General features: G+C 32.1%; 1 protein-coding gene across 2 annotated transcripts; it reads right to left on the reverse strand.

The window, feature by feature from the left end:
- Positions 1-441: 441 nt before the first annotated feature.
- Positions 442-111,560, reverse strand: LOC114338379 (tyrosine-protein phosphatase non-receptor type 61F). 2 transcript variants are annotated; one of them, XM_028288968.2, is made up of 8 exons: positions 111,267-111,560; positions 72,409-72,666; positions 49,612-50,001; positions 44,788-44,952; positions 37,254-37,469; positions 29,102-29,250; positions 26,004-26,120; positions 442-3,498 (listed from the first exon to the last, which is right to left on the reverse strand). In XM_028288968.2, the coding sequence occupies exons 1-8, from the start codon at positions 111,339-111,341 to the stop codon at positions 3,474-3,476; spliced, it is 1,395 nt and encodes a 464-aa protein (XP_028144769.1). In that variant the 5' UTR covers positions 111,342-111,560; the 3' UTR covers positions 442-3,473. The 2 variants fall into 2 exon arrangements, with proteins under 2 accessions (XP_028144769.1, XP_028144768.1); XM_028288967.2 differs by lacking the exon at positions 442-3,498 and having other exon boundaries at positions 13,344-26,120.
- Between the last annotated feature and the right edge of the window lie 1,958 nt (positions 111,561-113,518).

The following is a 113,518-nucleotide window of genomic DNA, read 5'->3' on the forward strand; positions in this document are numbered from 1 at the left end:
GTGTCTAGTCGGACAAATTTTGATGTATGGGAACACGGGAACAGGGAAGTTTTAATTGTGGAACAGGTTTAAAATTTGGAACGTCAGACTACGAAAACGTTCCATGTATTTTGTCGGACAGAACTTCCAATTGATTTGCTACCCTTTCATTAAACTCTGATGCAAAAATCAGGTTGCTATTACTAACCAACATAATTCCTGTCATTTGACATGTTCTTCGTGTTCCACTAATTAAACTGCCCAGTTGGTGATAAACACCAGTCTGATTTTTGCATGAGAGTTTAATGAAATGGTAACAAATCAATTGGAAGTTCTGTCCGACAAAATACATGGAACGTTTTCGTAGTCTGACGTTCCAAATTTTAAACCGGTTCCACAATTAAAACTTCCCCTGTTCCAGTGTTCCCATACATCAAAATTTGTCCGACTAGACACCGTTAAGCTATTAATAAATTTTCAGCTTTCTATTTATCAACTTTTTTTGATACGCGGGATCCAGATCTATAACTTGTTATAGTGCCGTATAATGACATTTGCGAGCCCCTTTTGTTGAAACAATATTTTTTTCCATTGATACTTTATGACAAAATATACAAATTTATTTAAATAAATAGCAAATCACTGTAAAATCGCTAAACATGATATTTAAAACACTCAAGGAAACAAAAACTGTTCGGACTTAAATGTCGTATTTTTATGTTACGCAGAAGCCATATAGTTCATCACAAACCCTTCTTTCAGTGCGTATACGATAAAATGTCGAAATATATTAACCTAGAATGACAATTGTAATTTTACCTCTTGACATTGTAAAAGTATGCTACTATCCGTCAAGAATACATAATTTTCTGAGTTCTATGGATAATACTCACGATAGAGAAAATTCGAGAAACTATGATGCACTGAAAGAAGGGTTTGTTATGAACTTTACAGCAAGTTTCAGACAAATCGGAGATCAAAAAATTTTTTGGATCCAAAATTGAGTGGGTTGAAACGGAATCGCCCATAATGGTAGGGGAGCCCAAGGGAGATTCTTGTAGTTAATCGAACGCGTCAGATTTAGTGATGTTGATTATAGTTACGTCCGAGTATTCGTTACAAATCGTTACTTTTGTATAAAGTAATCATTTACAGTATTCGTTACTTTGATTACTTTTGTATTTGAGTACCAGTAATCATATCGAGAATCGCAGTTCTCAGTACATATTTTGTATTAGTATTAGTAGGATACTTTGATTCCTATGATTATTTTTGTATTTGAGTAACGGTTTTCATATCGAGAATCGCGTTTCTCAGTATTTCGTATAAGTATAAGATCCGATAATATAACAACGACCTTCACCGATCTATTTAATGCATAGAAATTCTGGATAATAATGGATCTATGTATTATATTAAAAATTATTAAAAACAAGGGATGCCCGACATAATTTTGTCCAGACTAATTAATAATTAAAAATGATTTTTTTTTATAAATTCTACTAATTTTTTTGGCCCGGGCAGATGGATTATTGGTAGATGGATTGGCAGATGGATAATTTAGATTTATTGGATCATAACAATAAAATACACATAGACCAAGACATTTAGGAAAAAATACATTATTTTCAGGGAAATAGTGAAAGAGGAAAAAGTTTTCAATAGAAAAATGGGTGGAGATGCAAATAAGAATAGTGAGTATTTATTATTAAAATCTAATGTGTTGCATTTTTATTTTCAAAGGAACTAAGATCTGTGAAATTGCGTGAATTATCTACCTGGACAAATCGTATGTATAGACATCTGTTTCTGGGTGCATGCTTTGTTAAATGATATACCTCCCTCTGTTTCAGCTACTTCGCAGCGCCCTGTAATCCTGTAAAACTCTTTATAGCCTCCGCCCTTCATAGATAAAATTTTATTTAACTGTACTGATATCGAACACTCGTGGAATACCGGTCCGATTCCGATATCAACCGATTGTTGTAGATACAATACTCAAAATAGGTACTCGCTCTGATACGATTGGTACAAAGTAATCAGAGTAATCAAAGTAACGACTTGCCTCTCTGTATAGTAATCGTTACTTTCGGTATTCGTAGGTAACGAGTACTTTGTAACGAATAGTTACTTTTTCAACATCACTAGTCAGATTATCACATGGGGAGAAACCTTGTACCTTGTAAATGTATCACTTCCATATATTTGCTCTTAATACAGGGGAGTTCGTTAAGGGGGGTCCGAATAAACAATCTATCCGTAGAAAAACTCAAAATGGTCAGATTAAGATAAGGTAAGTTAAATACATGCAAAAGAGTGTATATTTCAAAAATGTGACGATCTGAGCGGGGCGTGAGGAAATGGGCGAGTCACAAAGTTTCATACAAAAAGCGAATATTTTGCGAAGTGAACGTCAGATCGAAAAACTAAAAAATACGTGCAACGTTTTTCAAAAATCTATCGAATGATACCAAACACGACCCCCACGGAGAGGGGTGGTGGGTAAATTTAAAATTTTAAATACGAACCCCGCGATCTTTCGCGAAATGAACATCAGATCGAAAAACTGCAAAATACACGTATTCAATATTTTGAATATAGAAAAATCTATCGAATGGTACCAAACACGACCCCCACGGAGCTGGGGGAGTTACTTTAAAACCTTAAATAGGAGCCCCCCAATCTTTTTTGCAGATTTGGATTCTTTACGTAAAAATAAGCAACTTTTATTCGAGACATTTTTTCGAATTATGGATAGATGGCGCTATAAACGGAAAAAACGATTGTTGGAAATGGAAAATTAAATTAAAAAATAAAAAGTCCCTCACTGGCCTCACTTTATGGAAAACTTTAACTTTTTTTTTGGTTTTAGTACCAACTCTTCATAACCCAATAGGTCCCCATAACGCTCGAGTAACTGCAAAAGCATATTTTCCTCCCCTACTATAATTTATTTACATTGTAAATTATAAATCATTACATTTTTTTCTTTCGTTTCGTTTTATTTCTGGTATATTAACGAATTTTATACATAAATAAAAAAATATTTAAATATTTAATTTTTCAAATTTAAACTGAACTTTGACTATCGTTTTCCAGTACTTTTATTATTTTATTGTAATTATTTACATAATATAATCAAAAACTACTTTTTAATGACGCCAAAGAAGTATAACTTGTTACGTGTGTACAGCTCCCGGAGCGAACCATGACCAGCGAGAGAAATCCTCTCTGCTAAAGTTTAGGTGGGTGTACGACCGACGACAGCGTTTGTCATCGGCCATGATTCTTTCTGGGAGCTGTACAATTGTACATAAGTACCCACACTCTTTTACCTCATGACCACGTTTTCAGCATTTGGAACCACTGTGTACCGCCCTAGAACACTCCTTACCGACAATTTGACTAGTTCATTAGAAGGTAAGTCCGCAAAATTTGTCCTCAACTAACCTGAATTTCTCAAAGTCCAGTCTTCTCCAAAAAAATTTCAAATGTCAGTCTTGGTGTGATGTTTTAGGCCTGGAAGAGAAAGCTAGGTATATTAAACGATTGGTTATATGGCTTTTTAAATATTTTATTGAATAATTCATAAAAGTTCTAGAGAAAATAGTAAATAATCACAATAAAGTTATTAATCGGCCGAGTAAAAATATTTATAAACCGATTGTCACAATGGTTTTCGAATAAATAACAAAATTTCAATGGATATTGTCAAAATGCAATGTTAATAGCAAATTGTGTAGGCACTTAAAATTTGAATCAGTTAACAAAGGATACAAATGATTTCAATTATCTTTTCATTCATTTTTTTGTCATTTGCGTTTTCTAACCACCCTGTACTCTTACCAATTCCAAGTTTAATAGTGTTGATTTTTTTTTGTCATACTTTTTAGCAGCTGAACATAAGTTAATACTTTTAAATACACTATAACAGAAAAGCATATGGCTCTATATGCATAGTGATATATTTATTCATAAATATTTATTTGCTTTTACTAGCAGCGTGTATATAAAGCAATAAACTAAGATTACAAGAAATAGACAAATATTCAAGATACTGAGAAACAAATAAGATTATTTGATATCGTTTGTCTACTTGAAGTGCCTATTCCTTACCCATTGTTGACTGTTATAATTATAACAATTTGCACTTTTAAAAGTTAATAGAGAGCTTTTTATAATATATTTTCTTATATGATTGGTTGCTGTGTATCAAATTTAATAAGGTTCTACATTAGCCTCAAAATATCGACAATAATCAAGTGGTCCAGATTAACACCAGCAGATTTCAAACTAATCTTTTTTATTATTTTTGTATCACTGATGTCCGATTTCACCAACGATACCTAAACTGTTGCCTTATTAAGTAATTCTTATCGATAGGAACTTCCTAAGTCAATACTTAAAAACAATAGCGTTTCATAACTAAAAGAACTGCTTATCTAGGAAATTCGTTCCTAGGTATTAATTCGGGTACATTTGAACTATTTTCGATAAATAAAAAGAAGAATAAGATGACATTTCCTTACTTTTTCGATTATTTGTCATTATTGTTTGTTTGCCAATTTGGTTTTATTCAGTTTTGTACTGTTACAGTTATTTTATTTAGTAGTTAGTTATTTGTGAATTAAGTTTGTATATAATAAATATAGTCTTGTATGTTAGTTGTATATGTACAGTGAAATGGAGGAAAAGAAAAGAGTTGTAAATTTCACATGACGAAAAATTAGAGTTAGTTGAATTGTCATTAATGAAATAATTTTAAAATAAATAATATGTTGAAAATTGCTTTTTATTATTAATTTTTAATGACACACTTTTAGTGATATCATGAATGGGTTTTTGAAACACAACACTAGTTTGTTAGGTAGTAGGTAGACTACATAATTTTGTCAATAGACCTGTAAAAAACTCCAAATGATTTTCTATATTTTCCAACACATATTATATTATTAATATAAAAGATAATACAAAATTACAACTAATATACCTAATATTACAGAATAATAGAAAAATTAAGGTAAGAAGCAATTTATTGACAAACGTCACAAGTACATTAATCAAAATTGTAAAAATATGACTGTCAACGATAAGTAATACCTAAAGTTTAGGGAGATCGAAAACCGTATCCTAACGTAAGCTAATGCTTAAGCTGTTTAGGCAATTATTATCGTATGGTGGAATCCGTTTTAGAGTTTACCTTTAAGGAAGTACCTAAACCCACTTAGGTAATTCTTATATATTTAGGTATCGTTGGTGAAATCGGGCATAAGAAGCATTACTCAGACGTCAGTCTGAGGTCACAAATATTCCTCGAATATCCATTAACAAAATCATGAAGCATTTTAGTTCATAAATATTAATTTAAACCTTAGGTTTTTACCGCATCTCTCTTACACTCATGATGAGTATACATGTCTTGCTGGAGCTTATTTAAATATGTGCCATTTGTAAATGATGATGCCATTATTAAAATATTATTATTTATAAAACCATATTGTAATTCGAGTTTGTTCATTGTAATTGTAATTCGAAAGATGTGAGAAATAAAAACTTAATTTTTATCTTGTATTTTATTTAACTTCTTTATAAATATTCTTCCAAATATTGGTCAAGAGTAATAAAAAAATATTTATAAACAAAAATTTCATTTTTATTAATATATCCTTATATTCATAATTTTGGTACTTATAAAAATATACTTTCGTGATATATAAAAATCGTATGTTCGACTGCAATAAAATAATATTTTCAATTTCATCATCATCATTCTCTTTGCCTTATCCCTATGCGGGGTCGGCTTCCCTAATTGCATTTCTCCACACAATTCTATCATGGGTCATATCAATGTTAATCCCCTTTACCAACATGTCCTGCCTTATCGTCTCCTCCCAGGTCTTCTTTGGTCTTCCTCTCCTACTCCTTCCAGGAATCTGCACTTCAGCTATTCTTCGTATTGGGTGATTAACGTCTCGACGTTGAACATGACCAAACCATCTTAACCTATGCTCTCTCATTTTGGCATCAATTGGTGCCACACCTAGACTTCCCCTAATATACTCATTTCTAATTTTATCCTTCTTTGTCACTCCACTCATCCATCTAAGCATTCTCATTTCCGCCACATGCATTCGTTGTTCCTCTTTCTTTTTCACTGCCCAACATTCAGTTCCGTGCATCATAGCCGGTCTTATGGCTGTTTTATAGAATTTTCCCTTCAGCTTCATTGGAATTTTTCTGTCACACAACACACCACTCGCTTCTTTCCACTTCATCCATCCAGCCCTAATTCTACTGCATGCATCCATTACTATGTAATACCGACCCTAGGTAAAGTCTGTTCGCTAAACTCAGACGCAACTTTCTAGATATTTTAGTCGGTAATTTTGTCAATTTTAGTAAAATTGGCAAAAAATAATTACTAAATAGTTAATAATCACTAAATAGTTAGTAATTTTGCCAATTTTTGCAAAATTGGCAAAAAACAAAAAAATTATCGACTAAAATATCTAGCCAGTTGCGCCTGAGTTTAGCGAACCGACTATACTTGAAACTATTGCTTTTCACAATCATTTCACCATCCAAAGATACCATTTTATTTGTAGTAACTCTATCTTTAAATGAACATTCCAAATACTCTGTTTTTGTCCTACTAAGTTTTAAACCTTTTTCCTCCAGAGCTTGTCTCCACTGTTCCAGTTTTTGTTCTAAGTCTCTTTCACTATTTCCTATTAACACTACATCATCAGCATACATTAGGCACCATGGAATGCTACCCTGTAGTTTCGCTGTTATCTGGTCCACAACTAATGAGAATAAATAAGGACCAAGCCCGTGTTTCTATATACCCCATCTCTCTCACAGTCATGCTAAGTATACATACCTTGTTGGCGCTAAAAAGTATTTATTTCTTATCTTTTTTGCTACGTTAAATTGAAAAAATATAAATAATATTACCGCATCTCTCACACTCATGCTAAGTATACATACCTTGCTGGCGCTAAAAAGTATTTATTTCTTATCTTTTTGCTACGTTCAATTGAAAATATATAAATAATATACATAAGAAATAAACACTTTTTAGCGCCAGCAAGGTATGTATACTTAGCATGAGTGTGAGAGAGATGCGGTATATAGAAACACGCGCTTGATTAAAAATTAAACAACTAAGGTTTAAATTAATATTATGAACTAAAATGCTTCAGGATTTTGTTAATGGATATTCGAAAAATATTTGTGACCATTGGTAACATCAAAATTTTCCTTTTTCCATATTGTTTTTCGATGTTAAAAATGGCCATTTTTTGCATTTTTTCATAACCTAAATCGTTTATAATTCGAAAACGGTGCCTCTTAGAGAAAAGTTAGTAGAAACCTTTTTTGTTCAGAATGATCCAAAATCCCCAAAAAAACTTTGTCCGGGGCGAGAAAAGACGCCCTGGACTTTTTGCAATTTGTTTAAAAAAATTGTACAATTTTTGACGCACTTTTGGACCTGGCAACATGCAAATTTCTTAAAAGGGGTCCTTTTTGAGTAAGATTGTGCAAAAAAAAAACGAATCAGAATATTTTTCCTAGCGGATGCGAAGTGGATTACTGGACTATAGGGTCATAGAACACAAAATACAAAATGATATCAATTACCGCCAACTTTTTTTCAAGAATATTGTGTAACTCAAAACTATTAGATAGGTATTCAACTATTTTTTAATGAGTAATGAAAAATGTCAGGTGAAATAATACCTCCATCTCTTTCTAGTTCTTTCCATATAATCCGATACTTCGGAAAACAAAATGAGATATTTTCTAAGAAAACTTAACCTCACTATGCCACTAATTATTAATTAAAAAAGCATGTATTATAAAGCAAATCCCTTACTAGTACGTGATTACTTACACATCAAAACTATTTCTACTACTACTGTATATTTATATCACTACCAACATTACTAAAATTGGACTTGGCAAATAATATTTTTCCTTTTTTTCTTTTTTTTTTAAACCACGTATAAAAAAGCGCCATCACATTAGCTATTTCGTTCACAGAAGTTTATGTTTTCATTCCACAAGTAAGTACTTGTGGATTATAAATGCGGTAATGTAACTTGTAGTAGATACTACATACAATGTACTTTGGAAATAGCGCCACATAATTGAAAAAAAATCTTAAATTTAACTTTTCAGCGTTCAGATCTAAAATTGCTGTCAAAAACTTTGTACTTTAAATATATTGGTAATTCTGTATATTGTAATGCACATTTATACTACATTTGTTCCCAAGATAAGCTAGAGGTCACACTGATCATCACTTGTCATTGGTTAATAATTAATTTTAAAGCTGAGTATGCAAAAGCTGAGCTATGAAACTTTGCAGAAGGTTTACGGGAAGGATTGTGTATCCCGTGCCAGAGTTTTTGAGTGGTACAAAGGTTTCAAATGGGAGGGAAGATGTTGAAATCGATGGATATCCAGAGCGGCCTTGACTTCAAAAAGCAACAGAAATGGTCCAAAAAGACGAAAAGTTGAACAAGCAGACCTTATAAACTGAGACAAATTTTGCATGAAATACGAGGAAAGTATATGCTAAGCTAGTACCGTGTGATTTCTACCTATTTAGAAAAATAACCCGCCACAATCATTAAAAGATGTAAAACAACATATACTTTTGTAATGTGAAAGCTTAAATTTAGCGTTTTTATGCATATTTCAAATGCCTCATATTTGTTGCCAAAACGCACGATGTTTATTTATTGAATAGCTTTATAGAAACTGACTTCAATTGCGGCAAAATTCAAAATCGTCGGTCACTTCAAGCGTCGTTCCTGAGAGAACAGTTTATTCTACATAAAAAGTGCTATTAACAAACGTTTTTGTTTAAAATTATCTCAGCTACAGTTCTTGTTTGAAACATTTTTTTCTATAGATTCTTGGTAAATCGATGATTTCCGTTTTACCCCCTACAATTTTATAGGGAAAGCCTTTTGATAGGAATGGCAAATTTGTTTGCTTCTTTCTTGGTTTCAAAATTGACATTCTCAGCAAAATTTAGCTTGCTCGTCTCGTTTTTAGAGATCAAATCTTTGGCGCTGAATTAAAGAGGATAGCCATTTACAATGAACAAAATATTGCTTTGAGAATTGTTTTTCGATTCTATGTTTTGTCATTCGACAGCCAAAACGTTAAACAAAGATTTAGTTTTTTCAATTAATTCATACTACTGCCAAAAACATTACAAAACTCAAAAAGTCACAAATCTTTTGAATAATTTTAAACTAATGTGAACTGAATCTGCAAATTAAACCACATATATCTTCACATATAAAACAAACATTGACGATGGGAGTTACGATGAATCGGTATAGTTTTATTTTATCGGTGTGGACACATTCAAATGACATTGCATAATAATTGTTTTCATATACTTGAATAACTACATTCAATCGAAACAAAAATTTAATTTTAAAAATCTTTAAAAAATTCTGCCCTTTTCAACGTTATACATGTACAATATAACAGATTTAAATGAGACCCTCATGTCACTTGCACCGCATAAACGAACGTCTGTCGTCACTTCTCCTCGCGGTTGCAGATAAATCGGTTTTGCTGTACACAATAGACAAAACTGTTTCACTTTTTTAGTTTTTAAATTGTTATGAAATCAAAGACTACAAAATTTTGAGGTTCAAAATATTTCAAAAATATGTTTTATCTAGCAGGCAACAAAACGTAATGGAGAATATCAAAGGCTAATAAATGACAAGAACTTATCCAGAAATACAAAACTGAATATACAGAGTTGCAATCAGACCAGTAGTTACGTACGCAGTCGAGACAATGTGCCTAACAGAAAAAGATGAAAAAGATGAGAATATTCGAAAGGAAAATCCTCAGACGGATTATGGGCCCGATAAGAATGAACAACGGAGAAATGAGAAGAAGAATGAACCATGAACTAAGAGACATAATTAAGGGAGAATATATAGTTAGATAGACACACAGATAGAAGGAAAAACGACCTACTGATTAAGAAGATCACCAGATGGAAGCTAGAAACTGAATTACCAAGGGAAAGATTGTAACAAACAAGAAAAACTTATGTTGGAGTGAAAGTAAAGAGGATGATAAACTCCAACAGAAGTAGAAAAGAGAAAATAACTTAATGTAAGCTAATGGAACAAAAATGACAAAAAGTAAGGGGGCTTCTATGTTGAGAAGCCGATGTAAGAAAATTACTACTTTGCAGAAGTATTATGTCAATATTTGGTAGCAGAGAGTAACATTTTAGTATGAGTTTGAGTCATATATGTATTTCATTTTCTTGATCCTTAGTTTGGGTTTAGTGGTAATCTTGCGAATCAACGTGGATTGTTAGACTGTTGCAAATTTAGTTGTTAATATTTTGAAGTTTAAGAAAGAAATTTTTTTTGATAAGCATTTTTTTCTCCGAGTAGAAGGGGATTGTAACGGTTCGATACGTTACGAGAGTATTTTTGAAATCTTAAATTAGTTTTATTATTTATTTTTGTTAATCTCTTTTAAATTCTCTAAGTTTCTCGTAAATAACCATTTACGTGACGTCACACTTCGGTGTCTACGGAACATGCTTGTTGAATCGTTCCTTGACGTATCGTTCGCAGCGTAAGGCATGAGGTTTCGCCCATGAGCGATCCGGCTGAAACTGGTTTTCAATCAGTCAACAACCTGTTTTGTTCGACCCTGCTCTCGTGATCACAATAACGTTACAATTTGTTGTAGCTTGTTATAACTCTGCGTTTTTATGTTTTACGAAAAGTAAAGTTCACTTGAAAAGCGTATTTTTTTTGTCGAATGATTTTGTTAATTTTATCTTCTTGAATTGTTGTTCAATTACTTACTATTTGATAAATAGGAAGCATAGTTTGGTGGAAGGTAAAATATTAGTTCGTTATTGAAGACAAAAAGTAATATTCTTCTGTTAATACGTTCTGGGGGAACACCAATATCAGCAGATTCGCGAATATTTGATCTGAACGTTTAACAAGATATTCAGTTCAGTTATCTGAAAGTGTTGTACTAAAGAAAAAATTCAACACTTTTGATGCTCACTGGTGCTATACACGTCGTTGAAATTGTTATTTCTCATATTAAGAAGAGATAACTATACGGAGAGACTCATGACTGAGATTCCACTGAAAAGAAGTTGATGAGGTGTTGCCAGCTGCGATATTCTCCATTTATACAGTAAACGGCAATTATAGTCAAATTCCATGGCTAAAAATGAGTTAAGTTGTCAATGGAAAATAATTTAATTAAATGTCTAGTCGTTATTGATGCTGATATGTCTCATCGATAGTGTAACATACGATATGTCCATAGTTGATCCAGTTTCCTACTATTAAAAAACAGAATACAAGTAAAAAATAAAACAAAACAAAAATGCAGCAATATGTGATATACTCATCAATCTTCAAGAATAAAACTAGAAGGCCCCTTGTCAGAGGAAATAAGTACTCAGAAAGGTGTACGACAGGGATGTATTCTCTCGCCAATGCTCTCTAATTTATACTCTGAATATATATTTTTTAAAAAACTGAAAAAAATTGTATGTCAGGATTGATATCATTAACACATTGTCATTTGAATGTCCACATTTTCGGTGTCATTAAATAATTTAATAGAGGACAAATACTGTATTTAATTGGGAGTAAATTTATCAGTCTTTGACCTGTCTTCAATCCTACTACGAGTAATTTCATATATTTTGTCAAATTTAAATAAAAATTTACATATTGTTAGAATGTAAAATCTTGTTACTCATCCATGTCATAAGTATCATTTGTAACTATGCCCCAATTTATATTGGTGCAGACTTGGCAGGTTGATTCAAAGATTTGAGTTATGCTAAGAAGGACCAATGCACCAAAATGCACCAAAACAACCCGCTGCAATATTAAACTCCTCAATAATCCGCAACACTAGAAAGGTTTCAAAACTATATCCAAACTGCAAATATAATTATTACAAATCTAACAACTAGTGAACAGTGAGAAATGTGGAAGAACAATATTAAAGACACTGCAAATAATATTCTAGGAGAAGAGAAAAGTCCCAGATACAAAATTCCTTATTAAAATAATAATAAATAATTATTTAAATCTGAAACTTTTCTTATTGGAACCCCTTTCTGGTAACATCCGTAATCTCTGACAATTTATAAGACAAGAGACGACGAATAAAGAAAGCGAAAAGGACTACAATATACAGTCACGTTCCACTTTCATTCATCTAGGAAAAACGGTCCGAAAGAAAGTTCCTAATTCTCAAAATCTGAATAAAGATAAATGTGAAAATGAAAGACTTGTTTCCTTGTGAGAATGTTTCCTTTTCAATATTCTAGGATTGAAAGACCACCACTACGCAGTGACTAGTTCGATGCTGAGTGTGAGGACATTGTCCGACGAAAAGATGTTGCATATAAACTTATGCAATAAAGAAAAACTCGGGAAAAGCAACATAGTTTAAATATTTTAGAAGAGTACTATAAGAGAACAAAATAGCGAGCTTTTGAAAATGGAATATTAGAACTTGAGATGTTAAAAAGACAAAACCAGACCAGAAAATTCTATAAATATCTGAATCAAGACTGAGAATATGAAAATATATAAAAACTGGAAAGGACATACTCAATACAAAAGAAGATGTATGAGATAGGCGAGTGGAACATTATAAAGAGCTACTTTCCACCGAAGTTGAAGATGAAAATCCACCACCTGCAGGAGCAAGAAACACTAAATAATTAGAACCACCTTCAATTTAAGATGTACGGGACCCAAAAAAAGATAAAATAAAAAACACCAGGAAGTGACGGTATACCTGCAGAACTTATTAAATGTAGACGCGATAGTCTTAGTAAACACATATAAAATAATAGTAACAGCTTGGAATGAGGAAAAAATCGCGGAAGAAAGGTTTACTGGAATTGTTTGTCCGTTACACAAAAAGGATGATTAATTGGAATGCAGAAACTATAGAGGTATAACCCTTCTTAACACAGTATACAAAGTACTGTCAAGCCTATATGATCACCCAAGTGAGTATAAGGCTTTACAAAAAAGAATCACGGCTCAAATCAAACAGCAATAATCTAGCAATGATCGGATGCTGCACTACAGCACTTACATTATAAACTGATTTATATGTTACCCCGAATTGTAAGCAATGATATTTTTGTCTGTATTGGAGGAACCAGTTCACATTTAACCATACTCAATTATTGCAGTTGACACTGGTCTAGGCAGTTGGTAGAAGACTCCATTCCATTTAGCATGAAGCATATTGCATTCTATTTGTAAACAATCCTCTATAATTAAAAATGATACTGAAAACATGCTTTACTTATGTATTTAACCAAAAATAAATATTAAAAACATTTAATCCACATAAATAACATGAAATTACTGATATGTTTCTTTTTCTTTAATAATAGTCTGATAGGTAACATTGCATTTGTGCTAATGATTTCATCTCACTTCATTTTTCTCTGCAATGGATAAAATATGACTGATATACGATATCTGAATTGTGGTGCAGTTAATAATGGAGAAACCCACAACAAGACCGAAAAATAATTCAAAAGTCATTTCAATACAATCCAAAATTTGAACAAAAATGGAAAAAGGGTATCAAGATAAACAAAATCATATAAACTATGAGAAGTGAAGATCAAAACCTAGTGTTTATATAGATTTGACCTAACAGCTCTTTTTATAACCATAAAACACTTGAAACATTAGAAATCGTCACGATTTTATTTGTAAAAAGATTTAAAAGGCAAAACCATAAATAGAATATACAGGGTGTTTGGTAGGTCGATGGAAATTTTTTAAGGGATAATAGGGGACGCCATGTGCAACATTTTTTGCTAAAATGTATCGCTCAAACTGTTAAGGTTTCCGAGCCTAGCATAGCAGGTAGATTGTTTTTTGTTTGTTATGCGTTCGGAGAATGACGATAGCTGATGGAAATTGTATGCGAAGAGTCAGTGTTGTAGGTTTACACTTTTATTCCATTCGTAAAACAGGGAGGTAGTACGCCTAGATAATTTTTAAACGTGAAATAGACGGTTGTCGAATATTGACAAATTTAACTTTATTTCGGAAACCTTAACAGTTTGAGCGATACATTATTAGCAAAAAATGTTGCAAATGGCGTCCCCTATTATCCCTTAAAAAATTTCCATCGACCTACCAAACACCCTGTATATCTTGAAATGCACTATAGCAGGGGTTCTCAATCTGTGGTACATGTACTACTGGTGGTACATTTCATTATTTGAGGTGGTACACAAAACGCAAAACAGCCAAAATAAACACCACTATTATAGTTAATTAGATCACCTATAGTATTTTTACTACAAAAGCGATATTACGTAGGTCAAAATTTTTGACGTAAGAGAACTGTCAAAACATTAGAATGTGACTTTTCATTATTGCCATGTTTATAATAAACATGGCAATAATGAAAAGTCACATTCTAATGTTTTGACAGTTTTCTTACGTCAAAAATTTTGACCTACGTAATATCGCTTTTGTAGTAAAAATACTATAGCTAGATAGGTATTTCAATTAGGTGGTACCAAAAATAATAAAAAGTATTTGGTGGTACATGATTCAAAAAGATTGAGAACCGCTGCACTATAGCTATGTAGTTACCAACTAGTCACACAAACATTATAGTCTGGTAGGTAGTCTCAAATTTTTACGGTGATTTTGGCACGGATTCTATGAAATTATTTAATGGTTAGTACTTGTTTGATAACGAAAATGTCAGCTGACGTGACTCCGGGTCTTTTAGGCAAGAAAACATAATATGAAAGTAGATGGAAAAAACCCTAGAACTTTTATGTCAAATATTTATCTTCATGCCTCACATCCATATGGTTTAATAGCTAGGATACCTGGTTTAGACTCAGGAGGCTCGGGTTTTATTCTCGACGTCGGAAATACTTTTTATTTTTAAAATTGTCTTTTGATTTGAAAAATAATAGTCATCATCATTCTCTTTGCATTATCCCTATGCGGGGTCGGCTTCCCTAATTGCATTTCTCCACACAATTCTATCTTGGGTCATATCAATGTCAATCCCCTTTTCCAACATGTCCTGCCTTATCGTCTCCCCCCAGGTCTTCTTTGGTCTTCCTCTCCTACTCCTTCCAGGAATCTGCACTTCAGCTATTCTTCGTATTGGGTGATTAACGTCTCGACGTTGAACATGACCAAACCATCTTAACCTATGCTCTCTCATTTTGGCATCAATTGGTGCAACACCTAGACTTCCCCTAATATACTCATTTCTAATTTTATCCTTCTTTGTCACTCCACTCATCCATCTAAGCATTCTCATTTCCGCCACATGCATCCGTTGTTCCTCTTTCTTTTTCACTGCTTAACATTCAGTTCCGTACATCATAGCCGGTCTTATGGCTGTTTTATAGAATTTTCCCTTCAGCTTCAATGGAATTTTTCTGTCACACAACACACCACTCGCTTCTTTCCACCTCATCCATCCTAGGTACTTAAAACTATTGCTTTTCACAATCTTTTCACCATCCAAAGATACCATAAATGATAGATGATTTGAAAAATAATAGTTTTTATAAAAGTGTAATTATTTTTATGATTAATTTTCCTGGTGTTTTTTCATTTTATGTCCCAGTTTTGGGCCAGCTGACACATCATTTGTTAATAAGCTTTGGAACTACTGCCGATATAAAAAACAGCCATGCCAAAATGCTCCGGTCAAATTAGACGCTATATCCCAGACTATTAATGTTGTGTAGCATAGGGAGCATTTATTTAAGTCCTGACAAAACATTTATAATCAGGACAATAATGGCAGCTGGTTAAATAGAGAAAAATATTAATTAACCCATAATAGAGAAGTGTAGATGTCTAGAGAGCAGTAGGTTAGACAGTAGATGAGAGCAATAGATTAATATGAATATAAAGACAGATAAAGGATAATAGAGTCAAGTAACTAATATAAGTTTTCCCTATTTTACCATATCTTAATGGTGTCTCGCTATTATAAAAGTATCATTCAAATTTTGGATAGGATTACAAATAAATTTCGGACCATATTTTTGTTCCGTATTTGTTCACTATTACCTGAACCACTGGTGAAGCACCTGGTGTTAACTAGTAAACTAGTTGATCGGAATAAAGTATTTTCGCTTGTAATGAAGTGAGATGATACGGCATTATCATTGTTAACGCTATCTCCCGGACTATAACAAAAACAATTAATAGATAAAGTTGCCAGTGCTACCAAAAACATTTTGTGATCACCTGTTACATTATAGAATATACAAAATAAATCTTGCACAATACTGCCAAGATATAAAAGGAGTCATAGCACTCGTTCAGTCTATTTTTTTGTTTATTTTATTTAAAAGTATTTGTTTTTGCCCTCTTTAAGGGATTCGACAGTTGAAAGAAAGGTTTATTGTGTAAATAAACACCTCATGGGACGTTTCTTTATTTTTTTGTATACACGATAAAGGACACCAGCACACATCTTATAGAAAATTGAATGTCACTCAAATACAACAAAATTTATATGAATAGATTCGTCTCGAAATTGCAATCATTTCATATTACTGCGCCAACTCTGAATTTTGGTTAATAAGGGCGTAAATTGTAATTAAAGTTTATGGAAATCACATTGCATGTGAGGTTGACCCTTATTTAGCGGTGCGTCACTGGAAGAGCATTGTCATTTATCATCTATAAGATAAGAGATCTTAATACCTGCAGAAAGATTTATGAAATGTCTTTCCACAAAATCTCTTTGCTCTCTTTATCTTAGGTACATACCCATTTGATTTTAGATTTATTTATATCAATTCACGCCGTTATGAATCAAAATTCAGAGTTGGCGCAATGATATGAAATTATTGTAATTTAGAGACCAATCTATTCACGTAATTTATGGTATGTATTTGAGTTACATTACATTTTTCACAAGATGTGTGTGGTGTCATTTTTGATAATTCAGATAGAAAAAAGTGGCATGCTAAAAATGGCAATTTTTTATACTTAAACATGATTTTAAGATCATTGAAGCGGCTACCGTGTTTAATCATGTATATTTTTAAAAGTACAGTCCGTTAGTAAGAAGACATAAGCCACAACGACAATAAGAAGAAAACACGGTGTCATCAATAACATTAAAAATATACAATGCCGAACATAAAAATTAGGGTCAACCCGTAATTTGAATTTTTTGAGAAATTATTATTCTTTTTTTTTCTGGCTGAAAGACTTCGGTCGATGGCCTTTTGGTACACAGTATCAATAAAGTATAATTCTCCCTCACATTATTAGCCCAATAAATGACCGTTTTGGAGTGTAATTTCCAGGGGCAACTCCGAATTGCATGAAAATTTGGATTTAGGTTCTACTTACCCTGCACTTCAAAGTTGAATTTGTGCCGTTGGTTGCTTTTACTTGGGGGGTGACATTTACCCCTTCCCAGGGGGTGAAAAACGCGCGTTTAAAATAAGGCCGGGAATGGATAAATTGACTTATTTTAAGCACCTTTTGTTCTATAAAGTTTTTTACGTAAGTCAATACTTTTCGAGTTATTCGCGATTTAAAATGTTGATTTTTCGACAAAAAAACTACGTTTTCAGACCGTTTTTCCCAAATAACTCAAAAAGTAAATATTTTACCGAAAAAAAAATAATTTTAGCAAAAGTGTAGCATATAAAAAAAACGAAAAAAATGGTGTACCAGTAAAGTCTACAAATTGAGTAGAAGCAAAGTTGTAGCTCATGAAAAATACGTTCTTATTCGTATAATTCCAAATCGAATAATTCAACGCGAAATCACCGAAGAAAGAAGCGTTTTTCGGGAAAACCTTATTAATATTTTTAAAGTATCGAAAAAAAGCTTATTATTTGTTTTTTACAAAAGTTTTTGGTAAAAAAAAATCGTGAAAACCTCCCTCTATTTAGCACCCTAAATGAAATTAATCGTTTGGCTTTACCATCTATTTTAACTGTATGTGTATTGTTTATATGATCTGTAAGTTTGATTGGTTTGAAATGCTTATTTTTAAAAACATTTGGTTTTATAGTAAAAAAACATTTTCTAAAAATTTCATTTTTTCAAAATAACTTAAAAAGTATTAGTGATAATGAAAATCTTAAAGAGTAAAAATATGTAGGTTTTGCTATTATAAATATGCTAGTTTCATTTTGTTTCTCCGTAAGACAAAAATTGGTTAAGAGATGGCTGTTCAAAATTTGCATACACTCGTGATTAGTGACCCATTCAAGCTTTCTCAATTATAACCCTTTCAAAAATAAACACTTTAAACCGGTGAGACTGACAGATCATATAAAAAATAGATAGGTAAGTAAATTGTTTGTAAAGCGGTAGCGATTAATTTCATTTGGGGAGCTAAACACGGCTAAATTTTCATGATTTTTTACAAAAAAAAAAGAGGGCCAACTTTATTTTGAGCGTAACTCGTTTATTTTTAATGCTAAAACTTTTGTTAACAATTAAAACAAAGCTTTTTATAAACACTTTAAAAAAGTTTCAATGGGGTTTTCCTGAAAAGTGCGTAATTTTTCGGTGATTTCACTTTGAAATATTCGATTTGGAATTAGATGAATAAGAACGTATTTTTCATGAGCTACAACTTTGTTTTTATTTGATTGATAGACTTTACTGATACACCATTTTTTTGGGTTTTTTATAAGCTACACTTTTGTTAAGGATATTTTTTTCGATACAATATTTACTATTTGAGTTATTTGCGATAAATGAAGATGAGAAAAGAGAAAGGAATACTAATATAATAGTAAGGGAAAAAGTAATAGAACATGTATCTACTTTTGAATATCTGGGAAATATAATAACAGATGATGGGAAAACGGACTTGGCAATAAGTAATAAACTGAAGAAGGCAACTAGCGTGTATTACTCTTTAAATAATACAATTTTTGGAAAGTCAGAAATAAGCAACAAAACTAAACTCAGAGTATATAACAGCATAGTAAATCCGATAATGACATATGGGGCGGAAACATGGATTGTCCAAAAGAAACATGAATCAATGATAAACGCGACGGAGATGAAATACATGAGAAAAATAGCCGGAGTTACGAAGTTTGACAGATTCAGAAATGAAGATATAAGAAGAGAGTTGGAACAAGAACCGATAATTAGGAAGATCGAAAACAAACAATTAAGCTGGTTTGGACACATACAACGAATGGAGCAAAATAGACTTACAAAGAAGGTACATGAAGCCAAAATGGGAAACAAAAGAAAAAAGGGAAGGCCGAGGAAGACATGGATGGACCAGATCCAAGATATAGGTGAAAGGAGACACATCAGTATGAGGGATATGAAGAAACTGGCCACCAATAGAAGCAATTGGAAGAAGTGGATAAAAGGCGGAACCCGACATCCGACGCCCTGAAGGGCACTAAGGATTATGAGAAAGAAAGAAAGAAGAGTTATTTGCGAAAAACCGTCTGAAAACGTAGTTTTTTTTGACCAAAAATCAACATTTTCAATGGCAAATAACTCGAAAAGTATTGACTTACGTAAAAAACTCTATAGAACAAAAGTTGCTTAAAATCAGTCAATTATCCATTTCCGGTCTTATTTTGAACGTATGTTTTTTCACCCCCGAGAAAAAGCAACCAACGGCACAATTTCAACTTTGAAGTGGAGGGTAAGTAGAACCTAAATCTAAATTTTCATGCAATTCGGAGTTGCCCCTGAAAATTACACGGTATCGCCGAATTTCCCGTTCATTTACTGGGCTATATTCTTTTTTAAAGTATTTTCGGTTGTAATATAGTTTACTAATGGATTACTTGAAAACAATTGTTGCTGTTTCGATAAGCGTTACTATACTAGTCGCGAAGTTGATCGAAGTTCAGCGAGCACGAGAGTGTTGACAGGTACTTCATGCGACTTCGCTTCGCCTCGGGCTACTTCCATTCTGTATCGGTTTTGCGACCGGGTAAAAAGACTAGAAGTTACTTTCTCCCGGCGCGAACGTGTTTCTGGAATTTGAACAAGTGTGTAGAGATGCACTCGGACAACTATCCCTGGTACTGCGTCGAAGAGCTTCGCGAGAGTGTAGAGCTCGCTTTAGTGTAGTGTTCTCACTGTCAGGTTATCGTAATGAGCATAAGTTCTGCTGTGGGAGCACGCCAAATAGAATTCTATTTTAGTGACGTCACGTTGCCTAGCAACCGTCGGTTCTCCCATTATGAAATTCTATTTTGTGACGTCAGCAAAATAGAATTCTATTTGGCGTGCTCTGGGCCCTGTTGTGGCGGCGTTAGAAGATGGCCACGGCCAACGCGAAACTGCGAGAAACGTTGTTGTAAGTCTCTCGAGAGTGCAACGAGACCTAATTCAGGTGGAGTCAGTATTACAACAGCTAGAGATGACAGCTTTGTCACAGGGAAACTGCCCTTCGTTTTTCGAAATCATCTGCAAGAAGTGAGAAATGTAAACGTCAGTGAATGGACAGTTACGACACGACATGCTGCTGGTTTATCTTCTCGAACTAGGGTAACTGGACAGTCGCTTTCTCGTGAACACTGAACTGTTAGATTGCATTTTGCACGAGAACACTTGGCTTGGACAATACAGGATTGGACTCGTGTATTGCTTTCTAATAAATCTAGATTCTGTCTTACGGAAAATAGTTACAAAAGAATAATAATTTCTAAAATATATTCAATTTACAGGATGATACTAATTTCATGCCTCGGCAGTATAACACAATTTAATAATATTGACAACTGACCACGAGCTAGCAGTAGCAATATGGGGAGAAGCATAACCTGCAAAATGGTGGAAGCTAACCTCCTGCGAGAAACGTCAGGTTCTCTAAGGAAATACAAAACAGACTCTACTTTCGCTAGTACACAGAGCTTGTGAAATATTCTAACACCTCTATCCACTGGAGACGGTTATTAAACCAAGGATGTCTCGTACGTATCAGGACAATTGTACTAAAATTAGTTGATATCTTTAGTGTAAAATTAGCTTCTGATGTACCTACTTCTCATTACTAACGGATTTTTGTGTTCATAACGGTTTGCATAAAATTTGTAAATATACTACTGAAATTACCTGTACCTACTAACGATATCTCCATTTAAACTAAATCTACCCGTTTTAATAAAGATAAATGTAATGCTAATAATATTTTCTAAAAATGTCGAACTTAAAACCTAAAAGCCTAGACTTGTCATAGATCTTGTCATTTCAAAATACCCATCACCACACGTGGTATTCGCTCCGTGCGTGACCATGGTGGGGATACACGAAACTGTCAGCGTCCGTAGCGGCGAAATATGACAATTTTGGCGAATTTTTGTAATGTCAGTGTCATTATATTCGTTGAAATTGAAAAAAGCAATTACATGATTTAAAATATATGTCTATATTAAACATTTACGGTGATTCTGATTAGTAGTTACGACAATACATTATTAGTATGAACTACTTAACCCATTCGCTGCAGATCGAAGAGGATGGACTCGGATAGGCGCTATTTTGTTGAACAACACCTAACTGAAATAACTTTATCACTCGCTGGCGCATGAACGGCACCTGACTGAAGTAACCACATCACGCGCTGGCGCGTGATCGGCAGCGAATGGATTTATTCGCAACATTAAATTCCGACAGAGGGCGCTCAAAATTTCAAAGATGGACGATAACTCTAGGAAAACGAATTAATTTTGTCATTTGACCTCACAGTTCTAAAACGTTAAATTAAAATCATTTACACGAGTGTCTTGCCAAAGTAACCACTAAGTTTTGCCACTAAGACATCTTATAGGTTAAAGACGACTCAAAATTATGTTTCATCTGTATGCATTCATTAAAATTTGATGTTAACTACTGATTTGTTTTTACCTACTTTTCATAAAAATATCTGGCCCCCCGATAATCACACAGCGTTTTAAAAATTATTAATATATCTTAGAATTTCTAATTTTGTTTTTAATTTAGTTAATAGGTACACTACAATTTATTTTACACCAACATATAACAATTTTTAATTAAATAAAAACTGGAAACTATGTAGGTGAATTTATTTTATAATAATTGTGTTCTGTAAATTATGAGGTGGTCGGAATATTTTGCATAACAATGTACATTCTATGTACAGAATAAATACTACATTTTATTTATTTATTTACTTTTGCAGTCGCTTAAACATTAAAAATACTACGTTTAATACAAACGTTAAATTAACAAAATGTGTGATTTGGCATTGGTTAGTTTCCGTCATTACGTAGAGTATAATAGGAATGAATACTGAGGAACACTGCAATAGTTTTTTTAAGTCGAAATCATTGTTAATTACAACATAAACTGACCGCAAATATGTACACAAATTAATGACAAAGTTAATGTTTTCCTAGAGTTAATGCTTTTCAAATTCGCCACCAGGCGTCGTCCACTTTGCGGTTCCTCGCCAATAGGTAAAATATTAATGCCGGTACCCGGAAACATCACAAGTAAAACCATTTTTTTAAAAGTATATTACTGTCGGTTTTTTGTTAGAAAAATAGTAAACACTTGCTTTAAGCCCGGGCGAAATCGTACAAATTAAGAAACCTCAAAGAAAAAGATAGCAAATACCAACACCAAAACAGGAAAAGCCAACAGAAGCCAACAACATCGATGCATTAGACAAAACTACAAATCACTCCAAATTATGGATCACACATTGTCACGTTTATTTTAGTTCAAAATTCAACTTCAAACAAAGTTTCATAAAGCGTTTCCGTTAAAAGGTTGAATAAGAAACACATTGCGTTACAATTGCATTGTAATTAAATTAGTTTTACTCACTGTGGCACTTAAAGCGATTTCATTTAATCAACTGAAAAAAATATAACCAAATTTAAGAATACACAAAAGAAAATTAAACAGAATGAAACAATACAATTGCTCATTAAATGGAAAAGTTGAATGAATGAATATTCAAAATAAAAATGACAACGCATGCAATGATATTCCAAAATGAGCAACCCCGACGATTTGTTCAATCTATCCAATCACCAATGACAATCATTCACCTAATGAGTATCAAAATTAATAAAAAATAAATGTAGAAAACGCATACAAGACAGCAAATAAATGAAGAAAACATGAAAATTAGGATGAACATATTTGGAACCAACAATAATTGTTGGACTATATGCAATGAATGAATAAGGGAAAAAGAAAATTTTTGAACTCACGAAAGGACGTATCAGATAAGGCAAAGGAACCAGATTTTTAATTTAAAGTTAATTTCAAGAAATCAAATTAACAGTTTTTAGCTAAAGCACCTCAAAAATACTGAAAATACCATTTTAATATTTTCTACTTAAAAATTTTGGGCAGATAAAATTAAATTAGGAAAATTTTGTTTCCAAGGACGACAAAAAAGTTTGTCTAATTACTTCTTCTTTACGTGCCATCTCCGCGACAGATGTTGGCAATCATCACGGCTATTCTGATCTTAGATGCTGCTGATCTTGATTGCTCTGAATAGTTCGGTTGATGTGCATCCGTACTATTCCCTCAAGTTACACAACCATGAGATTCTTCTTCCTACACTTCTCTTGCCCTGGATTTTCCCGTGTATAATTAATTGAAGTATGTTGTATCTCTTATTACGCATAACATGCACCAGGTATTGCAGCTTTCGTGTCTTGATGGTTTCCAATGGTTGATGGTCTTTTGTTGACTCTTCTCATGACTTCGTTGTTTGCTACATGCTCGGTCCATGATATCTTCAGGATACTTCTATACACCCACAGTTCAAATGTTTCCAACTTTTTGTGTCTAATTACACAAAACAATTATTTTGAAAATGTCTTCTAACATGCAGCACCAACGTAGACAATGTGCTTAATTCCAATTATTATTATTCATGAAAGTAAACTGTCACAAGTTTGTTAATTTTTTGAAAGCGCCTTTTCAATTTAAGTTGATATTTAGAACTGATCTTCAACCTTGATTGTTAGAAACGAAGCTAAAGCATTGAAACTATTCTTCACAATCGTGATATCTGGTAAGTGACAGTTAGTAAAATCCACAAATAGTAACGGACAACTCATAACGCCCTCAATTCGTAACGGCGACAGTTCGTAACACCGACATTCGTAACTACCACAATTCGTAACGTCAAAATTGAATTACTCTGTTTATTTTTGTTAACATGGAAACTAATTTTTATTACAGTTGCAATTGAAATTACGTTTATCAATTTAACGAACCAGCATCAGGATAAACATTTTTAACACATTTCATATTTCGTGGAGAACTATATTTCCAAAATTTATACCTTAAAACAAATAAAATCTACCCGTGACAGTAGTTTTACTAATTTAATGTGATAATTCAGGATGAAAAACTAAAAAAAATATTCTTTAGTTGTTATAAACATATTTAAAAAAAGTACTACGACTTTTAGTAAAGGAAAGTATCCAAAATATGTTCATTCTATACATTGAGTAATGCTAAATTTACTAAAAGAAATTAAATGTTGGCGTTACGAGTTATACCGTTACGAGGAGTTATAGATACTAACTGTCGATGTTACGAAATTGTGGGGTTACGAATTGTCGCGTTACGAGATGTCATGGAACCCTTCACAATATACACACATTTCCTCCGTACGAGACGATATCATAATTTTCTTAAAAAATGTACAAGACATACTCCACACACTACTATATGAAAACAAAATAAGTTAACACTAAAATATATTACTTTCAAATATAGCTATCCTAAATGTTTTAAAAAATAAATATTTATATAGTCGTCTAAATATATAGAAGATTTATGTCTTTTTTTAGAGGAACTTAATGAAAAATTAATTTAAGGCACAACAGGCTACTAGCATGTAACTGCTAAGTAGTAAAAGTCTCAAATGTCTACTGTTTATAGCGGCTAAAACAGTGTTTGCATTGTCGAAATGTATTAAAAAACTATTTTTTGTGAAACACTACTTGATTACCTTAACCTAAAGGAATGATATCTCAAAAGTTATTTTAATTTTTCGAAAAACCCCCATTTTGAAGAATTACTAGCTACTATTTTTTAACTGAAATATCTGCGGGAAGTCTCGTGGGTATCGGAATTTTTACTGCGTCATGGTTGTTTATTAACATTTAAGCAAAAAAGCGACCTTAAAACCCGAAATGGTTGCACGGTCAGACCTGGTAACAGGTAGAAATGATCGATATTCGAAGGCGCTGTTGCCAAATCTACGGAATGAAACTAAATTTGGTTCTTTCTAGTATTAATTGAAAATTTATTATCGTAAATTTATTTCAAATATCGTATAATAACTACAAGACATGTGAATAGAAGATTAGAAGTTATACTCAAATCAAATTACAGTACAAATATAAATTCGGAGCGGAGGAATATTCCCGAATATTTATAAACATTTTTTAATTTAGAAAATCTTACTTTAAAGAAGAAGTTTTTTAAGAAAGTCATCTGTTGAAAATTTTCGTCTAAAATCATACACAATATTGAAAACAATAAAAAAGTCGCTTTTTTTGCTTAAGTGTTAATAAAAAAACCATGACGCAATAAATGAGATGGCACGCCTTTTCTATTGACCTGCCTAAGATATTCCAGTTCAAAAAAAGCGCCCAGTAATTTTTTCATTTTCAAGTGTTTTTCGGCTTCGTTTCCTGGGGGTAAAAATTAAACCGAAATGCTGCCCCGAAAATAATCGTCAAGCCGAACTCTGGGATTTTGCCTAAAAGAGGGCAAAAAACAAAAAGAAAAAATAAAAAATACTTTGAACAAAAAAACAAATGCGATAACCCCAATTTTTCTAAACTTAACAAAGTAAATCAGCTGGTAAATAATAAATACAAAAAGTGCGGATACTTTGTTCAATCTTTGAAATAAAAGTAAGCAATGAGGCCCCCGCCTAACAGCAGGGAGCCTCCTATAACTAAAGGTAAGTATAAAGACCTCTTCAATTGTGTCCACTGTTCGTTGACTTGTTGGCGACGTTTCATATCTCTCACTTGGGCTTCCAGCTTTTCTTTCCTTTCTTGTCGATTTCGTTGTCTCAATTCCGATTGTGAACTGAAAAGAAGAGCAATTATTAATATTAACGAAAAAAAAAACATCCTACAGTGTAGCATATTAACTTTTCTTAACTTTATAATTTTGACGATACCTCTGTACACATCTGCGCTAGTCCTTGAGTTTAATGGGTCAAAAATGGTATACTTACACCCGATAACTATTTCTTTCAACTATATAGACAGCTTTTATTACCTAGTCACAGACTACTTTCAAATCTCCCTTTTAGAATTAAAAAAACATAAATAAAATTCTCATCTTTTCGTCGAGATGACTGGTGACGTTAATTTAAGTTTTTTGTAGTGATATACCCACGCATTGGTATCAGTGATAAAGAACGATCTTCTTGTTAAAGGGTTTTTTAGCACACCTAATCGTCGGACCTGCATTATATTCTTCAATTTCCGCAGTACTGTCACTACTGTTCCTACAATTTAGTATTTCGTGTTTTCTTTGTATCAAACTATTAGCTAATTGTTATCTACCTTTTATCCATCTGTTATTTCTCTATTAGTCATATCAATATCCCCCCTAATAACGTTCCCAACTCTGAGCAACGAGGCTTTCATATCTTCTTGATATACGATCAGATTTTTACCACCTTTAGCCACCCCTTGGTCCACATAAGGATAGTTAAGGTCCTATTCTCCTTTTCTTGCCTTAATAACTTTTCTGCCTTCTGATTTTTATAGCACTTTACTTTTTGGTGTCTGGATCCGACTACAGTTTTTCTGCCAAGTATGGGACTACGACTACACCCTTTGTATTTGCAAGTCATGCCATAAATCATCGATGGTGCACTGTGATGGGCAATGTCTGCATACTCTCAGGTGTTCTACGTTCTGTATTTCCCCACATTCACAAAGTGCGTCGTTATCTGTCTTGATGCCCCATTTAATGAGATTCTGTTTTACAGGGGCAACACCTGTGCGTTTGCGGTTGAGTGTTCGCCAGGTTCTCCAGCCCAGGGTCATTCCATTAGGTCGTTCTGGATGTAGGGGGAACAGTTCGGGTGGTTCGACGCTGACATTTCTCATAAACCTTTTCCTTGATTTAAGCCGGCTGGTTCCTGGCGGTTCGTCAAACCCGTATAATTGGTGCCTTTCATCGAAAGTTTGCCTGAACTTCTCCACATATTGTGAGGCGCATCTACGGTCGCCTGGTGATGCGAATCCAGCTACCCGGTACAATAGGTGTAGAGGGGCAGGCTTCATACAACCGGTAGTTATTCTACATGTTTCATTTAACGCCGTGGTGATTTTAAGACCTAGGGGTTTGCACCCCACTTGCTTCCTACAAGTTTCCGGAGAAGGTTGTTTCTAGTAGAAACCTTCTGTCTTGTGCTCTGACACTAAAATTTATATGTTAGTGTCCGGTCTACAATCACTCCAAGATATTTGGGCCTATCGGTATGTTCCAAGTGTTGTTCCTCCCAAGAAACATTCAGTTTTACATGCGCCAGATGGTTGTTGAGATGAAATGCACATACTTGGGTTTTAGTAGTCTTTATAACAGAAATAACCGAAACCAACTCCTCTGTAAACGAAGTTCTGTCAATCTTAGTTTTGTTGGTGGTGGCATAGTGCCATGGAGTGGTATTTCTTGGAAAGACTTATATTCGCAAACATCCCAGGCAACCAAGTGACGTCAATAACGTCGAGGAAACGTCAGCTTTTGGTTGAATATATACACGTGTTTGAACATTACATCGTATAAACTTCTTTTGTAATGACGTCACAAAAATGGGAGGAGCTTAACGGGTTAATGCTTATAATGTTCAGGGTTACCAGGTCTACTGATTTTTCAGTGGACCTACTAATTTTAACTCCAATTAGTGACCTACTGAAATCTATCAACATGGCCGTTATTATAACAGGTAAATTTCTATGAAACGGGTTTTAAAAATACCAGGCCGTAAATACCAGGTCATAATTATTATGACCTGGTATTATTGGATTATTTAAATAAGGAAATCTTCATATAATTGGTTTTGAGAATTTTGAAACTGGCCGTTAGTACAGGTGGCCGATTTTGGCAGGTGACCGATAACGCAAATTTTACTGTATTTACATGGGCTAAAAAGAATCTACTGATTTCTACCTGATTTTTGAAAGCAAAACTACTGAAAAAGTAAAAACTGACCTGGCAACGTGGCAACCCTGATAATGTTGTATATTGACGTTTATAAGTTTAAATTGTCATAAGAAATTTTTAATTTATTGTTTACGTGCTTTGTGTGGTAAAAAAGGACTTTTAATTTAGATATTTAGTTGAAGAAACGTGTTAATTAAGAGATTTTTATTCGTTTTTCTCAAGTGAGTTGTGAGTTAGTTTAATGAAATAGTTCATGTGATAGTTCTTCTTGAAAACGGTTTGAGATTATGTGTTTTGTTTTGGTGAATATTTTCTGTTAATGAACTAATAATGTGTTATTGAGTTTAATTAAATTAAATTGTTAATAAATTATTTACTAGTTTATACGTTGTTTCAGTTTTGACATAGTAAGTAAGCCTATAAGCTAAATTTAAAACAGTTAAATGAAAAATTGCAATACCAACAATACCCATACAAACAATTATTATTGTGTATTTTTAAAACCATAAAATGAAAAATAATCTAAAAAAACGACATAAAAACTACGTTTTTTATATCACCTATTTAAAACGTGATAAAATGACGTCAGTTATGGTGGGACATATTCACGTGACTTTCGACGTTGAAAAAACGTGACAAACTGACGTGGTTTGGTGATAATTATGACGTGTTTTCAACGTTTTTTAAACGTTATTTGGTTGCCTGGGATATAGCCTATATCAGATTTAAATCCGATTGAAATCCGCATTTATATGACATTTTAAAACACCGCATTCGGAAAAGAAATAATATTCCTATGACACTGGAGAGCACAAAAATTTCCCTACGCATGATAATTTCAAAATATGCAATATTTTTATCAATGAGTTTATAAAAAAAATACTAACTTGTCTTTAGAGTTCGTTAGATCAGATTGATCTGATACAGGACTTTCTGATCTCACATCTTCATCATCATCTTCTTCCTCGAGCTCATCTTCCTCGCTAAGTTCTTCATCAGCTGGTACTACTGGCAATGGACCACTGGGAATATAAGCCTGTAATATTGATACAAAAATAAATATTTTTACATTCATTTTTCATTACATTTTTACATTCATTACATTTTTACATTTACATTCATGTAAAATATATCAAATCAACAAGTAAGAGTATTTTGCAAAACTTATGGCCAAATAATAATAATGGTACTACTAGAATACTATGGTCTGTTTTTAAACCAAGGGGAATTATTCAACTTTACCGCGCCGTAATAATCGTTTGTCATTGATCCAACGTCAGGCAAGTTTACTCCACTGTTCTGAAATTTTGACACTAATGACATTTATGAAATTTTGACACTTTGTGAAACAAATTATTCAAAGACTCTAAAATTGGGTTTACAATCTGGAATTTGGGTGTGAACCATTGCAAATTTTGAAAATGTGTAAGTTCATATAATTTGTAAAAATAAGACGACTACACTTCATTAGTCACTATAGTCATCATTTGGTTAAGGTATGTGTCAAATGTCAATTAGAGACGGCCAACTTGTCGTATCCTCCAATTTTGCTGATGAGCGTTCTCCTAGATAATAAAAAAGCACACGTTGATGTTAGATATAAAAGTATCTTCATAGTGATCGAGCTGTTGAATGGGTTGCATATGCATAACAATTAGTAAATAATCAAGCTACATAATTAAGTTAAAAAATGGTGAAACTTTTTGATTGAATTATCGAAACTAGACAGATGGCAACAAAATGTGCTAAAAGTGTGCCTAACAGGAATATAAGGAACAATTTGGAAGAAGCAGGAAACCACTGTACGCCAAAATTTGTACAGCATGGGTTTCAAATGTCGCATGCCTGTTAAGAAACCAAAACTAACACCACAAATGCTCAAAAGACGCTTAAGTTAAGCCAATTTGCATAAAAAACGGACTATTGATGATTGCAAAAAAGTAAGTTAATATCAATCATTTTGTTTTCGTACATTATAATTTTTATTTACATTTGCAGGTTTGCTCTAGTGATTTATTTTTTTTTATTTAGCGTATGGCTTAAGTATATCACAGAATATATTTAGATTTATGCATTATACAATGCATCACAAACAGATGTCCAATTTTTTTATATATTCGATTGACCCTTCGGTTGCCATTACAAAGTCTATAGGGTCGCCTGTGTATACTCTGCGTGGGCAGTCCTGAACAATGTGACTGATCGTCTGTCTTGCAGCGCCGCAGTCACAAGAAGGCGAGGGGAGTTTACCCCATCTGTGGAGGGAGTCGGCGCATCTTCCACAGTTTGTTCGAATTCGATTAAGGGCTGCCCAAATCTTACGGGGACGTTCAAATTCGCCAGGTTTCCCTATGATGTCCGGTAGACTATGGTAATGCGGATCTGTCCTACTTTCCCAATCTTCTCTCCATCGGGTATTTAAGTCAAAGTTGGATTGCTGCAGCGCTTGAGCAGATTGTAGAGGGGGTAACCTGGATCGGAGACGGTTTCCAAGAATATCGGGGATGTCGTTGTGGACTAGAAGCTGGCGACTGTCCATTATTTTGTTATATTCTTTAACCAATGCATGTTCGCGGCGTAGGTTGGGTGGTGCTATATTACTAAGGGTAGGTAGCCACATTGTAGGGGTGGGCTTAATTGTGCCTGTTATCATACGCATAGTACGGTTTAGTTGGGTGTCGACCAGGTGGGTATGCCTGCTATTTAGCCACACTGGAGCACAGTATTCTGCCACCGGATATATCAGGCCAAGAGCAGAGGATCTTAATGTTGATGCTGTGGACCCCCATGTAGTGCCGCAGAGTTTCTGTATTATATTGTTGCGTGTTTTCAATTTTGCTGCTGTTTTCGTCAGGTGTTCTCTGAATCTGAGCGTTCTGTCTAGAGTAACCCCAAGGTATTTCGGGTATTTATTGTGTTTTAACAGCTTGTTATTAAAATACACTCGCAATTCTCTGTTTGCCAACTTGTTGTTTAGATGAAAAGCTGATACTTCAGTTTTTGTAGTACTTGGCTGTAGTCTCCATTTCTTAAGGTATTCGCTGAGGATGGATAAGTCATTCGTGAGAGTGATTTCTGTAGTTTCTAAAGATTGGTGGCTTGTTGCAAGGGTCCAGTCGTCAGCATATCCAAACTTCCGAGATTCGGTTTCAGGCATGTCAGCAATATAGAGGCTGAAAAGTAAAGGGGCAAGGACAGAACCCTGTGGAAGACCATTGTTAAGTTTCATCTGTCTACTCGTCTCCTTTCCCATTATAACCTGGAAGGCTCTGTTGGTCAGCATGTTGTCAATGAGGTTAATTATCTTTCTGCAGGGGATAATGCGGGCCAGTTTATATATTAATCCCTGTCTCCAAACAGTATCATATGCTGCTGTTAGATCTATAAATACTGTTGCTGTCTTTTGTTTCTTTTGAAAACTAGCTTCTATAAAAGTTGTTAATGACAGCACTTGGTCCGTACAGCTTCGATGAGGGCGGAAGCCAGCTTGTTCAATGGGGACATTTTCTAGTATCCTGTGACTAATTCTGTTGAGGAGAAGCTTTTCTAATAGTTTATATACCATGCTGAGTAGAGCTATGGGGCGGTAGTTTTCTGGCTTATCGTTTGATTTGCCCGGTTTCGGAATTGCAATTATCTTTGTTCGCTTAAGTGAGAAAGGAATGTTACCTGACTGAAGTATATCATTAAAGAACATTGCAAGCCACTGTTTCGTGTATGCACCACTGTGTATCAAGAACTCTGGATGGATACCATCAAAGCCAGGTGCTTTACCTGATTTCATTTCTTTCAGCGCATGTGTGATTTCAGAAATAAGTATTCTTGCTGAATATTCGGAGTTCGTTCTGTTCATTTGTTTTAATGCCCTTAAGTCTCTTTTCACGTTGGTAGTATGTGTTCGATCTCGTGGAGCTCTGGATAGAGATACTATATGGGAGGCAACCTTGTTAGGAGACATTTTAGACTCTCTGGATTCCAGCTGGTTAGCTCCTCCAATTTTCCGCAACAAGGACCATGCCTGCCGGCTTGATTTTTTGAAGTCAAGGTTTTCGACAGTCTTTATCCATTTTTGGCGTCTAGCTGTATCGATGTTGTGTAAAAGCTCATCGGCTATTTCTCGGTCACCACTTTCGAGAAACTTCGTGTATAAGTCTTCACATGTTTCAGTCCATCCAGGCACATATTCTTTGCGATACCCCCTAGGGATGGTTTTCTTGGCAGTGCTTATTACTGCGCCCACAAACCTCTCATAATGTTTGCTGGTTGGAGGGACCCAGCTCAAGGTCCAGTCTAGTTGTTCAGAGAACTTCTTCCAGTTTGCTTTTCTAAGATTCCACCTGGGTCGAGGATATGATCTAATTATTGGAATTGATATTCCGATGGTGATAAGCACCGGACGATGTTGAGTATGTGGGAAGTCTGCAAGGACACTTCTCGCAGTTGTTAGTGGTCTGTCATTGGTATCTTTTGAGACAAAACATAGGTCTGGGTTATATTCTTTTCTCCATGCAGCTGATTTAAATGTTCCTCTGTCTTTGGCATCAAAAACTAGGTATGTGTTTTGCTCTTCGGACCATTCTACTAGTGCCTCCCCATTTTCATCATTCGTGGTGTACTTCCACATTTCGTGGTGGCTGTTGAAGTCGCCGATGTATATAGTAGGATGTGGATGAGTCTTTAGCACTTCTGGGTTCCATGTAGTGGCTGGAGGTTTGTATATGTTAACTACGGTAATATCTCCAATCTTGGTGACTACTTCATGTATATTATTTTCATTGGAAGCAGAAAGTAGGAAACCATTTTCTATATTGCAGCGAATGTAGGTTGCGACGCCGTAATGTTTATCATAGGTGGCTCCCAGTAAATCGTAGCCAGGTATCTTTCCCCTTAAATCAAGCTGGACTTTGTCTTCAGTATGGGTCTCTTGTATGGCAACCAGGTCAATGTCGTTATCGTGTAGGATTTTTTGCAACACTTGGCATTTTGCCTGGCTTATGCCCTCGATGCTCTAGTGATAAAGCAACATTTTTAATTATGAGGTTATTTCATTCCAGTTTTTTGATAGGGCAAGAAAATCCTCTATTACTATGGCACGACAACTCACCTGGCATGCCTGACAAGATTGTCGATTTATCAGTAATAAATTGAGGGAAATACAGAAAGATATTTTAAAGATATAGATACAAACGTCTGGTCGACTCTTCGTCTCTGGTCGTTGAACTGTAAATAAACTGGAGGTCTTTTAAATACGGATCTGCCGGAGAATCCTCAAAATAGGCAAAGAACGAGAAATTTTCAACACAGTGACAGTTAGAAAAACATCATACCTAGACCACATACTGAGAAACAATAAGTACCAATATGCTCAACTAATAGTAAAAGGGGAGATCGAGGGAAAGAGGGGACTAGGACGGAAAAGACTATCGTGGCTAAGAAACATCCGACAATGGACAGGGCTAAATTTTGAACAGCTAATAAGAACAGCTGTCCTTCTTATACAGTGACGAGCGCGCTAATAACCGACAAAATAGCTCAAAAGATGGAAAATGTATTAAGTTGTGAGATAAAAAGAAATGAAACTACTGGAGGTGGGATTTTATCGGTATTAACTTATAATTTACTTTACCATTATGGATAGTTTCCACCTTTATACCTTTAAACGTCAGCTAGTTAACTTCGGTCATAATTCTAATTCTACGTATGATGTTCCTTCAAACTAAGTTTTATCAGGTTATGTATGCCTTCTTCTTCTTCGATTTATTAGCCTCTACCTGCATGGGTTTTTTGGCCAGCTCACCCCAGCCAAATTAAACTGTTATTGTAAAAGCCGGAGATACAGGATGCAGCCAGAAAGCAGTTTATTAACGAAAAGTCTTAGATTTAAAATATTGTTTATTATATTTTTAATTCAATTATTCTAATTGTTTAAAAAGTAGTAAACTTTGTATCTAGGGCTTTTCGTTGTTTTCCTCGCATTGCGAGAGATGTCGCTGGATTGCGTCTCAAAAGGTGTAATCATTGCATCGCGATGGTTTCCCTTAAATAGGCAGGATTGTTGATATTTCTTTCAGACTTGTGACTACACAGCTTCACTGAGGATGCATGGGATGCTGAAATAGGCTATATGGAGATGGTGGTCCAACTCTGAACCAAATAAAAACAAAAACTGCCTTTATCTTTATCTTAAACTGTTTTTATTTACATTTGCTTTATTGTCTTCAATTGATTTTTACTTTATGCGAAATAAAAAAAAATGTTATTGTCATGTTAACGTCATACGTAGTTATGAGGAAATCAAAATACCTATTGGAAATGAATGGACAAAATAATAAATAATTTGAACAATATGTCAAAAATTACATACGACTAGATAATTCAAATCTAGGTAAAATAACAATACAATCTTTTGTAAACATTCTGTAATCATCTGGGTTCTTCACTTCAACTAACCGAGGCCACATTACGCAATCTTGTAATGATCGGCAGTTGTCCCTGAGCTAGAAAGGTTTGTGCCTTTGTTGCATTTGTCCCATGACAATTCAAAATTGCCAATTAACTAAAGAACGAGAAGAAAAAGTAGAAGCAGATTGTGTAATGGTCGGCAGTTGTCCCTGTACTAGAATAGTTTTTACCTTTGTTGTATTTGTCCGATATCAACTCTAAATTGTAGGTGAATAAGGGATTTTTCCTTTATTCCAAGACGATGGACTAGCCAAATACCCATGCAGGTAGAGACCAATAAACAAAAAAAAGAGAAGAAGACATACATAACTTATTAAAACTAGGTTTGAAAGAACGTCATACGTAGAACTATGAACGAAGTTAACTAGCTGACGTTTAAAGGTATAAAAGTGGAAACTATCCATAATGGTAATGTAAATTATAAGTTAATACCCATAAAATCCCACCTCCAGTAGTTGCAATTCTTTTTATCTCACAATTTAATACATTTTCCATCTTTTGAGCTATTTTGGCGGTTATTAGCGCGCTCATCACTGTATAAGAAGGACAAATAAGGAAGTTTATAATATTTACAAAGAACCACAAATAGATAGCGTAATATAAAATCAAGAAGGTTGCCGTGGCTGGGCCATATAGAAAGAATGAACGATGACAGAGTGGTCAAGAAAATAGCATGGAGAGTACCAGATTATAAAAGAAAGAGAGGAAGACAACGAAACGACGGAGAGAGGCGGTAGTAGAAGACCTAAAAGAAAAGGGAATAACAGACTGGAAGAAGTTGACAAATAACAGAAAGCTATGGAAAAGAACAACAAAGCTCTAAACCTAAAAGGCCTGTAAAAAAGCTACATATACAGGGTGTTAGTAAATAAGTATGACAAACTTCAAGGGGTACTTGTACATGAAAAACTAATGAAAGTTTACTCTATAAACACATGTCCGAAAATGCTTCTTTTCCTAGATACGGTGTGTTAAAATTTTGCTTACAAACTGACGATTTATTTATTGCTCTAAAACCAATTGAGATATGCAAATAAAATTTGGTGAGTTTTAAGACGTAGTTATTGCGCATTTTTTGACATACAATTAAGAATGTTGTATTCACTATTGGCGCGCGAACGGGCAATGGACTGAAATTTTTTAAAGAAAAAAATAGTACACCACTGAGATATTTCAAATTAGAAATGCTTAAAGTTTGTCATACTTATTTACTAATACTCTGTACATACTCAGCCCTATTCTGTAACTTTTAACAAATCGAATAGAAATGACCAAGTCGAATCGTAATTACCCGAAATCGGAATGTTCGATATCTATCGCGTCATTTTTGTGTTTGGATTGGTATTCTTTAACTTATATCGTAATCAGTTTAAATTGAAATCTCTGACTTCTATTTCATGCGTTTCTGAGGTGGTGGCAACCCCGCATTAACCAGCGAAATTAGTGTTCTGTGACCTGTTAGTTCTGGATCTAAATTTGAAATATGACACCGTTGCCATTTCCTCAATGTTTTCATACTTTCTTCATACTATCCTCAAGTTTTGAAAAGTAAACAAAATATTTGTGTAAATACTGGATGCAAAAAGCTCAAAAGAGGATAAATGGTTTTAAATTAAAGTTAATTAAAATTGATATAAAAAAAAGATATAACTGATAAATAAAAAAGATAAGTGAAGATAAGAAGTATAAATGCTTTTAAATCAAAGATATTTAAATTGATGTTATTAATTCATTATTATTAATAAATTATTTAAAATCGATATTACTAATAATATGCAATCTTTAAGATTCGATTTCAGCTGAAATAACTGCTAAACAACTTTTCCAAAATGGCATCTTTTCTATAATTTGTTCAGACTATGAGCGTTGACTGATAAATATACAAGTATACTGGTATAATATTTATCAATTAACGCATAAGAAGTCTATCGTATGCTATTCTTGTGCATTATACCATTGATTGAAATTGTACAAGAAATAAGCGAACAAAATATGGCAACACTGTGAATGGGAAACATTCAGATGCCAAATAGCAAATAAATAAGGTTAGGTCCAATTCATACTCGTAGATGTCTAAATGAAATATATAATTCTCTAAACCAATAACACCACAGACTAAAAATTAAGCAGCTAAAAAAAGGTACAAATACTATAAATAATTATAAATAAGTAGTAATCAATTATTTTTATATATAAAATATAAACGCCAAAACAAAACAAAATGCGCATGCGTCAACTACAATTCCGATAATCGAAATCTCGTCTCGACAGGGTAAATGCTGTCGAAGCGATTTCTATTCACATTACGATTGTAGAGATTCCGAAGTAGTTATGGAATACGGATTTGGACTATTTCTATTCGACTTGACCACTTCTATTCGATTTTCCTGACTTCTATCATCGAAATGAGTTACAGAATAGGCATGAATAACAGCAGAAGACAGACAAGAATTTGCAATTGTAGTAGCCGACCTCAATTGTGGAGAGGACACTTTAAGAAGAAGAAAGAGATAGAGCAAAGAATGGAAAAAAATGTTACAGTCAAAAACATAGAATTTTAATAGTTAATAAAATTACCTCGTCTTCGCCATTTTGTTTGCTATCGTAATTCCATCCGTTTTCTTCTGATATACTTTTCGGGATAAGTGGAAGAGGTCTGTCGAGAGGTGTTCCATTGGGTTTGTTAAGGCTGTCCAATCGAGGAGGAGGTAGTGGTGGTGGTTCGTCTTCTGACTCTGAATTTTCTTCAGACACATTAGGGGATATGTTGTTCGTTATTACTATATGGTTTTCCTAAAATATAATAAAACATTAATTTAGCTGCAAATATATCAATATTCATTACCTGGTATGGAAGTGGATTAGGATGGTATTTTGGAATGGGAATGGGACAAAAGTTACTTCTTTTCACTTGTCTATAAACAGACAAATAAAAATTAAAAATTAGAAATTAAATCTGTGGTTGGAGGTAAGACAGGTAAACAAACATGTTCTTCGATCTCATTTTTCCTCGTTATAACCAAATAAGCCTCGTTATATATAGGTGTTACAGTTCAATAGGAATATCATGGGACGCCTCATGTACCTCTTTATAAGCGAAACCTCGTAATAACCGGGTTCGTTATACAGATATATTTTTTTTTTTTTTAATAAAAAACCGTTTATAACTTTGTTATAAATAATATTTCGATTATAATTGAGGTTTAGTTTTAAGCTGATAGTTTATTCTTTAATTTGAATAAGTATAAAGTTATTTTAATCAAAATGCAGCCGCGTTATCAACGGTTTTAATTACAGTCCAAGTAATGAAGCTTAAAATAGGACAAAACCTCGCAATTTTTACAGAATGGATCGATTTGCTTGAAAATTGAATTAGTAGGTCTGGATCCCGCGTACCAAAAAAAGTTGATTAATAGCAAGCTGAAAATTTGTTAATAGCTTAACGGTGTCTAGTCGGACAAACTTTGATGTACGGGAACACTGGAAGTTTTAATTGTGGAACAGGTTAAAAATTTGGAACGTCAGACTTTCCATGTATTTTGTCGGACAGAAATTCCAATTGATTTGTTACCATTTCATTAAACACTCATGCAAAAATCAGACTGGTATTTATGACCAACTGGGCATTTTAATAAGTCCAACACGAAGAACATATCAAAGGACAGGAATTATATTGGTGATCAATAGCAGTCTGATTTTTGCATGAAAGTTTAATGAAATGGTAACAAATCAATTGGAAGTTCTGTCCGACAAAATACATAAAGCGTTTTCGCAATCTGACGTTCCAAATTTTTAAACTGTTTCACAATTAAAACTTCCCCTGTTCCAATGTTCCCGTACATCAAAGTTTATCCGTCTAGACACCGTTAAGCTATTAACAAATTTTCTGCTTGCTATTAATCAACTTTTTTTTGGTACGCGGGATCCAGGCCTATAGTGGATAGTCCAAGGATCAAAATCTATATCATGCCGATAGTCGTTTTACCATGGGGGTGGTTGCCACCCCATCTCAGGGGTGAAATTTTTTATTATATTTTAATCACAAAAGTTGGTAAAAACGTTGATTCTAAGCAAAAAACTTTCTATACATTTTTTTTGATAAAACTGATAGTTTTCGATTTATTCTCTATCGAAAGTGTTAGTTTTATATCGAAAAAATCAATGTATTTAATAAGTTTTCTGCTAATAACTCCAAAAGTTTTCGTTTTATCAAAACAACTTTACTTAACAAAAATGTACCTTTTGAAAAATAAACAAAAGCGTTTTTTTTTTTAATTTTCTTTAAGACCAACAATAATTGAGCTATACTTTATTATATTTGGCTCTTCTTCGTCAAATGCTAAATATTGTAGTTTCAAAGTCAAAAGACGGGAAAACTATGCATTTTTCAAGGACAAATTGTTCAACCTAATTTAAAGTACTTAAAAATATCTATCTCCAGAAATAAAAAAAAGTCTCCACCTCAAAAATTAAGTGACTTATAATGAAAAGAATGTCAGTCCCTATTTTTTTCAGCGAAATAGTGATCGTAAGGAATTTCCTAATCACCACCCTAATTAAAATTAGTCATTGATCTAATTTGATCTTTTTTATTAATTTATGTATTATTAATAGGTTCTAGAACTTTGACTGACTTAGAATGATTAGTTTTTGAAAAAAATGGAGTTAAAAGCGAATAACAAATTTTTGTAGTTTGGAAAAAAATGGCCTTTTCTTCAGAATAGCGAGATTAGAATCAGAGATACGAAAAAATGTTTAAATATGAAATTGTAGCCCATTTAATTCCCAAGAATCTGGTTTGCAAAAATTTTTTCTACCGCAAAAATTGAGTGAGCTGTTGACAATTAAAACTTGTAATAACATGCAAACACCACCTTTACCAACCCTTTCAAAGTCACCTCTTTTTGCGACTGAGGATTTTAAAAAGATTTAATATTAATAGCCTTATAGATCTTGTAAAAACCTACAAAATTATTTTTTACCAAACTTTCTAAGATAAAAAATAAAAAAGTTACGGTTAAAAAATCAATATATTTTTTTGAAAAAAAAAAGGAGAAATCTAATTGGAAGCATCATAATGTAAGTTAGCGGTGTTCTTAGTCATTGGCCTTATTCATTCTTATTTATTTATGTATTATTAATAGATTTTAGAAGCTTGACAAGCTTAGAATGATTAGTTTTTAAAAAACTGGAGTTAACAGCGAATAACTTTGTAGTTTGGTAAACAATGCCATTTTCTTCAGAATAGAAAGATTAGCATCAGAGATACGAAAAAATGTTCAATATAAAATTGTAGGTTATTTAATTCCCAAGAACTTGGTTTGAAAAAAATTTTTTACGGCAAAAATTGAGTGAATCGTAAATGAGTATATCGAAAAACATTGATTTTTTCTATACAAAACTAACACTTTCGATAGCGAATAAATCGAAAACTATTAATTTTACCAAAAAAATGTATAGAACATTTTTTGCTTAGAATGAATGTTTTTATCAACTTTTCCGGTCAAAATATAATAAAAGATTTCCACCCCCGAGCTGGGGTGGCAACCACCCCAATGGTAAAAGCGCCTTTCGGAATCATATAGATTTTGATCCTTGGACTATCCACTACTTATTCTCAAATGTTCAAGAAAATCGATCCATTCTGTAAAAATTGCGAGGTAAAAAGCTTCGGTTCCTGGCCTATTATTGGATCAAGTTTTACGAAACATAGTTTTGTACGTTTTTAAAGAAACAAAAGGAATTTTGTAAAAAATATGAATATGTGTTAGTTTACGAATTATAATCATTTAAACAATTAAATTGTTTATAACAAATTCCCGCCACTTTTTATGGAAAAGTATGCGGAGCAAAATACATAGGAATACACTCTGAAACTCCGTCGACTTTGATCGACCACGAAACAGCCCTAGCCAATAGACTATTTCATCATCAACCCGTGCGCGTCCACTGCTGGACATAGGTCTCCCTCAGTTCCTTCCATCTGTCTCTGTCTTGTTTCGTTTGTTGCTAACACGCTTCAAGTCGTCAGTCCATCTGGTTGGTGGGCGTCCTCTGCTCCATAGTGCGTCTTCTCGTGGCCTCCACTGGACAATATCCATTTTAGAGCAGCGATTTTTTCGACAGCGTCTGTTTGTTCTTGTTCTACGTGACATATTTCGTTTGGGATTCGGTCTCTCAGAGAGACACCCAACATCTGGCGCTTCATAGCCCTTTGAGTTATACGAATCTTGTTCACTACCTTTTTTGTGAGTGTTAATGTTTCCACTCCATAAGTGAGTACAGGCAACACACTGGTCAAAGATTCCATTTGAGGCATATGGGTAAGTCCGATTTAAATACATAGTTTATACTCTGTATACGATATATACTATGTATTTAAATTCATTCATCATTCACTATGTATTTAAAAATAGACTGTTTAGTTTAAATTAATTGAAAGATACCTGATACCTGAATTTTAAGAAGCATATAACGCAAAATAATCATATTAATTAGTTAAGTAGAAGTTAATACCTAAATATGTTGTAATAAATACCGCTTAAAATGCCATTAACTTGATACAATAGTTTCGAGAAAATGCAAGAGGAATATTTATAAAAATAATTAACCTAAACTATTACGAAATTTCTCATAACGAAGTAAATTGGATTCGCATTGTTGTTTAAAACCGTCTTCACACGCTCTGACAAAAGCACCTAGCTGTCGGAGCTGACAAGGGAGCATCCATAAACTACGTCGTTGAAAAGTGGGAGGGGGGACTTTGCTTATTACGACGGTATACGACAGGGGGGAGGGGGCCTTAAGTGCACATCCGACGTCGTTTGAAGTTCAAGAATATAAAAAATATACCCTATTTTAGAATGAAAAAGAATTTGTATATTACTTTTATCGCATACTTTTCATTTCGTTTTTATCACTCACAGCCTTAATAATATTGCTATCAGTTTTATACAGAATAACAAACAATAAAACATTGTTCTATGTATTTAAACATACGCTTCTATACAGAACAACGTCTGGAAGCAATAAATATTAAACTGTTCATTTATTTACTGAATACTCTGTGTGAAAAAATTCTAAAAGAATGAATAGAAATAAAATATTCTATTCTATTTAGTTAGTACATTGTATCTATTTATACTTAATAAAAGAAATGGCATTGAAATCAAAACAAAATAAGTATCAAGATTTATATGATGCAGTTAAGAAAGCATAGGAACTAACTATTAGTTGTACAGTGAATTGAGAGAGTACGCGGATATTAATGAGCTACATAGTAATACTGATTTGGATACATTCGTAAATAAACTTTGACAGCTAACTTTTAAAAATCTAGGAATAACATGGAATTTAAAAAATAATCAATAGGGAGGGGGTCAACTGCAAACGAGGCTTTACGACGGGATGGGGGGGGGGGAGGGTATTAAAAACTATTTTTACGACGTAGTTTATGGATGTTCCCCAACGTTGGGTCTGGTCTGACTGTGGGAGCATGTGTAGGCTTGCCGCACGACAAAAATGAGTAATCCTGATAGTCAGGCTGACTGATTTTGTCGGATGGTCGTGCTATTCCAACATCTTGACAAATTTTTGGTGTCAGGACGTGTGTAGCGTTGTTGGCCTGATTTCTCACTCCAACAGGGATGGATAATTGTTAAAAATCTGTGCGGATTTCTTTTGTAAAGCGGTGGACACAAATTACGTGTTAACTATGCTAAGAACTATAATATAGAGTACATAATTTACTACCTGGTGCTGTATATTCTAACACGTTGCATTTTTTAAATCCAATTATGACGTTAGAAATTACACATTAGGGGCCTGATTCTAATTCATTTCAAGGTCGCAATTTAATTTCGACGCCGCCATGATGGTCGCAATTTATAGCGATTCTTATTCATTTCGATATTAGTTACAACTGGGGATATTAACGTTATCATTTTGACACTGCTCAAAATTTGGGTTGGCACTCCGGTTTATTGGATTTATTGGCTACACAACCACCGCAACATTTGTTGATAGTCTGGGAAAATTATCGAAAAATGCCATTTTTGGGAAAAGTTATTTTACCAGCTATTTTATTGCTAAAATCGAATCTTAAGATTGCATATATTTATTAGTAATATGGGGTATGACAAGTCCGCAGAAAGTGTGTTATTTTATTTATAAACAAATTAGCACTCCTAAATCTTCTTTTTTTTTAATTAGTGCTCTGTAACTCCTAAGATTTTTCCTTTAAACCAAAAACACTCAAATAAAAATTCACCGTAATTTAGTTCTGCACAAAGTTATTTTTTTTCCGAATTCCTTCAACAAAAATTTTACTCGGAAAAATCCGAGTTTTCCCAAAAAAATCTGCAATTCTCAATTGAAATTTTAGGGAAGTAATTATTTATCAATAATTAAATAAATTGATGACATGAAAGATTTTTCATAGTAGATTATATATCAGGAGGCCGGCGACAATCTAACCAATAGTTTAGCAATAATTAAAATGTTAATTAAAAAATTTCGGTCGAAATAATAACCAGAATAACTATGATTTTCGTATAAAAAGGCACTATACCTATTCAACGTACTTTACAGAATTGAAATTGGACTATTTGAGCGGTCTCAGGAATGTTATAAAGAAACAATTTTTTGGCTTATAAACAAATAGAACCCCTTAGAAAATATTAGATTAAATTAAATTAAGTTAACGCTGTTGAAAAGGGCACGGCTTCTGTGCTTTTTTGAAGAAAAAAAAATTGAATTGCGAGGAGTGGTTCCAGGTATAACCGGTCAAATTTGACCGGCATTTGCGACAGAGTTGTAAACAACAGGATTTCAATCATTAAACCATTACCTTTCTATTCCGGTTCTCTTTGTACATACAAATTTTCATATCTTCAATACACTCATAACAAAAAAGATTTATGTCATCAAGTTATTTAATTATTGATAAATAATTACTTCCCTAAAATTTTAGTTGAAAATTAAAGATTTTGTTTGGAAAACCCGAATTTTTCGAGGAAAATTTCGGCCGAAGGAAATCGGAAAAAACTATCTATGTGCAGAATTAAATTACAGTGAATTTTTATGTGAGTGTTTTTGGTTTAACGTTAAAATCTTCCGAGTTACAGAGCAATAATTGAAAAAAATATTTCTGTGCGCTAATTTGTTTATAAACCAAATAGCACACTTTCTGAGGACTTTGCATAGCTTTATTACTAATATATGAAATCTTAAGATTTGATTCCGGCATGTCCAGCAATAAAATAGCTGGTACATAATTTTCCTTGTTTTATACTAATTTTCCCAGATTATTACCTTACATCTTTCATTGTGTTGATAATTTACGTTATGGAAATTCTTAATTATTATATTTCTAATTTAATAATATTCTATCTAATTCCTCCAAAACCAGTAAATTTCCATAAAACCCAACCATATTAATACCTTTTGCTTTAGTTTTCCCTGCAAGAAACAAACAAAACACATCTCCTAAACTAAACCTAACCTCGCTTTCGGCCATTGCCATTCATTCATGTCCGTGAGTCCGTGTCACAATAATTTCGACTCGAAATTATAATATCAACCACTTCTTTGGAGTCGCAATTAATTTCGATAAGTCTCTATTTAATGACGTCATTTCGTTAGTTCAACTAAAATCCACAAGGCTCGCACAGTCGCATTTCAACGTCGCCATGCCATGTTGATTGCGACTTGTTTTGAGTCGAAATTTAAATTAGAATCAGGGTCTAGGTTTAGAAAAAACGTAAGTAAAATGATAATTTTACATGATACACCATTTACCATAAATTCCTAATACGTTGTTTATTTCGTTCTTTCAGTATTCGTTAATGATCTATTTATACACAAATGCAAATGACGTGTTAACTAAGGGAATTTACTACTTGCAGCTGTATATTTTAAAACGTTGCACTTTTTGATTATGACGTTAGAAATTAAAAAATACGGCTTAGAAACATTACGTTTAGACAAAATGTAAGTAAAATGATAATTTTACGTTGTGTCAGGACGTGTGTACAGCCGACCCTGACAAATGGTCGAGGAATTTTGTCGTGTCAGGAGGTCAGGGCGTGTGTAGACAGTTTAAGATACTTACCCCACCACCATCCGAATTTTGATTGAGGATCTGCTTGGTTCCTTCTATGATGGCTTGATATGAAAACCGCAACTGCTCAGCAGTCTGGATTAAACCCATTCGATATTTCCTCATTTCTAATAGAATTTCTTTAAGATCGACGGAATTTAAACCATATTTCTCAATCTATAAAAAGTAATTCAATAGTTATTAATGCTGATATTATTTAATCTTTTTAGTATTATAGGCGAGCGGTTTATCTCTAAACGGAATATACCCACTATTTTTTGCATTTCTACCGCACCAATACTTTTTTGTTCGCTTGTATATTATATTTTTCAAAGTTCAAGTGTATTTTTTAAAATTTTTCCAAGTGGACCGGAAATTGTTATTAACAAATAACTTATCCACTTATCCTTGTTTTAAAAATTATTACTTGTATAACTTGACGGTTTAAAGATTATAAAGCTTTTTATAGAATTGCAATACATTTAGTGTTATTTTTAGAAAAAAAATCCCAAAAAAATAATATTCTATTACACAACAAATTATTGCACAAAAAATATAAAAATTTCCGGCCCACTTGGAAAAATAAAAAAAAATGCATGTGAATTTTTAAAAATACATATAGAATCGAACCAAAAAGGGTTAGTTCGGAAGAAACGCAAAAAAATAGTCGGGTTATGCTCTATAAATAGATGGTGTAGTTATGGAGGCCTATTCGGACAGTAAAGAAAAAAATAGTTGAAAAAATCTTATACAGGTTTTTGAAGGTTCAAAAATGTATACTCCGTCTAATATACTTACCGTTGCACGTCATTCGCGTCATAGCCCGTGACGTCACATGATACCAACACGAAATATTTAGGCGGTAGGTGTGTTCTTTTTTAGAATCATTTTGCCGAGTACACTGGAATTACAGCCACTAGACATATTTTATTATATACGCATAGAAATAATATTTGAAGATTCCTATTAATGTTAACTTAAAGAAATATACACAATAATATGTTTCATTTAATTTGTATAACAGGATTATAAAGCGTTTTTATGAAGCACATTTGTTCGGAACATACTGTAACTGTAATCGAACGAAGGTGACATTTTGGCATAAATTGGTAATATTTATTTGACAGTTGCGGTATTGACACTTCAGATTTGTTTTTATTCTTTACTATAAGTATTTGTTTTATTAGATTATTTTTTTATTATTTACTTTAACCTAAGATTATAACTACTTAATTCTTGTTTTCTATTTCTAATGTTTTTATTTATTTACAATGAATATAAATGTTTTGTTGTATAATCCACTTCGTAATAATTATGTGATATATTCGATTTAAAATGCATTCAACATTTTTTTATATTTTGGCAACTATGTCAACTTAGATCTCTGACGTAGATAATGACGTGCAACGGTAAGTATATTAGATGAACTGTATATATGGAGGATAGTTGATGATAAATCCTTAGATATTCCCAATAAGAATGGCTCTCGGCCATAATTATCTCAGGAACCGTTTATAGTACAGCTTTGAAAAAAATAGAAAATATAAAAAAAAAAAATATAAAAAATAGTTTATAGAAAAAAATATAACAAAAGTTGCCTCGAGAAAAGCATGGAAATTATTTTCATAATTGTAGGTCCACCACAAGAGGGCGTAAGTGAATATCAAAAATTTTAAAATCAAAATTTTACAAAATTTGCCTAATGCAAATCTAAAGCGCCTCTAAAGGGCACTGGAAATCCGGTCATTGAATTCTTCATAAAATTCTATGCATATTTGATTTCACAAGTTTAAGTCTACCTGAATCTTGTTATGAAAAAATGGCTGTAAGTCCGGTTTTGCTAAATCGAATTTTGTAAACTTGGTCATGTTGAAAACAGCTCTTTTTCGTCGATGTGAGAGTTATAATTTCGAAACAGCATAATAAGTAATATGCCAACTAGGAGGCGTTATTTAACTTTTTTTCAGAAATCTAGTTTTTTTTTTGGAAAATATTAAATACAAGTATACATTTTTAATCCTGTATTACCAAATTAGCAACAGAATAGCGAAAACCGCATGTCGATACTTTTTTCTGTCTCGACATTTTAAGAAATGTGTAAATTTTAAACATAACTGTTACTGTCACCGGTAAACGAAGTTAAGGAAAAGTAGTGTGCTATGGAAAAAACAAAGAAACATTTTCCAGATCCCAACGTATATAATTGATTAAAACAACAATAAGACAAAGAACACTATAAAATATAACAAAGAAATAAAAACGACTACTTAGTGACGACCTAAATGTTCAAATTGTTGCCCATCATTTTTAATGCAAACATTTACTCTTTCATGAGTAGATTGAACAGGCAGTCTCAATTTATGCTCTCAAAATGCTTTGAATTTCGTATCGTATTCTCTGGATCATGTTTTCTCTAGTAGTCGGCCTAGCTGCAAAAACAAGGTTTTTAATCCGTCACTAGTGATGTTGAAAAAGTAACTATTCGTTACAAAGTACTCGTTACTTACGAATACCGAAAGTAACGATTACTATACAGAGAGGCAAATCGTTACTTTGATTACTCTGATTACTTCGTACTTCGTCTATTATAATAAGTCGTTATTAATACGATTCTCAATATGATTACCGGTACTCAAATACAAAGTAATCATAGTAATCAAAGTAACGAATACTGTAAATGATTACTTGTTATATAGGAATTCCTATACAAAATACCTACCTACTGAGAAATACGATTCTCGATATGATTACCGGTACTCAAATACAAAAGTAACGAATACTGTAAATGATTACTTTATACAAAAGTAACGATTTATCCCTTAAACAGATCGGTGAAAGTCGTTGTTATATCGGAATACCTATACAAAATACCTACCTATTGAGAAATACGAATCTCGACATGATTACCCGTACTCAAATACAAAAGTAATCATAGTAATCAAAGTAACGAATACTGTAAATGATTACTTGATATATCGGAATACCTATACAAAATACCTACCTACTGAGAAATACGATTCTCGATATGATTACAGGTACTCAAATACAAAAGTAACAAAAGTAATCATAGTAATCAAAGTAACGAATACTGTAAATGATTACTTTATACAACAGTAACGATTTGTAACGAATACTCGAAAGTAACTATAATCAACATCACTATCCGTCACACTACTTTTCTTTGTTTTTTCCATAGCACAGTACTTTTCCTTAACTTCGTTTACCGGTGACAGTAACAGTTATGTTTAAAATTTACACGCTTCTTAAGATTAACTATTTAGATGGGAAATAAGCCACAATTAAATTGAAAAAATAATTTTATTAACGTTTCGAAGTCCAAATCGGGTTTCGTTGTCAAAATACAAAATACTATTAAAATAAACAAAAATGTTGTTGCTAAGTAAAAAAATTCTTCTAATAATTTATTTAATCTGACTCATTTATATTGGCAATTCACACGTATATTATACATTCTAAAGTAGAAGACTCTAAAATGATATCGTCAATATTTATGAGTTGCGTTCCTGGGACGACTTTACTAAAAGAAAGTTCATTCGATTACATGAAATAAATCCAAAATCAAGAATATCCGTCACAAAAAAATCATAGCATAAGATGTGTCTTTAAAAAGACAATCAAATGCAACGATGACAGTAAAATTCTTGCGTTAGAGATTCGCTAGTAAATTACGAGGGAAAACCAGGAAAAAACCTCGTGATACTATTCCGACATCGTAAGTATTTGGTCTTACATTTAATTTACTTTCAAAAAACTAATACCAAATTATGACTTTAATATGTTTAAATTATAAATAATATTAATAATACATAGATATACAATAGGTAATACTAAAATATAAAATTTGTACTGACTCGATATGTTATTGACTTAGTAATTTGCGACACAATTGGTTTCATTTAGCATAATTAGAGCCGTTTGATTTTTCTCTTTTTACTATCTGATTCTTTCAGGACTATACTTGAATCTCTTCATTGAACTCTATGTTCACTATCCCATGCGTGTTGACATATTTGAGATCTGTCGAATTCTCTATTTTTAATATAAGACTGATGTTCACTTATTCTAACGTTTAATGGTCTTGATGTTTCACCTAAATGAAATTGTTCGCATTCACAAGGTATTTTATAAATGCAATTCTTTGTTCTTTCTTGTTCATTGTTAGGTTTAGTTTTAGATAGAATAGATCTCAATGTGTTTGTTGTTTTGAATGTTGTTGAAATGTTGAATTTATATCCTATTGTTTTAAGTTTCTCGGATAATCCTTTTATATATGGTATTGATATTTTCCGCCTATTATTTCTTGTGAATGTTGTAGGATCCCGTTCTAAGCTGTTCTGTTCCATTCGATCCAATCTTGACAGTTCCTTATTTATAAACGATAAAGGATAATCATTTTTTAATAAAACAGATGTTAACAATTGTTTTTTTCTAAAAATTAATTTTCGTTAGAACAAGTAATTTTGGCTCTATCATATAAGGATTTAATGATTTCCTTTTTAAGGTTGATGTTGTGATTTGATTTGTAATTGAGATATTTGTGTAGGTTTCTTAAGATATCTCGAGATAAAAAAGGGTAAAAAAGGTATCGACATGCGGTTTTCGCTATTCTGTTGCTAATTTGGTCTAATTTTGTAATATAGGATTAAAAATGCAAACTTGTATGACTTAGTTGCACAAATTGAACTACCTAAATAACTCAAAACTACAATTAAAATAACGTAAAAACCTATCACTTTTCCTGCTGTTTTGGTGATTTTTCATATGCAACCCATTTTCTACACTATAAAAATAATGTCTAATAAAAATCAAACTTACCAAAATTAAACAAGAGTCAACCAAACAGAAAGTCCCTGATCTTCCGATTCCAGCGGAACAATGAACTACAGCAGGTCCAACATCTGCCTCCAATACTCCTGCATCTCGTACTTTCTTAAGAAACTCTAAAAAGGCAGTTGGCGAACTTGGTACTCCAAAATCGGGCCATGTCGTATAATGATATTGCAATATATCACGAGATTTGCCGCTCTCTGTGTCCGTCAGTCGAAGGACTCTGGTGAGATAATAAGAATGATCTTGCTGCTCTACGTATTCTACGGTTAGTCCGACGTCTTCAAGTTTCATTATGTGATCTGGACCAATTTTGGACGGCCAATATTGATAACATTTATCTTGCTTTTTTTCTACCAACTTATTCAACATTACTACCTACAGGGGTGTTACAAACATTAATAATTATGCAATAAATGGTGTACTTTTAAATTAAAATTTAGTGACTGTATAATATCCTATTTTAATTATAGTACAAAATCACCAGGAGAGGACAGAATACTGAAAGAAACCCTAAAGTACGGAGGACCAGATCTGACCAAACAACTATTAAAACCAATAAAAAAAATTAGAGAACAAAACAAAAAACTACAAGAATATACATCAAGCATCCTACGACCTCTCTTCAAAAGGGGGACAAATCATGCCTGGAAAACTACAGAATCAACCTATTATACACAACATTAATATTAACAAACAAAGTGATGATAACAAATAAATTTAATGAAATTATAACAGTAACACATTAACAACAAAGCTTTAGATCGGAAAGATCACGCTTCCATGCTATATTTATAATGAACATTATTTCACGGTTTTTGCTCTAAATTTTAAAGAACCGCTTGGATTGACATGAAATTTGGCATACGTATAGCTTACATGCCAAAGAAAAAAAGTGATATTGTGCCGAGGTGTGCTTTTGCCCTGGGGGTGACTTTCACTTCCTCTTGGGGGTGAAAAAATATATGTCCAAAATAAGTCCGGAAATGGGTAAACTGACTAATTTTAAGTAACTTTTGTTCTATAGAGCTTTTTCGCCAAGTCAACACTTTTCGAGTTATTTGCGAGTGAATATGTTCATTTTTCAACAAAATAACCACATTTTTAGACGGTTTTTCGCAAATAACTCAAAAAGTAAGTGTTTTGTCGAAAAAAACGTTCTTAGCAAAAAAAAGCCTATAAAAAAGTAAAAAAAATGGTGTACGCGTTAGGTATCTGGATCTCGTAGAACCAGAGTTATAGCCAATGAAAAATAGATTCATATTAACCAAATTTCAAATAGTATATTTCGACGTGAAATATTCAAAAAATTATGCACTTTTTGGGGAAAACCCCTTATAACTTTTTTAAAGTGTTTAAAAAAAGCTTTATTTCTGTTTTTACAAAAAAGTTTCTAGCATTAAATTTAAGCAAGTTACGCTCAAAATAAAGTTGGTCCCTTTTGTTTTGGCAAAAAAAAAAATCGGGAAGACCACCCCCTAATTAGCAACTTAAATGAAATTAATCGTTACCGCTCCACAAATTATTTTACTTATCTTGTGTTTATATGATCTGTAAGTTTCATTGATTCAAAGTGCTTATTCTTAAAAAAATTTGGTTTCAAAGTAAAATTTTTAAAAATTTTAATTTTGAAAAATATCCTTTTTTCCAAATTACTTAAAAATTGTTAGAGATACCAAAAATCTCGAAAAACAAAAAAAGTCAGCATTGCTTTTCTGAATATCATGTATTTTTTTGTTTTTCTGTTAGACAAAAATTGATTAAGATTTGGTGTTTCTAAATTTGCATACATTCGTGACAGTGACTCGTTCAACCCCTTTTAACTACAGCCTTTTCATTAATAAGGACTTTTGAACCGATGAAACTTACAGATCATATAAACAATACATACACGAGTCAAGAAACTTGTGAAGTCGTAACGATTAAGTTCATTTAAGATACTAATTAGGGGGTGATTTTCTCGATTTTTTTACCAAAACAAAAAGGGACTAACTTTATTTTGAGCGTAACTTGTTTACTTTTGATGCTAGAATTTTTTTTTATAAAACAAAAATGAAGCTTTCTTTAAACACTTTAAATAAGTTGTAATGAGTTTTCCCCGAAATGTGTTTCATTTTTGGTTATTTCACGTTAAAGTATTCCATTTGGAATTTGACGAATATGAACCTATTTTTCATTAGCTATAACTCTGCTTCTACTAGGTATAGAGACGTGATATATACACCATTTTTTTAAATTTTTTACAGGCTATATTTTTGCTAAGAATGTTTTTTCGACAAAATACTTACTATTTGAGTTATTTGCGAAAAACCGTCTAAAAGCGTGGTTATTTTGTTGAAAAAATGAACATATTCACTGCCAAATAACTCGAAAAGCATTGACTTAGTGAAAAACTCTATAGAACAAAAGTTACTTAAAATTAGCCAGTTTATCCATTTCCTGACTTACTTTGGACGAATATTTTTTCACCCCCAACAGGGGGTGAAAAGCCCCCCCAGGGCAAAAGCACATATCGGCACAATATCACTTTTTTTCTTTGACATGTTATCTATATGTGTGCCAAATTTCATGTCAATCTAAGCGGTTCTTTAAAATTTAGAGGTTTTGCGATATTTTACCTTTAAAGAACGGACTATAAGAGAAATCAATAGAATACAACAAACTGGCATATTTAGGTTTCGTGGACCTGAAGAAGGCATTTGACAAGGTCTGTCAAAGGACGTTATCGTTACTCTACTCAAGTGAGATACTTCTAAAAACATCAAAATGATCTATAATACCGGATGCCCACTTATATTTTCCCCCATTTTAACTGCCTATAACTTCTAAACGGCTCAAGATAGAAATATGCGGTTTTCGCTGAAATGTTTTATTTTAGTAAAAGTTTTGTCTGAATGGACTGAATTCTTTATATCGCTTTCAAATACGAAAAGAAAAATGGCGGATTTTTGAAAAAAACGTTGTTGACTTTTTTTTAATGGAACACCCAGTATATTTTTTTGTAAATTGAAAGAAAGGTCATTTACCTATCCAGCGATATAAAGTTTTTCAAAATCGGTTGTCAAATCACTGAGTAATTAATTTTTAAAATGAGAGGTGCAACGTGGATATCAGATACCTAAATAACATAACTAAGCAAATTGATAATATGTTATGTGATTTCCACATTGCATCTCTCATTTTAAAAATTAATTGCTCAGTCATTTGACCACCGATTTTAAAAAAAATTATATCGTTGGATAGGGAAATGACCGTTTTTTCAAGTTTTTAGGTAAATGAATATTTTTTATATCGATTTTAAATAAAAAATGGCGGATTTTTGAAAAAAAAACGTTGACTTTTTTTATTGAAACACCCAGTATATTTTTTTGTAGCTTGAAAAAACGGTCATTTACCTATCCAGCGATATTAAATTTTTTAAAATCGGTTGTCAAATGACTGAGCAAATAATTTTTAAAATAAAAGATGCAATGTAGAAATCACATAACATAATATCATTTTGCTTAGTTATGTTATTTAGGTATGTGATATCCACGTTGCACCGCTCATTTTAAAAATTAATTACTCAGTGATTTGACAACCGATTTTGAAAAACTTTATATCGCTGGATAGGTGAATGACCTTTCTTTCAATTTACAAAAAAATATACTGGGTGTTCCATTAAAAAAAAGTCAACAACGTTTTTTTCAAAAATCCGCCATTTTTCTTTTCGTATTTGAAAGCGATATAAAAAATTCCATCCATTCAGACAAAACTTTTACAAAAATAAAACATTTCAGTGAAAACCGCATATTTCTATCTTGAGCCGTTTAGAAGTTATAGGCAGTTAAAATGGGGGAAAATATAAGTGGACACCCGGTATAATATACCAGAACAACACAATAAAAGTAAAAGTAGAAGAACTAACGAATCCAATTGAGGCTGACAATGGGATGACAGGAGATTTTCTGCGCCCTCTATTGTTCAACCTGATCAAGGATGAAATAATATAGAAAGTAAGAACAAAAAAAGGATACCAAATGGAAGAAAAACAACTTAAAATATCTGCTATGCAGACCACGCAATACTAGTACCTATCTCAAAGTGAGGATAATGTACAACGCATTCTTTGCTAATATAATATAGCCGCCAGAAAATTTAAAATGTTAATTTCACCAACAAATACAAAATGTATGGCTACAACAGCAAATCCAAGATGCAAATTGGAGATGAAGGGACAGATACCTAGAACAAATGTTAACATTTAAATATCTGGACATCACTCTATTCAGCTACGGAAAGCTCGAGACAGAAGTGGAAGATCGAGTGAACAGAGGAAACCGAACCGCAGGATGCCTGAATGAAACCATCTGGAGCAACGGTTCCCAACCTTTTTTAGCTTGAGGCACACTAACTTAAAAACTCGTTCAGCCACGGCACACTTGGGTAAAAATTCTCTATAATGAGTATAATCATAATGTATTGTTATGTGAATTTCGCGGCACACCTACAGGGACTTTAGGGCATACTTCCAGATCAGAGATTCCCAACCAGTGTGCCGCTGCACACTGGTTGGGAATCTCTGATCTGGAGGAATAAAAATATCGGGAAATAAAGGCAGAGAGGAAAACCCTTAAAAAAAATGATGGCATGGGTCATTGCTAGAAGTAATCTCCTTCTCACAGGCACCTTTCAGTGCGTCACAGTTTTTCGATTTCTTTCTAACGCATTAAGTTGGAAGTGACAGAAAAAAACGTACGTCCGTGATTACAGTAGTTTATAACATTTATTCCAGCTGTTGATAGATGGCGCTATAATCGAACAAAAAATGATTTACGAATTATATATACGACTATAATTTGTACAATTTATAAGAATACAAATCAAAGAAAATACCATTTTATAAATACAATAAACACAACTGATTTGTTTTTATACCAAATTGCAAATAAAAGGGTTATACTGCAATACCTTTTCATATTTGGCTGATTACGATTCTGACAGCTGTCAGATTTAACTAAAATGTTATGTTATACGAGTAAATGTGTATTATCACGGACTTACCTTTTTTTCTGTCACTTCTGAAGCACTGAAAAATGCCTATGAAAAGGACCATACATAATATATGATGGAAGTGTAAAGAGGAGAGCATCAAGGAATGGGAAGAAAGAGAAATGTAAACTGAAACGATCATATAAGCAGAATGACAACAAATAGAACAGTCCAAACGATCAGTGAGAAGGTCACGAAAACGATGGAACGATAACTTACTGGAAACACATCAAAGAACATAGTCATGTCTACATAAAAAGAATAATTCTAGAACTGGAATGAAAAGGAGAACATGGAAACCATACAAGATGAGACGATGGGACTCGAAATGTATAAGTACAAAATAGTGTGTCTACAGATGATAAAAAAGGTGGTTAAATAATTAAGGTTCTTGACAAAGTGTTTATCTACTGTCATCAGATTAGAGATTATAGGTTTGTTCCAACTCGATACAAAACCATTCTTGAATCGTTACGTGCATGCGCAATAACGAATAATTATGCGCACTAACACATTTTTCGTTACTGCGCATACTCGTAACCGTTCAAGAACGGTTTTTGTGACGGGTTGGAACTAACCTAATATTTCGTTTGAAAAACATTCATAGCGCAGTTTTTATGACACAGCTGATAATTTCCGATGTAATGTCATAAACCAATGGGCTACTTCCTGAGCTACTCCGGCCCTACATTTTTCAATAAACTAAACATCAGCTATGTTAATTAATAGGTTTGTTCCAACACGACTGAGAACCATCCATGTAACGATCACTGTCCTGCGCAGTAGTGATGTAGAAAAAGTAACTATTCGTTACAAAGTACTCGTTACTTACGAATACCGAAAGTAACGATTACTATACAGAGAGGCAAATCGTTATTTTGATTATTCTGATTACTTCGTACCAAACGTATCAGAGCTAGTAACGCCTATTGTATCTACTTTTATTACTTTGATTACTCTGATTACTTCGTTACTTCATACCAATCGTATTAGAGCGAGTAACGACTATTGTATCCTGATTACTTCGTTACTTCGTACCAATCGTATCAGAGCAATTAACGACTATTGTATCTACTTTGATTATTCGTACTTTGTGAAGGTCGTTATTATACCGGAATACCTACAGTAGGAAAAATGAAAGAATACCCATGAACGAACATATAAAACACAATGCAAGTACATGTAACAATAATTATTACATGTACTTGCGCTGGCCAATTCTTTGTGTGACACGGTAACAGGAAAATACAGCGTGTTTTATATGTTCGTTCATGGGTATTCTTTCATTTTTCCTACTGTATACAAAATACCTACCTACTGAGAAATACGATTCTCGATATGATTACCGGTACTCAAATGCAAACGTAACAAAAGTAATCATAGTAATCAAATCATTTTTATCCCTTAAACAGATTGGTGAAGGTCGTTGTTATATCGGAATACCTATACAAAATACCTACCTACTGAGAAATACGATTCTCGATATGATTACCGGTACTCAAATGCAAAAGTAACAAAAGTAATCATAGTAATTAAATCATTTTTATCCCTTAAACAGATTGGTGAAGGTCGTTGTTATATCGGAATACCTATTCAAACCTACCTACTGAGAAATACGATTCTCGATATGATTACCGGTACTCAAATACAAAAGTAATCATAGTAATCAAATCATTTTTATCCCTTAAACAGATCGGTGAAGGTCGTTGTTATATCGGAATACCTATACAAAATAGCTACCTACTGAGAAATACGATTCTAGATATGATTACCGGTACTCAAATACAAAAGTAACAAAAGTAATCATAGTATCAAAGTAACGAATACTGTAAATGATTACTTTATACAAAATACCTACCTACTGAGAAATACGATTCTCGATATGATTACCCGTACTCAAATACAAAAGTAATAATAGTAATCAAAGTAACGAATACTGTAAATGATTCCTTTATATAAAATACCTACCTACTGACAAATACGATTCTCGATAAATATGATTACCGGTACTCAAATACAAAAGTAACAAAAGTAATCATAGTAATCAAAGTAACGAATACTGTAAATGATTACTTTATATAAAAGTAACGATTTGTAACGAATACTCGAAAGTAATTATAATCAACATCACTACTGCGCAGTACCATGGAACGTATTATTTCGTTCCCATGGAACGTTAATTATATAGTAACGTATTTTTTTTAAGTTACATTTATATTTTTAAAATAATTTTTTAAGTATGTATAGCCTATTACACCATTTTACCAAATTAATAATCACTCAATTTTCTCTTATTTTTTCACACCGGTAACTTATTAAAATAAACATTATAAATGTTTTTTAGGGACTTTCTGCCCTCGGTAATAATGTAGGTAATATTTCATTCGTTTAAATGTTTCAAAAATACATATTAGTTTTCTCAGGATTCGAAAAAAATGAATGCATTTAAACAGCATTGGCCCGAAATTTTGCGTCTACGATCTTAATAGATATTTGATGATAATAAAACCGAAATTATTGTGTAGATATTTTTCCATAAAGTAACTTCTAAAAAAAATTAAAAAATGACAAATAACTTGGTCCTGCAAAATAAGCCGGAATTAATAGTCGAGGAAATGCATTTTGGCTCGCAATTTTTTCGTCCAGCATGGATTTACTTGAAATTTTCACAGAAGGTAGGGAATAGTCCAAGGATCATTTTCTATATCATGCCGCTGTACGCTAAAACCTTGGGGGTGGTTGCCACCCCATCCCGGGAGCGGGAATTTTTATTATATTTTAACCATGTAAATCGATGTAAAAAAATGATTCTAAGAACAAAATGTTTTTTATATTTTCTTCGTAAAACTAATATTTTTCGAGTTATTCGCGCTTGAAAGTAACAGTTTTTCGATGAAAAAATCGATTTGCATTTAATCAAAAAAACTGTAGATATCAAAATTGGATCTTTTAGTAACACAAACCGAATTCTTTTTCTGTAATATCTTGAAGACCAATAAATAAAATCCGAGATACGGCACGTTAAATCTAGCTTTTTTCATCAAATGCATAATTTGAAATATTCAAAGTAAAATAACGGAAAAACTTTGCATTTTTCGAGGAAAACTTAAATACATAATCTTTTTTCAAGTATACAGTTAGGCCTTTCAAGAAATAATAATAAAAAGTTTCTAGCATGAAACTTAAGCGACTTATTATCAAAAAAAGGTCCGTACCTGCTTTTCTCTATGAAAAAATCAGTGAAAACAGCTCCCTAACTATACTCCTAATTAAAAATTGGTCTTCACCTTTCTGTAATTCCTTTTATTTTTGTATTATCAATATACCCAAAACGTTTGACCTAATTAAAAGGCCTAATTTTAGAAAAATTGGAGTTTAAAGAAAAATAAATTTTTCGGTATTTCCCATTTTTCACCTTTTACTTCAAAATATCTCCGAAAATACTGGAGATACGAAAAAAAATGATGGACAACTAAATTGTAGATTTTTTAATAACTAAAATTCCCTTGTACATATATTTTCATTACAGTGAACAGTTAGCGAGATATAGCTGTTTAAAACCTCTATTTACGAGCAAACACCCCCTTATTCGAGCCCTTTAAACCCACCCTAATTAAAAACTAAGGGATCTTACGGAATTTAGTTTACACAGTCTTATAACTCTTCAAAAATACTACAACGTCATTTTTGAAAAAACTTTTTATTGCCAAAAATGAAGGAGCTATGTTTATAAAACGAATTTTTTTTTTCGAAAAATTCGGATAGTCCGCTTATGGATAATTTTCAATGTATGTATAATACCACAGAACCGGTTCGTATACTGGAAGATGACTAAAAAACTATTTGTATTTGTATTTGTACATATTTGTAAATTCGTATTTTTGTGTAAATAAATGTTTTTGTAATTCTTTAATTATACTTTTTTTCTGTATAGACCTATTAAAATATCTACTTGTAAAAACTGTAATGTTATTAAGGGTGGTTTTAAGGGTTGAAATATTATGATATTATATCCTAATCCTAAAGTATAAAACAATCATTATTTAACCAATCAAAACCAAATTTTACCCATATTAAAGTTTACAATGTTTTTATATAATTTTTGACAATAAGGGGTAGTTTACACCCCTAAAAATAATTAACGACCTTAAGCATGATATAGATTATGAAGTACAGGGTAAGATGATCCTAATCCCAAATTTTTATGTAAGTCGATGCAAGCCGAAATTATTCTTTTAGGATAAGTAAATCTTTTATATATAGCTCCAACAAGGGTGGTTTTAAGGGTTGAAATATTATGATAGTATATCTTAAAGCATAAAACAATCATTATGTAACTAATAAGAACCAAATGTTGACAATATTAAAGTTTAAAATGTTATTTTATAATTTTTTACAATTAGGGGTAGTTTTCACCCTTAAAAACCAAAAGCGTACAACGGCTCAGTATAGAAAATGAACTAGAGGGTGTAATGAGCCTAATCCCAAATTTTTGTACAAATCGATGTTGGATGAAAAAATTGCGAGGTTTTGCCATTTTTTCAGCTTCATTTCCTCGACTATAAAAACTTTTTTTGATTCCACAACCATCAATTTGTAGTAAATACCACCTACACCTGATATTCCCATTTTATAAATTTCAATGTTTTCAAATCATTGTCGAATGTCATTGTGTTTTAAAGGAAATAACCCGGTTCCGTGTACATATTACTAAGATAAAGTTTGTTTGGTGTATTTAAATGAATCATCTAAGAATTATACAATATACATGTACAACTCCTCCTCGTCTGGGTGATGACTTGATCAGGGAAATCTCCAGGAAATCCCACGAAGGATTTCCTATATCGCTAGATTAACAATTTGGGGAATTTTTAGTGTTTGTGTTAATTAAAATTAATATACATGATGATTTAAAATAAATTCAAGATGTGATAATTTATGCTACTTTAAAAACAAGTTTTTACTTTTTTCGCATCGTTATTACATTTACAGTTCAGAGAAATAATCAAAATTTAATCGTGTTCAAGACTTCGTAAAAAGCGAGATATTTGACGAGTTTTTTCGTTAATATATACCTGTAGTAAGAGAACCTATAATTTGATTGAAGAACATGGATGTGGCGAAGTCAATTAAAGGGGAAAAACATTGGTCGAATTTGTCCAAGAAAAGAAATGGCAATAACAAACATGTTATACAAACTTCCACTAAGAAGATTATACAGTAGGGTGGGTCGAAAAAAAATAATGTTTCATTTTTTAATCGCTATACCGCGGAAAACTTGCCTTTGGGATATATAAGTAAAATGCAAAGTAAAATAAAGTTATATATTGAACCCCCAGCTAGCGCATCCTTCCTAAAAATTTAGTTTTTTTCAGTAATCAAGACATTTTTCAATTATTTTTACAATCTTTAGCCAATAATATTTGAACGTGCTATAGTGAAAACTGGTTGAAACTGTGAAAACCAAAAATTGGTAAAATTCACATATTAGCACCTTAAAAGAAGGTGTGGTCTAGTATGTTGTGTTTGTTGTGTGTTAATAGTACAATCCATTTTTTGTTCTTTTACTTAACACTCCATTTAATTGGAATAGAATTACTGTAGTGTGTTTAAAGTTATAAAAGATGTAAATAAAACAACAGTTGTTATAGTGAAAACTGTTTAGTTAATAGTTTAAAAAATAGAAAATAAATTTGAAACAGACAATATCTTTTAATTTACGGTAGCGCAAAATACTAAAAAATTGTTAAAATTCACATATTAGCACCTTAAAAGAAGGTGTGGTCTAGTATGTTGTGTTGGGTGTTAGTAGCACAATCCATTTTTTGTTCTTTTACTTTACACCCCATTTAATTGGAATAGAATTATTATAGTGTGTTTAAGGTTATAAAGGATATAAATAAAACAACTTATAATTTTAATAACATGTTTAATTAAAACAAAAAAGAAACCAAATTGTAGCCAAACAATGTCAACAAATTAAATGAAATTTTGACTTAAGAAAGAGTTTTTTACTCACTATTTCTGACTGGGTACGTTGAAGCTACGCTTGCTGTCAAACTTGACGTAATTGGGTGACTTGACGTAATGAATGTAACTTGACGTAATGAACTTGACGTAATGGGGTGTAACAGTACCGTTACTAACACGGGTTGGAAAAATGGTGTGATTCGTTCTATTGAAGAAAACGTAAAAAGACCCCTGCAGTGGGCAATATGCCTTTTGCATTTCAACGAGTTGCCGTTCCGGCATTTATTTCAAATCCTGTAAGTGTTGATTGTGAATTACCAGACATTAATCGCAATCTTTTGAGTAAAGATCAACAGTATCTTCTAGACATAAGTTGTTCGATAAAGTCAGGCAACTGCCCTGTGGACTTAACTGTTCGAGAGGTCCACTTTCCCACCCACGATGGTTGACTACAGCTAACAGAGTTTTGATAATGTATGTAAGTGTGGAAACGCCTTCAGTTGAACATAAATTGTTAGTATCCTTCATTCAATTATACATGCCTGTATGGTTTAAAATAAAGAACAGCAAATACATAACAGATGGACCTGAACACGTTTTTGAGGCTATCAAATCAACCAGATTTCTACCAGAGAATTTGATTAAAGTAGTTGATCCTGTAATCGAAAGAAATGCATTTTTTCCCACCCAGAAAATTTGCTACTGAGGATGATAGTTGATGAAAAGAAGCACATAAGAGAATTAGGATTCCGAAGAATAATTAAAGCAAGGATGTTAGCTACAAAAACAGAAACAATTAGGGTTTTTCGACCTCCAAAAGTCAACTTTCATGCGACTGACAATACTGAATTAATTGATTGAAACACCATCACCACTGTTCCGGAGAATCTCTGATGATGAAGATTGGGCTAAAATCACTGCTGGTGAAACACCCGAGGATTGGAACTTTGGGAAATTTCCATGTCATACTCAAGCCGTGGAACGCTGCGTCAAGTTAGTGACTGAAGCATCTAAAAAAGTCGTCGGTGCTAAGGAACGAGATGGTTTCATAAGATCTGCCGTAGCATCCACAGCTTCGATGCCAAAGTTTGACAGCAAGCGCAGCTTCAACGTACCCACTCAGAAATAGTAAGTAAGTAAAAGACGCTTTCTAAAGTCAAAATTTCATTTAATTTATTGACATTGTTTGGCTACAATTTGGTTTCTTTTTTGGTTCAATTAAACATGTTATTAAAATTATAAGTTGTTTTATTTATATCTTTTATAACTTTAAACACACTATAGTAATTCTATTCCAATTAACTGGAGTGTTAAGTAAAAGAACAAAAAATAGATTGTACTATTAACACCCAACACAACATACTAGACCACACCTTCTTTAAAGGTGCTAATATGTGAATTTTACCAATTTTTGAGTATTTTGCGCTACCGCAAATTAAAAGATATTGTCTGTTTCAAATTTATTTCCTATTTTTTAAACTATTAACTAAAGAGTTTTCACTATAGCACGTTAAAATATTATTGGCTAAAGATTGTAAAAATAATTGAAAAATGTCTTGATTTCTGAAAAAAAAACTAAATTTTAAGCATGATTCTTCTTCTTTCTCGAAACTCTTTATGCCCCTTAGGGGCGTCGGAGGTTTTATTCATCTTCTATCCATCTCTTCCATTTCTTGCGGTCCTTTGCTAACTCTTTCATTTGTTAATGTGTTTTTCCTTTTTCCTGTCCAATTTCTATAATCTGATTGATCCATCTCTTCCTTGGCCTCCCTTTCCTTCTTTTACCATATCTTTTCGATTCCATCACCTGCTTTGGTAGTCTTGCCTGGTCCATTCTGTTAATGTGTCCATACCATTTTAATTTTCTTTTTTGTATCTTGGTTATTATCGATTCCTGTTTCAGTCTTTGTCTAATATCTTCATTTCTTATTCTGTCCAATTTCGTTTTTCCTGCTATTTTTCTTAGCTGCTTCATCTCCGCTGCGTTTATTGTACTGTCTATTTTTGCATTGTTTACCCATGTCTCACTTGTATATATTAAAGTTGGCACAGAGATTGCGTTGTATACCTTCAGTTTTATTTCTTTATCTATTTCTTCCTTTCCAAATATTGTTTTATTTAGTGCATAGTAGATCTTATTTGCTTTTTTCGCTCTGTATGAGATTTCTTGATCTATCTTTCCATCCTCTGATATTATTACTCCAAGCTATTCAAACGTCGAGACTGTTTCTATTATTTCGTTTTTGCACCTAAATATCGTTTGGTTTATTTCTTCCCTTTTCTTTTGGGTTACTATCATGGTCTTCGTTTTCTTTACATTTACCTCCATTTTCAAATTTTCTATTTCCTCCACCCATATATTGATTAATTTTTGCATTTTCTCTTTATTGTCTGCTATTATTACTAAGTCATCTGCATATAGTAATCCCTCCATTCTCACTGGTACTAAATTGCTGTACCCTATTATTGACTGTAATTGTCTTGACCTTCTTTTAGCGCTCTTCATTACTCTATCCATTACTAATATAAACAAAACTGGGCTGAGACTGTCCCCTTGTTTTATTCCTCTCCTTAGGTTTATTATTGGCGATCTGTTTCCATTTATTTGTACTTTAGCAAGTACGTTTCTATACGTACTTTTTACCACGCTTACTATCTTTTGCGGGATTTGCAGATCTTCCATTACTGACCATATTACTTCTCTATTTATAGAATCAAAAGCAGCTTTAATATCTATAAACGTAATATATAAGTCTTGTCCTATTTCGTTTTTCCTTTCAATTATATTTCTCAGTATGTATATATTATCTGTTGTTCCTCTTTCCTTCCTAAAAGCCGCTTGTTCTTCTTCTAGTTTTCCTTCCAGTTCTTTCCTGAGCTTCCTTTCTATTATCCCGGTGTAGACTTTATATGCCACTGATGATAAGCATATAGCCCTATAGTTATCACATTCCGCTTCATCTCCTTTCTTGTGTATTGGTATCAATAAATTTTCTTCCCAGTCTTCCGGTATCTTTTCTGTTCTCCATGCTTCCCTCATTATTTCCAGCAGCCAAAGCTTGCCTCGTTCTCCCACGTACTTCATCATCTCCGGATCTATGTCATCGGCACCTCCCGCTTTTCCAATCTTTATTCTTGCCAATCCTTCTTCAATATCTTTGATATGAATTTCGTCTACTCGATTGTCTCTATCCACTTCTCTTGCCTGCTGTCCTCTCTCCTCATCTTATTGGTTACTTGCCACGAATTTTTCTTTATAGTGCTTATTCCATATGGTTAGTATGTCTTGTATGTTTGTTTTCAATTCATTTCGCTCATTTCTAATTCCTCTTATTTGTTTCCTTTTTGTTCCTTTCATGCTTCTTATTTTATTCCAAAACTGTTTATTGTTATTCCCAAAACCTTCGTTCAATTCTTCACCGAATTCCTTCCAGCTCTTCTTCTTCGCATCTTTTACTAGTTCTTTCACTATATTTCTCTGTCTTCTGTATTCGTCTCTGTCTTGCTCTTAATTTGTGTTTATGTATCGCTTCCACATTTCTTTTTTCCTTTTTACAGCTTGCTTTCTTTCCTTATTCCACCATCCAGTTCTTTTATTATTCTTACCATAACGAGAGACATAACGTGTCTCTCAAGCATGATTCTAAAGCTAAATTAAGCTGGAGGTTCAATATATAACTTTATTCTACTTTGCATTTTACTTATATACCCCAAAGGCAAGTTTTCCGCGGTATAGCGATTAAAAAATTAATCATTATTTTTTTTCGACCCACCCTATTATACAGTGCTAGTCAAAAGTCCGGTCCCCCCTTCGTATTTTTTGAACAGTTATACTACTTATAATAATGAAATTTGGAGGGAGGAAATAAACGAACGTTGGCTTCCCAACTAGTCATAACAGGTGACGTAATAGTGACTAGTGACAGATGACGTTACAGCGCCACTGTGGCCGATAATTTTAAATGGGAGCTAATGGCAAGTGATACCTCGTTTGAAAGGTAATCAAAATACCAAAGTAAATTAAAAATTACAAAGTTTTGCTGCTTTTCTGTGAGTGGGTCCAAGAGATAACCATGACGTAGTAAAAAATTAGCCACAAAGAAAAAAATTAACACCTGAAATTAAAAATGTATCTTAAGGCCGGCCGTTGTATGAAAGAGAGGTCCCCTACTTTCGGTGCAACAGAGAGAAAAGATTCTTTCCCGAGAGATGCTGCCTCTATCGGAGAAATAACGCATAAGTGAGGCCGCATAGCCGGCCGATATATAGTTTAGTTTGGTTCTTAATCAGTACAGAGAGGTAAGCAGGTGCGGCCTCGCTAAGACGACTCGAAATCGTTTTATATATCGGGTGCGAACTTTTAATTTTCTAGGTGGTCTCGCTGAAAATTTTACTCGGATAAATACTGTGCTCGTATCTCGTGGTAAAATCTAAACCAAAAGTATTGGAGAAATCTATTTCGCATATTGGTTCATCATAGTTTGTTACCTACTTCTCATGTCCCAATATTATAAAATTATACCAGGGAAGAACAATTATATCACTCAAATATGTCTAATTGTCTATTTTAGAATGAAAATGTCTCTGTATTTTAATGAAAGCTTATAACCAAGGATGGTACTAAAGATAAGCAATTTGGTCCATCGGTCTGCCTGACCGCGAATATAACTCCTCCGTCACTGTACCAGGTAGAATGGCAAATAAGGTGTCGAATGCAAGTTTATAACCGAGGATGGTACTAAAGATGAAAAATTTGATCAAGGCTGTCTCTCTATCTGTCCGTCCGACCGCGAATGTAACTACTCCGTCATTATGCCAGGGAAAATGACAAATGAGGTTTCGAATGAACGATTATAATCCAACGATGGTACTAAAGATCAGCAGTTTGGTCCGTCGGTCTGCCTGACCGCGAATATAACTCCTCCGTCACTGTACCAGGTAGAATGACCAATAAGGTGTCGAATGAAAGCTTATAACCAAGGATGGTAGTAAAGATGAGAAATTTGACCAAGGCTGTCTGTCCATCTGTTCGTCCGACCGCGAACGTAACTACTCCGTCATTATGCCAGGTAAAATGACGAATGAGGTGTGGAATAAACGGTTATAATCCAACGATGGCACTAAAGATGAGCAATATTATGTCAAAATAATTTTATTTTATCGAATTATCGCGCTAATTTCATTAAAACATGAGCACAACAAGCTAATTTGAAATAAATTAGTAAATAATATCTAAATATTAGTTTATTGCATGTATTATAATATATTATAATGCCATATGACAAGGTATTTTACTTTCCCGCACGCCGTGCGTGAAAGTGCAACTTTCGGAAACGAAATGCATGCGTGAATATTTAATACCATCATTGGATTATAACCGTTCACTGTACACTCGTCACCTCATCTGTCATTCTGCCTGGCATAATGACGGAGTAGTTACATTCGCGGTCGGACGGACCGATGGACAGACAGCCTTGGTCTAATTTCTCATCGTTAGTACCATCCTTGGATTATAAGCTTTCATTCGACACTTCATTTGTCATTCTACCTAGTACAGTGACGGAAGAGTTATATTCGCGGTCAGGCAGACCGAAGGACCAAATTGCTCATCTTTAGTACCATCGTTGGATTATAACCGTTCATTAGACACCTCATTTGTCATTCTACCTGGCATATTGACGGAGTAGTTACATTCGCGGTCGGACGGACAGATAGATAGGCAGCCTTGGTTAAATTTCGCATCTTTAGTACCATCCCGACTTATAAGCTTTCATTCGACACCTTATTTCTCATTCTACGTGGTACAGTGACGGAGGAGTTATATTCGAGGTCAAGCAGACCGACGTACCAAATTGCTCATCTTTAGTACCATCGTTGGATTATAACCGTTCATTCGACACCCCATTTGTCATTCTACCTTGCATAATGTTACATTCGCGGTCGGACGGACCGATGGACAGACAGCCTTCGTCTAATTTCTCATCTTTAGTACCATCCTTTGATTATAAGCTTTCATTCGACACCTCATTTGTCATTCTACCTGGTACAGTGACGGAGGAGTTATATTCGCGGTTAGGCAGACCGACGGACCAAATTGCTCATCTTTAGTACCATTGTTGGATTATAACCGTTCATTCGACACCTCATTTGTCATTCTACCTGGCATAATGACGTAGGGTTACATTCACGGTCGGACGAACAAATGAACAGGCTGTTGGTCAAATTTCTCATCTTTAGTACCATCCTTGGTTATAAGCTTTCATTCGACACCTTATTGGTCATTCTACCTGGTACAGTGACGGAGGAGTTATATTCGCGGTCAGGCAGACCGACGTACCAAATTTCTTATCTTTAGTACCATCCTTGGATTACAAGCTTTCATTCGACACCTCACTTGTCATTCTATCTGGTACAGTGACGGAGGAGTTATATTCGCGGTCAGGCAGACCGACGGACCAAATTGCTCATCTTTAGTACCATCGTTGGATTATAACCGTTCATTCGACACCTCATTTGCCATTCTACCTGGCATAATGACGAGTAGTTATATGCGCGGTCGGACGTACCGACGGCCAGACAGTATAAATTTCTCATCTTTAGTAGCATTCTTGGATTATAAGCATTCATTTGACAACTTTATTCGGCAAAAATATTTCTTTGGGATTTTTTGTCCGTGATTTTTTGCGGGGATATTTTGCCAAAAAAATTGTGGGGATTATGTGTCCGGGATTTTTTGTGGGGATTATTTGTCCGGGGATTATTTGTGGGGATTTTTTGTCCGGTATAATTTGTGGGGATTTTTTGTCCGGACCCCTAGTAAACTCATATTCGTCAAATACCGAAATTTCCAAAGGAAAGTTTCAAACGGGCCATTACGCTCCTGAATTTTTTAGGTTTTTATAATTTTTTTCGTAGCGCCATCTTATACATAATGGCTACATTAACAGAGCTTAGATTCTTACAGATTCCTATACTCTTTTCGTATTATATGTCCAAGATTTACGTTTCACATGCCATTTTCTATTGAAGAAATTTATTTTAAAAGTACACCACGCAAAAAGTACTTTATTACTTCACATTTTTTTAACGTTACTTCCTTCCATTACATATATATTAGTGCTAGACGAAATTTTATCATGAAATTCATTTAAATACTTGAGTAATTTAGATATAAACGCTCTTATATTTATTGAGAAAAAAGCAAAACTTTCACATTTTTTTATAAACAGTACACAACAGGTAGGATAGCAAAAATATGGCTGTAATTAGCGAGATATATTGTTAGTAGGTTAAGCATTTTTCGGTATACATATATGCTCTAGATTATGAGTGGTGTACTTTATAAAGGTGATGGGATCGCCTATACTTATAACATTACCAATGGCCCGCCTTAAAAACCTTCACTAGACCAGAAGTTTTCCTGCTATTACTTGATATGTCCGTATGACTCTTGAAAAATTTCACAAAATTTATGAACAAAAATTGTCGAGGTTGTAGAGCATTGCAGAGCTTAAAACTAAATTTCTCTGAATCAGTGACGCTAAGTTGAAAGTAGGAATTTTTGTTGGTTTGGAAATATAAGAGCTTATGACAGATGTAGCTTTCAATTTGATGTTAAACAGAGCGGAAACAAGAGTTGGGGCGGCTCTAATAGAAGTGTGTCAAAATTTCCTTGACAATACAAAAGCTGACAACTACCAAAACATCATTTAAGAACTTCTTTCTGTTTAGGAAGCTCTAGGAAGCAAAATGTCACTCAAAATGATTTTTTTAGATTCGCCATCAAATTTTTTTTTGAATAATCTTGGTGCCGTATCAGATGAGCATGGCGAAAGGTTTCATCGGTATATATTGCATACTGAAAGAGGCTATAATGGGAAATAGTCAGGAGGAAAAATAAGTTGGATCTTATCATCATGAGATACGAGTAGATTTAGTGAAACTTTCATGACCTGTACCTGAAAAATAGTATTTTTTACCGTAAAACGTCAACATAGTACTTTCTTTCTTTAAGTGCAATCTCCGCGACGGAGGTCGGCAATCATCATAGCTATTCGGACTTTGGAGACGGCTGCTCTGAAAAATTCATTTGATGTCCATTCATACCACTCTCTCAGATTGCGCAGCCACGATATTCTGCGCATCCCTGTGCTCCTTTTTCTTTTAATCTTTCCCTGCTTAATGAGTTGGAGCAAGTTGTATCTCTGTCCACGTGTAATATGTCCGAGATATTCCAATTTTGTAGTTTTGATTGTAGTTAAGACTTCAATAGAATTTAACATACAGAAACTAAAGTCAGAAGAAACAAAAGAAAATCTGAAACACGAAATCAACACAAATCTAGATAGAAACCCAGGAAATAATTGCGACGTAGAACAGCAGTGGCAATTCTTCAAAAACTCTATATTAGAGCCAAGTAAGAAAGTACTTACAACAACCAAATGTAAGAAAGAAGAATGGATGACGGAGGAAATTCTAGAGTTGATGAATGAAAGAAGGAAAAACAAAACCATATAAGACCCGCTATAAACAGCTTCAAAACCAAATAAGAAGAAAAATTAGGAAGGCTAAAGAAACCTACTTCTCTGAAAAATGTAAAGAAATAGAAGAACTGCAAAACAGTTATGACAACTTCAACCTACATAAAAAAGTCAAAGAACTAGCCGGAATAGGAAATAGAAGAACCTCAAATATATTGCTCAACAAAAATGGAAATATTATAATGGAGACAGAACGAAAACTACGACGATGGAAAGAGTACATCGAGGAACTATTTCATGACCAGAGAGAAGCTAGTACATCCGTAGATAGCCAAACCGGAGATGTGGGCCCAGAGATAACCAAATCAGAGGTTAGTCAGGCAATAGACTCTATGAAAACCAATAAATCTGATGGTCCAGATGAATTACCTAGCGAGCTGATAAAGTTGTCAACGAGAAAAACCTGAACATATTAGTAGAACTGTTCAACGCTATCTATACTTAGTTCAGATAAATAAGGAAAAAAAATATCCTGTTGGTGACACCTATATTAATATCATTAATTATTTATATGGGAAATAAGCCACAATTAAAATGAAAAAAATAATTTTATTAACGTTTCGACGCCCAAATCGGGTGCCGTTGTCAAAATACAAAATATTACTAAAATAAACTAAAGTGTTGTTGCTAAGCAAAAAAATTCTTCTAATAATTTATTTAATCTCACTCATTTATATTGGCAATTCAGATATATATTATACATTTTAAAGTAGAAGACTTTAAAATGATATTGCCAATATTTATGAGTTGCGTTCCTGGGACGACTTACTGAAAGATAGTTCATTCGATTACATGAAATTAACCCCAACTCAAGAATATCCGTCATAAAAAATTATAGCATGTGATATGTCTTTAAAAAGACAACCAAATGCAACGACAGTAAAATTCTCGCGTTAGAGACCTCATAGTAAATCACAAGGGAAAACCAGGAAAAACCTGTGATACTATCCCGACATCGTAAGTATTTGGTCTTACATTAATTTACTCTCAAAAAATAATACCAAATTCTGACTTGTAACATGTTTAAATTATAAATAATATTAATAATACTAGATATATAAGTAATACTAAAATATAAAATATGTACTAGCTCGATATTATTGACTTACTAATCTTGGATAAAGAAAATACCAAGATTAGTAAGTCAATAATATCGAGCTAGTACATATTTTATATTTTAGTATTACTTATATATCTAGTATTATTAATATTATTTATAATTTAAACATGTTACAAGTCAGAATTTGGTATTATTTTTTGAGAGTAAATTAATGTAAGACCAAATACTTACGATGTCGGGATAGTATCACAGGTTTTTCCTGGTTTTCCCTTGTGATTTACTATGAGGTCTCTAACGCGAGAATTTTACTGTCGTTGCATTTGGTTGTCTTTTTAAAGACATATCACATGCTATAATTTTTTATGACGGATATTCTTGAGTTGGGGTTAATTTCATGTAATCGAATGAACTATCTTTCAGTAAGTCGTCCCAGGAACGCAACTCATAAATATTGGCAATATCATTTTAAAGTCTTCTACTTTAAAATGTATAATATATATCTGAATTGCCAATATAAATGAGTGAGATTAAATAAATTATTAGAAGAATTTTTTTGCTTAGCAACAACACTTTAGTTTATTTTAGTAATATTTTGTATTTTGACAACGGCACCCGATTTGGGCGTCGAAACGTTAATAAAATTATTTTTTTCATTTTAATTGTGGCTTATTTCCCATATAAATAATTAATCATAAAAATGCCACAAGGAAATAGCTTCAGAACAACATATATTAATATCTATATTAATAACCTATATGTTTCCTGCAGCCGATTTTGATGATATACATATTTATAAACAAATGAAGATCAAAAAACGGTAAATTTTCGCTTTTTTCGTCTATAACCAAAAAGTTAAGTATTTTAAACAAATTTGAGAGTGAGAAACTCATAAATCGTATAAAAAACTTCAATATGGCGTTCGCTGAATATGTCTATCCTTATTGGTTGCTTAAAAAATTGCAAAATAAATCCTAAATTTTGAGTTTTTATAAATATTCATAACTTATGTAAAAATTAACATAGAACGTTCTTATTACACGGAATGCTGAGACTTCTGGTGCTTAAATCATACCCTAAATTTCAAAGCAATTGGTCAAATAGTTTAAAAGGTATTTAATTTGTTTATCCCTAGTTAATTTTTTTTGCAACGCTATAAGTCAGAAAATGATGAAGTTACATTAATACTTTGGATAGTTTATGAAAGAAGATTTATACTATTAATTTAATTAAAAAAAAATGACAAAAATTAATTCTAAATACTGCAAAATTATATTGCAAAAACATGTGAATCAAAAAAAGGGGGGGCTAACTTCGTCCCTAATTGTCCTAGGACAATTGTTTTTCTTTCTAAATGTGTATAAAACAGTCTTTTCAAATATGAAAAAATACTATTTCTACGGGTAACGGTTAAAAAGTTATTCTAATTGTTTATAAGTAAGCAAAAAATCGACGTGTTTTTGCAAAATAATTTTACACTGTTTAAAATTACTTTTTGTCATTTTTTTTTAAATTAAGTCAATAGTATAAATGTGCTTCTTCCATAAACTGTCAGAAATCGTACTGTAACAATTTGGGATAAACAAATTAAATAACTTTTAAACTGTTTGACCACTTGCTTTGAAATTTAAAATATAATTAAGCACAAGAAGTCTCAGCATTCCGTGTAATAAGAAGGTTCTAAGTTAATTTTTACATAAGTTATGAATATTTATAAAATCTCAAAATTTATGATTTATTTTGCAATTTTCTAAGCAACCAATAAGGATAGACATATTCAGCGAACGCCATATTGAAGTTCTTTATACGATTTATAAGTCTCTTACTCTCAAATTTGTTTAAAATGCTTAACTTTTTGATAATCGACGAAAAAAGCGAAAATTTACCGTTTTTGATCGTCATTTGTTCATAACTATGTACATCATCAAAATAGGCTGCAGAAAACATATAGGTTATTAATATAGATGTCCATACTACTCAAAAAATTTGGTTTCGGCCTGGAGGGGGATGTGTCACGAGAAAAATCTTATTTCTCTGGACTATATTCAATCATTTAACGATTGATACGCGTTCAAAGTTTAGGGTTGAATAAAATAGGGTTCTAGTCTTTCAAAAATCCAAGCAAAAAAAGTACAGAAGAAAATGTTATAAAAACTATGTGTACTATTAAAAAAATAATTTACTTACAGCTTTCGTATCTTGTTCCCAAATCATTAACCAAAAATGACTATATGTATTACTTAAAGGCCCTTGTGTAAGTATATAGTGCCTATTTGCTCTTTCAACCTTAACAAGGTTAGCATTAATATAATCTGTCGACCCTCTGGTTAACACTATTCTGCTATGATCGTATGGGTTTACATCTCTATACCTGTTTAAAATTTTATTTTGTGGTTTGGTAGCTTCTGAACACATATTGTCTTTATAGCTTTGGGACCGAATTTTCTAGAACAAAAAAAAATTAATCAAGAATAGCAAGCATAAGTTACAAAACGCTGATTTATAAGTAATTTTTTTTATAAAAAAAAAATCAACTTTTGAATATAAAATCTGAACCAAACGTAGTTATTAGCTACATTACAAATTTAGTTATACTAAAATACCAAAGATACACAAAACAAACCAAGATACGTTGAATGTTACGAGGAGCACTCTCAAATCATCATTCACAATGTATACATATTGTAAATCCCTAATCATGACTTACCAAGTTTATACATTGTAAATCATGATTCGGCAGTGCTCCTCGTAACATTCAACGTGTCTTGGTTTGTTTATTTCTAGTGCATCTTTATTGTGATTTTAGTACAGTACAATACAGTCACAATTCAATACGTGTGCACGTGGCGCAATATGTAGCATAAGTACATGTGAAAAAAAAGTAGAGGGACGAAACAGCTGAACCCCCTAGGACAAATTATAACAACTTTTCTACCTGCTTAGGATTCTCTTAAATGGGTCCCGGTAAATTCGTAACTATTTTAATCCCCCATCCTAATTACAGGCCAATTGGCAACTCTGGCCCTCAGGTAATTTTTCGGTAACCAATCAACTACCGGTGAATTCATAACTATATGATTTAAATAATTTATCATTGCTAAACATCTAAATATTGAATTTACAATTACTTGATAAAAACCAAGCTCGTGTAGAGCTATACTTGATGGAAATAATATTTATAACACGTGTTAATGAAACACTATAATATTGTTTCAATTATTTTATTAAGATATTTTAACTTTTGCTATTTTTTATAGGTACATATGTATGATCGGATATCTCAGTGCGACTAGCGGCTGACCCGCACTTCACTCCGCCGTGAGGTACGAGAGTTCAAGCCCAGCCCAGGCCATCGGAAAACAAAAAGGCTAACGCGTCAGTATAAAATTCTAAATATGAATCTGGCGCTTAGACCTGAATATGCGGGCATCTGATCGACCTATGAGGGAGCAGTACGGCAAGGGATAAGGGCTTGCGGCTCGGTGATACTCCCCCATAGATCCCTACCGAAGGGCGTTGACGCCTAAGAACGGTGTATATACATATAATACAAATATAATGTTTTTAAGCAAACCAAGAAACATTCGGTTTAGATTTAAGATATTAGATTTAATCAATGGTTTCGAATTCACCTGAAGAAAATTTCGAGTTGGCAGGTCAGGTAATAGAAAAGTTACGAATTGACCGGTGTACATTTTGATTTTAAAATTTTTGTCATTAAAAGTTACGAGTTGGCGCGTGTCCTCTTAAATGTACACTGATTAGAAATTTTTATAAAAACTATTGATATTCAAGTTTTGGGGTGGGAGAAAGGTCGATCATAAATTAATAATAACATGGGAATGTTAGAAAAAGATAAATTATATGAAAAAACAAATATACATTGATGAGCGCTCTAATAACCGGAAAAATAACGCAAAAGATGGAAAACATAATACGTTGTGAAATAAAAATAGATGAAACTTGTAGAAGTGGGAAATTTTCAATAAAAACCTATAAATCTACATTATTTTGATAGTTTCCAACCTTTCGACGTATCGGAGGAGTTTGGAAACTGCCACTGTGACAGGAGAATTTTATAAATTCTCCTGTGGCAGTTTGAGTCGGATACGCCTAAAGGTGTGAAACTATGAAAATAATGTAAATTTATAGGTTTCCATGGATAATTTTACACCTCTACTAGTTTCATCTCTTCATCTCTTTTTATTTCACAACGTCTAATATTTTCCGTCTTTCCCGTTATTTTGCCGGTTATTAACGCACTCATCACTGTATAATAGAAAACTAAGTATTAGTCCAAGTAATGAAGTTTAAAATAGGACAAAATCTCGCAATTTTTACAGAATGAATCGATGTGCTTGAGAATTTGAGAATAAGTAGTGGATAGTCCAAGGATCAAAATCTCGAAAGGCGCTTTTACCATGGGGGTGGAAATTTATTATATTTTAATCGCAAAAGTTATTAAAAAGGTTGATTCTAACCAAAAAACGTTCTATACATTTTTTTGATAAAATTTATAGTTTTAGATTCATTCGCTATCGAACGTGTTAGTTTTATATCGAAAAAATCAATGTTTTTAACAAGTTTTCTGCTAATAACTCCAAAAGTTTTGTTTTATCAAAACAACTTTACTTAACAAAAATGTACCTTTTGAAAAAATAAACAAAACCGTTTTTTAAATATAATATAATAAAGCTATACTTTATTATATGTTGGCTCTTCTTCGTCAAATACTAAATATTGTAGTTTCAAAGTCAAAAGACGGGAAAACTATGCATTTTTCGAGGACAACTTGTTCAACCTAATTTAAAGTACATACTTAAAAATATCTATCTTCAGAAATAAAAAAAGTCTATAGCTCAAAAATTAAGTGACTTATAATGAAAAGAATGTCAGTCCCTATTTTTTTCAGCGAAAAAGTGATCGCAGGCAACCCCTTAATCACCACCCTAATTAAAATTAGTCATTGACCTTATTTGGTCTTTTTTTATTTATGTATTATTAATAGTTTCTAGAAGTTTGACCGACTTAGAATGATTAGTTTAAAAAAAATGGAGTTAAACGCGAATAACGAATTTTTGTAGTTTGGAAAAAATGGTATTTTCTTCAGAATAGCAAGATTAGCATCAGAGATACGAAAAAATGTTTCAATATGAAATTGTAGCTTATTTAATTCCCAAGAACCTGGTTTGCAAAAAGGTTTTCTATGACAAAAATTGAGTGAGCTATTGACAATTAAAACTTGTAATAACATGCAAAAACCACCTTTACCAACCATTTCAAAGTCACCTCTTTTTGCAACTGAGGATTTTAAAAAGATTTAATATTAATAAGCTTATAGCTCTTGTAAAAACCTACAAAATTATTTTTTACCAAACTTTCTAAGATAAAAAATAAAAAAGTTACGGTTAAAAAATCAATATTTTTTGAAAAAAAAAGAGGAGAAATCCAATTGGAAGCATAATAATGTAAGTTAGCGGTGTTTTTAGTGATTAACCTTATTCATTCTTATTTATTTATGTATTATTAATATATTCGAGAAGTTTGACTGGCTTAGAATGATCAGTTTTTAAAAAACTGGAGTTAAAAGCGAATAACGAATTTTTGTAGTTTGGTAAAAAAATACCATTTTCTTCAGAATAGAAAGATTAGCATCAGAGATACGAAAAAATGTTTCAATATAAAATTGTAGGTTATTTAATTCCCAAGAACTTGGTTTGAAAAAATTTTCTCTACGGCAAAAATTGAGTGAATCGTAAATGAGTAAAACATTGATTTTTTTTCGATATAAAACATTTTGTATCACTCAATGTATACAAAAAATGTATAGAACATTTTTTGCTTAAAATGAATGTTTTTATCAACTTTTGCGGTCAAAATATAATAAAAAATGTTTGGGGTGGCAACCCCATGGTAAGAGCTCCTTTCGTAATCATATAGATTTTGATCCTTATTGACTACTTGTTGATCCTTGTGTGATCCTTGACTACTTATTCTCAAATTTTCAAGCAAATATATCCATTCTGTAAAAATTGCGAGGTGAAAAGCTTCAGTTCCTGGCCTATATAGTTTTTATCAATTCTTCATTACAAGTATTCAAGAATCCGGTCAACTTAAGAACGCTGTAAAACCCAAAAAAATTTATGAAATTAAACAAATTAATGAAATTTATTCCTTGAAAGACCCTCTATAATATGGATTGCTCTGATGTCATTTTGTTGTAAAATGGCCAGAAAAAAGTTATAGGTCCAAAAGAAGATTTGTTCAAAAATGTTTAGTTATGTATTTTCAAAAGACTGCATTTTTATAGGTTTTGAATAATTCAGTCCTTAGAAAAGCTTATTTCCTTTAACGATTTATCACGTATATTATAGTAGGGGAGGAAAGTATGCTAAATTTGCAATTACTCGAGCGTTATGGGGTGGGAAGAGTAGGACCTAACAACAAAAAAAGTTAAGTTTTTCATAAAGTGAGTGACTTTCCATTTTTTAATTTAATTTTCGATTTCCAACAATCGTTTTTTCCGATTATAGCGCCATCTATCCACAATTCGAAAAAACGTCTCGAATAAAAGTTGCTTATTTTTACGTAAAGAATCCAAATCTGCAATAAAAATTGGGGGCTACTAAACTGCGCGTCATAGAAAACGGACACCCTAAAAAATGGGTCATTTTTGATGTCGCGTATCTCCTAAACCTGTTGTCCGATTTAAATGATTTTTTGAATATGTTATAGCCCTATTCTTTGTCAATATCTTTGTAATAATATTTCTGCAAAACAGGTAAATTTTCATTGTATACCGGGTGTACGAATCAAACTGTGTTTTTTTCTCAAAGTTCGCAACACCCTGTGGATTATTCTAGCATTTATAAAATACTGAAATTAAAATTCAACTATAGTCTCAGGCTTTCTTAACATTCTGTTTTTTGATTCATTCGCTTATGTTGGATAATACAAAAGTTATGTACTTTAACAACTAGCCATGTTCTTCATCAGTACAGAGTGTTATAAGTCTAAAGTGTTTTAGGGACTAAATAAGTTCGACAAACTTTAAGGGGTAATTCTGCATTAAAAATAATGACAGTTTGCTTTATAATCATACATCCGCAAAAGCTTCGTTTCCGAGATACGGGATGTTAAATTTTTTCTTACAAACTGATGATTTATTTATTGCTTTAAAACCGGTTGAGATATGCAAATGAAATTTGGTAGGTTTTAAGAGATGGTTAATGCGCATTTTTTGACATTCAACTAAGAATTTTATATTCACTATTGAAGCGCATACGGGTAATATGACCGATCATATTATTCGTATGTACGCCAATGGTGAATAAAAAATTCTTAATTGTATATCAAAAAATGTTAAAAAATTACGTCTTAAAACCCACCAAATTTCATTTGCATATCTCAACCGGTTTTAGGGCAATAAATAAATCGTCAGTTTTTAAGAAAAAATTCAACATCCTGTATGTCGGAAACGAAGCATTTGGGGACATATGTTTATAAAGCAACCGGTCATTATGTTTTCATGAAGAATTACCCCTTAAAGTTTGTCGTACTTCTTTAGAAACACCCTGTACTGATAAAGAGCATGCCTAGTTGTTAAAGTACATAACTTTTGTATTATCCATCATAAATGAATGAATCAAAAAACAGAATGTTAAGAAAACCTGAGGCTATAGTTGGGTTTTAATTTCAGTATTTTATAAATGCTAGAATATGCCACAGGGTGTTGCGAACTTTGAGAAAAAACACAGTTTGATTCGTACACCCGGTATATAATGAAAATTTACCTGTTTTGCAAAAATATTAATACAGTGATATTGACAAAGAATAGGGCTATAACATATTCAAAAAATCACTTAAATCGGACAACAGGTTTAGGAGATACGCGACATCAAAAATGACCCATTTTTTAGGGTGCCCGTTTTCTATGACGCGCAGTTTATTTAAGTTTTTAAAGTATCCCCCAACCTACCTCCTTGGGGGTCGTGTTTACTGCCATTCGATAGAATTTGGAAAAATATTGAACACGTATTTTTTAGTTTTTTGATCTGACATTCATTTCGTGAAGTAGTCGCTATTTTTTGTGAAACTTTGTGACTCGCCCATTTCCTTACGCCCCGCTCAAATCGTCAGATTTTTAACATACATACAGTCGGAAAAATGAAAGAATACCCATGAACGAATATATAAAACACGCTGTAGTTTCCTGTCACCGTGTCACAAAGAAAATTGTCCAGTGCAAGTACATGTAACAATAATTATTACATGTACTTGCGCTGGCCAATTTTTTGTGTGACACGGTGACAGGAAAATACAGCGTGTTTTATATGTTCGTTCATGGGTATTCTTTCATTTTTCCTACTGTATATACACTGTTTTGCATGTACTTAACTTTCTTTATCTTAATCTGACGATTTCAAGTTTTTTTAAAGATATATCTTTTTAGGACTCCCCTTAACGAACTCCCCTGTATTAAGAGCCAATATTATATGGTAGAGGTACATTTACATGGTACAAGGTTTCTACCATGTGATAAACTGACGCGCTCGAGTAATTGCAAAAATCCATTGGGCTCCCCTACCATTATTATGTTTGTTAGAAATTTTAGTATTGAACACAGTGGCGAATCTAAGGGGAAGGAGAATATAGGAAATTTCTCCCCCAAAGGTCCAAAATTAAAGGAAACAATTGTTGAAACATAAAATTATAAAATATTAGCTGACATGAAACTTAAACCATAGACAGATAAATTCAACTCAATAAACCCGCTAGTAAGAAAAAAGGGGGAAAAGGCACTGTATGCATATAAATTATTATTATGTCTTTTATGTAGTTATATGTAGTTTGGGCTTATCTTTTTATGTCTTTTAGTTGGTGTTTTATTGACGTCCCCCAAGGCAAATGTCTAGATCCGCCACTGATCGAATGATATCCTATGATTTAATTATTCATAGATAATCGCGAAATACTTAACAGGAAATAAATGACGGTATGCAAGATAATACAATTTATGTATCAAATATCTAAACTATTTTCATTAAAATAATATAAAGTGAATAGTAAACCAGTACATTTCGTAGTCTTAAAATTACGTGATAATATAATTACATATACCGAAAAGAGATAATATTGTGAATGAAGGTTTCGTAAATGACTAATAGAGGAGTCACTATAGATTTTTACTTCGGAAAAAATCAAACAAGATATTAGAACTTTTTGTGATTAAATTAAGAAATGTATAATAAACATATCAAAAAGTTCTACTCCAGAAGTGGGTGCTTCATTTTTAAACGCTTTTATTAAATTCAATAGATAGTTTGCGTCAAATCTTTAGACGTTAATTTGACTGCCTTTTCTTCAATGCAAATGAATGAAAATTTGCAGACATATGCATTCGCGGGAACAATACACGAATAGTAAATAAAAAAATTTTTTCATGTTTATTAATTGTTTAAATAAAAAAAAACGATTTTATTGGAAAACGCTTAAATTCTCTTGTTTGCTACAACGTAAAAACTTAAAACTTTTACGTATTGTATAGCTAATGATATGAACAATACATAATTTCACTTTTTACGTTAATTGTTTACGTTATGCTTCATTAATAAACAATAAAGTTTCAAATTTTTTGCCGATTCCGACTACTTTTCATGTTAGTACATCATATGTTTTATACATATTTTAAGAAACATGACGATATATTTTACTGTTTGAAAAGTGTAAGACTAAAAAGTAAAAAATAAAAAAATATGAAAAAAAATTTTTTTAAGAAACGCTTTTCTTTAGTTACGAGTGACTAAAAACCTAATAGTTTCAATACCTATCTATTTGGAAAATGTAAACAAAATAATGTAGTTACCTATTAGTAGGCAATGCTTTAATTTACATAATCTGATTACGAACAAACTTTCTACAAATCTTCATCTCATATATCGTTTTCTTACTCTATATTTTGTTGTATTTTATTTCGACAAAAATCAAACTAATAATTTTATTAAATTCATATAAATTTATGGTGTAAACGTTTAGTTTGTGTATATTCCCACATGACGTATACGCGAATGTGGTGCAGTTTGAAATACCGTCAACTTTCGTACGGCGCGGTAGACCTGAAGTGGGTTCAAGCCCCAAGCAAGTTATTATTTTTTTATTTTTTTTATAGATTTTATGATTGTAAGTATATTATTATATAATTTTTGAAGATATTCTTCTTTTTTGAAAGTGGTAGATAAGAAAGTTAGTTTGATTTTTAAATAAAATAAGTACAAATAACCTTTAAGTATATTTACTTCGTTTAAATTACCTATTATATAATAGAAGAATATCTTCTTACGTGCGTACAAAGTACACACACATTCTTTTTTTTTTATTTTTTGCTTTTTAGTTGATTTTTTATATTTTTAATTTTAGTCACTCGTAACTAAAGAAAAGCGTTTCTTAAAAAAATTTTTTTTTATATTTTTTTATTTATTATACAAATGAACTGCGAAATTAATTGTTTTTTGAATAACTCCGAAAATATAAATCTTAGAAAAAACTGACTTGACCATTGAAAAATTTAGAAAACTTTACAAAAAAACCTTACCTAAAGATTTTTCTAAAATTAAATCTATTCGCGGTGTGCAAGTACTTGGAGGGGATACGAGAAACGATCGTGCGCGAATAGCGGAAAAATGTTGCAACTTTCTTAAATAATTCATATTGCCAGTTGAAATTGTCAAATTGACGTATATTTCATACCTACTGTCATTGAAGAAGAAAAATTATATGTTACTCCACAATATTGATATGATATGCAATTATTATATAAAAATAAATTTATTAATTGTATTTTGCTTGCAGTACTGCATTTTAATAAATAATTTTATATGGTACATACAATTGTTTACCTTTTAATAACATAATCTCAGTCTTACTTTTTCTTCTTATAATTTTTTTGGGCAATGGCCTTGACAATTATTCAGCAACCAGGACCTATATGATTGGCCAATATAATTAAAAGTGCGAAAAAAGTTGCCGAGCTATGAAACCAGGTGTCGCTTTTCCGAACTTGCACGGTTCCAATAGCTTCTATAATTTTTTATTTATAACGCTAAAGTCACCCTTCTCACAAACATTGGCGCACTGTAAACTAGCGTTCGGCGAAATGCACGGTTGAGTTATTTTAATATAATTCTTTAACTAATAGATCAAATTAATGAAATTTTACAAATTGGACATGAAAGAAGAACAATTTAAGCTATTTTATGGATATAATAGAAAGAAATAAATTGTATGGACATAAGTACCGTGTGGGCAGAAAGTGAGACTTACATGAATTTTGTTTAAAAATGATTTAAAAATGTGTAACTAATCTTACTAAACGATGTTTCATTAAAAAAAAATCTCAAACATTTAATTCAAATGATACAACGTCTCAAAAAATGTAATTTTTGAAAACTTCGTAGTTTTACAGAATTACTACCAATTTAAGACGGCATTACTCAAGTTTGAACAGATTTATTACAATTTTATAGGTGTTTTTTTAAAGCTTAGGATGTAATCTTTAAAATGCACTTAATTTTGTTTACTTTAGAGATGAAATAAACAATTTATTTTCGAGAAAATTAAGAAAGATAAAAAAATGTAATACAAAGACCGAAAATTACCAGCTAAAAAAATGTTTATACAAAGTGATTCAAAGTTTTTTCTGTAAAACTTACCTAAAATACATTTAATAATAAGCTTCAACAATAATAAATGTTCAACAAAAATTTTTTAGATGTCTGCGTAACTTGGAACCTCTTGATAACTTTTTTAGTCAGTTTTACGAAAAATAAAAAAGAATGTGTGTGTACTTTGTACGCACGTAAGAAGTTATACTTCTATTATATGATTTCAACGAAATAAATATACTTTCGAACAGTTTATTTAAACATATTTTATTTAAAGATTAAACTAATTTTTACTTTGTACTTTCCAAAAATTTTTATTAAAACAATACCAAAAATAAAAAAATAGAAAACACCCGGATTCGAACCGGAGACCTCTTGATCTCCAGTCGAGCGCTCTACCACTGAGCTATACTCCTTTTGTTTGTGCGGGTGCGGACTACAAGATTTCGCAGACATACTGTCAAATAGACCAAGTGAAGTATAAAAATACTTTAAATATTACTTATTATCTTATTCCCGAGGTAGACAAATCCAAAGATACAAAAATTATAAGGAATATATTTACTAAAAACACTAATATATTCTTTCCACACCTTTTCTGAACTAATACATACATAACTTAAAACATTTAGCAACAAACTCCATATGTCTGTGTGCGCATGCGCCCAGAATAATAAAAATTCACTCCCAATCGCGCCTAAAGAAGTATAACTTCAAAAAGTTATTCTTTATAAAAATCAAGAAACACTGATGATGATTGGTCAACCGATTGAAAACTAGTTCTGTTTGTTTTATGATGTAGTCCTGTATAGGGATTTTAACAAATATACCTTTTATAAAGGATTTCATGGTTTTTTCTTTAGAAAATGCTCTACATCGTATAGAATCTAAGACGCAACCATCAGATATCATTTATTATTAATTTTATACAAGGTTATGCCAAAAAATATTAATTTCGTAAAGTACCTTCATATTTCACAATATCGAAAATTGTTATTAAGAAATGTTGTTTGGAATTAAAAACTATGTTTCAAAGTTCAATTACATCCTTCTAATTGAAATATTGTGAACTATAAAGGCACTTAACTGTTAAGCAAAATTCATATTTTTTACACACCTCGTATAAAATTGAAAAAGTTTGATATAGGATGGTTGTATCTGTATCTTAGATTTTAGACCAATCAGAGCATTTTATGAATAACCTTTTTTCGTAAAATTGACAATAAAATAGTACCATAATTGTAATAAAATGATGGGTATCCGTAATTTGAGAAAAAATTGAAAACATTTTTTCTCAATTAGAAGGATGTAATTTTATATTAAAACATAGTTTTTAATTCCAAACAACTTTTCATAATAACAATTTTTGATATTCTGGAATATAAAGGTATTTTACTCTTCAACGAAATTCATATTTTTGACATACCTCGTATAAAATTGATAAAATTTAATATCTATCATTCTATCTATATCATTGTTTATCGTGAACATAGATAAATAAAAATCTGTAAATTATTAACAAATACTGAACATCTATAAAAAAGCTTTATTATATTTAATTTCTAATGTGCCGCCTATGGTCTTTATGCTTTGCAATTGAGATCATAAAAACTGCTTTATAAACAAGTGCAAAACAATTATAAAAATCCGGGTCATATCCAAACCTTTAATTTGATAATTCCAAAAAATCCACAATGTGGGAAATATCTATTCCAAATAACTATTGGCAAACAATACACGGGGATGTGGTATTTCCTTCAGCAAAAGAAATATGGATTTAATCGCATAATCAAATACTATGAAATAAATGTTATAAAATATTTTTTCTAAATATTGGTATGTTATGCAGAAAAATATAATTTCCTAATGAGCATTTATTACCACAACGTGTCTAACAAATTAATTTGTTGTATAATTTGTATAATTAATTTCTTCAAACTGTTGAAATACTATTTTGGTTGAATTATTTTTCTTCTAATCTAGATAAGAGAAGCTTAGACAACCTTGTCCATGCCGATGGCGTAATCTTCATAACAGAAACTAAACATGGACTATTAACAATATTTTTTAATATACACTCACCGGCACAAAATTCAGCCACCCAAAATTTTTGATTTATAACCTTATTATTTGTATTCCGATTTTCAAGATTCTTGCATCAGTGTATAGGTCATGTTTTGGTGTCGTTTGTTATTATTTCGATAACAAAAATTTTTGCTTAGATGGCATTATACGAGGGTGAATGGAAGCGTGGCATTTTCTCCTAACTTTAAAAAATTCTGTGGAAAAATTGGAGCGCTGATTTTGTTACATACTCCTTTTGTATTATCTAGGAGATATTTCTAAGATGTTGCTTTTTGAATTATCCGAATATCTCTTTTCTTGTAAGAGCTGTACAATTTTTTGTAAATAAAAACACTGATTGACTCAATCAGTCAATCAGATTAACTGTCCGCCATCATTTTTCGAGGCCTCGACTTTTGCGCCCTCTACAATATTAGTGTACGTAAATAAATAAAAAAGATATATTTTGTGTACTCTCTAAGAGTTAGATATCAATATGTAAAAAGTTCATTTTTAATAAAGGTCCTGAGAAAAAATTCTTGAAAAAAATTATTATTTTTGGTCTTCTAAAGTGTACTAGTACCTTAAATAGAGGTTGGATTGATAAGATTAGAATGGCCCGCATGCAGCCCAGATCTCAATTATATTGAGAATTTATGGGATGAATTAAAAATAGCTCTTCGCCGTCATCCTAGGCCTCCAGAAAAATTTGGTACAGTTATGGCCCTGGTAAAGGAATATCAGGTTATTCCCCAGGCAAGAATAACACATCTTTATTCGATGCCAAACAGATTGCGAGCAGTCGTTGATGCGAGAGGTGGACATATCCGCTATTAAATTGTTTTGTTTTATTGTTAGTTTTGTTTTGTGTTGCTAATTTTAGTGCGATTGATATTTTTAATTAAGTAAACCTTCAAAGCAGTGTTTTTATTTACAGCTTTAAAAAAAAAAAGAGATATTCGGATAATTCGAAAAACAAAATCTTAGGGATACCTCCAGGATAATACAAAAGGAGTATGTAACAAAATCAGCCCTCCAATTTTTCCACAGAATTTTTTAAAGTTAGGAGAAAATACAACGCTTCCATTCACCCCGGTATAACGCCTTCTAAGCAAAAAGTTTTTGTTACCGGAATAATAACAAACGACATGAAAACATGTACCTACAAATTGATGCAAAATAATAAAGTTATGATGAGTACAAATAATAAAGTTATAAATTGTCAAACTTAATCAAAAATTTTGGGTGGCGGAATTTTGTGCCAGGTAAGTGTATACGTGGGCGGTCCGATAAGTCCTTAGCCTACAAAAGAAAAACGGAAATTTTGGAAAAGTGGCGATTGATTTCTGAACGTAGTCTCCTTTTAGCTCGATACACTTGAACCAGCGATGCTCCACCTTCTTTAACCCGTCTGAAGAATAGCTTTTCTCGAGGTCTGCAAAGTAGGCTGCCGTGGCGGTGATGAACTCTTATTCGATTTAAATTTCTGCCCGGCGAGTGACTTTTTTAAATTTGGAAACAAAAAGAAGTCGTACAGGCCCAAATCTGGATAATATGTTGGATGGAACAGCAGTTTGTAGCCCAATTCGACCAATTTATCCATGGCGATGGCGGAGGTATGAGCCGGACGTTGTCTTGGTGGAAGAGTTTTTTCTTCCACAATTGGGACTGTTTTTTTCTGAAATTCAGCATGGTATCGGGACCATTATGCGGCATAGTAAAGCCCTGAGATCATTTTGCCCTTTTCCAGGAAGTGGATGTAGATCACACATTGTGAATCTCAGAAAATGGTGGCCATCTCCTTTCCAGCCGATTGGACAGTGTTCGCCCTCCTCGGAGCACGTTCACGGGGTGACGTCCACTGTATCGACTGTTCCTTGGTTTCTGGTGTATACCAGTGGAACCGTGTTTAGTCGACGGTTACAAAACAACATAGAAACTCATTTGGATTACGCTTAAACAGCATAAGACATTGCTCCGAAGTGGTCTCATGGTTGCGTTTATTGTTCGGAGTTGGAAAATGCGGCAGCCATCGCGCCGACATCTTTTTTATGCCCAAAATTTTATGCAGGATATGACCAACGACATATTTTGAGATGCCTACTGTCTCAGCTATCTCAAGAAGCTTCAGTTCGCGGTATACTAATACGAGATCGTGGACTTCTTTCACGTCATCCTCAGTGGTAGCCGTTTTCGGGGCAACTGGGAGTGACTTATCAAAAACCGACGAAACACCACGTTGAAACTCGTTAAACCAATTTTTGGTGGTTTGCATGGAAGGAGAAGAGTTACCGTTTACAGAATTCAAGGACTTTTTGATTTAGCTGCGGGATTTCCCATCTAAAAAGAAGAGTCGAATCAACGACTGATATTGCTCTTTTGTCATTTTTCTAAAATCCCCAAACACGCCCGCTTATACACGCGATCAAAACAAAACTACAAGTCGGATTTGGATGATATTTTTCCATAGGCCGTCTACAAGAATGTATTACACGATTGTACATTTGTCTTGGGACAATGGCGCCATATGACGGAGAGGCTAAGTACTTATCGGACCACCCTAGTATGTAGGGAAAGCTAGAAAAATTATGAACCATATGGGAAATATAAATTTAACCGGAAAGACAAAAAATACTTTGGTGAGAAGTAACACAAAGATGGCTAACATGGAAAGAAGGTAAGCAGCAAGCAAATATGACATACATTATACAATATTGCAAATTGGACAGCTGTCCGACAAAATATGACGAAAATATGGTCAAGTGGATGCAGATTTCCTCCACAAGAATATTTATTAGGAAAACGTGGACCTGCCAGGCGAAACAACAAAATATCCTTATAAAGTCACACATTTCTCAAATCTTATGGATGTTCGTACATAATGGCGGATCAACCTACGGCTACTTTTCATGGTATGTACAAGGTGTCCCAAATTGGCATGTTTTGCAGAGTCTCACGCAGAGTATGCCACAAACGGAATGAGAGGGAAAAAGTGGTTAAGATGCCATCACTTCTTTTTTCATTACAATAATGATTGCCCAACCATATCTCTCTACATTAGCGAGATACGATGTGATTATTGAACAATGTCGAAAATGACAGGGTTGTGATCTCTATTAAGAAATTTTTTAAAAATGTTTAATGGAATTTTCGTCATTACATGCGACAATAGTAAGGAGAAAAAAGAAGAATTTCGAAGATTGTGAGAAAGCGACTCGAGATGTAGGATTGAGGATAAATAAAAATAAAACCAAATAAATGTTTACGTCAAGGGCAAGATAAAACCATGGAAACATCTTCCAAACAGGTCTCCACAGCTTTGTTGAAAAGATGTCACACTTCACATTAGTGTTGCCCAAATGCAAGACCAAGAGGAGACTTAAAAAGTCTTGGTCTTGCACCAATACACCTGGTCTTGGTCTTGGTATTGCACTCCCGGTCTTGGTCTTGCAGCAAGAGTCTTGCAAGTCTCGCAGTTGCCCACTAGCATATTACTATTTATTAAACGTTACTTTAGATCTCAGAACAACGTAACAGTATAGGTACATTTTCAGCTTGACTTAACATACAGGATGAGGCAGATAAACTTTCCTATTAAAAATATCTCCAGAACTAAAGACAACAGAATCATGAAAATTGGAATGGAGTGTTTTGAAGAGTGATCTATTTAATGAAAATATTTTATCTATTTCCTACTTCCAGTTATACCGGAAGTTGCTTATAACTTCGTTTTTTTTAATGGGACACCCTGTATATTTTTACATTTCTGAATTCTCTTCCATGTCTCTTTCGGAAATATGAGGTTTTGTAATATTATATAGGGTAGTTTAAAAGACAATTACGTTTTCTTATTAAAAATTCACAAGGAAAAAGTTTTCCTGTAGTTGGCTGTATACCATGTAATACAAAAAAACAGTAAAATCCTGTATAAAAGGTATATTTAAAGGTAATTTAAATATACCTTTTATACAGGATTTTACTGTTTTCTTATTAATTTCGTAGCAGTTTTCACACCCTGTAGAATTGGTTATTTGACATCAAAAACTTTATTTATGTTCAAATGATTTTTAATATAGTCTACTATTGCTAAAAATTATTAGTGTAGCTAAATGTTGAATTTGGTATTCAGGGTTGGTCGAAACTCGGAATGAATATTTTCTGAGTTTTCTTAAATGGAACACCCTGTATTTTAGTATTGTAATGAAATGATATTTTATGGTACTTTTTTATTTCTTAAACATGCCCTATATCTAACTGCCTTAATTTGTGCTTAATTGTTAATCGCACTAACAATCTTAACTACGTAGGTATTTTGATAGCTCAACAATTATTGGTAATTTTTAGGATCAGTCTAGACTTCTAGACTCTAGACTCTAGATTAATATGTATATATTTCCGAAAAATTATTTGTTATTGAATTATTTGCGAACATTTTATGTTCACGGCCAACCTAATAGAATTTCATATATTTTTTGTTGCAAATAATATTTGGCTTGAATCACCAATAACTCACAAACTAAAGCAGTTAGGTATAGGAAATGCTTAAGAAATAAAAAAGTACCATATTATATCATTACAATACTAAAATACAGGGTGCTCCATTTAAGCAAACTCAGAAAATACTCATTCCGAGTTTCGACCAACCCTGTATTCTAAAATTAAAAATTTAGCTATATGGTGTATTCCACGAATATACGACTGTTTTGGATTATCGCGACGACGAATATTTTAGTATGCAACATAAGAAGTACGAAAGTATTTTGCTCTAATAATTACTGCAATAAACAACGATATAATTTGCAATTTTCTTTCGTCCTTCATATTTTGCACAGTAAAATATCCGTTGTCACAATAATCCAAGAGAGTCGTATATTCGTGGAATGGGGTATACTAACAATTAGCGTTGCACAAGTTTGACTTGAATGTTTGAACTTGACTTGAGTTTGACTTAATTTCAAGTCAAACTCAAGTCAATCCTTCTGACAAATATTGCAAGTCAAGTCAAACTGGTCAATCGTACAGGTTTGAAAATTCAAACTGTTTGTCAAACTAGTTTGAAAGAGTTTGAAAAATAATTTATTTAGTAGATATACTTTTTTGTCGAGATACACATGTTAGTTGCCAATTAAGATAAGAAAGTTAATAATACAATGAGTGCCACATAAAAGTCAAAATTTTCAATGTGTTTTATTTAAAACTTTTAAATGTAGATATTTATTTTTTTCGAATCCTGAGAAAACTATTAAGTATTTTTGAAAAATTTAAACGCAAAATGAAAGATTGCGTTATTACCGAGGGCCGAAAGTCTCTTTGCGTTTAATTTTTTTTTAATTCTTATTAGCTTTCTCAGGATTTGAAAAAAAAATAATACATTTAAAACACATTGAACATTTTGATAAGCGACATGTTACGCCTATGCTCTTAAGCGTTACAATAAAATAAGACTATTTGGTTTTTCAATGGACAGCTTAAAATAAAATGATTTGGAATTTTTATGACTTTCTTTTATTAAAAAAGACATTTATTTATCTTAGGACCAGTTCCAAAAAACATGTGGTACCAAGCTGCTAGTTCACTCGAAAATATGTACCACAATACAAAAGTTAGTATTGCTGTATATTCGTTGGTATTTCTTTAAAATTCAAAACTAACCATAGGGTTATTAGACCTGGATCCCGCGTACCAAAAAAGAGTTGATTAATAGTAAGCTGAAAATTTGATAATAGCTTAACGGTGTCTAGTCGGACAAACTTTGATGTACGGGAACACTGGAACAGGGGAAGTTTTAATTGTGGAACAGTTTAAAAATTTGGAACGTCAGATTACGAATACGTCCCATGTATTTTGTCGGTCAGAACATCCAATTGATTTGTTACCCTTTCATTAAACTCTCATGCAAAAATCAGACTGCTATTACTAACCAACATGATTCCTGTCATTTGACATGTTCTTCGTGTTCCACTCATTAAAATGCCCAGTTGGTGATAAACACCAGTCTGATTTTTACATGAGAGTTTAATGAAATGGTAATAAATTAATTGGAAGTTCTGTCCGACAAAATACATGGAACGTTTACGTATTCTGACGTTTCAAATTTTTAACCTTTTCCACAATTAAAACTTCTTCTGTTCCAGTATTCCCATACATCGAAGTTTGTCTGACTAGACACCGTTAAGCTATTAACAAATTTTCAGCTTGCTATTAATCAACTTTTTTTGGTACGCGTGATTCAAGTCTATATGGTTTTATATCTACAATTTAAATTTTTTTCGGATACAGGCTACAAATGTTGGGTGTATATTAAAAAAAAATTAATGTATAAATATGCATTAACACTAGCAAGTCTGGATTAGCATACCTACCTAGAAAGTCAGAGGGGATCATTTTGGTCCTAAATTCTTAAATTAATAAAAACTCAGTTTAAAGAAATTATATTAACTTTAGACGATATAATCTGATTTTATTTTTTAGTTTTATTGTTTAACACATTCGTTGCCTATCAAAAACTTTTGGAGCACCATACAGTTTGCAGTTTTTGGCATTTGCCACGCATTGCCTTGTTATAGCCCTGGCACTGATTGGAAGTATGATTTCCTTTATAAAAGATTTTGAACTGACTTTTTTTTCGTTTTTGGATAGTAACAGTAGGTACTGGTTGTCGGTAGAATCGGTGTTGCTGGGTATAGTACCAGATTTCGGGAGGCAAGGCCCAGAATTCTTCCCGACACAGCCGACAAATAAACTTTCGACGAAGACCGAGTCTACTTTCAGCTACTTCTTAATAAATAATGCATGCCATTTATTGCTCCTAAGTCAAAAGTATTATAAAACACGTCAAAAGGCCATCGTCTTGAAGCAGCTTTTGTAGTATAAATACGAGCCATTTGGTTGTCTTTACCAATCCCATATTTGGTTTGTTTCAAATAACCCCCATAAAAATTCACTATTTCAGGAAGTTTTTTTCCATAGACAGCAACATCCACTGATTGGTGTAACGAACTCAACAAAATCACATTTTTGTCACTCTTTCCTTGGTATTCAGTAAGTGTTATTTTTCGTCGCTCTGGAATATGAGGGTAACATAGGTAAAATTCTCTATTTTCACACTTTACGCTTAGAAAATCTTGCTTTGTGTTGCGATTCAAAGTACCCACAAGACTTGTTGATTTCTGTTGCAATGCCTTGTCAATTTCAGCGAAGTGATGTAGTTATCTGTCGTAACATTTTTGTATTTTCCCAGTTGATATTCCATTATCCGCAAAACAACGTGTTCACCATGAATTGTATCTTTATTGCGTAGATTTACCATTTACAATAAACAAACATACATAAATATAATAATTTTACCTATCCGACAGGAATTTTAAAGAAAGACTCGTCGAATTTCCTAGAAAACGATAATAACTTACACAGGGCCAATTTGGCCCCTTCAGACTTCTATGGTAGATTTGTTGGAAAAACCAATTAATAAATTTAATAAACAATATTTTTTTGTGTTAAATAAGGCTTTGTACCAAAATATTAAAAGTCATAAAATATGAAATTATTATTGCCTCAAATAAAAAAGCTACAATAACTTCAATTCGCAACAGGGGCCAAATTGGCCCCTCCGACTTTCTAGTGTTAAGCCAGAGAACAACGACCACAACGTGGTCGTTGTTCTCTGGTTAAGCTTTCTTAATAATAATTATCCTAACTGGCGCGTTTATTGGGTTTTATTTGTCTGCCTGCGGTTTAAATATCGTATCAGCCAATACATTTCTATGTTTATTGAAATTTGTCAAAAAATTTTTTTTTAACTTGTTGGGAGAGGGGGTGAATTACCCCCTACCCCTCCCCCCTCCCCCTCACCCCGTTGATCCACCACTGAACAAATAAAGGCGTAGGCGGTCTCATTTAAAATTGAAAATAAACACGTTGCGTAATATTCAAACTTTTCAAACTGTTTGAAGATGTTTGAATTCAAGTCAAACCTACAGATATCGAAATCAAGTCAAGTCAAACTTTTTTATACAAAAAATTTGATTTTCAAGTCAAGTTTGTTGAGTAAAATCAAACTAGTTTGACTTGATGCATCTCTACTAACAATTCTTAACAATAGTAGATTATATTAAAAATCATCATCTGAACATAAATATAGTTTTGGATGTCAAACTACTACAATTCTACAGGGTGTGAATATTGCTGCGAAATTAAGAAAAAAATTTAATTCTCTTTTAAATTACCTTATATCACATTACAAAACATTTAACAACGGAGACATCGAGGAGAATTTAAAAATATAGATAAAAATATACAGGGTGTCCCATTCAAAAAAATGAAGTTATAAGCAACTTCCCGTATAACCGGAAGTAGGAAATAGATGAAAATATTTTCATTAAATAGATCACTCTTTAAAACCCCTTCGTTCCAATTTTCATGATTCTGTTCCTTTAGTTAAAAAACCAACCAAATTAATAAATGTATAAACAACTCACATCGGGTGGGGTTTGAACCCACGATCTAAACTATCCCTGCCTATACTCTCACTAACTGAGCTATCTACGATGTCCCACGGGAGTCAGTCTGTTTCTTAATAAACATTTGCATTTAATAACCTTACATGTGCTAAAACATGGTTAAAACACAAAAAATCCAATAAATGGCATAAACTTGACTGTATTAAAGAACATTCGTCTAGAATGGCATTTTGTTTGACCCATTGATATAATTGCACACTCTGCAAAAAGTTTATATACCTACGATAGTCTTTAGTCTTTAAACTGATAAGGAAAAACAATTAAGTGGGTGTCGTATTATATCAGCTTTGGTGACATCATAACAAGTTTCAAAAGTATATTTATTACTGTCGGCGTCAAAACACAAGATTATTTTATGAAAGTACCTATTCTCAAAATCTAGACAATTACAATGAATTTCAGAGCGAAGGCGTCGTCTGCTATATAAGAAAGAATGTATTATAAAATATTTTATTTTTACATTGTACAAATTTATTATGACCTCTGAGTAAGTGTCAAATAAATATGTCAAGTGTTCTTTTAACACTCGTACAGCGGTACTTAGATTCTTACGTAAACAACGGTGCGGGGTACATTTGCACCCCATCTGTATATCCATTTTTTTTATATGTGAACGTCGGGAAAATTGATTTGAAAGATAATTAGGACTTGTTTATTATAATATGAAACATAATTTTACAAACAAAGTACCCATTTCTTCTTAAAAAAAATTATTATCGTTGCAAGATAAACACATGAAATTTTTCACAGAGTGACCAACACAAAGTTTTTACACAAAATACAGTTATGTCGGGACTTTCGGCCTTGTCCCGTAGCTCTGTTAGCTCCAAGTTTAGCAACACCAGAAATGTCCAATTCAGGATATGAAATTTTCATCATTTGCACAATACAGTCATTTTTCTAAAAAATCACGTAAACGTAAAACGTTTTAGATGCTGCAATGGGTGTAATGTGTTTAGAATTGAATTTAATGCGAATAAAAAAATGGACAAAAATCAAAAAAATTTATTAAAAAAGATAGGTGAGAAAACGAGGTCTGGGGTGCAGCTGCACCCGCCTTACGAGGGTTAATGTATATTTTGATTCGCTATGTATATTTATTGTATTGTTCATAATGCGCATAAGTCCAATTTTCCAATTTTTTTTTACCTTTTTTTGCGTCTCATAGTCTCTCAGCATATACCCGAACTACTATATTCCCTAAAACGACACTCAATCGTAACTGCAAGACGCAAGAGTCTTGCAGGCTTAGTCTTGTTCTTGCTCAAATCTTGCACGGTCAGTCTTGGTCTTGCTAAAATAAAGCGGTCTTGGTCTTGCGAAAATGCAAGAACAAGACCAAGCCTGCAAGACCAAGACCGATTTTGGGCAACACTACTTCACATACTTTACATTCCTAGTAACCAAACGTAATGATGTAAGTGTAGAAATAAGGAACAGAATCAGGAACAGAAGCAAAGATGCAATTGTACAAAACACTAAAAGGTCCATTGTGACCTTAATGGTTGTGAAACATCAACCCTGCTAAAGAAAGACAAAGATGTCCTGAAAAGTTTTGAAAGGAAAGTGCTCAGGAAGATTTTTGGGCCTGTCCAAATACATTCGACTCGCTTTGTCACGATTTCGCGCCAGCACGCTTGAGCGTAGTGAGAAATGTTGAACAACTGTTCACCTTCTCTTTTGTATACCACTCCTCGATTCAAAAAACATATTCCGATGTGTATCACTTTACGATTTGACAGACAAATAAGAAGATGAAGATGCAGTTGTCAAAACTTGAACACGTTTTTCTCAAAACTGCTTTTTCAAATGCAGTGGACATTGTTACTCAAAAACTACTCGATCTATCCTGAAAATTTGCATAGACTTTCTTTAGACATTTCGTGAAGTAACGCTGTCGAGATATATTTGTTTTTATGCTTATTTTTTGTTTAAATAAAAACTCAAAAATTGTTAAAAATAAACAAACTTGACAGGGTCATCTCGAGAAACTCATAAGCTAATAAAATATTTTTGAATTTTTTGTTTCACATAATCCAGTGACGAGTTCTGATGTCCACCACAAAATACATTTTTTTTGGAGGTGTCTTTAAAATTTTGCCACTGTTGACTTATTTTTCAATATTTTTCCTTGAAATATTTTTTGGACATTCTGTGAATTGTACTTATTCTTCTTCATCTTTTTGTGTAGACATGACTCTGTCTGTTTTTTCAATGTGCCTGTAGTAAGTTGTCATTCCATCTTTTTCGTGGTCTTCCCACTGATCGTCTTCCTATTGGGGAACCCAATTGTGAATTGTACTTAATATGCTTATTTAATTTAAAAATAACATAAATGTACCATAGTTACCATAGTTTCAACAAAAAAATCACAAAAATGTGCTTGAAATGTTGATTTCAAACCATACCCTCCCCAGAGAAACTTGTAAATTTGTAAAACTGATTAATTTTTTCTAGACCAGGGCGGATCTGTTTTGAAGTGGATGTGAGAGGTGGCATTCGGATTTTTGTAGATAAAGTTAGATGTCAACTTCAATAATTATAATTGACTTATGCTCCTTCTCAAATATGCTCGGAACATTAATAAAAAAATTTAAATATTTAAAAATTTCGAAAAATATTGATTTTTTCTACTATCATTGCTTATAACTTTAAAACGATTCATTTTGGAACAAAGTCGTAGGAAAAAAAATAAAAATAATTGAATTTTGTATAATATACGACTGGTATAAAATGTCTTAAATTATTACCCTTTCTGCAAAATAGCAATAAATAGAAAATAAGGGGGCAAAAAGACTGTTTTTATTCAATGTTTTTGAACCACTTGTTTTGCACTTAAAACCTTCATAATTCGCTTAAAAAATTCTTACAACATACTTAAACCGTCCATCAAATTTCATTAAAATCGATGTAATAGATTTTGCATAATAATTTTGCAATCTAAATTTTTTTAAAAAAGTTCCAAGTTTTTAAAAACTTTGTAAACAAAAAGTAGACCATTTAGAAGTTTGCTGATTTTTTTACATATAAACAGGTTCTCTACCTATCTATAAAAAAATAATACACTTTACAGGATTAAAATCGGATTATTTAAGCGGCCTCAGCACTGTTTTAAAGTTATAAACAATGCTTTGGATTATAAACAAATACAGTGAGGACGTTTGAGTTGGAATAAATTCATTTTCTTGAGAATGGGCGACTCTGGAGATAAATCCCGAAACAATCGATTTTTATTTTTAAATTATAATTTATTGACATAAATATCATCTGGGTGTGATGACGTAATCTAAATATTGGAATTAATTTAATTCAATTTTTTTTTATTCAAACCCTGTACAATTAATTATGTTAATGTTTATATTAGTGAATACAAAATTGAATAGCCTCTCGATTGAGCTATCACACGGCATCTATTCTCATTTAAAAAATCATCGATTACGTCATCACGCACACATGGATGACGTCACTAGTATGATATATATACCAAAAAATTAGAATTTAAAAATAAAAATTGACCTGTTTCAGGATTTACCTCAAGAGACGCCTATTCTCGAGAAAATGAATTTATGCCAACTCTGCCAACTCAATATAAGCCAAAAAATTGTTTATAACCTTAAAACAATGCTGAGGCCGCTTAAATAATCCGATTTTAATTCTGTAAAGTGTATTAGATAGGTAGAGAACCTCTTTATATGTAAAAAAAATTAGCAAACTTCTAAATGGTCTACTTTTTCTTCAGAAAGTTTTTAAAAAATTTGAAGTTAAAAAAAATTGGATTACAAATTTATTATGTAAAATCTATTAGGTCGATTTTAATGAAATTTGGTAGACGGCTTAAGTATGCTATAAGAATTTTCTAAGCGAATTACGAAAGTTTCAAGTGCAACCAAAGTGGTTGAAAAACGTTGAATAAAAACAGGCTTATTTTGCCCCCTTATTTTGTATTTATTGCTATTTTGCAGAAAGGGTAATAATTTAAGACATTTTTAACCAGTCGTTTATCATACAAAATTCAATTATCTTTATTTTCTTTCCCTATGACTTTGTTCCAAAATGAATCGTTTTTAAAGTTATAAGCAAAGAAAATAGAAAAAAATCGATGTTTTTCGAAACATTTAAATATTTTAATTTTTTTATTAATGTGCCGGGCATATTTGAGAAGGAGCATAAATCAATTATTATTGTTGAAGTTGTCACCTAACTTTATCTGCAAAAATCCGAATGGCACCTCGCACATCCAAAAATTCATGCCCTGGTCTATTCATAAGTATGTATTGTCATATTGAACAAAAACAAAAAAGACACCAGAACATGATTGATAACTTTTTCACAGTTCAAAGTCTAAATAGAAAAATAAAAAAACAAAATAGAAAAAAAATGAATGGAATCAGATACAATTCTTGGATTATTGTACATAATCAAAACAAAAACAAACAAAAAGTTATAGCTTTATTACAACACATGAATCATAAAAAATGTTTTAAAATGAATTATTATTTCACACAATATGTACATGTAGATATTGGGTAATAATATTAATTTGTGCTTGTTTGGTAAAATATCAAAAGTGAGTCAATCCAAAATCCCCCAGTAATTATGATTCAATTACTCTAACTATGCTTTTAGGAAATTTAAAATAAATTACTTCTTGAAATCAACTGAGAATTGTTTGTAATGTTTCTTTGTGTAACTTTTTATCTTTTCTATGTATCCTGTTGCCTTGTACCTAATGAATAATCTCTAGAAATTCTGATAATGCTCTCTTCTTGTAATCACATTTTCATATTATGTTCCTGGTAGGTTTTATTTATTATTCAGATTAAAAATTGCATTTTCTCTGTCTCTATTAGTAATTATGTGCTCTTAGTATCCACTCTCATTATATTTATGCGCACTTTATTAATACACCAGAGAAATTAGCAAATAAAAGCCTTTTTCGAAATACTTGTTGATACAGGTATTTAACAACTGCTTTTTATAAATTTGTTGATAACAATATAGACCAGTAAGGATCTGTTTTTAGGTGGATGTGAGAGGTGGCATTCAGATTTTTGCGGATAAAGTTAGGTGATAACTTCGTTAATAATAATTGATTTATGCTCCTTCTCAAATATGCCCGGAACATTAATAAAAAAAAATAAAATATTTAAAAATTTCAAAAAATTTCGTTTTTTTTTCTACTTTTTTTGCTTATAACTTAAAAACTATTCATTTTAGAACAAAGTCCTATAGGAATAAAACAAAGATAATTAAATTTTCTATCAGATGCGATTGGTTAAAAATGTCTTAATTTATCTCCCTTGCTTCAAAATAGCAATAAATATAAAATAAGGGGGCAAAAACAAGCTTGTCCTTATTCAATGATTTTCCATCACTTAGGTTACACTTGGAACCTTCTTAATTCGCTTAGAAAATTTTTGTAATGTGCTAAAACCGTACACCAAATTTCATTAAAATTGACTTACTAGATTTTGCATAATAATTTTGCAATCTAAACTTTTTTTAAAAAATTAAATTTTTTTAAAATCTTGCACAACAAAAACTAGAACATACAAAGATTTGTCAATTTTCTTACATATAAAGAAGTACTCCACCTATCTAATGCACTTTACAGAATTGAAATCGGATTATTTAAGCAGCCTCAGCAATGTTTTAAAGTTATAAACAATTTTTTGGCTTATAAACAAATTAGTGCTGTGGCCAGGAGGGGGTGCTACGGGCTCCTTTATTTAGATGGACTTACCCAAGTTTTCTTATGTATTTTGACCCGTAGAACACGAATTTTTTGGGTAACAGTTGATCCGGATGTCGATAAGATTGTTATAAACAAAGAACTTGAGGAATTACATAAAATCGATTTTTCGCAAAATAAAATGTTGCATTTTTTTGTATTTCTTGGGTAATTCTAAGCAAAAAATGTTCTTACAAGTTTTTTCGTAGGATGCATAGTTTTCGAGATAAACGCGGTGGAACTTTCAAAAAATCGAGAAATTGCAATTTTTGAACGCGAATAACGTTTGATTAAAAAATAAAATAGCAATTCTGCTGACAGCATTTGAAAGTTTAAGTCAAATTATACCTGAATGTTGTTCTGAAGCTATTTCCTTGTGGCATTTTTATAATTACGTATTTTTTATGGGAAATAAGCCACAATTTTACTAAAAAATGAATTTATTAACGTTTCGAAGCCAAAATCGGGTTTCGTTGTCAAAATACAAAATACTATTAATATTATTATTACAATAGTATTTTGTATTTTGACAACGAAACCCGATTTGGGCTTCGAAACGTTAATAAATTCATTTTTAGTAAAATTGTGGCTTATTTCCCATAAAAAATACGTAATTATCAAATTATACCGGTTTTAATTATTTGCATTGCTAAAAATTAATTTTTTTATTATTAAACAAAGCTTTTTGTTTATAAGCCAAAAAATTGTTTATAAATTTAAAACAATGCTGGGGCCCTTAAATAATCCGATTTTAATTATGTAAAGTGTATTAGATAGGTAGAGCACCTCTTTATATGTAAAAAAATTAGCCAACTTCTAAATGGTCTACTTTTTGTTCAGAAAGATTTTATAAAATTTTAACTTTTTAAAAACATTTAGATTGCAAATTTATTATGCAAAATTTATTAGGTCGATTTTAATGAAATTTGGTACACGATTTAAGTATGTTACAAAGAATTTCCTAAGCGAATTACTAAGGTTCTAAGTGCCACCAAAGTGGTTAAAAAATATTGAATAACAGACTTATTTTGCTCCCTTATTTTGTATTTATTGCTATATTGCAGAAAAGGTAATACCTTTTCTAAGACATTCTTAAGATATTTTTTACCAGTCGTATATCATACAAAATTCAATTATGTATCTTTATTTTATTTCTCTACGACTTTGTTCCAAAACGAATCGTTTTAAAGTTATAAGCAAAGAAAGCAGAAAAAAATCGATGTTTTTCGAAATTTTTAAATATTTTAATTTTTTTATTAATGTTCCGGGCATATTTGAGAAGGAGCATAAGTCAATTATTATTACTGAAGGTGTCACCTAACTTTATCTGCAAAAATCCGAATGCCACCTGTCACATCCAAAAATAGACGTTTTTTCGCAGATCCTTACTGGTCTAATATGTAATAAACAAAATATGCAAAACATTAAACAGCATTTTTACTTATAAACAACATACAGTGATGAGTGCGCTAATAACCGACAAAATAACGAAAAATATTATATGGTGTGATATAAAAAGAGATGAAACTAGTAGAGGTGGGAAATTATCAATATATATACAAGGATTTCCACAGTTTTCACTGTATTCCTTCACTCAACCGTTCTCTCCAGCTCTTTCTGTCTTGCCAGTCCCCTTCGTGTAGATTTCTTCTCTCCATTGCTTCGTCTACTTCATTTCTGAAGGATCTTCGGGGTCTGCCTCTCTTCCTTTTTCCTATCGGGCTCCACTCTGTTATTCGGTTTATCCACCGATTTTGGTCTGCACTTCTGACTAGAAACCTATAAATTTACATTATATTCATAGTTTTCCACCTTTAGACATATCGGAGTCAAACTGTCTCAGGAGAATTTATAAAATTCTCTTATCAGTGTCAGTTGTCAAAATCCTCCGTTATGTCTAAAGGTGGGAAACTATCAATATAATGTAAATTTATATGTTTCTATTGATAATTTCCCACCTCTTCTAGTTTCGTCTCTTTTTATTTCACAACATATTACGTTTTCTATCTTTTGTGTTATTTTGCTGGTTATTAGCGGACTCATCACTGTATAAACAATCTAAGATGGCTATTTGATTTTGAATATTAAAGGTGAAGACCAGTAAATTATAAGGAAAAATGAGATATGTACTTTTACTGAAAAAGTTGCTTAGTTATTGCAAGAATAGTCCAAAACCACTAAATCATGTTTAATGAATTTTTTTTTTCAAAATTTTAAATAAGCCGCTCTAGTGTAAAGTTAGCCAAATGTCGCTTGGTCATTTTTGCCTTTCAGCCGTCGGTATGTTAATATGCATACATGAATTTTGGAAGCATCAAATTGAAGAGATAGACTTACATATTATCAAATTAAATCATTTAGAATTTAAAAAGTTTATGTTAAATATTTTAAAACAGATTTGTAAAAGTACTGTGATTTTAAGCTTATAAACATTTAAAATAACTCGGACCCAACAACATGTAGGAAGTTAATTTCTCTTTATTCAAGTTTGTCTTATGACCCTTAAAACCCTGTGTTGATGCTTTATTTTTTAATTCACCCTGTCTTTTTTTTATAAATATTAAGTAAATTCAAAAGCACCATTTGAAAGATTAAAATTTCAAGTTTTACAAAAAAAAATTCAAAACTGCCTGTCCAGCGATGGATCTAAAAATGAGCCGTCTATGGTGCACCAAGGAGGAAGGGTTGGAGATTGGACAGATTATATTTCGGTGAAGATAGATAGCTACAAAGAATGTCCACAGAACAAAATATTTGCGTTTAGCAGTGTTGTCATGTTTTTATAATGTATTATCTTGTATGCTTCCAATATACAGAGAGAAAGCTTTTTTAGAAGAACATTTTTAATGTATTATTTTTTGGATTCTGATTTTTATATAAAACACAAATGAATAAATATTATTTGTTTTGGTATTAATTGCAGTTAAGTAATTATTAGAAAATTTTTTTGGCAAATGCCCTTTGGTAGATTTGCAACTAGATTTCGCAATAGAGTCAGAACCCTCCAACTAACAGTTGCCAGATTACAACAGATGCTTTTTAACTTTATTATTGATACTTAAATTTTACAATTTACTCTTTAAAAACTGTTTTAAAACCATTTACTTTTTCTTTTTTGGGTAATCCTAAACTATTAATTTTTATCTTATTGCTTTCGATTGCTTATGTTTCGTTTTTAATGTAATAGTCTATTGATTATGTTCAAAATAAGAGAACTAAAAGGAACTACAACGTTAACGGGATTTTACTATCTTATATGGTCAATGGACCTCTAAATTTGAAAAAACCGTGGAGTGCTACCATTTAGTGAATTAGGGTGAGTTCTATGCAGTTTTGGTACAAACAAGTCTACATGAAAATAGTTCCAGGTTATATTTACTATCAAAATATCACATTTTAAACTCAAAAATATTTTTTTTTACAAAAATATACTCAAAAGAAAAGCAAGAAAAAAACACGAAAGAAAGCAATTTTGTTTTTTGCCCCACAACTTTTTTCCACAGGGATATAGGTATAGGCATTGCTTCAGCGAAAAATAACATTCATCCTTCCTCTTTGAAATGACTTTCAGTAAAAGTCTCTAGAATTTGCAGTTTCTGAAATATGATTTTTCAAAGTTCGCCGCTCACAACATTTTTGGGCCATTTTCCCCATTATTTCGCAAACATTGTTCTGTAACTTTTTTCTACGCATTTATAGGTATATATAATGGTACATTTAGTAGAAAGAGAAGTCAATTACCTTTAAAATGGTCTATTGTATAAGGTTGTACGACTATTTTTAAGCAAGTTATGGTTTTTCAAGATTTTATACTTTTAATGATTTTTCATATTGTTTATGATTATTTTTAAAATTTTTCATTCTGACTTTTTGTCTTGTACATTTAGGTATACACATTGTGAAACAAAAAAAGCATATTTTCTTTACTTTAAAATGGTGTATTGCAAAAAAATTTAAGGACTATTTTGAGACAATATATCCGTAGAATATCCAAGAGTATCCGTAATTTGAGAAAAATTTTAAAATTTTTTATTTTTTCAATTAGAAAAGTATGATTGCATATTGTAATATAATTTTTAATTCCAAATAACTTTTCTTAATAACACTTTTCGATATTGTGAAATATAAAGGTACTTTACTCTTGAGCGAAATTCATATTTTTTAACATACCTCGTACACTATTGATAAAATTTTATACCTGATGATTGAATCTTAGGTATTAGAATATGCAGAGCATTTTATAAAGAATAACTTTTTTTCATAAAGTTGATAATAAAAAAGTTTTCCATATGGTTTCAACTTAGTGGGACCTATTGCATGTGTATATGTCACAATGAACTATTTTAAATGGGAAATAAGCCACAATTTTACCAAAAAAAATGAATTTCTTTTGGTAAAATTGTGGCTTATTTCCCATTTAAAATAGTTCATTATAAAAATGCCACAAGGAAATAGGATAAATATACAATAAAAAAAGTTATAATGAGAAATTTAAAAATAATCGTAAAATATATCAAAAATCATTAAAAGTATAAAACTTTGAAAAATCATATCTTGCTTAAAAATAGCCATACTGCCTTTTACAATAGACCAGCGGTTCTCAAAATTTTTGAGTCATATATCAACTACAGTTCTTTTATTATTTTTGGTACCACCTATATGTTTAGATTGTATTACCAAGACTTACTAAGTACTACTATTTTAATTTTTTGTGTGTTTTGTGTACCACCTCAAATAGTGATATGTACCACCAGTGGTACATGTACCACAGATTGAGAACCGCTGCAATAGACCATTTTAAGGGTAATTGACTTTTCTTCCTATTAAATGTAACATTGCATATACCTAAAGCTACGTAGAAAAAAGTTACAGAACAATTTTTGTGAAGTAACAAGGAAAATGTCCCAAAATCGCTATGAGTGGCGAACTTTGAAAAATCATATTTTGGAAACTCTAAATCATAGGTACTTCTACGAAACGTCATTTTAAATAGGAAGGATGGAACTTTTTTTCTATAAAGCAATGCCTATAGCTATATCCCCGTAGAAAAAAGTTATGGGGCAAAAAACAAAATTGCTATCTTTCGTGTTTTTTTCTTGCTTTTCTTTTGAATATATATTTGTAAAAAATATATTTTTGATTTTTAAAAAATGTGATATTTCTATAGTAAATTTAACCTGGAACAATTTCCCTGTAGACGTGTTTGCAACAAAAGTGCATAGAACTCACCCTAATTCGCCCTGTGCCTAGGGACTAATTCACCCCTTTCTCAAAAACGCACCCCTTTAAATGGTAGCACTCCGCGGTTTTTTCATATAAAGGTACATTGTTTATATTAAACAATAAAACCCGTTAACGTTGTAGTTCCTTTCTAAAATACATAATCAATAGCCTATAAACGACACCAGACACATCTCATGGAAAAAGCAATGTCCCTCAAATACAATAAAATTTACATGCATATATTCGTCTCGAAATTACAATCATTTCATATCATTGTGTCAACTTGAAATAGCAGTTTGATTAATAATGGCATAAATTATAATTACAAGTTTATGGAAATCACATTTTTAAAGTCTATTCATAAATAAAATTGATAGGTTTTAAGAGGTAGTTGTTGCGCATTTTTTGACATACAATTAAGAATTTTATATTATTCATTGGCGTTATTTAAGAATTTTATATTATTCATTGGAGTTTCGAGAAAGAAGAAGGTATTATTCAGTGGCGTGCATACGAATCATATTACCTGTATGCACACCGATGGTGAATATAAAATTCTTCATTGTATGTCTAAAATGCTCGATAACTACCTCTAAAAACCCACCAAATTTCATTTGCATATCTCAACCGGTTTTAGAGCAATAAATACATCGTCAGTGTGTAAGAAACATTTCAACACCCCGTATCTTGGAAATGAAACATTTGTGAACACAAGAATTTAATAAACATAGTACAATGAAATCCTTGTTTTACAAATGTATGAATGAATTTAACCATCTTCCCCCCAGTGTTAAGAATGCAGTGACAGTTCCAACTTTTAAAAAATTACTAAAAACATATAATTTACCTGGTTAAAAAATCATTTTTAATAAGTCTGTATGTGTTGTATATTGCATGAATTGTATATTGTATATTACATTTAATTAAGCAATTTTTTAAATTTATTGTTAGTATGATTTCTATTTGAATAAATAATTTAATTTAATTCAAGTTTATAAAGCAAACTTTCATTTCTTTTTCATGTAGAATTACAGTTTAAAGTCTGTCGCACACCCTGTATTATTGAAAAACATGGCTAGTTGTTAAAGTATCTAACTTTTTTATTATACAACATAAGCGATTGAATCAAAAACAAAATGTTAAGAAAACCCGAGGAAATAGCTTGGTTTTAATTTCAGTATTTTATAAATGCTAGAATATTTCACAGGGTGTGTAAACTTTGAAAAAAAAAACACAGTTTGATTGGTACATCCGGTATACAATGACAATAGAGAACTTGCATAGAATTTTAAATTCGAAAAAAATGTTATAAATCACAACAGAACATAATTTAAAACATGTATCAAAGATAAAAAAGTTTTGTTTGTCTTTCGTTTGGCCCCTAAAGACGATTAAAAATTCAAATTATACCAGCCAGCCAAAAACGCGTCGTGACATCATCAGGCTATATGTTTAGATTCTGAACCAACAAAGTAAACAAAATTGTATATAATTTTAAATTAGACATTATAAACGTCAGTAGAAAATGCAGTTATGTGACGTTACAAGTGTTTTTGATCGTTTGAACTATTCATAGAAAATTTGTACTTTTACAAAATGGTTTTATTTTTCATAGTAAACCTTCTTTCCTTTCCTTCAATAACTATATCAAACTCCAATCTCAACAAACTGGTATATTATACAGGGTGAGTCATGAGGAACTGTACATACTCCTATCTCGTATAGAGGCCCCTATGGGGAATAACAAATGACCATTAAAAAGTGTCTGCTCCCATTGTTTAATAATTTTTTTTTCGCATTTTGAGAGAAATTTGTATTCATCATAATTTTTGAACGGTCAGATCGATGTGTCTCTTATTTTGGTCAATCGTTACACTATTGCCACCTAATCAACTGATTTATTCAAACTAGAAAAAAATCAGGTCCGGCTTTAAAAAAATTAGTTTGTTTGGGTCTTAGAAAAAATTTCACCCTGTATAAGCTTTTTGAAAACTCTAATATGAATTTTACAAATTAGACAAATAGGCAATTAAAATAACATATTTATTGTATTGTTTTGACTATACTTTATATACTTTAGCATGTTTATATTAGGTTATCCTATTTCAAATAAAGTATTATTATATTAATTTTTTTCCGCACACGATTGCTTAATTTTTTATAAAAAAATCAAATTTGATTATGAATTAAAAGTTTGGTAAAGTGAACCATAGATTTAACAAAATTAACTTTTATTACCAAAATTAATTTTTTTTGAACAAATATTTAATTTATGTTACCACCAATCAACTGATTTATTCCAACAAGAAAAAAATCAGGCCCGGATTTAAAAAATAAGTTCGTTTTGGTCTTAGAAAAAATTTCACCCTGTATACGCTTTTTGAAAACTCTAATATGATTTTTACAAATTAGACAAATAGGCAATTAAAATGGCATATTTATTTTTTTTCCCACACGATTACTTAACTTTTTATAAAAAAAAAATCAAATTTAACTATGAATAATTAAAAGTTTGGTAAAGTGAACCATAGATTTAAAAAAAATAACTTTTATTACAAAAATGAATTTTTTTTGAACAAATATTTAATTTATGTTATCACCCAATCAACTGATTTATTCAAACTAGAAAAAATCAGGCCCGTATTTAAAAAATTAGTTTGTTTGGGTCTTGAAAAAATTTCACCTTGTATACGTTTTTTGAAAACTCTAATATGAATTTTACAAATAAGGCAAATAGGCAATTAAAATGGCATATTTATTTTTTCCCCACACGATTACTTATTTTTTATTAAAAAATCAAATTTGACTATGCATAAAAAGTTTGGCAAAGTTTTTGCATAGATTTAAAAAAACTAACTTTTTTTTACAAAAATTAATTTACAAAAACAACGTTTTTCTTAAAATTAAAAGTTTTACCATTTTTTTTTCTATAACACGTCTAGATCTAAAACTTCCCATAACACTTCTTTTGGACTCTATAGTTTAACATAGACGTGATCAAATTGATAAATTTTAAATTTTTCCACCTACTTTTTGCGATTTACAAGTTTGCAACTTTTACAAGAAGAAGACTGAAAGTCTACAACAATTTTCATAGTCTTCACAATGGTAAGAGGTATGTGCTGTAAAAATTTCAGAAAAAAAATATTAAAATGGAACAGAGTTGTAGCGAGTTAAACCGTGAGTTCATTTTTAGGTTAAAATTCCGATTTTGACAAATTTGATTTTTTAATAAAAAATTAAGTAATCGTGTGGGGAAAAAAATAAATATGCCATTTTAATTGCCTATTTGTCTTATTTGTAAAATTCATATTAGAGTTTTCAAGAAGCGTATACAGGGTGAAATTTTTTCTAAGACCAAAACGAACTAATTTTTTAAATACGGACCTGATTTTTCTCTAGTTTGAATAAATCAGTTGATTGGATGGTAACATAAATTACTTATTTGTGCAAAAAAAATTAATTTTTTTAATAAAAGTTATTTTTTTTTAAATCTATGGTTCACTTTACCAAACTTTTAATTCAAAGTGAAATTTGATTTTTTTATAAAAAATTAAGTAATCGTGTGCGGAAAAAAATAAATATGCCATTTTAATTGCCTATTTGTCTAATTTGTAAAATTCATATTAGAGTTTTCAAAAAGCGTATACAGGGTGAAATTTTTTCCAAGACCCAAACGAACTAATTTTTTTAAAGCAGGACCTGATTTTTTTCTAGTTTGAATAAATTAGTTGATTAGGTGGTAATAGTGTAATGATTGGCCAAAATAAGAGACACATCGATCTGACCGTTCAAAAATTATGACGAATATAAATTTCTGTCAAAATGCGAAACCCGCCCTGTATATTATTAAACAATGGGAGCAGACACTTTTTAATGGTCATTTGTTATTCCCCATAGGAGCCTCTATGCGAGGTAGGAGTATGTACAGTTCCTCATGACTCACCCTGTACTATATTAGAATATAAATATTTTTCCTTCATTCCGCGACGACGAGCTGGCCAAATACCCAAGTAGGTGGAGGCCAATAAACTAAAGAAGAAGCAGAAGAATATTACTAAATATAACCATAAACGGAACCATATAGTTAAACTATGTGACGTCACGGGTCATTTGAACTATTTTAAAATACAGAAGACTTTAAATTTGTACTTCTAAGTTATTATGAGTTTTTGAAGCGTGAAATTTTGGAAATCTCAAGTTTCCTATTTACCTGTCTAGCAACAATATTATTACAGCGATATTGTTAAAGAATAAGGCTATAAGACATCAAAAATGACCCATTTTTAAGGCAGTGCTTTAATTTAGTGTATTAGTCAAAAAATAATGAAGATATGATAATTAAGATAAATGAAAGTTAAAAAGTTAAACTATCAACATTTATTAAAAAAAAGTAAAAGCAATTTGATGAACTAAGCTGAGAACTATTGATGAATTGATCTGAAATTTTGAGGGTATATTAAGGACCACAATACACAACTTTGGGCACAATAACACATTTTTAGGTTATTTTTTATAATAGACCATTTCAGGACACGTGACTTTGACAGCGTCACTGAGGGGTAAAAATTGTGTTTTTGGTGTTCTTTTTGCTATTTTCTCGTTTTATTATAAGAAATCTGTGGTTTTAACTACAAAAATTTCTAATATTATATATAGGACACCTTCATAGGGGATGCAAAAACCCGGTATAATCAGAAAATCAGTTTTATTGGCCCATATCGTCGTTCTGTTTACAGTGCATTGTGATTATAGTGATTTAAAACATCTCGGTCTTTAAATGCAGCTGGTATTATAAAAAAACTCACTTTATCTCTTTTACTTTTACTGGAACACTTTACAACTGAACAAAACGCTGGTATTTTAATCATATTCTTAAATTAAACAATGGTTTTCTACACTTAACCTACTTTGTTTACAAGATCTTTGTCCTCCAGTCGCTGTCAAATGACGTCACCCTGGAATCGTCTATAGTTATAAACAATCAACAATTTTGCCCTATTTTACAGTTTTTGAAGCAACAAATTAATTGAGGCGCTCAGAGCAACACCAAAAACGAAGTTTTGAGATAAATGCAAACTTTGCATTCTTATTTCCATTATGCTTAGGGGATGGCGATGGCGCTACATAATTTGTAGTTTAGTCAAATATGCAGGTAGGTTATTGTGTAGACCCTTGTTAATCGGAAGATTTTTTAATTTTGCTGCTTTTATTGATATATTAATCTAAAAATGCTCAATTTGTGGCTTAGGCCACTATTGCTCTAAGAATATCAATTAACCTTTAACAATCACTATTCCAAAGCTTTTTATGTTCTAAAAGATAAAGTTCTGTTATTTTACATCAAATATAATCAGTCCTGTGATGGATGACCGAAGTTAAGTTTAACGTTTGAGTTAAATAACTCTCAGGAATAACGTGCCCATAACTATATACGTAAAATTTGGTGTGATGTATCGCTTGCAGTTATGAGATAGTTATATCATCAATGTTATATTAGAAAGAAGTTTTGAGGAACAAATTTTGAAGTAACAAAGAGAACCTTATGTACAAATAGTACAAATTGGAGTGAGCACGAGAGATTGTTCCGAACATACCCGTCATCGGCTACTGCCGATGACCGAACAGCAAACAGCTGTTTGGGTTCCTTGGTGTTTCTAAGTTGCTTTCAAATGGTAGATAGAAACAGGGTTGCCATATTGGTGTATTTTCCCAAAATTTTGGGTTAATTTGAAAGCGTCTATTGAAATTTTTCTAAGCAGAAATTGTAGTGGGATTTTTTGGGGGTGGAAAATTATGGATGATTTTAAGGGGTCATGGTAAATTAAATTTGCGAATGTACATAGAACTGTATATTATACTCCCATATAATCGAAGACGATAGGAACTATGAATTATTTCCATGGCCCTCGTTGATATTGTAGTATGAATTTTGCTTTACTGTTCTCTTCATTTGACTAATAATTTATTAAAATGCGGCAACAATTTAAATTTGGGGACTTTGGGTATTTGAGCTTCAATTTCAGGGAATTTCAGTTTCTAAGTGGGGGATTTATAAAATATCATCTGGCAACTCTGGATAGAAAGCTCAGTAGGTACTTAAAATAAAATTTCAACTTATATCGCTCGATTTGATTTTTGTATAATTTTTAAAATTGTATTACCCTTCTATTCTTAATTATTAAATTACTAGCTTCTAAATTCACTTGATTTCTGTCTAAAAACAAGTCAAAAGATGAACCTAACCTTGCATAACTACTGAGTTATCTCATAACTTGAGGTTTAACGTCGCGTTATAAAGTGACCAGATAACTCAAGAACTGTCAAGAAATAACGCAAATAGTTAAGTTAAGTATGATACATCACACCAATTCGATCATCCATCACAGGGCTGAATATTAGCTATTTAATAGTATGCAAAAAATAAAAAATAAATGCATTTTTTAAACTAAATGGTTAATAATTAAAAAAAAACGCCGAAATATCTGCAGACAACCTATAGGTTTTCTTTACTTTAGCCTATAATAACTAAAAAAAAATTAGATACCTAGATTTGTCACATTCTTGAACAGGGTCTTTTTTAATTACAGTGGAACCTCGATAACTTGGATTAATAGGGACTGTGGTCGATCCAGGTTATCAAAAATCCGGGTTAGCCAGAGAATATGGTAAAAATTTATAAAATACGGTATACTAACAGATAAACTCCGTTATAATTGAAATATCATGAAATAATATATGCATAGTACACATCTAAATTACTAAAAACATGCAAACACAAACCTAAGCAAATGGAAGCGAACAATACAAGACTGTACTACACACAATACAGTCACAATCGGACATTATGTTATTTAAAAACAGTGGACACTAAGACCATTGTTTAAAAAGAATTTTTTAAATAGTCTTTTAGTGTTTTTTAAACAATGCTAAGACAGTTTGAAATAAATACTTAAAGGAAACAGGTGCTTGTTGTTTCTGATAATCTGAGCCAATGAAAGTCGCTCTGCAAATTACACAAATACACATTATCTCTCAAATATTATAGTACATACATTTTTATTGTTGAAATGTTTGTCTGATGAAAATCGGTCCAGGTTAGCCTGACTTCTGGGTTATTGGGGGCTGACTTATCGGGGTTCCACTGTATTTGATTTCCCTGGAGTATAATGCATTTATTGCTATATTGTTGTTTTTTAATTTTCTCTTTTTACCAAGGTATACTTTTTTCTGATAATTACCAATACCTTCTCCTTTTAATGTTTCTTGTACATGGTACAGTTATAAGAAACCCTGATTTATCTGGTAATAATTACATATTCTTTATTTCCTCTAAGATAGTGTGGATATTAATCATTTAAATGGGCTACTTAACCAACCATGCATAGAAAAAAAGATACAAAAAGTCAAATATGAGTAGAATTTAGCCAATAATACCATTCCTACATTCTGATTGCTAGTAAATAACTTAAAATGCTGAAATTATAGGCTTGTTTAGATAAAACGTTTAAATGAATTAGTTCTTGGAATCAATTTAGTGTTTGATAGTAATTATGGACAGATTTATTAGTTTATTTATAAAATTGAACAATTTCATAAATGCACTAACGATAAATATACACTTAATTAATTAGATCTTGCAAAAGTAGATATGATGCAACAATTTAACAAAGAAATATTAATTGGTAAAACATTTTTTAATGCACTTCCTATTCGTATGCATAGTTGTATTTATCGTGCTAAAAGTCGAAGGTTTATGGTGAATAATATATGTTTTGAAGTACGATAAAAAAATTTCTAAACTATATTCACATCTAAAAATAATAAGTTAGTAATTATTTGGATTACCTGATAAAGAATTTGCCACTCATTTTTGGAATTCAGCTCCAGGTATTCTGATTCAATGTTGTTGCCAGATGTCATTGTGATTTTAGGAAATAACTAGCCTTCAGAGAAATTACTATTGGCGCTATACACATCAACTTTTAGTATAAAATATTTTACTAAATCGATCGCTAAACTTTATAGAAAACTAACAGCCATGATTTGATAAAGGAGAAACATCTAAAAACACCGATTTATAAAAAAAGGAACAAAGAGTTCCTCCGCTCGAAAATGCTCTCTAGCTTTGTAAACGCAGAATGCAGAATACAAAATACGACAGACGACAGATTTCTAATGTCACTAAAATGTCATTTGTCAAATCCAACGGAGTTAGTCAGTTTTTAGAAAACAAAAAAACACTGTCGAAAGTGGATCTGTGAACCCTGAACCTATTTTGTGTATTTTGAGTATAAAATTGATATTTTAGACCCGTTTGCCATTATACTAATTTCAGTACTGATTTCAGTACTAAAAATATTGGTTAGTTGCGCGAGTCGATTTAGTATGAAAAAGTCAGTTTGTGCCAAGTTTGTGTTTGCAACTATCCGAATTGTAATCAGCATATAGGCATGCGCTCTACCTACTAAATTTACATGAGCTTTACTCAAGGTTCATAGATAGGAGCTTTACTAATTGAGATTGCAAGTTGCAAGCCATTAACTTATTAACAATAAAAGATGGGAAGAAGTATTTTTGCAAAACTGGCAAACTTGGCTTTTATTTCTGCTATTAGAGATATATCCACACCTAGTTTGGCTAATTCTGCCTTTATTTCTTCCAAAACTTTAATTCGTGCGTTCCTATTCTATAGAGAGGGTGCTTTGGCACATACAAACATTGATCATTGATTCGATTTGTAAAACTCTATTAATGTTTCAATCTGCCTTTTTCTCCACATGTTGAAAGTTGAAATCACTATTATTATTATGTACCTATAAAAAAAAAACAAAAGTACCTAATATACAATACAACCTCACTTTTTAATATTGTGTCAATTTCAGTACAAGAAATTAGAACATGTTTTAATTTTTAGTACTAAATCGGCGCGCGCATCTAATTTGTAGATACAATATTTTTAGTACTAATTTCAGTACTAAATTTAGCATAGTGGCAAGCGGACCTTAGGTATAAAATAATTTAAATATCACAAAGTTATGGTTAAATTATTGCAACTTAAAACTATTTTACAAGATAAAAAAATTAGAGAAATGAGAAGTTCCAGATCTAAACAAAAATCTGAAAATTATAGGAAAGAAAAATAGTGAAACCACTTTCTGGTAACACGCAGAGTCTGCCTTTTACAATTTATAAGGCAAGAAGACGACGAATCAAGAAGGCGAAATGGACTCTACAATATGCATAATATGCAGTCACATTCCGTCTATTCGTCTAGGAAAAAATTACAACGAAAGTTGATTCCGTATACTCAAAATATGAGTAAACTGAAAAAAAAAGATCACATGCTATGATTTTTTTTTTGTGGCGGATATTCTTGAGTTGGGTTGATTCCATGTAATCAAATGAACTATCTTTTAGTAAAGTCGCCCCAGGAACGCAACTCATCAATATTGGCAACTGAATTGCCGATATAAATGAATTAGATTAAATAAATTATTAGAAGAATTTTTTACTGCAACAACATTTTTGTTTAATTTAATATTATTTTGTATTTTGACAACGACACCCGACTTGAGCGTCGAAACGTTAATAAAATCATTTTTTCGGTAAAATTGTGGCTTATTTCCCATTGAAAATAGTAGATCATTAAAACTTATTATGACTTCTAAAGCTCAGTTTTTTGCTTTATTTCAAGCACATACCTACCTATCTACTTTTAAAAAAATAACTAAATAACCATGAACCAAAATGCCCCAAAGGGCGCCCAAATCCTTTTTTGCACACAGGCGTCAGTATCCCTAAAGGCCCCGTCTCACCATCAAATAATTGACAGTTATTTGATCAAACTTGACAGTCAAACTTGACTAGTGACACAAACTATACATACTAACTGTCACTTTGTGTCACTAACTGTCAAGTTTGATCAAATAACTGTCAATTATTTGATGGTGAGACGGGGCCTTAAAGGCCGCGTTTCACCATCAAATAATTTGAACAAACTTGACGTACTTGAGGAAGTACGTCAAAGTGACGTCACAATTGCAGTTTTTTTGAAATTCTAAAAATCTGTGCTCTCACTATCAGTCTAGTTTGATCAA

The sequence above is a fragment of the Diabrotica virgifera genome, chromosome 8, assembly GCF_917563875.1.
Source record: "Diabrotica virgifera virgifera chromosome 8, PGI_DIABVI_V3a".
Taxonomy (NCBI): Eukaryota; Metazoa; Arthropoda; class Insecta; order Coleoptera; family Chrysomelidae; genus Diabrotica; species Diabrotica virgifera.

What these genes read in the sequence shown, in the direction of transcription:
- LOC114338379 (XM_028288967.2), bottom strand. Translation starts at nt 111,341, where the DNA reads ATGACATCTGGCAACAACATTGAATCAGAATACCTGGAGCTGAATTCC. An exon ending in GGGAACAAGATACGAAAGCT is followed by an intron (nt 50,002 to 72,408) that starts GTAAGTAAATTA and finishes ACACCCCTGTAG; the next exon opens with GTAGTAATGTTGAATAAGTT. An exon ending in TTGACTCTTGTTTAATTTTG is followed by an intron (nt 44,953 to 49,611) that starts GTAAGTTTGATT and finishes TACTTTTTATAG; the next exon opens with ATTGAGAAATATGGTTTAAA.